Raw genomic sequence first — 144,179 nt, 5'->3', positions numbered from 1 at the left:
TACTAGCCGGACTACTTTTAAAGACGTCACTTTGAACGCAGAAAATCATAACAGCTTTCTAGGTTAATTGTCATTCTTTTAACTTAAATGATTCAAAGTTGTATATAATAAAAGGAATATTACGCGAGTTAATTGTTACAAGTGTTTGTATCAGTCTCGTGGCTTGCGCTATTTCGTATCACACTTGAGGCTCCGCCTCTCGTGAGATACGTCATCACACAAGCCACTCGACTGATACAAACACATGGAACAATTGACAAGCGTAATATTCCGACACATTTCAGTGAATGTGTGAACACGTACTTTACTTTCATAGTTAAAGTCTCTATAACGCTCAAAATAAACGAAAATTTCGTTAAGTATTTCGTAAAATAAAGTTAACACCTTAACAATCAGTGTTCCTGATAGCAATAGCCAAAATTTCAACGCTAGATGTGGTTTGATTACATAGATTTTTGTAGACACAAAATGCTCGTTTTTATTTATTTGTGGCCACAATTAATTCCCGCGAATATATCTATTCATACGACACACGAATACCATTTTAGTGTTCATGTGTCGTATGAATAGATGTGCAAAACAATAATAAAAACGAGCATTTTGTATCTACAAACATCTATTGTACCAGACCACATCTGGCGTTGAAATTTCGGCAATTGCCATATGGAACACTGATTTTTAATTGGTTAAGGTTATTTTACGAACAATTGTACGGAATTTTCGTTGATTTAAGTATTAATGTTACCATAAATTGTATATATCTGTGCGTTGTAAACTTTGATAGCCATCTTCATGCATTTTCAACTATCATCGGTATAATAAATTCAGTTTGAATGTACTGGAGTGGTTACATGGCTTGTTTGGTTGTCTTATCGTTTTGTTTTGGTGACATATAAACACGTGTGTTCTAAGATTGTACTGCTGGAATGGCTACATCTACATGAAGAAGTATATGACGTCGGTATGCTGAAACCAGTTCTTTGCCAAGCTGTAACTAGTTCTTTGCCATGCTTTATAGATCACAACCAACCATGAAGGTAGATATTTAACATTTAAATTATCGATTAGAAAGGGCTACATATTTCTTAAGTTAAAGTTTCCACGGAATGAAATGGTTGTTGTCAACATGCCAAAGAAACAAAATATAACATTTGTATTTCTGGCAGTGCGGTGGGCTATGACAGCTGTGTTATAAATATTCATTCAGAAAGTAATGTTACTAATGGAGCGTGATAAGGCATGTGTGAGCGGCATAACAACTTGTACAGCGCATGAGAAATGAACGGTTGTGTCATTGTTGTTGTTAATGTATTACATTTGCATAACTACTGTCTGTGTTATATATGATGCGTTCATTATATAATATATTGTCTACATGATACTTGTGACGCTAGAATTAAAATTAAATAGGGTGACGTGTACCCCACACACATAAGTTACCTGTATTACATAACACATGTGTACGCTGAGAACTAATTTTAGAATTGTTAACGTTATATCTTTATACGATATATAATGTACAAACCAATGTATCATAACTTAATATACATAAGCTTACACATACCACGCTCAGAACAAAATAGTAACGGAAACTGTGCATTGAGCTTTTAAGGCAAATTGATGTTCCAAGCGACCTTTCGGGGTTGATCACATTTAAACACAGTTTTTATATTTAATGTTGCATGCACGGTATGTTTACATATTGTACAGTCAATTATTTTTGTGTCTTATTAACAATATTTATGGATATTTAAACTATATCGACCTTTAACTGGCGAAGGCCCCAGTTGTTTACTATTGATGATAAAGGAATTGCTCAACTGTCTTTTCAGAAATTTCATTTGTTTTCTATTAATACAACTAATTTAAAGAATGGGCTTTATTTTCTCTACCAATTTATTATTTCATCGTCGACTTCGACTTTATCGCCGTGCGTATGTATAAAACAAAAATGATCCCAAAAACGTTCATACAATATGATAACGAAATTGAGTAGATTGTGACAATATGATTGTTAAAAACATATCTAAGCATATTACCACGTCTGTGTTCGTGAATTCGTGTTTCTTGTCCGTATTATTTTTCTGTTTCTGCCCAGAATTCCCGCAGAATTCAGTTTCAGTTAAAATTCAGTTTCTTCTGTGTTAAGTACTGGTTGGTAATTTAAGACAACTTAAAAATATAGACTGTACAGAAATAGCGTATTAAGAATCAATAATGTGCTGTAAATTGCCACTAAATTTTGTTTTGTCAAGCTCATGTCTGTTTCTGACAAAATAGTACGTATTGCATGTTGTAGTTCTATGTTTGCTTTATATTCGTCGTGCATTTACAATAATATTCTTTACAAAAATGGGAAATATCCATTATTCAATTAAATGGCTAATGCTATTATTTCACTTAATGATAATTTTGATGTAAGTTTATATAAAAATTGAATAAAATAAGCCGCTACACAACCGGGACAAGTTTAAAAGGTATTTTTTTTGGATCGTTGTTGAAAACTTTTTTTTTTGAGTATGAGCGGCCTTGTTATCACAAAGTCATCTGATTATCCATTATACAATTCCTTCTTTAAATAAGTAATGGCCAATAATGAATAACTCTACTATGTAGTATATAAGCTTTGCCTCCGCACAGGGCTGACCTTATCTACATTATTCAATAATCAATAATAATAATTATAATAATAACCATTATAATCCGTCGTTTTACATACGTTGACTAATTGTGATTTGGGAGTGCAGAAAAAAAACTTGTTTAAATATTATTTCGATCTTTTGTTTCTGATATCAGTATTTTTATATTGCCATTCACTCAATGTTTAAAATAAACTGAACAATTCGAAAACTATGCTAAGCCTTTTAAATATTGCTCATATTAATCTAATCTAAGTTATTATGTATTTTATGTTATGTTATGTGGAAGTTTTCTCAGATTCATTACGACGATTTGGAACGTGTACACTGTGATTATTTGTTCTGAACAAAAGGGGGATAATCTGAAACTTATAGTAATTAAATTGAATGCGTTTTAATTCCCTTTTATTATTGTTTGATTTGAGTTACAATGCTATAACGTTAAATTTTATTTACACTTAAATGTATTATGAATATTGCTGGGCCAAGTGTGAGGTTGAGCGCTCTATAACCAGGTTTAAACCCCCAATGCTTTGCATTGACCGTTCCAAGGCGGTGACCCCAGCTTTATTAATATTTTGTGTTTATGTTGGTTTGTATTGTGCTGTATTGTGCTGTTTTGTACTGTTTGGGCAATCGGTCACTTGCCTTAAATAAAGGACCTACTAATTGTTTTTAATGAAAATTCAATACTGCTCCAGCAGCTGGAGTTTCACTTCTTTATATTATATTAAACCTATGCTATCATTCTCCATAATGTCGCAATTACGCCCTTCTGATGAATATTGAGCTAGTGGGTATTGAATTGTAATTAAAGTGATATTATGGGCATTTTTCATTGTTGAATTGAGCTGAAAACAATTAACAGGTCAAAAGAGTTAGTTAAAATGTGGTTACTGACCAATTATCTGCAACTTATCTTGCTACCAGTTGTTCATAAAATATATTTTATATTCGATATATTTCGTGACTCACCCAGTCCTCTAAGCCGAAATGATCCGTAAAACAAAATTGTGTCTTTGTGTCGTATGAGCGAATCTGCACTAAAACTAAATTTCGGTTCACATTGTACATGCATGATCAGTCGTCAAACGAAAGTTCGGTTGATATTCAAATGCATTATTTTTCTCTTTCCGGGATATTGTTTTAGTATGTTGATTTTGCATTAACAAATAGAAGTGTATATGAAGTGAAAACACCAAATATAAACAACGGTTGCGATAGACACCTATAAACTGTTAGATGCCCATAATATCACTTTAAATTGAATTTCTTTGATTTGATATTGATGTTTTCAGTTTAACTGTCATGTTATGCAGTTCATGTTTATTACAAGTGTGTTTTGTTATTTGTTTTGAATGTATAGTTTTGCAAGTGTTATGATGAAGTGTACAGACAATTTGTCGCCGCGTGCCGTATTTAAACAAATACAATAGGAAGGTAACAGTTTTTTTCTTGACGATTTTTCTAAATTTATAATATTGTAATGAATCGTATTTAATTTACCGATTTGGCGTCATTGGCTTTTAGCTTTTATTCATATTCGCACTTGTTATTGTTTTTATTATAGTCGAAATAAAAAGTAGTCTCATTTTTTTCTAAATCTCATCGACATTTTCGGCTAAACTCAATTTAGCAAGTGTGTTCATTCCGAAGAGTATACAGAAGAGTATTTCAATAACATGTTCATATTTTATAACGGGAAATTCACGAGCTACGTAAATTTTAACAAAATATTGAAAGGTGTTAAATAACAAGTTAAAACCTTTATATTTCCTTAGGTTATATTCAGTTATTGTAATATGTTTGGCTTTTGTTGTTAACAATTAAACGCTTGTATTTTGAATTTCTCACCAAAGTGTTTCTGTATAATTATTGTAGGATTCAACGCCTCGGATAACAACAAAAGGTATGCCTGCAATTATTTAATTGCTTTTGTACCAGAAGATACAATAAACCCTTAAAAAATGAGCTCTACTTTCGAAGTATACACAATGATAGAGGACACTGTAAATTGCCTGTGACAGGTAATTTAATAAGTAATGAAACATGAAACATGTTAAATATAAATTTGTTTATAGATAATCATCGACCGAATTCGTACATATTATTAAGCGTTTGTGACGCTTTTCATCAATAATTAAAGAAAGACTTGTATTTCCCACAAAGGTTTAAAACTACGTTCCAAATACAAAAGCTTTCTTGACCTAGTTGGAGCGAGGCAGATTTTGCATAAAGAGATCCCGAGTACGATTCCCAGAGCAATCAGATTTTTTAACATATCGTTTTCCGTGGTATTATATTTATTTAAAATTATTACACACAACACAGATTTTTATTAATTTTATTTATTGATATTTTTCCAAAATCCGAACATTTATTAACATAGAAATATTTTAAGTGTTGGTGGCATCTCAACGTTCAAATCCTCGCGCCTGTCGAGAATTCACGTTATTGACATTCACATTTATTAATAACATGGATAGACTTCGATTTACATTACAAGTACAATAATACATTGTTTATAAAAGCATTAAATGTACGTTAAAATCGGGAGCCGCATTCAGTATCAATTTGTATGCAAACAACGTAGATCATACTATGTAATGGCTACGAACAGTACTGTTGTTTTTTTTTCAAGCAATATCACCAGCTGTCTTTGAAGATTGATTGACCTCCAATCGCACTCATGGGAGCAATCATGTGAGCCTGTTTCAAAAACAGTAGAAACCACCTGCTGATAAATGCTATGCTGCCAGGAGACAAGACTTAAGAAATGTTCAACCAATTACAATTGCTTTGAGATATTTCGATTCCAATCATTAATTGTGTTCTTCAAAAGCGTACAATTGATTAATGTATACATGGAAGTGTTTCTGTGATGCTATTGTAGGACATATTGAATTCATTTCATTCATCGTCTGTATGTTAGTCGAGCTTGACTCTAGTAGTATAGATGCATAAAAACAACTCAAATTGGTGTACTTTACAACATTTAAATTAGATTTATTCATCACGCGTGCTTGTTTGTCTAACAAAACGCTTTATAACTCATGTTTACTCTTGCAATGTGTTAATGGTTTCATCCTCCAAATTTTATGTACATTTAAATAATTAAATGTTTTTCATCCATCATTTATACATGTATATATTTGTCAAGCAAAACTTAAATATTGTAGTTGGATATTTCGTAACTTGTTAAGACATGTACGTCGAAATTATTATTTAAATTCAATTTATTAACCATCTGTTTTTAATAGTTATGGTGAAAAATCACTAAAATATATCAATATATATATATGATCAACTTTACGCGAACAAGATTATGTTTAGCTAAATGCAATTATGTTAACGTTGACATAAGCATTTGTAGATATATGTCTAACTATTTGTGCCTGACACAAAACTTTAAAGTTAACGTCAACAAAACATTCTGTTTGTCTGTCTGTCTGTCTGTCTGTCTGTCTGTCTGTCTGTCTGTCTGTCTGTCTGTCTGTCTGTCTGTCTGTCTGTCTGTCTGTCTGTCAGCTATTGTAGGACAACACAGTGCGAAATTCACTATTTTATTTGGTCATGTTTTTTATCGAACTAAGGGGATTTATTATTTTCCTCATATTATTATATTCAAATTGCATGTCCGTTCTTTCGTATTTGTCTTATACAAATCTTCTTTTTAAATGAAGATTTAATATCGTTACAAGTTGAGATAAGAAACATAAAAACAGAAATCGCATTTCCTCTTAAAAGAACGCATTTTCAACCGCGCTTTTGTGATTATTTGCGTCCGACAATGATCGTTGGATATTTTGGTTTCATTTGTGATTGTGACTCAAACCAGTATTTTACGAGATGAAAAGTTTTTTGTGTGGTTGTATGGCAAAAGTGGTCAACATGTTAACTGACGAATGTTTAATGGTATTTAATAAACTGTTCATATGTTAATTTTTATCAATCAAAACCTTCTTGCTAGAAAAAAAGAAATTAAATACGAATGAAATCATCATCGCAAATGTTTTGCCTGTAAAAAAAAGAAACTCTGCTTACGTCATGTGTTTGTAATTGATATGCACGTATAAATAAGGCCAGCATTTTTACGGGAAATTTTTCAAAAAAATTGAGTCGGGGTGAAAAATAAAAATACAATCATGAAAAGTGAGCAGTCTACCAAAAAAATAAAACTGTCTAAACCGATTATATTTTTTTTTTGAAAATTAAAAATTAAGCCAATTTAACCTTATGTATACTTGCATTAACCTTTAAGTGTTTTATATATCTTATTACACTGTTGTAGAAGCTTTTTTTAATAATAGTAAACATATTTTTATATATATGTATATGTAAAAGCACCTTTCGCATGTATTATACTATATTGCTTCAATAGAGACCATTAACCAGGCCAGGTGTGTAGTGTATTTTAGTGATCGTTAAACTTTTGTTGAGTGTTAATCATATGTATGTTTATAACAAATATAGCATGCATTTGACTTAAATAAACAAGATTTGAAAACTTTTAAATTGTTTAATAGCTTTAAATAACAACCAACTTTGTAACTTTCATCCATGGGGGAATATGCACACTAAAAATACTATTTAATATACAACAGACTTGCTCTATATCATGATAATTTGTATCAATCATGAGAATAAATGAGCCACATAACAGAAAATTAGACCTTAGGGCGATTGTGACCATTTTGGCTCCAAAAGAGCAGTCTGATCAGGATCCAAACTGTTCAACATAATTGTCATTCAGTCAGAACTTCTAAAGATGTTAAGCGAACACTTTGGATCCTGATCAGACTGCGCTTGAATTGATCTTGATCTTTGTGTAGTGAAAGTTCTAGTACATAAAATGTGAATATTTCATTTAAGAAACCGTGAGTTATAGACTTATAAAAACATGTGCTGCATTTCATTTTATATTCAGAGAGAGTTATAGTGTTTATATATGTAAAGTGAACACAAGAGGCATGACTACAATATTTGGTGTGTAACATTGTTATGAGGTTCTCTTTGAAGTTTGTTCAAATCATGCAGAAAATTTGCCCTCCCTAGGGGTTACTGTTTTGCTTATAAATATAAATAATATAATCATTCTCTGAAACCGCAAGGCCCTTTGGTTTGTTGCGTTGCATGCCAACCATATAGTGGTTCTTTGCTAAGTTTCCTCAAAGCATGTCCACGTGGTCAAAACTGTTTGCGTTTCAGGGGTCAACTGATTGATATAGATTAATGTCTTTGATAATCCCTAACAACACAGACACCGCAAGGGTCAGGGGTTCAATATTTGGTGTGTATCATGTTAGTGTTTTCTTCTTCTAGGTGTGATCAAATTATACATTTGGAGTTAAAAATAACCCGCCCTTGTTTCACATGCTTAATATTTACTTATATAATAAAGAGTTAAAGAATATTATTCTCTCAAAACGCATGGGTTAGGTGATAATTATTTTGTATGTGACATTGTATGGCGGTAATCTTCGTAGGTTTTGTATCATGTCCATTGGTTTCACATTAGCCCCAACAAAATATTGAGGTAAAAGACACAATAAACCTAGAAACCTAGATTAATTTCACTGAACATTTTCTTAAGCGGAAGCCGTATAAAGAATTAAATAGCACATGTAGCAAGGATTTAAATTGTTCTAGTAGAATTACTCTGCTGACTGTATATAACTTACTCGCGAGATTAATTATATATAGAACACAACTTTTGAACTATGTAATTGTATATTTTAAAATATTATTTTATTTTAATAATTTCGTAAAAGACTCACGGTATTGTCAAAATAAAAGGGTGTAAACTTTTGCACATATTATTTTGTTCCTCTTTTATTCGCAGTTTAAGTTCAAATGAAAATTTATATGGAATGTGTTGTCTGTATTATTTTAAGGAGAAACAGCAATAACATGCTTTGGATATATAATAAACAGAGAGAGCTATATAAATGTGAAGATAATAATAACCCTTGGAACAAATACATAGAGCCGATTGAGCACATTTATCAACAGTGCCTGAGGTGTGATAAATTTATTTGCATTCCTTGCAGTACAAATCTTGCAGTATGAAAACATTATTTACAGTTGATAGAACATCATGTTTCGGCTAAATAATAACTCATTTTTGAAAATAAATTCAAGAAAAATAAATAAAACTTTCTTGTGACTTTAACGGACATACGAACATCGGGACCCAATGTTATTTTCTTCAGAAGCTGTGTTGCATACTTTTTTTCTAAATAAAGAAAATATTTGGGTGGGTGGGGAATGGGATTATTGATGCAAGTACCTGTGGTTCAGTCCTCGTGTTCATTATAAAGAAACGTAAAGTAGTACTTCTTGGACATTTTCAGGATGTTGATTTTTATCTATAAAAATATTACAGGATATGCATTTTAATAAATACGCATATTTATTAAACCAACCCAAAACTTTTAACACACCGAAAGTTATCGATGGTGACACCTCTGCATCATCTGCAAAAGCTCATTATTATTTTGAATTTCGTATCACATAATACAGGCATGATGTCAACAATGGTGTTCTGAAGATTATCTTTTTTAATTGAAATTGTTTCTGCTCCATTTTTTAATCAATTTGATTTTAAAATATGCTACATTTGTCTCGTTGATGTTAATGTTCGCCATTTCGGAAATGCAATATGAAAATCATTTGTTAAATACCCACCGATTGGCTAATAGCGTGTGGTATTGGCTGCAATAGCCAATGAAAATCGTTGACGCTTTACAAGTCGAATTTGCACAACGAAACAACCCGTATTATAAACAAATTTTAACAACACTTTCGGCAATCTGCGCAATTTTTTTTCTAGTTTTGGATTAAATACTAGGTCGGCGGGTGAAATGTAAATAAAAAAAAACGGAAGTGACATTTATTTTTATTTGTATTTGTCGAAAAATAGGGTCGGTCGCTCCCGTAAAACAGATAATAAAAAAATGCTGGCCTAAAGACTAAATGTGACAGCAAAGCATTTGATTTGAAAGAAACAAAAATGAATTTCTGTTAGGTAGACGTGTCATCACTGTTTATTTATGTCTTTAGAACTGACCACATGATGATCGACCAATATATAACAGTAATTAACTCACTGTTGATATTTAAAAAACGCTATTTTGTAAATTATGCAATTGCATCAGATATATAATAAGGAACACGTCATGGTTGTGAATATGCAACCACTTAAGATGTAGTTTGCTTATTAAATATTACATGTTCTCAACGTATAACTTCGCGGGATAAGCACGTGCATTTAACAAAACAATTTCTTCGCTTTTACTGTTTAAAAACAAGAAGTATATAATTATTTATGCAAAGTTTACAACAATCAGTGTTTTGTGTAAGAAATATTTTTTATAAAAAACATACTTTTTGTTGTAAAGGTTGCATTTCGTGGGACAATAAACGGTGCTCTGGGCTGAATTAGGTGCTACAATAAACACCAACTTAGGTTAAGAAATCAAGCTTTGAATCAGCATAGAACAATAATTTGCAAATAGTGATATTTTCCACCTATTAATATCACATCTTGCATAAACATAAAAGGACATAATCACGTATAAGGTCAATAACAACAACACAATGATTGTGAGCATACGTTACTGCTGTTCTGTGAAAACATTCGTTCTTTTTTTATGCCCCCGGATCGAAAGATCGTGGGTATATTGTTTTTGGCCTGTCTGTCTGTCATTCATTCATTGTATGTGTGTGTCCCAAAACTTTATTCTTGGTTAAAGTTTGATAACTTTTGCATTATTGAAGATAGTAACATCATATTTGGCATGAATGTGTATCTCACGGAGCTGCACATTTTGAGTGGTGAAAAGTCAAGTTCAAGGTCATCCTTCAAGGTCAAATGAGGGAATCGTACGATATTTGTCTAAAAGTGAATCATGCAAGAATCCTTTTTCAACTTGAAACGTTTTCTTAACGTAGTCTGATTTTTCTACGTGGTTTCATGCTATTAAATATGTGTTCCCATATTGTATTTGAATATAATATAGAAAATTATTGGCTGAAAGACTTTTCAATAAAATATCACTGTATAAAAACGTCGATTTCAAAAAATTACTTTATCAGCATTTCAAAACATTTTCAAAATTGTGTTAGTTAGATAAATTAGAGTGACTTGTAAAAAAATGTAATAGGATTTGTCAAAAATGTTACTTCTTGAATAACAACGGATATTGCTTTCACAATTATAGCGTAATTTCGTTTCAAAACTACCTGATTTAATGTTACATTTTGCGTCTTGAATAGCATCGGATATTGCTTTCATAATTATAATGGGATCACTGGTCATTACTACTCTATTTTCATCAATCGTGTAATTTGCAACATTCATGGCGAAAATCGCTACCAATTGCTGTCGCATAAAACATCCAATTATGGATGTTATTACGAATCGAATAAAAGTTGTATGTAGGTGCAATATGAGTAAGAATAATAAAATATTGTTGTAGTGTTTGTTTGTTTTTCAAACAAATCCAACTTAGTCGTTGCCATGTCAACTTATTGTTACTAATCAAGCACATTTTCTATTTATGTTTATAAAAAGCCGTTATGTGAAAACCTTCAAATAAAACAATGTGGAATATACAGACAGACGTACGGATAAACGGGAGAAGTGACTGACAGACATTAGCATGCTTAACGTATTGCTGAATGTGGGTATTAAATCGCAATGTTTTTTTTTTCAACTTATTTTTTTTTATTAAAATCGACCTGACCTTTGACCTATGGTGAACATAAAAGGCTGGTGCATAATCCCCACATTTCATTTTAAACGTATACACGTTTCAACCCAATATCGTCAGTTTAAAAAAAAATCGCGGAATCCATATGAATCAGTTAAACTTTCGTTTTTTTTTATATACACGTTCATCCATTGAACATACACTCACAAATCTTTCTCTTGAAGGTGCTATGTGTTCTGTGTATATTTGAATGCATTTGAGGATTGTCACAAGAAATATAAACTAAGGCATAATTTATCGAGTGGAATAGTTGCGCATAGCTGAAATATTGTTATACAAAATAATACAATTTTTTATTGCAATTCAATACGACTTTAAACCCTCGAGTATGTTATCAATTAATGAGAATCTTCATTAATATTTCATAAGTGGTATTCAGTTCGTCTCGTTTATACATTTGCGGGTCTTTGAAAGCATGCAGACGGGTCCAATAACGAAGCAAACCATGTTATGTAAATCAATGATAGTGTTGAAATCTTGTAAATGCCGATGTTAATTGATTTGGTGCTTATTTAAATGACGCACATAGCCAATGCATTTTGTTTTGAATGGGATAGTTACACAGTCGTTTAAGACTATTGTACACAGAACAAAACCAAAAACTCCTAGTGGTTGCCTTATGTCATGAAAATCTTTGCAATCGTTAACAAAAACAAATCCAGTGTGTTTATGTAAATATCATCAATATGTCTCAAAAAAGAAAATGAACCGTTATAATCATGTATATTAAATCATTAGTTTAATTGACAATCATCACGTGGTGTATAATGGCGGCCTGAATCTTCAAGGTAATGCTTGTTTTACCTCGTCATACTTTGCTGTAGGCCTACTCAGTTATCGGTTACGTTAATTTTTCAAGTTAAGTCAATTTTATTGGAAAGTACATAGCCAAACAACAAACACAAGACATTTAATAGCGGTGTTAATAAATGCGTATAAATCATGATGATGAAAAATATGGTTTATATAAAATGGGCATGGAATAATAATTAATTAATGGTTATAGGCATATTTACCATAGTAACATATAAAAAGTAAAATCATCTCGTAGACAACATAAACTAGATCAATTGTGGTGAAATTGGTTGCCGTAATACTACACACACACAAACAACAACAACAAAAAAAGAACACTTAATTAATACTAATTGTGACTAGATCTAAGACAGAATGCCATTCGAGTAAATTTAGCAAGGTTAATTGATATATTCATATTCGAAGTAGTCATAAGTTGCCTAAATTTTATAATAGAAGGCCAGTGTAGATATTTTTTAGGTAACAACAGTTTTCTTAAATCTCTATAAAATGGGCAAATTAACAGAAAATGGTATTCATTCTCAATTACACCCAAATTGCACCGTGTGCATACTCGTTCGCTTCTTAGAATATTTCTATATCTACCTTCTTCAATGAATAGTGAGTGTGCAGAACAGCGAAGTCTAGTCAAACACATTCTATCCCTAATATTTAAAACAATATCAAAATCAAAATTGATTTTAACAAACGATAAGTTTTAAGTTTTGGCAAGTTATCAATATCACTGGCCCATGTTTGTAAGCTGATATCCTTTATGCGTTGAAAGATACAATTTACATCACTAGTGGTTATCTAAGGTTTATAATACAAAAAGACAATCCTAATTACTGAAGCAATATCTTTAGTTTATTACCCCAGTTAGAAATATGCGAATTAACGTCTTCTAATTCTATCAACAATTCATTAAGTAATGAATCTGGATTATTCTTTATTCTGAACCAAAATTTAATGATGCGCACCTGTATTACACACTCTAAATGAAAACGACCCAGCTCACCATTCACTGCCGCGGACGTAGTTTGTGGCCGTATGGAAATTGTCTGTTTTAGAAATTTTAAATGTACTTTCTCTATGTCGGGGCTTAGATGGAATCCCCAAATCGCGGTACCGTAGGTCAATATTGGAAAAATCATAGCATCAAAAAGACGTATTTTATCGGCAATACTAAGTGAAATTTTAGAAAAGAGTTTATTTTATTTTTTTAAACTTTCCCTAGACGCCTGTTTAGATTAGGCTTCCTGTGCTTAAAAAAATGCCGTTCGAGGACAATGTCACACCGAGATAAGTAAACTTATTACCCACCTCGAGCTTAATATCATTACATTTAACATCAATATGTTTAATTATATTCCATTTATTATAATTCATAACTACAGTCTTGCTGGTGTTCACAGATATGCCCCATTTGCTACAATATTCTGGCAACCTATCCAAAAGTTAATTCTGATGAATTCTTAGGGCTGTGTTATCCATAATTGACAGAGAACCACAACAGAATAATTGATATTTTTGACGTAACATACTTAACTAAGATTAAGTGTTGGGCCAATAACTCCAGTGAAATATATTCGCGTACTCATTCAAACGTTCTGTTGGTGGTTCTGATTTGAAATTCTCGTGTCCATTTATTGACGCATTCGAAATACATTGCACCATATATAATGCGAGGTAAAAAAAACTCGGTAGATTTTTGTTTTGTTTTTACCGAACATTATATTGTAGTTGCGCGTATTATCACCACCGTATATAATATTGTCCTATTGCACATTGTTTAAATGTTTGGAATGTGCATTAAATGGGTCACATTATAAATGAGCAATTTATATAAATTTCATAGTACAATTCCAAAACACAAGTTACTATTTCGTGTTCATGCGTCATACGTCATTTACAGAAGACCAGGTTATGATTTTCCAAATGCTAAAGATGGTGTTAACGCGCGACACAAATTATGTTTTACGCAATGTGATAGATCGCGGGTTTAAATAAGTACATTTAAGGAAAATGTCTTCAATTTTAGTGTATTACGTGATAAGGTTCCATCAAGTATATTTGCACACATTAATAACTACTAGGTCTATAGAACATAAGTCTTGTTTTGTTCAAGTTGTGGATTTTTCGTTTGCCATTATTGTTTGGGATCAAACTTTACCCCTTTGCAAGTTTGCTTCAGTAGTTTCTTGTTTGGTTAGCACGCGTAACATTACGATTTCCAACAGGCACTTAACCCATTTATGCCTAGCGTCTAGAAAAAAGGCCTTGGCAAACAGCGTAGACCCTGATGAGACGCCGCATGATGCGGCGTCTCATCTGGGTCTGCGCTGTTTGCTTTAAAGAATTTCTGTAAGAAATATTCTAAATATAGAAATAAGTATACTAGACATCCCTAATTTTGAAAATAAATTGATCAAATTTAAAAGGATGGGAGAGTCCACTAGGTATAAACGGGTTAAATACATGCTGCAAGACATCGTTCCTCGGAGGCTGTCCAAACTGCTCGGTTATACAAGACACACAATACTGCAAGTGAAGATAGTTAGTGTATCCGTTATAGGAACGTGTGAAAGTTATTTGGAAAAAAAAAACGCATTGGCTTAGCAAATTTAACGAAACGATATTTTGAACATAATTAAACACATATTTTCGGGATAAATATGCGATTATTTTGTTTAAACATTTCAAAGAAAAGAATATACATAAAATTACCTAATGAAGTATGAAATATTGAGGAGTATTGTAAATTTAAACGATTTGGATTCTATTAACCCTGGTTAATTGATATTTATCGTTGTAAAGTGTTGTGGTTTGAACATGCACTTAAACTGATCCTGCTCGTGTTACCAAATACTTCGTGGGTTGTTGAAAGTAGAATGGCTTTGGGGTCGAATTTGTTTACAGAAAATAACTGATTAAGCTTCATGTATTTTTTTTCGAGCTGTGTTGAACACTTTGAACACAATTTAACTGTATATGAAGGACAATCTACCAGGTTGTACTTCTATTTGGACGGTGCACATATTTCTCGTCAATTCGAAATGAGGGGCGCCTTAGAGAATCAGACAAATTCGCAGAAACCCGCATTATACAGAGACCACTGACCTATAATTGTAGAATAAGATGCTATTTACATAAAATAATAATAGTGTTTATTGCGCCTTCAAAATGAGTTTACGAGTATTTAAACCACGAGCGCTTGAAACAGTAGCATGAGCTTTATCACTGTTATTGGCTTAGGTCTTTTTTATAGTATATTAGTTGGAAGGCATCAATGATGGAAGCTCTTTAACACAATGTCATTAAAATTTCACAGCTCATGCTATTAATGTGAACTTCTGCCACGCTGAGTACATTTAACTCGCCAACTATGTTTTTTCATATGTGGATATATTACCATTTGTATATCATATACATTACATTTGTTTTTATTGAGTAAGGTTTAAACTATTGCATGATTCTTGACATGGGTTGTTGGTGGTTAGCATGTCAAAGAATAAATCGCAGACCTAACATAATTTATTAATATGGTATAGACTTTGTGACTGGCGAATCTCGAATTCGATCCTTTCTCTTTCGACAAAATAATTGTTAGCTGCACTCAAGGGATCAGAATCGTTTTTTACGAACCTCTGACAACAAACATTGTTTAAAACTTGGGACAAGCAGCTGTCATTTAAGAGTTTTATACTTGACAATTAACCACGCAGACAGATATACGAACGAACACAGACACATACGGACGGACAAACATACAAACGGTAGGACACACTGTCAGACAGAAAGACAGACAGACAGAAAGACAGACAGACGGAAAGACAGACAGACAGACTGACAGACTGACAGACAGACAGACATACATTCTATTCAGACTTAGACAGCAGGATATTGACTTCATACTTATAAATATACGTTATTTGTGTTTAGTACATAGGTATAACCACATTCAATTCTATAACATAATAAGTTATTTGAGAATAAAAATGCTTATAAACACATTCGTTTGCAGGAACATGTAAATTTTATCGATGGTGTGAGGAAATATAGTTTGTATAGTTTCTTGTTTTATTTTATTAATTTTTTTTATTGATTTCTCTGTAGGTCGTTATAAGTAGATACGAACAGTGCCCGATGTGCGCACATCGCGTAACATGATTAATTCATGTCAATGGCAATAACCAACCGTCTCAACTGAACGTCAAAAAGAGGCTCAAATTCACTATTCACTTGAAAACATCAAGCAGGGTGCACCTGGGTGTTTAAACAGGAATCTAGATTTTATCGATATTGACATTCAAATCGCCTTCGAGAATTTATTTTATCGTTGAGGTCCCACGAAAGTGAAAGCATGTTCATCAGAATTAACGCTGCAATTTCTAAGAATGCCAATTTAAGTTATTTTAGTAATCATTTATTTGGTTCCACACAGAAAATTAAACATAAATGGAAAAATAAAAAATTGGGGGCGGAATATTTTTTCCTAAGGGTAGCTTACTTGGTAAAAGTGATAAGGAACAAAGATATACACTAAGTATGAATATATCAATTTCACAAAATAAGTAAGATTCCTTTGACAGTGAGTGGGAACACTTTAATGCTATGTTCTCACTACTTAGAATTTAAATTTGATGAAAGTTGTAGTTAAAAGACTTTCTAACAAATACTATTTAAAGCGTACCGTTATTCAAATACAACATATGACCTATGTGTAACATACTATAACTATATGCACCTATTATTGCTTCACTGAGCCTTTCTCATATGTTATTACAACATACACACTCTTTTTTGTCTTTTCACACTTAAAGATGTGTTTTGTCTTCCTTTTTATGTACTTTGTGTTGTATAATATAACTATACGTAAATATTTTTGCTTCTCTATGTCTTTTAAGCTGTAATGAAAATGTACACATTCTTTGTTGTTCGTTCAAGTTGAAAGATGTTTTTTCTCTCTTTATGTACTATGTGTATGATTTTCTTTCTTTCCAACACACAACTTCATTAACTGTATTTTCACTTCACTATCTTATGTTTTGTCTGTTGTTGACTACTACTATACATAACTTGAGATATGAGTTGGTTGCATTATATGCTTGTTTTTTTTGTGTCGTATTGCAAATCATTATTTTTACAATTTATATTGTATATATACTTGTTTGCAATTTCCAAACAAAATGTGTTTGGGAAAAAAAGATATGACAAGTTATTTGATTATAAGTACAATGTCACTTCTAATCGATTACATTTTTAAAAACCTAAATTATAGAAGTTTAAAAAGAAAATAGACAAACGGACGAGTGTGGTATGATATAACTTACATTGCGGTCGATAATTGCAACTATAAGGCCAGTTTTTGTATCAAAAATTATTACAATCTAACATGATGCCTTGCTCAGTGATCTCTTTTTCAATCAAGTATTATGCTAGTTTTTCTATTATTATTATAATAAAATATATCAGCGATTATATAAAAGAAACTGACCACTAACAAGATCAATCATGAACAGTTCAACAGATGATCACATTGCTTACTATGCAGTAAATATTGCCCGCGTGCGCTGCTTATTTTGCATAATGAATTATCTCCTGTACAAAACGACCCGTAACGTAACATACAAGTGTTTGAGCTGATGTATGCATACTTGAATCTAACAAAATTTGCGAATCTTGACGTCTTTCACCAACGCAAACCGAAGTCAAGTTGTAAGTTCAAAGTGTAAACATAAATTGCATAAAACGATTATGTACAAAGGTTGCAACGTTATGATCCTTAGCCTTATGTCATTGTTCACCAAGTTTCTAATAACATACCGTTTTATGAACATCTTATGGAGTTTCTCTCCGTTTGCTTTGACGTCAGAGAGGAAATTCAATAACGCCGCCTTAAAGGAAAACGCTATTCAACAGTCACTGATGGCTTTAAAAGTAACATATCAATCGTTCTGTTCTGCGTTATATATGGATCGAACTTTATAATAGCAGTTAAATATCAATACTTTTTAGTTTGTTCACAATAATGTTAAAAAATATGTTAAACTTATGTGAATATAACACACAATGCCGTAGGTAATTTTGTGTAAAACGGTTCGTCACAGTAAGAATATGGACTACACTTAAAAGAGGTGGGAAAATATTGGGTATCATCAGCATCTTTATTATGTACATCTGTTTAAAACAATATTACCAACGCTAATGTATTTGAAGTGTGTTCTTTGAAAAATAATACCGGTGCATTTTATATGCATTTTGATTTGTCACAACAAGACAATTTGAACTTAATAATATAGCAAATATCTAGGCGTAAAATTCATTTTGAACAATAATTTTACCTTTACAAAATTGTGATTATCGAGAGCGGACTGCGTTTATTCGGGAATCAGAAAAAAAAGTTGCAGTGAAACAGTGAAGAGGAGCTCTCTTAATTTGCACCGTTATTGTCCACTGGTATAAACAGTGAGTTGCAATTTGTTAATACTGATTTGCCCCAAATACACACTAATGCATAAAATAAACTGGGAAAGTTATCACTGTGATATATTTCGAAATATTCACTATTCCGTAACTGAATATAACCTTTGATGCCTCAGACACGTTCTAATAACATAGTCAGTGATTATCGTATACTGAAAAGCAGCGTCTTTCAATGATCATACTACATCAATGTCACAGTTGTGCTGTAATTGGTATGTACGAATACGAATATTACAAACTACGATAGTTGTGACGTCATATTTATTTCTTGCGCTTGATCCGCAAGTTATAAATTATTTATGACAGTTGTGTTAGAAGAAATATTATTTTGCCTTTAATAATACATATCGTATTTGTTAAAACGTTGTATGCAAATACAAATAAAATTATGTATTATGGCATTCAAGAAACGTTATAATCCTGAAATTCCATGGTGACGATTGGAATGTCAAACTATGTGATGCTAAAAATATTTTAATGAAAGACGAATTTTAGTTCATTTAATCGTTTCTTTTGAAAGTTCATATTATGTTATTTTTTTCAAACAAAAGTTAATAAGCATTTTGATAGGAATGAAACACACATTTATTCTCATTATTGCTATCGGATTTGACTTGTTATTTAATTTCTATTTACATAATACCACTGTGAGGAAAACGTATAATACTCGCAAGTTCACTTTATACAATAAGCAATTTCACTGTACGCAGCTGTCTGGGCATTCGTTTCAGAGGTAGTATTGTATCTAAATTATAATATTGCCTTCCTTAATCTGCTCGTTTTAATACGATACCTTGAGGATTTCATGTAGTTCATATGTTATGTCATCGATTCATAATTTATCTAGGAAAAGAATTTTGTAAAACACATGTGTTTCTGTTTGCATGCGTTTTTTACTTCAGTAAATATGTTAATGCTACGATGAGACACATTGTTTGGTAGTTATGCATACAAAATACGGGTATCTTCTGTTATGTACAAATCATTGCACTTAATTTCTTATCCAATACCAGCCGGTAGATTGGGCCTTTTCACGTTTGGGTAAATAAACAAAATTAAAAAAAAGAAGTTTTAGATTCGCAAATTTTCGTTTTAGTTATGATATTTGTGAAGAAACAGAAATAATGAACATTTGCCAAGCTCTAAAATGGCCATTATATGCATCTTTTGACGATTTAAAAACCTGAAAATTATAAAGCGTTGCAACGCGAAGCGATTGAATAATTTGGAGAGTTCTGTTGTCGTCGTTTTATTTTGTGAATCTACAAGGATTGCTTATATAAAGTAAAAAATACATCAGTAATTGTACGGATGGCCTCTGTATACAGTGAAAATGCTTTACTATACAGAAAATTAGCGCAATTGCTGCAGTACTTTTCTCGATAGTTATAAATGCCACGTATTAGTCATAACTTTCAAACGTATTTAAGTCTGATAAAATATTTGTGTATTGGTTAAAGTTGCTATGATCAATTTCTACAAAACTTGAAAAAAATGAACAAAAGAATTTGTCTAAAGCTAAAACTGATGACCTTTTTGTGATTTTAAAATGCAACCTTATCTACCAAATATAAAAATAAACAAGTTTAGAAGTGCCTTAAGTAGACTTCGTTTATCTTCACATAGACTGAAAGTTGAGACCGAGACATGGTAATAACCTACTCCACTTTCGTATGAGAGACACTGTAATAGTTGCCATATGCTCGAAGATGTGTGCCACTTTGTAATTGAATGTACACAATATACAGATATAGGAAAGATGAACATTGATAACTACTATTTGAAAAATCCAAATATGGCTTAATTTGTTAAATGAATGAAATCCGAAAATTTTCGAACCAATTACAATCTTTCATCATATATGAACAAAGTCTTTAAACTAAGAAACTTGTTTAATCTCTATTATGATTATCCTTAGACAATTAGAAAACATTCTTACATAACATTTATTTATGTAGATTCATCATGATAACAAGGATAGACCTCTCGCTAATGTTTTGTTTGTATATGAAAATGTGCTCATTTTTTATAAAATTTACTAGTCACTCGACCACTGGTTTGTTATCTTCATAACATGTATGTGCTGTATACTCATGGACAATTGTCTATTGTATAATCAATAAACTGTTATTAAGTACAAAATCTGCGACGAAGTAAAACATATTTCCAATTGTTTTAAACGTTTATCCATTTCAGGTACAGATTGCCTGTTTTAAATATACAAATATTTCGAAGGAAGTTGACTTTCCACAGATATTTTTTGTAAATCCGCATATTAATTCGTTTATAATTTTGCGGAAAAAGTATTATATACGCAGAACTTTCCAAAAATAAAAAAGATGTACACAAAAACATATGTAAAAATACGATGTAAGAACGTATGAAAGAAATATATCGGAACAACAATTACACATCCAGGACGACATTCTGAAAAGTACAAGGATACATTTGTTCAGTAAACAGTAAGATACAACTAGAAAATTATTAATAAAACTATGCACATTTGCTTTGCATATATTTGTCTCTAATTTCGTGTTGAGCGTGATAAGGTCATTGCTATTATTTAAATTATACAAATAATTCCCTGTCACGTGCAGTTGTTATAGACACACACACTTTTCCAGAAATAAGATTTTCGGTCGAGTCATGCATGAGGTCGTCTGATATCGAATCATGTTGCGGTCCGTTTTTCGGTGAGAATTTCCATCGACCAAACGATCTTCTTCGACATTGAGCGAAAATATATAATAGGCACATAATAATAATTGTACACCCAAACACCGAAATTATTCCAATTTTTATTTCAAATATTAGCTTTTTGTTGTCGTGCATAAGGTGGTAGTACTTTTCCACCTGTGATAACGATCCTGACGCTATCTCGTCGTGAAATCTTAGATCCGAACCAGTTTGTATACCACTTTCTTGCGAATCTTCCATGGTGAGTAAATATTTCAGCAAACCCTTGCTCTATAGCATAGTAAATGAAAAACCTCTGGGATGGCTTAATTATTTCTTATAAAATGTGCCAGAATTAAATAACAAAAAACACATCGACGACTTCGAATATGATTCTCCTTAAAACGAAAAGTCGTTCTGTTCGTTTTCCGTTTTAAATGCTTCGGTAAAAGTGTTTCCAGTAACAATTGTAGCTTAACTGACGTATATGTACTATCTCATGACACTCAGAACATTCCTGCGTTGATAACATTCATTCAGGCTAATCCGATTTGCTGGAAATTTTCACAGAGTGATCGGGATTAAGCATACTATCACACGTTGATTTCTCTGCCACCAAACTCCAGTAAATATTGACTTTAAGTCGTTTGACTCCGTAAACCATGTATTCCTGTAAAATATATATTAATTATTCATGCGTGACTCATAAGTAATAAGTCGCACACACATGATCATGTAGGATAACAATTTTACACATACTATTGACGTATACGAAAATGTATAACTCAACGAGTAAACACTGGATATGAGATTAATATCTCAATGGTAATACATGTAAATATTTATGTAACTGGTGGTATAATATTCTAAATATTAAAAATATTTATTTCAATTGAAGTATTTCTTTTAAAGGTAAAAATAAAGCAGTATACGCACATATGCTAAAAGAAGACAAAATTGATTTAAGTTAATCATACATTTTCAAATGTAATACTCTCTTGGAAATACCGTAGAATACATGTGTATACCGTATGAAAACAGATCGCTTATTCCTCAAATGCATATCCGTATACGCGATCACGGAAATCCTGGAGAGTTTTTGGTTATTTCCATACTACTTTAACGTATATTAAACAATAATAAAATGAACAAAGGATGACGCCTACAAATCCTAATCCATGCTTAAATAAAATAATGATATTTTACATGTAAGCATATGCCGTAAGAAAAAATCCATCTTTGTAAAAGAAACAATTATTGAAATACATTTGCAAATCCCAACAACACTTTCTTACCTTAAAGCACATACTCTTTACGTTTCGTCATACTATATAATAGTATACCAGAAAAGGGAATGGTTTTGCGCGACTTTTATGCCATAACTGATCAGAACGCCAACAAGCACATACGTCTGGGTATCCTAAATCAATAATTGGCACCAACTATTATTGATACAATAACTGCCTTCACGCCAAGGCGTCGCTAAGGTGTCCCGACATACTCTGAAATATTAATGATATGCTGATTCCCAATTGCTGAATATTGACTGCCTGGAACAGTTCGTTTCTCATAAATACTGTTAAATATATATAACAATGCCATAAATGGTGTGCAGACAATACATGTATTAATTGTAAAATTCATCATATCAATGTAAAATTCCTCATGATGTCCACGCTTGTACATCTATGGCATAATAACACCACTATCATTATTTTGAATAGTGTGATAAATGTGTATAAAATCTGTCTGACCAACAAACAGTTTTGAGACTTTAATTGTAGTGCCATCCAATAATATTGGAAACAAATAAGACCCAATTGTGAATGCATTTTATTGCTGTTGAACTTTACGTGTTTTTCCAACTATTCATTTTTACTTAAGAAGTAATACACTCATCGTTTACGACATGCTGCATCGGTGTAGAAAAAGCCTATAAATTGATTTCAATACATTTAAGAATGATTGTAGTTATAATTACAGCTGATCGATGATACTGCAACTCCTCTAAATGCACTGGTTGCAAACAATACTGTGTGTTATTACCTTTGTCTTTAAGTATTGGTCTTATAATACTTACGTAACTCCATATGCAATAAACGATACTTAACTTGTATCGTGATCCTTTGTTCTAAATGACGACTTATTTCTTCAAGTAGGTGATTCATCTCATAGGTTAGTTGTTAACAACATAATACAATGAGCACACTGAATGTGAATGCTTTATGTACACATAATGTCACTTCTTCATATATTTAATAGTGTACGTGTATATAATCATATCATTCCTTTGATTCTAACAGATGGTATAATGTATGTGAGTATATGAAACGTTGTATGCATTCTTGTTTAAACGAATGTATCACGTCAACCAATTATCTGGTATGTATCAGATAAAATTGATGGTTACAGCTGCCATTAGGGGAATAAAGCGAATACAATCGCCATATTCAAATATGGGAAGCGCATTCTGATATTATTCCTCGAATGTTTAGATTTTATGATCCGAATAATGAATAATGCATTCAACGAATAGGGCTTTCAGGGAGATGTTGTAAATGTAATGGTATACAAATAACAAACACTTAGATAATCGCAAAAGATATCTTAAAGACAGGCTGAATCAATAATGACAGCGATGAAGAAAAAAAATTACTTTTGATATTGACAATCATCTGAACAAATCGGACCTATATCCATACACATCACACCTTGTAGAAATTATTTTCCAAATTAATTGAAAATAAAAAATCATACCTAAATCAATGAATTTGTTGCAATCTATACGACTACCAAATGGCGTTAAACGACGATAAGTAAAAACGCTATTTTTTCCATTTATTAATTAAGACAAACAAAGGTTTCTTTGTATAATGTATATGAATATTATATTTTAATTAACCTACTTAAGTGAAGCTATTTATAAAACAAATCTTTGTAAATGTCAGTAAGCATTTTTGTTCCTAAATTGGAATGTAACTCGTAGTTCAGAAGGGTAACATGTGGGTGATTGAGTCTTTATTATACACGGTAAAACATTCATTTGGTTTCAGCACTACAACGGTTGCTATAACACTGGTTCGAATAATGTAAAGAAAAAGATTGACATGTAGTTGCCTTCCAATACGAATGGTTGGATAGCACGGTGTCTTTACTTTAGTTTTGCTACCGAAGAATCAGCAAATAAATTGTTGATTGACGAATGATCGACATTGTCCCACAGTGCTAAATGAATTTGAATCTCAACGACAATGCAATATTTCATATGGCGATGTGATTTCCAGTTCTCGAAATTTAGAAAAAACTATACTTGTTCTACGATTCGACGTGTTTGCTGATTTATGTTTTCGTAGTCCCAGTTAGGATTGAGAGGAGCGAGTGCTTGAACAACGCGGTTGTGCTCGAAGAGCAGGTTGGTGGGACTCAAGCGCAGACTTGGCACCACGTTCACTAAGATATCACCTGTGTATGCACGACCAAAATAGAACGCCGCGATTGCAAAGACTCTTTTTTTCAAACAAATAAAACGTCTATGCGTAAAAATCTAAAATAAAGGCTCAGAAGAATTGGTACCAAAACATTTACAAGTAATTACTTTTATGTTATTCAACAATATGTTCGTTTTAGTTTGCATAAATGTGCAGAGATATATCCACTGTTGGGATGCCATTAGAATACTGTGCAGAGTTGTTCATTCGAGAAATATCCACTGTTGGGAAGTCATAACAATACTGTGCAGAGTTGTTCATTTGAGAAAATGCGTCGGTATCAGCTGAGTGTTTTTTTAAGTACACAACATTTTATTTGTGGTATAAGATTAGTAGGGGTCAATGCTGCTAAACTGTACACTAGTATTGTATTAAAATTATATTAAATGTTGTGTTTAGACATAATATCTATAAACTAAACGACTGTGTTATTTTAAACTTTATTTTGATCTTCGCTGTTATCATTCAATTTGGATGAACGATTTGTGCTCCCGTTACGCAATACCAAACAATTCCAGCTTCGTAAGCATTTTGGTAATTGTTATTTTGCTTACAGGCCAGAGGCTCTGTTTAAATAAATGTTCGATTAGTCTGCGTTTTTGTAACATGGTCCAATGCAGAAAAATATACCTTTATCTTGTATAAAATACCATCTGGGGTTAAGATAAATACATACCATCACTCATAACGATCTCGTAAATAAACCAATAAGTAATTAAGTCTTTTAAATGGCGACAAATGCGATTTCATTATCAACGAAAAATAACTTTCACTTCTCAGAATTATAGTTTATTTAGAATCATGATGCACGTAATAAAAAATAATAATTGATTTGTCTATAGGTCGTTATAAGTAAATAAAAATAGTGCCGGATATGCGCACATCGCGTTACATGATTAATGCATGTCAATGGCAATACCCGTCTCAACCGGACGTCAAATACAGGTTTAATTCACTATTCACTTTAAGACGTTGTGAAGGGTGCATCTGAGAGTTTAAACAGTAATCTAGATTGTATTGAAATTGACATTCATATAGCCTTCAAAAATTTATTTTCTCGTTGAGGCCACAACAAGTTGAAAGCATGTTCATCGGAATTACCGCTGCAATTTCTAAGAATGCCAATCTAAGTTATTTCAGTATTCATTTATTGGGCTCCGAACAGAAAATTAAGAATATATGGAAATATAAAAAATTGGGAGCTGAACAATTTTTTCTTAGGTTTAGCTTACTTAGTAAGATATGACAAGTTGTGTGATTATAAGTCCTATATATCTTCTAATCGGTAACATGTTTAAATACCTAAATCATTCAAGTTTACAGTTAAAATTGACAAACGGACGAGGGTGATATGCAATAACTTACAATGCGGTCAATGATTGCAAATATTGGGTTTTTGTACATAAGATTATTACAATCTAACATGATGCCTTGCTCAGTAACCTCTTGTTCAACCAAGCATTATGTTAGTTGTTGCTATTATTATTTCCATCAAATATATCGGCAATTATATTAAAGAAACTGACCACCAACAATCATGCCCACGAATATTCTTTACTGAAAATCACAGAATTACTTTTTCAATAATACGAAAAATTATCCAACAATTATCTAACTTATGGAGTTCTTGTTAATATTATCAAAACTTAATTAATCGTGTAGTAAAGTAAATTGGGTAAATTGTAGAGTTTTTTATCCAGAATGCTGTGCTATGAAGGCTGATCATTGATGAAGTTGAAGTGTTTGGTTTCATAGTTCAAAGACCAATCATTAACGGTTCAATAGTTGAAGAAATCGCTAACAATGCAGTAAATAATGACCCAGTGCGCTGCTTCTTTTGCATAATTAATTATCTACTGGAATAAACGAACCGTAACGTGAATATAAAGCATACAACTGTTTGAGCTGATGTATGAATATTTTAATGTATCAAAACTTGTGAGTCTTAAAGGGACCGTCAACCACGAATGACGAAAAAAGAAAAGTTCCGTATTTTTTACAATTATTAGTTTATATTGATTAAAATATGGATGGAACTTTTTTTTGGCAAATAAATATAAATATTTTTAATTTTCATCACAATTATGTTATCAAAATATATTAAACTTTTCTAAATATGACATATTTATAACACACAATACCGTGGGTAATTCTGTGTAAAACGGGAACTACGTTCGTCCCAGTAAGAATATGGAGTGCACTTAATAGAGGTGGGAAAATATTAGGTATCTATAGAACCTTTATCATATACATCTGTTCATAACAATATTTTCGTATGTAAAGTGTGTTCATTTGTAAAATAATAAGGTGCATTTTAAATGCATTTCAATGAGAAATAAAAAGACAATTTGAACCTGATAATATAGCAAATAAATATTTGCCCATATTTCATTTTTGTAAAAAAAAATGACCTTTACCAAATTTCGATAGTTTATCGAGAGCGGTCTGATCCATTAGCTGTATCAATTTGGGAATCAGAACAATCAGTTACAGTGAAACAGTGAAAAGGAGCTTTCTCAATTTGCACTGTTATTGTTCACTGGTATAAACAGTGAGTTACAATGTTTTAATACTGACGAAAGCATAAAATAAAAACTGGGGAAATTATCACTGTGATATATTTTCGACAAATTCACTGTTTTAACCTAATATAACTGTTGATGCCTTCAGGCACGTTCTAATAACATTGTAAGTGATTATCGTACACTGGAAAGCAGCATCTTTCAATGATCATACTCCATCAATGCCACAGTGTATGTGCTGTAATTGGCGTGTACGAATACGAATATTACAAACTACAATAGTCTTGACGTCATATTTATTTCTTGCACTGAAGCGTTTGTCTTAAATTATTTATGAAAGTTGTGTTAGAAAAAAAAAAGATTATTTTGCCTTTTATAATACATATGGTATTTGTTTAAAGCGTTACATGCATATACAAACAAAATTATTATCATCATGAAATTCCATGGTGACGATTGGAATGTCAAACTACGTGATGCTAAAAGTATGTTTAACTTAATGAAAAATGAATTGTAGCTCATTTAATCGTTTCTTTTTAAAGTTCAGATTATGCGATTTTTTATATCAAATTATAGTTAATAAGTATTTTGATAGGAATGAAACACACATTTATTCTCTTAATTGCTATTGGATTTGACTTGTAATTTTATGTGGGGAAAACGTATAATACTCCTGGCATAGCGGAAGTTCATTTTATGAAATTAGCATTTTCACTGCACGCAACTGTCATTCGTTTCAGTGGAAGTATTGTATCTAAATTATAATATGTACTTCCTTAATCTGCTGCCTTTAATACGATACCTTGAGGATTTTATGTATTTCGATTATGTAATTTCATCTATTCATAATTCATTGAGGAAAACAAATTTGTAAAACACGTGTGTTTCTGTTTGCATGCGTTTTTACTTTAGAACATATGTTAATGCTACGATGAGACACATCGTTTGGTAGTTATGCATACAAAATACGGGTATCTTCGGTTATTTTCTAATCATTGCACTTACTTTTTTAACGAATACCAGCCGGTAGAAAAACTCTTAAAAAATACAGTTTGACACATGCTTTATTTTTCGTGGAGGAACAAGAAAATTGTATAGCTTTGTTTCTTTTTGCAGATGCTTAAGCATTGAGACTCATGTATGAACAAAAGTGTAAAATAGCTCTTATTTAAACTAAAGAAACGAATCGTTTCATACTAAGAATAAAGTGCATACATTAATGTCAAATAGTTATACAGTGTGTACCTCTTTATCACCTCTACATTTGAAAAACATACAAATTTAATTATTATCAATCTATAGAAAAAAGTAACATATGGTCACAAAGTAATGGGGTTTGAGTTTACAATTAAGAAGATCGGCGATTATATAGACTGATTTGTAATGTTATGCCAGAACAATCAGCTGCAATGCACAAAACACCAAACTATTAGACACATAAATATTCATTTCACCTATATATTAATATTAATGAGGTCCATAGCTTCTTCGTTGCTTCATGAAAACAATGAATTTTTCTAACAGTTTCATTCTAAAGAAATGAAACGACATTGGCTTCTTCAGACTGTTAATATATGCCTCTTAGAAGATGATTCCTAACGAGCTTTGTCGACTAATGACAGTTTCGACCCGGTAATTAAGTATTTAAGCATTTGAAACAGTTGAGACACAGCTTTTAGAAATCCTGATATCATACAAACGTAAGAACAAAAGTAATTGGGAAACATAAATAATTCATATTAACAGATCGAAATTCTATATTATGAGACTCTATGTACAGTGAAAATGCTTTACTGTACAGTAAATAAGCGCAATTGCTGGAGTACGTTTCTCAATAGTTATAATTGCCTTGAGAATAACTTCAGGCCAAGTGAGTTCCATGTACCACAAAATGCATCGCATAAACCGTGCGATCGAGAAAATGACAATGTACTATAGTCAGATTTCTCTTCTCCTTGTGGAGCTTGAGTTTCACTTCGTTAATATTTTATGCTTTTAACAAAATACTTATGACTACATATTACTAGATTTATTTTAGAGTCTTATTAAACATGTCGTTAAGGTTGTATGTGTTTTCCATCAACGCGTTTGTTATCTAATACAACTTAAGAAGGTCGATAATGATTATGTTAATGAACAATAAATAGTTTAAAGAAATTGTAAATTTGTAATTGCGTTCATGGTTCAATCATCTTCAACGCAATTGCTAAATTGCAGCTCTTAAACTTAATCGGATATTGATTTTAATGTAAGAGATATTTGTATAAATTGCCAAACTTCTCCTGTAAATGATAGCACGCCGCTTTCGAATTAGTCATAACTTTTAAACGCTTATTATGATAACTCTTGACAAAAGCGTGTCTATAAGTCTAATTAAATATTTGTGTATAGGTTAAAGTTGCGATTACATTACACATTTCTACAAAACTGTAAAAAAAAAATTAACAAAATAATTCGTCTAAAGCTAACACTTATGTAACTTTTTGTTATTTTAAAATGCAACCAAGTATAAAATGAAACAAGTTTAGAAGTGTCATAAGTAGACCTCTTGTATCCTCACATAGACTGAAAGTTGAGACCGGGAGATGGAGAAAACCTACTCCAATTCCGTATGAGGAGAGATAATGTAATAGTTGTTATATGCTGGAATATGAGTATCACTTTGTAATTGAATGTGCCGTATATACAGAAATAAGAAAGGTGTTCATTGATATTTACTATTGGAAAAAGCCAAATATGTTTAAATTTCTTAAATTGATGAAATCCGAAAATGTTCGAAATAATAACAATATTGCATCATATGTGAACATAGCCTTTAAACTAAGAAACTTGTTTAATCTTCATTATGATTATTCTTAGACAATTAGAATACATGCGTACATAATCATTTGATGTAGATTTATCATGGTCACAACATGTGCCCTATTTTTATACAATTTACTAGTCACTTGACCACTCGTTTGTTATGCACATAACATTTATGTGCTGTATACTCATGGACAATTGTCTATTGTATAAGCAATAAATTGTTATATAATATACAAAATCTGCAGCGACGTAAAACATGTTTACAATTGTTTTAAGAATTCATCCATTTCAGGTACATATTGTCCGTCTTCAGTATACAAATATTTCGAAGGAAGTTGTCTTTTAACAGAATTTTTGTTGTAAATGCGCATATTAAAGCGTTCATAATTTCGCAGACAAAATATTATTTACTCAAAACTTTCCAAAAGTAGAAAAATGCACACAAAAAGATATGTACAGATACAATATATGAACATATAAAAGAAATATATCTGGACCAAACTTAACCTCAGGACGACATTCTTAACAATACAATGATACATTTGTTTAATAAAGAATAAGACAAAATATAAAATTGTTAAAACAATTATGCACATGTGCTTTGGCACATGCTTGTTAACATTGCATATATTTTGCTCGAATTTCGTTATGAGCGTGGTTAAGTCATTGTTATTATTTAAATTATACAAATAATTCCCTGTCATGTGCAGTTGTTATAGACAAACACACTTTTCCAGAAATAAGATGTTCGGTCGAGTCGTGTATGAGGCCGTCTGATATTGAATCATGTCGCCGTCTATTTTTTGGAAAGAATGTCCATCGACCAAACGATCCTCTTCGACATTGAGCGATAATATATAGTAGGCACATGATAATAATTATAAACCCAAACACCGAAATTATTCCAATTTTTATTTCAAATATTAGCTTTTTGTTGTTGTGCATAAGGTGGTAGTACTTTTCCACCTGTGATAACGATCCTGACGCTATCTCGTCGTGAAATCTTAGATCCGAACCAGTTTCTATACCGCTTCCTTGCGAATCTTCCATGGTGGATAAATACTTCAACAAAGCCTAGCTTAATAGCATAGTAAATGAGAAACTTCTGGGGTGGCTCAATTGTCTCTTACTAACTGTGTGAGAATTAAATAACAAAACAACACATCGACGACTTCGAATATGATACTCCTAAAAATGAAAAGTCGTTTTGCTTGTCTTCCGTTTTACATGCCTCAGTTTTAGTTTTTTCAGTAGCATTGTAGTTTAACTGACGTACTTTGTACTAGCTCATTACATTCCAGTGTTGATAGCATTCGCCCAGCCTAATCCGATTTGCTAGCAATTTTCACACAGCGATCGGTGATTAAACATACTATAACAAGTTGATTTATCTGCCATCAAACTCCAGTAAATATTGACTTTTAGTCGTTTGTCTCCATTGGCTCGTAAACCATGTCGCTGAAACATATATTTTGATTATTCATGCCTGACTAATGAGTAATAAGTCGTACACAAATGATCATGTAGGATAACCATTTTAAACATACTACGGACAAATACGAAAAATATATCTCAGCTAGTAAACAGTAGATATGAGATCAATATCTCAATGGTAATACATATAAATATTGCTGTAACTGTTGGTATAAAATTCAAAATACTTATTAGATTTATTTCAATTGAATAATTTGGTTTTATGCGTAAAAATAAAGCAGTGTACGCACATATGATAAAAGAAGTCAAAACCGATTTTAGTTAATCATAAATTTTTAAGTGTAGTACTCTCTTATTAATTCCATAGAAAACATGTGTATACCATATGAATACGGATCGCTTAATCATCAAATGCATGTCCGTATGTGCGATCACGGAAGTCAAGGGAAAGTTATGTGGACATCTGGTTATGTTCATACTACTTTCAACTGCACTGGGCTTTTGAATAAGCTTGAAATAAGTAATGTTTATTATACAATGAAAAAATGAGCATTCGATGACGCCTACAAAATCATGCTTAAATAAATTAATTACATTTTACATGTTAGCATAGGCCGTAAGATAAAAATCCATCTTTAAAAAAAACACAATAATTTAAAAACATTTGTAAATCCCAACACCACTTTCTTACCTTAAAGCACATATTCGTTAAGTTCCGTCATACTATATAATGGTATACCAGAAAAGGGAATCGTTTTTCGCGACTTTTATGCCATAACTGATCAGAATGCCAACAAGCACATACGTCTGGGTATCCTAAATCAATAATTGGCACCAGCTATTATTGATACAATAACTGCCTTCACGCCAAGGCGTCGCTACGGTGTCCCGACATACTCTGAAATATTAATGATATGCTGATTCCCAATTGCTGAATATTGACTGCCTGGAACAGTTCATTTCTCATAAATGCTGTTGATTTTATATACCAAATATTATAAACGGTGAAGATACATGTACCTTATGTTAAATTCATCATAACAGCAATGTAAAATTCATCATAATGTCCACGCTTGTACATCTGAGTATGTTCTGACGGAATAAAAACACCACTAACATTATTTCGAATCAGGTGTGATAAGTGTTTATAAAACCTGTCTGACCATCAAACTGTTTAAGACATTTATTCTAATGTCATCCAACAAATTTGGAAACAACAAAGACCTTATTGTGAAGGCATTTTTAATGCTGTTGATGCACGTATATTTTTCCAACTATGCATTTTTCCCGCGCCATTAATAAACTGATTATTAATGTCATGCTTCATTGGTGTAGTAAAAGCCTATAAATTGATTTCAAGACATTTAGGAATGGTTGTTGGTATAATTATAGCTGATCTATGATACTGCATTTCCGCTTCTAAATGGGAATGCTTGATATAAAAAGAGTGACACTTATTGATATATTTAATTATGTTCATGTATAGAATCATATCATTCCTTTGGAATATCAATGTGATATAAATTCTAACAGATGGGTATATTTTTAAATGAGTATATGAAACGTTGTGTGAATTCTTGTTTGAACGAACGCATTACGTCAACCAATGATCTGATATATATCCGATACAATTGATAGTTACAGCCGTCATCAGGGAAATTATGTGAAATAGCATTACCGCATTCAAATATGAGAAATGTATCATGATACTTTATCCCGAAATTTAATACTCTACAGTCCGAAAGTGGCAAATGCTTTCATCGAAGCAGTATTACAGGGAGATGATGTAAATGCAATTGTGTAGCCATTACAAACAATTAGATTATCACACCAGATATGTTGTATACAGGCTGAATCAATAATGACGGCGATGAAGATCAGTTTCGCGGTCAAAGTTTGACTTTTGATATTGACCATGGTCTGAACAAATCGGGCCTATTATCTTGAAAATCAAACCTTTGTGGGGGAAAAATTCCAAATAATTTCAAAATAATATTATCATATCCTAAAGGTAAGACCAACTCGCGTTCAACGACAATAATGAAAAAACAAGATCTTTTCCATTCATACAGTCCTGCAACGGCTTCTTTGTAAAGTTTTAATGAATGTTTTGTTCTTATTTAAGTGAAGCTTTTTATTACAAATGTTTCCTTTTTGATGTCGATAAACATGTTTTCTTAAACTGGAATGCTTTTCGTAGTTCAGAAAGGTAACACGTCGATAATTTAATCGTTAGTATACCTTGTAAAAGTTTCATTTGTTTTCAACCCTGCAAGGGTTACTTTCAAATTGGTACGAATCATGTAAACAGATAGATCGACATTAATGTATATCGATTACAAACGTGCCTCCCCATGCGCATCCTTTGATGGCACGTTGTCTTTACTTAAGATTTGCCTCCTGGTGTCTTGTGCTACCGAACAATCAGCGAATAATTTGTTGATTGACGAATGATCGACATTTTCTCAATGTGCTTAATGAATTTGCAGCTCACTGACACTGAAATATTCATATGGCGATGTTATTTCCAGTCCTCGAAATTTAGAAATTACTATACTTGTTATATGGGGATAATGCGACGTGTTTGCTGATATATGGCTTCGTCGCCCCAATGAGGGTTGATAGAGTGCATTACCAACGCGGTTGTGCACGACCAAAAGAGCACATATCTTCCCGCGAGTTCAATGACTATCCGTCGCGGCACTATTTAAACGAGCTTATTTTTTGCATCAAATAAAACGTCAATGTGAAACAATCTTTAATAAAGGCTCAGAAGAACTGGTACCAAAACAGCAATCAACAAACAATTAGTTTCATGCAATTAAACAGTATTTACGTTTCGGTTTGTATAAATGTGCAAAGAAATATTCAATGATGCAGAGTTGTTCATTCGAGAAATTCGAAGTATTGCAACAGATAGGCGTGAGTATAAGCTTAGTGTTTTTAAGTACACAACATTTGATAAATGGTCCTATTTTAAGTTTATCAGTATACATAAATTAACTTCCCTCTTTCATATTTGTGTGTTGGTTTAAAATTAAGAAAGTAAAATGTTAACGTTAAAATCGCAAAGATCCAATTTAAGATAGTATTGGAACAATAACCTTTCCACCATATTGTTAAAATTAAATCCATTTAAAAAACAGACAGCTACATATATAGAATGACACCAAAACAATTACGTGAAAAATATAGAGCGCAGCTTTATCATATTATTGCATTGTGGTGTAAATTAAGAAGTGAATCCGTTTTTGACGACATTCCCGGTATTCGTGTCAGGTGACACTATTTATTTTATTACTGCTTCTTATATACAATTATCAACTCACTGTCTACTTGGTGAACTTATTACATTACTAGGAGTCAATGCTGCTCACCTGTACACTAAAATTATATTAAATGTTGTGTTTAAACAAGATATCTATAAGCTTAACGACTGTGTTATCTTATACTTTATTTTGATCTTTGCTGTTAAAATTCAATGTGGATAAACGATTTGTGCTCCCGTTACCTAATACCGAACAATTCCAGCTCCGTCAGCATTGTGACAATTGTTATATTGCTTACACACCAGTAGCTCTGTTTCAATAAATATTCGAAAAGTCTTCACACGCGTTAAGTCTTGATATAACCTAAATTATATATTGGTAACGGGATATACTGTCACGGTATACAGCAATCCCCACGTTTGTATTTGAGCCTGTTGTCACAATATTGTTCTTATTGTTCTTGTAAAACGGCATTATTTTAGGTACGCTTTGTTTGATCACAAAATGCGGAATCAATGTTTTATAAGTGCATCAACTTTTAATACAACATGAACAATAAGCTTGAATACAACTATGTCACAAATTCCAAGCACGAATAATTACTGTTATGTAAACTGTCAACACAAGGTTCAAACCAACGATATCATCAAGAAGTGATTTTCTTGGTTCCTGACAAACATGCGTTGTAAAATAATCAATTAAATGCTGCTCCTAACACCCGAGCGCAACAGACCATCCCGGATTTCGCACGATTTAAAAACAAAACCCACTTATCCCTCGGTACACGCTACGCCTGTCTATAATATCAACCAATCATTGGCGTCGCACTGAAGTGCGGCGACTAGTATGTAATACGTTTTTTTTCGCTTATGGGAGGAGAAGTTATTTAACGGATCAATGCATATATTTTTGTTTTAAGAATATCTTGCATAGTGGTGATTTTTTGTGTAAATTAGTGTAAATAAGTACTGCATTTGTGCCTATTACATTTACTACAACATTTATTGCCAATAATGCAAAGCTAATTCTTTCAATAAATAACTGATCACAGGGACTGGGCAATAATAAAAAATCATAGGTACTGGGCAAATACGCGAACCGGTGAAACTTTCTGGTTTTGTTTAAAAACAAAACATAATCAAAGTATATTTATTTTGTGTTTTTTCTAACAATAGCGCAGACTTTTGCTGTTCGAGTTTTGGTTAACGCGTATTTTCTTCAATTTTACAAGACGACAGCGATTACACGGTTTATTGCTTTATTGAGAACCGTTACACTACAGTCACTCATTAATATCTTAGTTAGAAGGTGATTTTTCAAGCGGTTCCGTTGTGTAGTGGTTACACGCTCGCTTCACGTGAGAGGTCCAAGGTTCGAGCCCCAGTAGAATCAAATTATTTTATTTGTGTTCTATGTTAACTTTTTGTTTTGATGAGGGTGTGGGTGGGGGGGGGGGGGGTTCGTAAACACACGAACATTAAAACCTTCTTTGTTCCACTATCCTAGCAACCACCTAGTTACTAATAAAGGCGCTATAGAGCGCGAAGCGCGACACGTATTATTAATTGTAATAATGAGTTTTGATAAAGGAAGCAGCCGCTTATCAATGAGGAGCACCCCAGTCTCATTACTATCAAGTCCTCCTACAGGTTTTTTTAAGAACCACATATAGAAGACCGCATGCCTGACCCGTATATTGCCAGTGGTATGGACCCTTTGGTATGGACCTTTAAAACCGCTCACTATCCAGCGTTTTAACTTCCGGGTTTACATTTAAACCGACTATTAATAGCTTATTAATATCTTAGTTAGAAGGTGATTTTTCAAGCGGTTCCGTAGTGTAGTGTTTACACGCTCGCTTTACATGTGAGAGACCCAAGGTTCGAGCCCCATTAGAATCCAATTATTTTATTTGTGTTCTATGTTAACTTTTTGTTTTGATGTAGACATTTTTGTTTAAATAAATATGATGTTTTATTATAACAATTTTTTGTTTTTATTTTGCCCATGAAATATATGTGTGAGAGGGTGGGGGGGGGTCGTTAACACATTAAAACTTTTACAATGTTTTCATATCAATGAGTACTCAACCCCTATCGTAAATAAATGAGCAACGTAAGAATAAGTGCAGAATCATCTCCCCTTGAAGTTGAGAAAAATATTAAATTAAGCTTACAAGATGAAGCAGATTTTTTTAAAACCTACACAGTTCTGTTCCATTAATGAAAACTGCTCACGGATGACAGTAAAAAAAAAGGAAACCAATGTTAATAAAATGAACTATGAAATATTTGGGGGTTACAACACAAAATCATAGATAATGGTTATTTGGGGGTTATAACACAACATCATAGATAATGGTTATTTGGGGGTTATAACTAACACAAAACCATAGATAATGGTTATACCAGTATTTTTTTCTATTTTGTTTAAAATAATCGGCCAATATATTAATATTTACAGTAGAAAAAAAATCGTTCCATGTAACTTCATTGAGTGCCTTTTACACTGAAATTCCCGACGCCCTTTGATGCTTTGCATCAATACTTATCTTGTAGCTTAATTAAAATAACAACGGTTGATACTTTGTGTGATTTATAAAGGATTATAAATGGGTCAGCTTTATTTGTACCAGCAGATAGTTGTTTTTTCCAATAGGTAACTTTTTCGGGATACACTTATTTTTGTTTTAAATTTTATTACATTTTTTGACAAACATATATTATTTATCATCAAACCATTTAAAATAAAAACACACACATTTGTTTAGGTGCTATGACAAGCAGGGTATTTTATCTGACCGGGCTTTCTACACATAGATGAAAATAGCAATGCTACTGACGAACTGTATGTCTGCATTTTGCAACCGAGATCAACCTCAATGGCACCATTTAATATGAAGCGTCGAGCCGTCAGTAAACGTTGCGACATCCTTCCAATATATCTATGAACTGAAACTACACTTAATGTTGTAGGACAAGTCGTTACACGTATAATTAAACCGGCACACATTTGTGGCATGCGAATATTGCAATATTATTAATACACATCAGACGGAGAGCATAAACTAACAATCAAACAAATGCGCAATTTAATTACACCATTCAAAAGGACAAGCGTTAGCCCATGGGCACCATGGCCCGAACAACCCGCCCGCCCCCGCAGATGCCCAAATCGCACATAGGACGCCCCGAATGCACATCCACCACGCCAATCACAAAAAGTGCGAAACGTGAAATATTAGATTGTATAAAAAGAGCTGCGATATTTGCAAGATTTATCGACCATCACCAATCAAGAGAAGTGCACATGACTTCATGACAACCCCAAACAAAAATCGGTGGTAGGCTTAACCGCGAGCGGGATACGCAACCCTACTGCGATTCTTTCTTGTGCTTTCTTTTTTCTTTTAATGGCAGTGTCACGTATGATGACCCATGGCTCTAAACCGTTGTCTATTTATGTGCTTTAATCAACTCCTGGAACCTCTAATGTTAGAGAAATCTGCTAATAATCGGCTATTTCTATATCGAAACATTTTAGTATTATTCCAGAAAACCATGTACACAGAAATGAAAAACAAGAGCACCGCCTTGCGGGTGCAGACCGCTCATCTATTTTTCTTTTTAAATGTGTAGGGACCTATCTCAATTTCAATCACAAAGGAGGGAGGGGTGGAGTGGAGAGGGGTGTATAGTGTGGGGGTGTGGTCATTTATTACATTATCTTCCAAAAATGCAAAAAAAATGCAAAAAAAAAAAATTGGGTGGGGGGATTCTTGGGTGAGATGGTTGGAGGGTATTTCAAAAATAAAATAATAAAAATAAATATTTGTGTTTTTTAACCATGTTTGAAAAAAACAAGAGATGTATTTGTCAGAAACACAATGCCCCCTATTGCGTCGCTTTGAAAATGTTTATTGTTGTTTTTTTTACCTTTGACCGTGAAGGATGACCTTGACCTTGAACTTCCACCACTCAAAATTTGCAGCTTTATGAGCAGGCCGCTTTGATATATTATTTGTTTGACCTTTGACCTTGAAGGATGACCTTGACCTTAAAGGATGACCTTGACCTTGAACTTCCACCACTCAAAATGAGCAGCTGCATGATAACGCCGCTTTGAAATTATTATTGTTTGACCTTTGAACTTGAAGGATGACCTTGACCTTGAAGAATGACCTTGACCTTGAACTCCCACCACTCAAAATGTGCAGCTTCATGAGAACGCTGCTTTGAATTTTTATATATCTTTTTTACCTTTGACCTTGAAGGATGACATTGACCTTGAAGGATGACCTTGACCTTGAACTTCCACCATTCAAAATGTGCAGTTGCATGAGAACGCCGCTTTGAATTTTTAAAAAAAAAAAATTTTACCTTGAAGGATGACCTTGACCTTGAACTTCCACCACTCAAAATGTGCAGCTTCATGACAACGCCGCTTTGAACTATTTTTTTAACCTTTGACCTTGAAGGATGACCTTGACATTGAAGGATGACCTTGACCTTGAACCTACAACACTCAAAATGTGCAGCTTCATGATAACGCCTCTTTAAAAAAAATTTATGACCTTTGACCTTGAAGGATGACCTTGACCTTGAAGAATGACCTTGACCTTGAACTTCCACCACTCAAAATGTGCAGCTTCATGATAATGCCGCTTAAAAAAAAAATATTTGTTTTTTTACCTTTGACCTTGAAGGATGACCTTGGCCTTGAAGGATGACCTTGAACTTCCACCACTCAAAATGTGCAGCTTCATGAAAACGCCGCTTTAAATTATTTTTTTACCTTGAAGGATGACCTTGAAGGATGACCTTGACCTTGAACTTCCACCACTGAAAATGTGCAGCTTCATGAGATACACATGCATGCCAAATATCAAGTTGCTATCTTCAATATTAAAACAGTTATAGCCAATGTTATTTTTCGGACGGACAGACGCCATATATTTGACCATTGACCTTAAAGGATGACCTTCACCTTTCACCACTCAAAATGTTCAGCTCCATGAGATACACATGCATGCCAAATATCAAGTTGCTATCTTCAATATTGAAAAAGTTATGGCCAATGTTAAAGTTTTCGAACGGACAGACACCATTAATTTGACATTTGACCTTGAAGGATGACCTTGACATTTCACCACTCAAAATGTGCAGCTCCATGAGATACACATGCATGCCAAATATCAAGTTGCTATCTTAAAAAGTGAAAAAGTTATGGCCAATGTTTAAGTTTTTTTCGGACGGACAGACAGACTGACTGACACTGACGGACAGTTCAACTGCTATATACCACCCTACCGGGGGGAATAAAAATTATTTTTGGGGGGGGTGGGGGTGGGGGTTATAGTGTGAGGGTGTGGTGGTCATTTATTAGATGATCTTTAATTTAAAAAAAAAATAATGGGGGGGATTGAGGGGGAATCGGGGGGGGGGGGGAGAGACGGGATTCGGGGGGGCGTGGGGGATGGTTTGGACTGAGTCAATTGTGGTATGTCAGGTCAGAGTTGTTTTGTCAAAGTATCAATCGAATCTAAACATAAATAAAGAAGTTATGGCAATTTTAGCAAAATTTAATAATTTGACCTTGAGAGTCAAGGTCATTCAAGGGTCAAGGTAAAATTTAACTTGCCAGGTACAGTACCCTCATGATAGCATGAAAGTATTTAAAGTTTTAAAGCAATAGCCTTGATACTTTAGAAGTAAAGTTGATCTTAACACAAAATGTAACCATATATTCAAAGTTTCTAAGTCAAAAAGGGCCATAATTCCGTAATAATGACAACCAGAGTTATGCAACTTGTCCTTTATTGTCCCCTTATGATAGTTTGCGAGTGTTCCATGTATGAAAGCAATATCTATGATACTTTAGGGGTAAAGTGGACCAAAACACAAAACTTAACCAAATTTTAAGTATAAAGGGCCCATAATTCCGTCAAAATGCCAGTCAAGAGTTACATAACTTTGCCTGCACAGTCCCCCTACGATAGCTAGTAAGTGTTGCAAGTATGAAAGCAATGGCTTTGATACTTTAGGAAAAAAGTGGACCTAAACACAAAACTTAACCAAATTTTCAATTTTCTAAGTATAAAAAGGGCACATAATTCTGTCAAAATGCCAGTCAGAGTTACATAACTTTGCCTGCACAGTCCCCTTACGATAGTTAGTAAGTGTTGCAAGTATGAAAGCAATGGCTTAGATACTTTAGGAAAAAAGTGGACCTAAACACAAAACTTAACCAAATTTTCTATTTTCTAAGTTAAAAAAGGGCACATAATTCTGTCAAAATGCCAGTCAGAGTTACATAACTTTGCCTGCACAGTCCCCTTATGATAATTAGTAAGTGATGCAAGTATGAAAGCAATAGCTTTGATACTTAAGGAATAAAATGGACCTAAACACAAAACTTAACCAAAATTTTCAATTTTCTAAGTTTAAAAAGGGCACATAATTCTGTCAAAATGCAAGCCAGAATGATCTAACTTTGCCTGCCCAGTCCCCTCATGATAGTAAGAAGGTGTACCAAGTTTGAATGCAACAGCATTGATACTTTATGAGAAAAGTGTACCTAAACGCAAAACTTAACCGGACGCCGACACCGACGCCAAGGTGATGACAATAGCTCTTTTTTTTCAAAAAATAGATGAGCTAAAAATAGTGCATAACTCGTATAGTCGTTAATGTCTGGAACCAATACCCTTTCTATCTCAAGTCATCCGTCTACTCTCCTAAAACTCGCTGAAACACATAAAACAATATTTACATTTAAACAAACAGAGCATAAATTAAAATTTAAAATGCTTTCAATAACGTCTACTCTCTACCCTGCTTGCCTGTCGAATGACAAAACCTACAAATCTGTGCACGAGGAAATCTTGATTTCCGCACCATTGAACATGCACCACCTTCAAAACCTGTATGACCAGTTTATTCAAACACACAAAGATAATAAATACACATATACCCATACCCAGTCATTAGGTAAACACTGCATTTGGAAAAAAACGTGAGCGTCGCAGCTCGAGTAGTCACGATCTGCATTCATCCTTTTCAATGTACATGTATGCAGCCTTTTGTTCGACTGTTTGAGATCTATCTAGGCCAACCTAACATAGATCGTGCATACATTTTAAGGCATATGTGACAGCATCGCGATTTTTGTAAATGGCGCTTCAAGTCCTGCGCTAATCTTTTTGTTTGTCAAATACGATGTTATACACGCATATCGGAATTGTTAATATGAAGTAATATATTTCAAGGTGACAATGCGATCGCGTGTTCGCATTGAATTACGCACAAATCGTGACTGTAAAGTTGTTGGGTTTATAAGTCATGGAATTATGTGTTTGGTTTCATTATATATTTTGTCATGTAAAATGAAATCAACCTTTTGTAATCATATTAACGAAGCACAAGCAAAAGAGGAAACTGCAGTTTATCAAACGAAATGTTCAGAGCGAGGTTTATGCGGATTGGACCCAACATGTGACTGCTGAAGTGTCAACATGGTTTCAGTATGGTATTATAGTCATATAAGAAGAACTGCGCCCCCCCCCCCCCCCCCCGCACCCACCCACTATCGGTGTTTATTTTCAACGTACCATTTTCGAAGACGGTCGATACATCATTTGAACAAAATTATTATTGCCATCAAGTTTTATGAAGCCTCAACTTAAATGTAGCCTCTAGAGTGTTAACAAGGTATCTAAATGGCTGTATATGGAAAACTGTCACTTTTTTGGCGGAAACGCCGGAGCCATTTTTGAACGAGGCCTTGATATCATTAGAATAACTGTTCTGCACATGTTTCATCACGACTGAACCCACACATTAGACTTCTAATTGTTAACAAGGTTTTAATGAAGGTACAAAGGTCAAACTTTTCCACCCCCTGGAGACCATGTTTTTTTAAAGAACCGGAACCATTGCCGAACTCAGCCGAGATATCATCAAAGCAAATGTTCTATAAAAACGTTAAAGAAGATTGGACAAAAATGTGACCACTAGAACGTTAACTGGCTTTTATACTAGTGACCTAGTTTGTGACCTCACGTAACCCAGTTTTCAATGCTGCTGAGATATTATTGGGAGAAATAATATTACCAAGTTTCATGAAGATATGACAATAAATGTGGCCTCTGAAGAACTATGTTGACGACGCACAAAATACAAGGAACAACTGGCGACCACAAAAGCTCATATCAAGCACCATGTTTTGAGCTAAAAACATACCTCAAATGCTTACCATGGCTGAATGGGTCAAGTTCCACACAGTTACTACTACCCCGTACCCCGGGTACTTTGTAGTTCACTTCACCGTACACCGATTTTCAAATGATACTTTTGGGTACTCTGGTATACTTACAGGTATCCCATCTTTCCTAATAAAAACAATCGTACCCAAAAGTTTTCGTACCCAATTAATGTTTTTGTACCCAAATATTGTTCGTACCCTAGGGGACCTCAGACTGGACATGAATTCAAAAAGCTTTGAAGGCCCGTGCGCAGGCCCGGGGCCCTGGGGCCCGCCCCCCCCCCCCGAGCAGGCTGTCAAGTTATGATTTTTTAATAATGGGCGTTCTGCAATTTTTCTCTCATGAAAGAGCCCACAGTACACTTTCCCTCAATACAAAAGAGATGTGTTGTATTGTACCTGATAAACAAGGGGATTCGTGCTATTTTACTCGCCAGTGGAGATAAGCCCCCAGGCAATTTTTTCTTATCGTCTTGTACACACATCCCCGACCCCTTGTAATCATGAATACTTCATCTATCGATGCTTGATGAAGCAAGTCTTTTGATTGGACAAGGATAGCGGCCAATGGAAGCAAATGATATAGAAGGTCGTAGATCTGAAAATTGTTGACGTTAATAATTTGTGAAAAACAAATAATTTTGGAAGCAATTAGAGAGGCGACATGGATAATTGTAATTAATTTGAACCTGTAAATTTCTTTGTAAAAGTCCAAGGCCCATAACTTAGCCAAAAATCAATGGACCTGAACGAAAGTAAAACTTCAGCCGTAAGTCACGTTGGTAGACTCACGCACCAAATATCAGGTCAATGTCTTCAAGGGGCCTTTTCACGTTTTGGTAAATTGACAAAATTAAAAAAAGTAGTTGCAGATTCGCACATTTTAGTTTTAGTTGTGATATTTGTGAGGAAATAGTACTGAACATTTACCATGCTCGTAAGTATCCATTATATGCATCTTTTGACGATTTGAAAACTTGAAAATTATAAAGCGTTGCAACGCGGAGCGATTTAATAATTAGAAAAGTTCTGTTGTTGTCGTTATATTTTGTGAAACTACGAGGAATGCCTATATAAGTAAAAAATACATTCCTGAATAGCATGAGCACGGATGGTCGAGTGGTCTAAACGGGAGACTTTTTACTCCAGGACTACAGTGGTCAGTGGTTCGAGCCCAGTTTAGGGTTAGTTTTTTTCTTTTTTTTATTGTATTCTTGTTTTTCTACTGGAGATTTTTAGGTCCAATGTTTAAATTTATCAATATAAAGCATTTAATGACAAGCTTCAATACATGCCAAAATATGTGAAAAGGCCCCTTTACAGAGTTTTGATAAAAGGCCGACAAATGAAATGCCGGACGGACGGACCGACGGACAGTCCGTCTGCTATATATGCCATCCTACCTTGGGCAAAATAATCAGCTCTTTATCGGAAAGAGTTGCAAAAATACCCTCCGGAAAACGGTCATTATAGAGAAAATTAAGTCCAAGGCCAATAACTTCGCAAAATATCAATGGACCGGAACAAATTTCACATTTTATTTGTTGGTCATGTAGGTAGACTCACATACCAAAAAATCAGTTCAATATCTGAAATAATTCTTTAAAAACACTTCGGAAAACGTTTATAATAGAGAAAAAATTCAAGGTCCAATCTTATGTCCCAGTTGTAGACGATTTTGATGATGTTGAAAGTAAAACTGCGTAGTAGAAAATAAACATTTGATTAGGAATTTACTTTGAAACGTAAGGTTTGAATTCAAAGAGAAAATAGTACTATGGTTATATGTCAGTCATACTTTATGATACATTTCTTAATAAAGGTGTTTGATTTTCAAAGTGTGCTTTCCTTCTTCATCAAACATCATACATTTCAAAAATCTAATACTTTAAACATTGATGTGAATTTCACACCAATGTTAAAAGCATAAGATTTCAGAAAGGTGATGATATACTTGTTATATTCCATAAATGTATATTACATGATAAATTTTTTAAGCATTAAAAATTCACTTGAAAGTGCCAAATTAAAAAAAAATAGGCGGGGGAACCTCCCTCGCCCTCCGCGGTTGGGCCCCACCCCGACCCACCCCCCGTCAAAAATTCCTGCGTACGGCCCTGCAATGTGCTTTTTGAATATACAGACTACAGTGATCGTGTTCTTAAGCCTAATAATTAATATGTCGTCTTGGCAACACGGTATTATAAAGACATTTTATACCTATAAAAGGACTAAAAAGGTCATATTTATGTCTTGCCAGAATTGGCACTGGTAGGCTAATATTAACGAATGCAATCGACTGGGCACTGGCGTTCGTGTAGGCACTAGGCCGACTAGTGACCTAGGGCTTGGGCCCTAAAAGCTTCACTGCCTATGAGCCTCCATTGTGCTTTATTTGGCACTGGATTGTGATGATAAGCTTAAACATATCAAAACACTTTCACCGGAATGTGTGTAATCATGGAATAAATATTTATTATATTTCTAAAACTGCGTTGAAATTCACGTCAATGTTAAAAGTATTAGATTTTGAAATGTATGTTGTTTGATGAAGAAGGAAAGCACACTTTGAAAATCAAACACCTTTATTAAGAAATGTATCATAAAGCATGACTGACAAATAACCATAATACTATTTTCTCTTTGAATTCAAACCTTACGTTTCAAAGTAAATTCCTAATCAAATGTTTATTTTCTACTACGCAGTTTTAGAAAAAGTTGCCTCTGTCCGATATTTCACTGCATCATTCTTCTTAAGTCATTCGACCTGATTTTATAATGATAAAATGTGTCAAAGTTATCTATCAAGAGCAAGACGTTACACGAAAATGGCAGTGATATGTGTTGGTATCAACCTATTAACAAATTTGCTGTAATGTAACCTTTGCCGTGCGGTCGACTTCTATCACGTGATTACTCACATGATTGTTCGTTGTTGACAAACTTCTCAACCACTCAAGTGAAAGTTAGTTAGGAAATAAATATCCAAGCGGCACTGACAGTCATGAAGAGTTTGATATTGCTTTGTGTTATTGGATATGGTAAGGCATAAACACATTTTGTTTGTTTTAAGTAATAATTTTAATTACTCATGCGTTAAATATGCACAAGATTGACGATTGAATAAATAAGATTTTCAGTCCTGATTCTTTTTAGGTCTTCTTACTATATTTTAAAATGTCGTCTTTTATATTATCTGACATTGCGGAAAAAGTTATGGGAGAACTCAAAAAGCTAAGTCTTTCAGCATTCGACAGTTGATCGATAGTCGCCATAAAACTTCAAACAGTGCATTTTATTCACAGGCAGCAATATCATAAATTTGCCCCCCCCCCCCCCCCCCCGAGTTAATCCCAGGCGTTCCAGATTGTTATATGTACACCTATTGTGTATGATTTGACTTTTCAACAACGAATATTGACAAAAATACATAGTTTGAAAAAATATCCCTCGTATAGGTATTATATATACACAAGGTATGAAACGCACTATATGCCTATTGTGGAACACTGGATGTGACCTTTTTCATCGAAAACACACATGTTTCCATGCAGTTGCCCACAAAATGCAACTGGAATCGTTAAACAACAGTAAAAGCAACGAGATTACACTACTAACCGATCTCCTGCTCGGCTAATAACTTTCATATTCAATTTAATTCGACTTTCTCGCTACATGTCTGTGTTTTGCTGTCATATTTTGTCCATCGAATGCTCGATTCTAAAACGCCATATCATTGGCCAACACAATGAGAACATTCAACCAGATGACGCGTTATAAAATTAAAATGGTGTACATGATGATGGTTACTGTCATCTCGGGTACTACTTACATGTACCCCAGGTACTCTTAAGTATACTTACATGTACCCCATGTACGGTAAACATACTAAAACGTACCCTGAAATTTTAAGGCTAAATCGGTCGTTGTCGGCTATTTTTTAAAATTAATTATGTTCACATTTATGTCAATTTTCTGTTAAATGGCCTCTTTATAATCAAACTCATACTCAAAAAGCAAGTTGATGCTTTTTTTAAAGTTTGTTTAAGATAAACAATACCGTTTTTCTGTAATCAGTTGCACGTTTTACCACATCGGATTTGGGGCGGTAAAACAACTCTGGTACAGTCAAATATCGACTGGGTATGTTAAAGTATATTTACCATACCCGGGCAAAGAGTTCCCAGGGTACATGTAAGTTGTAAGAGATGACAATTACCCATCTAGCTCTAGTATCCCTTACTCTCATAGTATCCTTACTCTCATAGTAACGGTCCTCCTCATAGTTATTAGTATCGGGCCATTAAAGGGGCCGTCCAACAGATAAAGCGTTGTATCAACGCGATTCGATATTTTGGGAAACTACGAGGATTGCTAATATAGCTTAACAATACATTCGCTTTAAATATGAGCGTGGATGGTCGAGTGGTCTAGGTGGGAGGCTTTTTACTCCAGGAATTCAGGGGTCAGTGGTTCGAGCCCTGTTAAGGGTTACTTTTTTTTCCTTTTTTAAAATTGTATTCTTGTTTATTACCGGAGATTTTTAGTTCAAATGTTAAAATTTATCAATATAAAGCATTTAAAGCATTTAATGACAAGCTTCAATACATGCCAAAATCTGCTGGACGGCCCCTTTAAGGAAAACCTCCAAGAAGGGCTGGAAAGTTTGTTTTTTTTCAATTTTTAGAAGTTGTAATTTATTTGATGGTTGTCCATTACTATTACCACGATCATTCTCATGATTTCGGATGATTGTTGGAAAGTAGGTCATGTTTATTCCAGGGTGATTCTATGATTTTTAACTACGCTACACACAATTGTATTAGTTTGTTTATGGATTAATAGTAGCTTTAATCAAATGTTTTATATGCCGCTAATTTTTTAATAATATGTAAAAATATTTAAAGAACAACATGAGCAAGAGTTTTGTTTTTCCAGTTACTTTTTTTAGTACAAGCACATGCGCATAGTAACAAATCTTAGCAACCAATCAGAAGGGCTGATACTATGAGACAATTGTACATAAAACAGATTACCACAGGGAGCTAAGTCTAGCCACTATTTTGTCAAAACATTTCAGAGAATACACATTTAACTATAGATTGACATACAACACATGCCTGTTTTTGTATTTGTTGTCTTCCAAAATTCATATGTATTCATTTAGAGGGCCGATACTACGAATAGACATACAAGTGACTTATGTTGCACACTTTGTTACAAATATCAAAGTTCTCTGAATGTACAGACTGCAAATTTATGTCATGTTATGAGCTTGGTAACAGAAGTTTTTTGTCTGCCCAGTAAGAGCACTTGCCATGAAAGCTTGATGTTGCTGGTTTCGATTCCCCAACTTGTCACACATTTTTCTGGCCCTGTGACCTTTTGCATCCAACATGGAACCGTGACATAACCTGTGCATACTCTTAGTCTAAAGAGGCCCATGTTATATTGTATAACACACGGAATTCCTGTTTTCGAGGAAAAATACATATTCAAGTGGGGTTGTATGTCACGGTCTAATTATGGTTACATTAGGGTAGAAGTTGTGAAGCGGCCTGGTGTTCTCAGTCGGGAGAGCAATTACCCTGACAGCAATGAGTCCCGAGTTTGAGTCCTGGACTGGTCGCACAACTTTTTGCCTAGTGACATATGGCCCCCAACATATGGCCGTGGCTTAACCTGGGTTTGCTCTCAGAGGCCCATTGATTTTATATGAAACTCCTTATTTATGTGATCAAACAACAATGTCAGTATAAATGTATGTCTTATGCAGGTTTAGAGATTTTCAGGCATTGTTTGATGCATTTGTAAATTGTGATTTTGTTAACATGCTGCATGCCGAGAATTGTTATGCACATACTTGTATATGCATTGATTTCCTTAAACAGAAATATAACTTGATATTTACATCAATTTGTTTTTAGTTCACCTGAGCAAAACATGCTCATTGTGAGCTTTTGTGATCGCTTTTGTGTCCTTTCCTTGTGAATTATATTGCGTTCTTTGTCAACATTTACTTAGTTCACACATTTATCCTCCAATCTTCATGAAACTTGCTTAGAAAATTCCTTACAAGAATATCTTTGCCAAGTTTAAAACTGGGTCAAGTAAAGTAAAAACTAGGTCACATAAAAAAACTTTATTTTGCGGGAGCTATGAATTTAAGGAATTTGCTTGTTTTTTCTAGCATTTGTTATCAAAAACAAAAATTCGCAATCTCGGAAAAAACAACTGGATTTTTCCCATTCCAAAGGGTCCCTACCCCATTCCTAAACAGGGGGGAAAAAAACTATGCATTAAATATTTTCTATTAAAATTTTGATTCTATGATTGATAAAAATAGTTCATTATAATTTAGTAAATTTATTGGTATGTCAGTTACATTTTGCTTTACAATTATATGATTAGTTAATAAAAGGGCATATAAGGAGTTCTAGCGGGCAATGTATATGATAATACCGGTACTTGCTACCAATCACACTTAATTAATACCCTCAGATAAATAGTTTAAATCTCCACTTCTTTGGAAAAAAATGCTTCTGTACAAAAAACACTGACCCATATTATCCAACAATGAAGGTTTCATTTAAATAGTAACAGTTGATATCATATGTGATTTTGAAGGAATTTTTAAATGATGTGTCAGCTTTGTGTGGATCCACAGATTAGGTGTTTTTTCCAAAATTTAGCATATCAAGGAGGAAGTTTATTGAAGGAACACAATGAACTAAAATACTTAAGTAGAGGTCTCTCCTCTTGTTTCATGGAGCATAGTTACATTCCCTTAAAATAACACTTTATGGAAACATAAGCACTAACCCTCTGTTCAGTGCAGGTAATATGAAATGCATAATAAACTGCATGGAAGCATAGATTCTTTATCATCTCAAGGGTTAAGATATGAAGGTTTAATGAAATTTAATTACTCAAAGGCTTAATAAACAGACAACTGCATCCTTTGGAATTCTGGCTATAATTACATATTTAAGACTTAATGGCATTGAAGGACATATTTTAAAGTCATAGTAGCAAATGTGCACTTGTAATGAAATGTTTTTAAAGCACTTATACTCACCGTGTGAGGCAACAATGCTAGCAATATATCACTTAACATTAAAAAGCTCAGTTATATATTTTTATTTTATTTAACTCATTTTGAAGTCTGTTAAAACTTGTAAACGTATTACTAAATTTAGCTTATATAAACTTAACTCAGATATTTCCATAAATTAAATGTTCTGTTTTGATTGGTTCTTTGCTTGGTTTAAAGTCATTTAAGGTTTCAATCAAAGCCATAGCCTGGGCACAGGATCATGTGACTTTGTGGGGTTCGCTCTTTTAATTTTAATGGATGTGCAAACAACGGTAAGTGGTGCTTTATTTCAAATAACTTATGAAGCACGCAACGGGAAATTTTGCCACCGGTTTAAGAAGTATTTTAGGATTTATTCTTAAATCTTAAGATATCGGCACAAACTGCAAGAAAAACTTAAAGAAAGTTCTAACAGTGTGTGTACATTGTTTCCAGCCCATGTGTAAACCCCTGAAAACCCTGTCAGTGTGTGTACATTGTTTCCAGCCCATGTGTAAACCCCTGTAAACCCTGTTGATCCCGCACCCTGATAGCATCATTAATTAAGCAAGCTTATCAATATTTTTGATATCCCTGAAATGTTCATTGACTAAGTTTATATTAGGGAAAGATCTAGGACCACAAATGGTACAGGGTGCTGCTTAACCCTTTGCATGCTGGGAAATTTGTTGTCTGCTAAAATGTTGTCTGCTGAATTTCTAAAGCTAGCATTTTCTTCGATTTTTTTCAAAGAATACTATCAGAATAGCGAACAGTTTGGATCCTGATGAGACGCTACGTTCTGTGGCGTCTCATCTGGATCCAAACTGTTTGCAAAGACCTTCAAAACTCGGTTCCAGCGCAGAAAGAGTTAAATTGACATGGTGGATTCCATGCCAGGCTGGTTAAATTTTTTTACAAATTATGTTCATATAAACTTGAAAGAAGTGTAGTATTGCAAGGTTGTAAACCTCCAATGAGAAGCAGAGCTTGACTTGAATGCATGACATTGTTGCATTCGCTTTCATTTGTTAGTAAACCATGTATTTCATTTACTTTCACTTGTTGGTTAACCATGTATTGCATTAACTTTTAGTTGTTGGTTAATCATGTCTTGCATTAACTTTCACTTGTTGGTTAATCATGAATTTGATTTACTTTAAGTTGTTGGTGAACCATGTATTTCATTAACTTTTAGTTGTTGGTGAACCATGTATTGCATTAACTTTCAGTTGTTGGTAAACCATGTATTGCATTAACTTTCAGTTGTTGGTTAACCATGTATTGCATTAACTTTAAGTTGTTGGTTAACTATGTATTGCATTAACTTTTAGTTGTTGGTGAACCATGTATTGCATTAACTTTCAGTTGTTGGTGAACCATGTATTGCATTAACTTTAAGTTGTTGGTGACCATGTATTGCATTAACTTTCAGTTGTTGGCTAACCGTGTATTGCATTAACTTTCAGTTGTTGGTTAACCATGTTTTGCATTAACTTTAAGTTGTTGGTTAACCATGTATTGCATTAACTTTCAGTTGTTGGTGACCATGTATTTAATTAACTTTCAGTTGTTGGTTAACCATGTATTGCATTTACTTTTAGTTGTTGGTTAACCATGTATTGCATTAACTTTCAGTTGTTGGTTAACCATGTATTGCATTAACTTTCAGTTGTTGGTTAACCATGTATTGCATTAACTTTTAGTTGTTGGTAAACTATGTATTTCATAACTTTCTCTTGTTGGTGAACCATGTTCATTAACTTTCAGTTGTTGGTGAACCATGTGCATATGGACCGCCATATTGGTGCAGCCACGTGAGTCGAGCGCGCACCTGTGGGGCTGTGAAACACTGTATTGACACAGAATGGAAGTATACCATCCTCCCGAAAATCTCAGCCATTGACAAAGATCTGGTACAAATATTTTCTGCAAGGGATATTCATAGCATTGTTTGGCTTGTGTTTTTTTGGGTTTCTAGTGTGGTCTTTCCTCCAGTTCTTTGTGAATGGCCATATAAGCATAATGAAGATTTTAGTCTACAGTGCATGTCATTAACTTTATAAAAGGTAAATTAAGATGCACAATTTTTATTAAATATGAACTACTAATAGGTCATTTAAACTTAATATTGTATCAGTCTAGAAGAAATCTTGAACGAAATACAAATATAGCAGACAAGAATTTAAATATAAGCTTTCGAGATTGAATTTGTGAAAAAGAATTATCTTTTAACTTTGCAAATTGTGCTTGCGACCACTTGAATTAAGCGACTTTTGTCTTATGCCACCACTTTAAATCCCGCCGGAGCGTTTTAACTATATTTTCATATTGTATTAAGCGACTTTTGTCTTGCGCGACCAGCGACTGCTGATTTTAGTGTATTTTGATGCCCAAGTCTTGAATTAAGTGACCGCTTTAAGGTAAAAGTGGTAAATCTGTTGACCATTCAGGAACAAGTCGGTGTTGATTGTTTATCTAAGCCGATAACATGAACTATTAAACCTTTGTTATGTTTTCACACCAGCCATTTTCCTTTGTCTCGATGACCGGTTCTGGCCTGTGTTAATGCTGACTGCGTATCAATTTTTGGTGTCGAATAATACAGCGAGGTATTGCCAACAGTCTACAGGTTAAAGAGATTACTATCTGGGACATTAAGTGACAAATTTGATCGCCGATTTTATTGCAGAAACAATGCACCGACGCGACAAACATTTTCGCAGTGTTCTCGAGAGGTGTAAAAAATAAACTATTAATCGGTAACATGTAGCGAAATCTGTTCATTAAAAAATATAATTGTTATTATGCTAATTAGTTTGTTTAAGCAAATTTTCCGATCAGGCATGTTTATTTAGTTTTCAATCAAGGTGTTTTATTTATTTCCCTATGTACCATAATCGAGTCAGATATATATAAGCTTAGATGCAGAAATTAAAATGTCAAAACGGAAAGTATTAACGTTAAATGAGAAAATTTGGGTATTGGAAGTGTCGAAGAATAAAAGTGCAAGTAAATTTAATCGTGAATGATTTTGGAGTCGCAAAAACCCATTCTCCGTGCAAACCATTTACATTGTATGTAGAATTAGAGAGAACAAATACAACTTATTTTAAGTAAAAAATTGTTTTATTCATTTTTTTTATATTTAGATCCATTTAATTACAAAAGCTGTAATCGCTGTGTCAAAAGGAGATAATCCTATATCTGGATTGAAAATCAAAGGTCCGCATTCATCCCAAATGGCCTTTTTTTTTTTTAAAGACCATTTTATTAAGAGACCACTTCTGGTTACTCCCTTTAGTGGTCTCTAAATACAAGATTGACTGTATATTTAACTCCAATGTTGGATTAAAAAAACCTGCACCAATAAAAAAACAAAATCAAACACATTTGTCAACTATATATTACATGTTTGTTTTATATTTCTCAATACATTTCTCAACGATATAAATCATTTGAAAAGTTTTTTTGCAAATTGGCAATTTAACAATTAAACAGTAAACTGTGTAAAGTATCTACTCGTCCATTCATTTTCTTGACACAATATGGCTGTTTGATTTTTCTTCCCCTTCTTCCCTTCTAATTTAGCTACAGTTGAAGTTAAAAAACAGTTTTTAAAACAGCTCATACATTTTATGAAGGTCTCCTTCATGGCAGTTTTAGTATATACCGATGAAAGCATGTATTGACTGATTTACCTTACCTTGCAGCGGTCAACAAGCACCTGCACGTACTGCGAGCTGCTGGTCAGTGGAGTGAAGGATGCTGCACACAGTAAATCTTCACAGGTGTGGGATACATTAGAGTCGTGCGCTGGGAAAATGGGGCTAAATGCATATGCATTAAGTGTCATCCTAGATTAGCCTGTGCAGTCAGGGACAACACTTTCTGCTTGTAAAGAATTTTTCTTTTAAAGTAAGTCTTTTACCAAAAATCCAGTTATGGCAGAAAGTGTCCTACCATGATTAACCTGTGCTGATTGCACATGCTTACCGGTATCTGGGATGACACTTTACACATATGCATTAAGACCAGTTTACCAAGAAAGCAGCTCAAATATTATGGTTTATATAGTGATTAGTTTTTATGATAATACAGTCATAAATGGTTGATAATAAGTAGTCACATAGTCACACAAACATATTGTATGCAAAGTCCCTGTTTTTGCAAACTATTACAGACCCTATATATTGAGTTGTTTAATTTACCAGTCTAGTGCAAGTCTACATTATTCTTAAATAATAATTAATAGAAAGTCCTTTTTACTTCATGTACCTATTTTCAGTATGTCTACAATTACATGTACTATTTCTGTTTTTCAGGTTGAAATAGCATCCTTATTGTCCAATGTGTGCACGTATCTCCCTAATGCAGAGCTTATCAAACAGGTAGGAAGATAGATCAGCTTTCAAACTCCTGGTCTCTTATTCATTACCATTTAATGGATGTTAAAACATTCTGCATAATATAGGCTGTCCAGTACCATTTGAAAACCCCCTCATTTCATGGAGTAAATTCATTTCTAAGTGGGAAATATGAAGCTGAAACAGAAGTTCAAATTTGTTGACAGCAGAAAATCATATTACTTGGTACTTTGATAATTAATTTTTTGCTTTTTAAAGTGAGGCCCAGCTCTTCAATATCCATCCCTTCCACTATTTTGCCATGTTGTTACATTGTGTGGTTTCTGTCATTGCAGTGTCAGGATATTGTAACTGAGTTCACCCCAGAAGTCATTGAAATGCTGGATAATAAACTTGTAAGTATAATTTTGACATGATATACAATCACTCATTTAATGGTTGCACTGAAAAATGTTTACAACATAAGAAGCTTGACTATGAGCAAAACATTAAGTTAAAACAAAATATCACTAACCTGAAGACAACATTAAAGATTGTATTGTATTTTGAACATAGTGGAGTCAGTTCATCCACATCTTGAAATCTCTTGAAAACTCTCAGCTCCTGTTACTCGAATATTTGTGTTTCAAAGGATTAAGAACTTTGGGAATAAAACATTAATTTAAAAGACTTTGTATGGTTGCCCATAGCTTTCAAATTTGGCAATATATCATATTAATATTACAAGTTCTAGGCACTGACACACATAGAGACCAATATAGTAGCATAGCTGAAATTTTCATTTATATACCTTGACTGAAATGTATACAATTACTGTATCATATTTTCATCGTAGGCAAACTGAAGCACAGTAAGTAAACCTGACCATTTCACCACACAAACTCTCATGTGCAATGACAGCAAATATATCCTCAGAGTAGGTTAACTCTTCCATAGATACCATAAGTCTCGCTTTGATAAAACTGGGCGTAATGCATGTGCGTTCAGTGTCATCACAGATATGCCTGTGCAGTCTGCTTAGGCTTATTAAAGACAACACTTTTTGCTCTTATTGTATTTTTGTTCAAAGGAAGTCTCTTTTATTGAAATTCCACTTGAGGCAGATAGTGTCGTCCCTGATTAGACTAAGCGGACTACACAAGCTAATTTGGGATGACACTTTAGGCACATGCATTAAGCCCTGTTTTCCCAGAGCGAGGCTCCCATGGTTTCCCTTTCAGAGCACTGACATGATCTGCACAGCCCTTGGGTTCTGCGCAGGCTTGGAGGACACTGGTCACCCTGAGCAGGGAACCACCAAACTGTACAGCGAGGCAGGGGTACAGCTGCTTTACAAGAGTGTGGGCAATGTGCGCAATGACACTCAGTGCGCAGACTGCACCAAGTTCTTCAAGGACGTTCAGGATAGCATCACCTCCCAGGAGACTTTGGTAGGGAAGCTTGTTAACATTAAAAATTACCTCCCAGATACGCATCTTCATGCGTTTGTAGTTCATTACAAAAATAAATTAGATTAAAAACTTTTCTTTCTAGATTAGATTTTGAAAGGCTTATTTTTTTCATGGCCATCCCTCAGAAAATGATGAGCAGCAAACAGCATAAAACCGAAATAGACTGCAAGTTACTTTCAGGCTGTTCTAATTTTATGCTGGTTGCATAAAACCATTTTTAGCTCCACTGGCCAGAAGCGGGGCTTATGTCATGGTCCTGTGTTTTCCTTTAAACATATTCTTCTCCTACTACTGGTCCAATTCTGATGAAATTTATCAGGAATGTTCCTGGGGTGAACCTCTTTCAAATTTGTTCAAATTATGCCCCTGGTGTCAAATTTGACCCGGCCCCGGGGGTCACAAAATTGAAAATTTGCTTATATAAGGCCTATTTTGTGCAAACTTTCAAAATCTTTGTCCATAACCATTGGGCCTAGGGCAATGAAATTTGGTATGTAGAGACATCTAATAGTCCTGTACCAAATTTGTTCAAATTATGCCCCTGGGGTCAAATTTGACCCTGCCCCGGGGTCACAAAATTGAACATATGCTTATATAGGGTCTATTTTGTGAAAAAATTACAAATCCTATCGTCCATAACCATTGGGCCTAGGGCTACCAAATTTGGTATGTAGTGACATCTTATAGTCCTCTACCAAGTTTGTTCAAATTATGCCCCTGGGGTCAAGTTTGACACTGCCCCGAGGGTCACAAAATTGAACATATGCTTATATAAGGCCTATTGTGGGAAAACTTTAAAAATCTTTTTGTCCATAACGGTATGGCATAGGGCTACCATATTTGGTATGAAGTGACACGTAATAGTTCTCTTCTTAGTTTGTTCAAATTATGCCCCTGGGGTCAAAATTGACCCTGCCTCGGGGGTCACAAAATTGAACATATGCTTATTTAAGGCCTATTGTGGGAAAACTTTAAAAATCTTTTTGTCCATAACCGTATGGCATAGGGCTACCATATTTGGTATGAAGTGACATGTAATAGTTCTCTTCTTAGTTTGTTCAAATTATGCCCCTGGGGTCAAATTTGACCCTGTCCCGGGGGTCACAAAATTGAACATATGCTTATATAAGGCCGATTTTGTGAAAACTTTAAAAATCTTTCTGTCCATAACCATCGGGCCTAGGGCTATCAAATTTGGTATGTAGTGACATCTAATAGTCCTCTACCAAATTTGTTCAAATTTTATCCCTGGGGTCAAATTTGACCCTGCCCCAGGAGGTCACAAAATTGAACATATGCTTATATAATGCCTATTTTGTGAAAACTTCAAAAATCTCCTTGTCCATAACCATCCGGCCTTGGGCTTTCAAATTTGGTATGAAGTGACATCTAATAGTCCTCTACCAAATTTATTCAAATTTTATCCCTGGGGTCAAATTTGACCCTGCCCCGGGGGTCACAAAATTAAACATATGCTTATATAATGCCTATTTTGTGAAAACTTTATAAAAAATTCTTGTCCATAACCATTAGGCCCAGGGCTACACAATTTGTTATGTAGTGACATTGTATAGTCCTCTACTTAGTTTGTTCAAATTATGCCCCAGGGGTCAAATTTGACCCTGCCCTGGGGGCCACAAAATTGATCATATGCTTATATAGTGCCTATTTTGTGAAAACTTTAAAAATCTACTTGTCCTTAACCATAAGGAATAGGGCTACCAAATTTGGTATGTAGTGACATCTAATAGTTCTCTACCAAGTTTGTTTAAATTATGCCCCTTGGGTCAAATTTGACCCTGCCCGGGGGTCACAAAACTGAACATACGCTTATATGGGGCCTATTTTGTGAAAACTTTAAAAATCTTCCTGTCCATAACCAATGAGCATAGGGCTACCAAATTTGGTATGTAGTGACATCTGATAAACCTCTACCAAATTTGTTTAAATAATGCCTCTGGGGTCAACTTTGACCCTGCCCGGGGGGGGGGGGGGTCACAAAATTGAATAAACGCTTAAATAGCGCTTATTTTGTGAAATCTTTAAAAAAAAAATCTTCTTGTCGAAAACCATTCGTACTATGGCTACCAAATTTGGTATGCAGTAACATCTTATAGTCCTCGACCAAGTTTGTTCAAATTATGCCCTTTGGGTCAAATTTGACCCTGACCCCTGGGTCACAAATTGAACATTATATACGCATATATCTTGCTTATTTTGTGAAAACTTTTAAAATATTCTTGTCCTTAACTCTAGGACCTAGGGCTACCACATTTTGTATGTAGTGATATATAGTAGTCCTCTACAAAGTTTGCTCAAATTATGCCCCTGGGGTTAAATTTGACCCAGCCCAGGGGGTCACAAAAGTGTACATGTGCTTAAATAGGGCCTATATTTAAGTATTTGCGCATGCCGAGAACATTTGTTTCAGCCTTTTTTTCAGAAGTGGAGCGATACAGGGCCATCATGGCTCTCTTGTCACTTTTCTTTTGAGCGGGAAGGGGTTAATTACTCAGTTCTCATCTACCACATTTTCTTGTTGTTTTTAAACATGGTTTGCCGTGGCACTATGAAACACTTTACTTGTTTCAATTATTTATTTGTCGTTTTTCCTCTTTGCAGCAGTTTGATGGAGAAAAAAAAATGGAATTTTTGGGAAAAAGGAAGTGAGCAGAAGTATTGAAATTCCAATAATAAGATCTGCTGTGTTAAACATTTAGTGGCAAGTCCCCATGATAACATTTGAAATGTTTTCTGAAATTTGTATTGCAATTAACATAATTCATCTGACTGCATGCACCATTTACTCAGAAATATATTGTTAAAAGATATAGTTTGGAAATTTCTGTTACTATTAGATGTTAATGCATGTAGTTAATTATCAAACATACTACATATGTATGCATATTAAGCTCATAATTGTTACTAAGGAAGTCATAAGAAAGTCTCTAGCAGAGCTATATTAGTCTTAACACTCTAACCTTTAAGTAAATCGACTGGGAAAATGTGTCATGGGCAATCTGCACAAAAAGTCATTTTCTATACAAATATGCAATGCATGTATAGAAGTAAAGTTCCCTCCAAAAAGTTTTTTGTTTCAACCTTCTTACAAATAAATATATTGCCTTCTTTGTTTTTCCCATTTTAATTCCATTGTTTATGTTATTTCTTCTCATTAGGCACAATGTTCGTTTGTTTTTTAAAGATTTTTTTAAAATAAAGACTGTTTTGCTTTGTCAGATTTAATTATATTTAGTATAATTATCCATTACTTTGTTATTGAGCAAACACATGTGTATGAATTGAGTGGTTTAAAATAAAAAATATCAAAATGTTGACCATTGTTTTTATTATACTTAAAACTTACATATGTTTATGTTTTAGGACCAATTAGAACAGCTTCTCAATCAAACAATCTGCAGTCGACTGGGATCATTAAGTCAATTGGTATGTAGTGTCCTATAGTACTCGGTTATCATGTTATAAGTGTTATCATTACAATATGTTTGAAGTACAAGCTACATGTGCATGGGCTTGTTATCAGAATGGTCAAGCTTTCATCTCTGCCTTGTTTAACAAAACCCTATTCCTTTTGGTTTAAACCTATTTATTTTAGCTTTATTGCATTGAAAGCCAAAAGATTATTGAAACACTCTTTAGTCTGTTTCGTGGGTAGAACCAGTACTTGATGTCTTTAGGGGAAATAAAAAGAATGCTGAAAGACCCCCACATTTTGTAGTTCATGATATTTCTCTAACAATGTATCAAATTTAAATCCTACAAAATTCATTATTAATGCATTCAATAGAACTCTAACAAATCAAGACTAGCAAGATAATTATTTTATCATAATATTAAGATTATGTTATTAAGAAATGCTTGTTTATGAATTACAGTTAAAAAACAAAAATCCTATGTTCGTGATTGTAGATAATACTAGTTAGTGTTTGTATTGGATTATATAAGCTACATGTTTTATGCAGCTCAACTCATGTGCGTTACCCTCATGGCTTTACTGGACTACTTGTACCTTACATTGTGTTGTTGATGTTTTCAGTGCGATGAAACCTTGGAGGAAATCCTTCCAATAATTCTTAAAGCTGTAGCCGATAATTTTGTAAGTGCCTAATGCGCAATACAGTTGTACGTTGATATACTTGCCAGGGTGCAAAGTCTATGTCAACAGGAAACAATTTTATTACATATATGATATGTGTCACATGCTATTGTTATTGTACGTTTAACTTACACTCAGGATGTTTTTTTAACACCAGATAAGTTCTTATACCACTTGTATATGATTTTATCAAGTGAAAGGTAACCTCTGTTCATGGATTGATAATAAAGGCGAGCCTTATAAGACCTTTATTGATTTAATGAGCTTGAAATAATATCCAAAGTCATGCATTTTCGATCCTCATTGATTTAATCAGTATTTAGTTTAAACAAAACTAAATATCACAAGTTGTATCGATAAATGTTGAAATACCATTACATCTTTATTAAATTAGCATTAAAAGAAGTTACTTCATTGATTACTGAAATTTACCCTATCTGCAATCCAGAAAATGGACACATAAGATAAGATTAATTTTATAAGAAAAATAAATTCTTTCATTGATTTTTTCTTTTGTTATTTGTGTTAAATTTTCTAAAATAGAGCATTACTTTCTTCACTTCCTCTTCAATTTGTTGTACACCTTCATTACATGTTAGCTTTAATTGTACTTAACATTTCTCTGGGTAAACAGGGGTTGAATGCATGTGCCAGAAATGTTGTCCCAGATTATGTGAACTCTACACAGGCTAATCAGAGATACACTTTCCGATTTAACTTGATTTTTACATAGGAAAGAAATTTCCTTTAAATTAAAAATACTGTAAAAGCGAAAAGTGACATCTCTAATTAGCCTGTACAAACAGGTTTAACTGGGACGACACTTTATACACATGCATCAAGCCTCGTTTTCTAAGAGCAAGTCATATTTATGTCTCTCTGCTGCTTTATGCTTTACAGGACCCTGACATTCTGTGTCGAATCTTTGGTTTCTGCCTCACCAAGGGGAAGGCGCCAGTCGTGTTTCCAATCAAAAATGTGTTTATAGGAAAGGTAGTTAACCCTTTACCACTTACTTACGCACCTTGAAACAAATGTAGTCCCTTAGAAAATCAAATACAATTTAAGGCATTTTTTTGTAGATTTAAGCTTTAAAGCCTTCATTTCCAAGCCAAATTTACTGATGAGCAGCAAACAGAATAAAACCTGAACAGACTGAGAGCTAGTGTGAGGCTGTTCTGGTATTATGTTGGTTGCATATAGCCATTTTCACTTTGCTTTAGATCTTAAAACGGTTAACCAGAACTGAAATAAGTATGAGGCTATGATTTGGGGGTTTAAGAGGGAAACAAATGAGTGTTTATAAATCCTTGAGCTGATCATTCAATGATAACAGTTGTTTATGATAAGCTAAGAGTAAGATTATCTTCCTTAACTGAAGTTTTTTCCATATTTTGCTTGTGTTAGCATACATGTAAATGGTTAGTCGTGAACACATAGCAATATACCGGTAGTTAAATCTTATCAGAAATCTGAATTCAAAGCTACAAACAGCTTTTGTATGTCATCATACTTTGTTATCCCCGGCCATAGGCAGAGGGATATTGTTTTGGCGTTGTCCGTCCGTCCATCCGGAGCCATATCTTGAAAGTGCTTTGGCGGATTTCATTAAAACTTGTTTTTACTGATATTTTAAAGCAATTGCTTTACCATTACTGATCACTTTTGCCAAGACCTACATGTGAATCTGTACATGTTGAAAATATTACATTAATGAGCAGTTGTAATATTATTTTAAGTTGCATTTTCATTTAACAAGAAATAATTGTATGTCTGACCATTGTATTACATCTAGCTTTGTTGGTTAAATTGTATAAAAACAAAAGACATGGTTGTTGAACTCCAATAGCACATTGTACTGAAAATTGTAAACAATAATATCTCAGTTTTCTTAAAATACATAAAACTTCCTCTTTATCAGCAGCTGATAGGATTAAAAGTCAATATGCAGTCTGTTAAAGTGGTGTCAGCCAAGTAAACAGCCTAACACAGATTATCTCCTGTCAATGCAGATTTCTTTTTCTATCTTAAGGTGTTCTTTGCGATTTGTTTCTGTCACTTGCTTTTTAATCTTCCTTAAGGCTTCTTATGTTATTGTAAGATGTTAAAACAGGATATTTTGATTGATAAATTCCTCCATATATACACCATGGTTTGTCATGCATGACTTGATGTTACTGTTGCCCCAAGTGGAAATAGCAAGATGACTCAGTGACTTCACAATATACACACCATTTGATAGCACCATATTACACCTTTTTAGCTCGACTATTATATATGAAATATATATAGTGGAGCTATCCTACTCACCCCGGCGTCGGCGTCTGCGTGCAAATGTTAAAGTTTTCGTACTACCCCAATTATTTTCATTGACCCTTGACATATTGCTTTCATATTTTGCATACTTGTTTACCAACATGACCCCAACCTATAAACAAGAGCAGACAACTCTATCAAGCATTTTTTCATAATTATGGCCCCTTTTCCACTTAGAATATGCAGCAAATGTTAAAGTTTGCATACTACCCCAAATATTTTCAATGTCCCTTTACGTATTGCTTTCATATTTTGCATACATGTTTACCATCATGACCCCAATTTATAAACAAGAGCAGACAACTGTATCAAGTATTTTGACAGAATAATTGCCCCTTTTATACTTAGAATATGCATATTATTGATATATCTATGTTATAGTTTGCGTACTACCCCAAATATTTTGCTTTCATATTTTGCAGACTTGTTTACCAACATGACCCCAACCTATAAACAAGAGCAGACAACTCTATCAAGCATTTTTAGCTCGACTATTATATATGAAATATATATAGTGGAGCTATCCTACTCACCCCGGCGTCTGCGTTAGCGTGCAAAAGTTAAATTTTCGTACTACCCTAATTATTTTCATTGTCCCTTGACATATTGCTTTCATATTTTGCATACTTGTTAACCAACATGACCCCAACCTATTAACAAGAGCAGACAACTCTATCAAGCATTTTTTCATAATTATGGCCCCTTTTCCACTTAGAATATGCAGCAAATGTTGAAGTTTGCGTACTACCCCAAATATTTTCAATGTCCCTTTACGTATTGCTTTCATATTTTGCATACTTGTTTACCAGCATGACCCCAACCTATAAACAAGAGCAGACAACTGTATCAAGTATTTTGACAGAATTATTGCCCCTTTTATAATTAGAATATGCATATTATTGATATATCTATGTTATAGTTTGCGTACTACCCCAAATATTTCCTATATCCTTTGACATATTGCTTTTATATTTTGCATACTTGTTTACCAACATGACCCCAACCTATAAACAAGAGCAGACCACTGTATCAAGCATTTTGACATAATTATGGCCCCTTTTACACTTAGATAATTGGACATGTTGCTTAAATTGCCATAACTTCTGTATTTATGATCACATTTTATTATTACTTTGACAAAACAACACTTACCTGAATACCACAATGGATTCCACCCAAACAATACCCCATGCCCCTACCAAGAATCCCTTCTCCCCCCCAAAACCTCCCCCCCATTTTTTTTTTTAACATCATCTAAAAAATTACCACACCCACATTATACCCCCTCTCATCCCCACCCCCCTACCCCCCACCCCCACCCCAATTTTATTTTTAAACATCATTAATAAATTACCACACCCCACATTATACTCCCCTCTTACCCCTACCCCCCCCCCCCCCCCAAAAAAATTTTTTTTTTTTTAAAGATTGTCTATTAAATGACCACACCCCACATTATACCCCCTCTCAACCCCTCCCCTCCCCCCCCCCCCCCCCCCCAAAACAAAAAAAAAATTCCTTTTTTTATTTTTGAAAGATCGTCTAATAAATTATTGAATATGGACAATTTCCCCATGATGGGTTACGTTATACTGTCAAGCACTCGAATAGTCGAGCGCGCTGTCCTCTGACAGCTCTTGTTTTGCAATGCTCTTGAAAAGAAACCTAAAAATGGGCATGTGATTGAAAATGCCCTCATACCTCCATACACATACACAAGGACTCCATTAATTGAAATGTTATTAATATGACCCTATGAGACATATTGTTGACAATACCCTGTAGACACACCAAAGCACTCCAGTAATTGTGATGTTCTTGTACAGGGCCCACTACAGTACAGTACAATGTCCCCCATACACACCATAGCACTCCATTTATTGTGATGTTCTTGTACAGGGCCCCCTACAGTACAGTACAATGCCCCCATACACACCATTGCACTCCAGTAATTGTGATGTTCTTGTATAGGGCCCCTACAGTACAGTACAATACCCCCATACACACCAAAGCACTCCATTTATTGTTATTTTTTTGTATAGGGCCCCCTACAGTACAGTACAATGCCCCCATACACACCATAGCACTCCAGTTATTGTGATGTTCTTGTATAGGGCCCCCTACAGTACAGTACAATACCTCCATACACACCAATGCACTCCAGTAATTATGGTGTTCTTGTATAGGGCCCCTACCGTACAGTACAATACCCCCATACACACCATAGCACTCCATTTATTGTTATGTTTTTGTATAGGGCCCCCTACAGTACAGTACAATGCCCCCCATACACACCATAGCACTCCAGTAATTGTGATGTTCTTGTATAGGGCCCCCTACAGTACAGTACAATTCATCCCTCATACACACCAAAGCACTCTAGTAATTGTGATGCTCTTGTAAAGGGCCCCCTACATTACAGTACAATGCCCCCATACACACCATAGCACTCCAGTTATGGTGATGTTCTTGTATAGGGCCCCCTACAGTACAGTACAATGCCCTCCATACACACCATAGCACTCCAGTAATTGTGATATTCTTGTATAGGGCCCCCTACAGTACAGTACAATGCCCTCCATACACACCAAAGCACTCCAGTAATTGTGATGTTCTTGTATAGGGCCCCCTACAGTACAGGACAATGCCCCCACACACACCATAGCACTCCAGTAATTGTAATGTTCTTGTATAGGGCCCCCTACAGTACAGTACAATGCCCTCCATACACACCAAAGCACTCCAGTAAATGTGATGTTCTTGTATAGGGCCCCTTACAGTACAGTACAATGCCCCCATACACACCATAGCACTCCAGTAATTGTAATGTTCTTGTATAGGGCCCCCTACATTACAGTACAGTACAATGCCCCCATACAAACCATAGCACTCCAGTAATTGTGATGTTCTTGTATAGGGCCCCCTACAGTACAGTACAATGCCCCCATACATCCCATAGCACTCCAGCAATTGTGATGTTCTTGTATAGGGCCCCCTACAGTACAGTACAATGTCCCCCATACACACCAAAGTACTCCAGTAATTGTAATGTTCTTGTATAGGGCCCCCTACAGTACAGTACAATACCTCCATACACATCAAAGCTCTTCAGTAATTGTGATGTTCTTGTATAAGGCCACCTACAATACAGTACAATACCTCCATACACATCAAAGCTCTCCAGTAATTGTGATGTTCTTGTATAGGGCCCCCTACAGTACAGTACAATGCCCCCATACACACCATAGCACTCCAGTAATTGTGATGTTCTTGTATAGGGCCCCCTACAGTACAGTACAATGTCCCCCATATACACCAAAGTACTCCAGTAATTGTGATGTTCTTGTATAGGGCCCCCTACAGTACAGTACAATGCCCTCCATATACACCAAAGTACTCCAGTAATTGTGATATTCTTGTATAGGGCCACCTACAGTACAGTACAATGCCCTCCATACACACCATAGCACTCCAGTAATTGTGATGGTCTTGTAAAGGGCCCCCTACAGTACAGTACAATGCCCTCCATACACACCAAAGCACTCCAGTAATTGTGATGTTCTTGTATAGGGCCCCCTACAGTACAGTACAATGCCCCCCGTACACACCATAGCACTCCAGTAATTGTAATGTTCTTGTATAGGGCCCCCTACAGTACAGTACAGTACAATGCCCCCATACACACCATAGCACTCCAGTAATTGTGATGTTCTTGTATAGGGCCCCCTACAGTACAGTACAATGCCCCCATACACCCCATAGCACTCCAGTAATTGTGATGTTCTTGTATTGGGCCCCCTACAGTACAGTACAATGTCCCCCATACAAACCAAAGTACTCCAGTAATTGTAATGTTCTTGTATAGGGCCCCCTACAGTACAGTACAATACCTCCATACACATCAAAGCTCTCCAGTAATTGTGATGTTCTTGTATAGGGCCCCCTACAGTACAGTACAATACCTCCATACACATCAAAGCTCTCCAGTAATTGTGATGTTCTTGTATAGGGCCCCCTACAGTACAGTACAATGCCCCCATACACACCATAGCACTCCAGTAATTGTGATGTTCTTGTATAGGGCCCCCTACAGTACAGTACAATGTCCCCCATATACACCATAGCACTCCATTTATTGTGATGTTCTTGTATAGGGCCCCCCCCTACAGTACAGTACAATGCCCCCATACAAACCATAGCACTCCAGTAATTGTGATGTTCTCGTATAGGGCCCCCTACAGTACAGTACAATGCCCTCCATACACACCAAAGTACTCCAGTAATTGTGATATTCTTGTATAGGGCCCCCTACAGTACAGTACAATACCTCCATACACACCAATGCACTCCAGTAATTGTGATATTCTTGTATAAGGCCACCTACAATACAGTACAATGCCCTCCATACACACCATAGCACTCCAGTAATTGTGATGTTCTTGTATAGGGCCCCCTACAGTACAGTACAATGCCCTCCATACACACCAAAGTACTCCAGTAATTGTGATGTTCTTGTATAGGGCCCCCTACAGTACAGTACAATGCCCTCCATACACACCAAAGTACTCCAGTAATTGTGATATTCTTGTATAGGGCATCCTACAGTACAGTACAATGCCCTCCATACACACCATAGCACTCCAGTAATTGTGATGTTCTTGTATAGGGCCCCCTACAGTACAGTACAATGCCCTCCAAACACACCAAAGTACTCCAGTAATTGTGATATTCTTGTATAGGGCCCACTACAGTACAGTACAATGCCCTCCATACACACCAAAGTACTCCAGTAATTGTGATATTCTTGTATAGGGCCCCCTACAGTACAGTACAATACCTCCATACACACCAATGCACTCCAGTAATTGTGATATTCTTGTATAAGGCCACCTACAATACAGTACAATGCCCTCCATACACACCATAGCACTCCAGTAATTGTGATGTTCTTGTATAGGGCCCCCTACAGTACAGTACAATACCTCCATACACATCAAAGCTCTTCAGTAATTGTGATGTTCTTGTATAAGGCCACCTACAATACAGTACAATACCTCCATACACATCAAAGCTCTCCAGTAATTGTGATGTTCTTGTATAGGGCCCCCTACAGTACAGTACAATGCCCCCATACACACCATAGCACTCCAGTAATTGTGATGTTCTTGTATAGGGCCCCCTACAGTACAGTACAATGTCCCCCATATACACCAAAGTACTCCAGTAATTGTGATGTTCTTGTATAGGGCCCCCTACAGTACAGTACAATGCCCTCCATATACACCAAAGTACTCCAGTAATTGTGATATTCTTGTATAGGGCCACCTACAGTACAGTACAATGCCCTCCATACACACCATAGCACTCCAGTAATTGTGATGGTCTTGTAAAGGGCCCCCTACAGTACAGTACAATGCCCTCCATACACACCAAAGCACTCCAGTAATTGTGATGTTCTTGTATAGGGCCCCCTACAGTACAGTACAATGCCCCCCGTACACACCATAGCACTCCAGTAATTGTAATGTTCTTGTATAGGGCCCCCTACAGTACAGTACAGTACAATGCCCCCATACACACCATAGCACTCCAGTAATTGTGATGTTCTTGTATAGGGCCCCCTACAGTACAGTACAATGCCCCCATACACCCCATAGCACTCCAGTAATTGTGATGTTCTTGTATAGGGCCCCCTACAGTACAGTACAATGTCCCCCATACAAACCAAAGTACTCCAGTAATTGTAATGTTCTTGTATAGGGCCCCCTACAGTACAGTACAATACCTCCATACACATCAAAGCTCTCCAGTAATTGTGATGTTCTTGTATAGGGCCCCCTACAGTACAGTACAATACCTCCATACACATCAAAGCTCTCCAGTAATTGTGATGTTCTTGTATAGGGCCCCCTACAGTACAGTACAATGCCCCCATACACACCATAGCACTCCAGTAATTGTGATGTTCTTGTATAGGGCCCCCTACAGTACAGTACAATGTCCCCCATATACACCATAGCACTCCATTTATTGTGATGTTCTTGTATAGGGCCCCCCCCTACAGTACAGTACAATGCCCCCATACAAACCATAGCACTCCAGTAATTGTGATGTTCTCGTATAGGGCCCCCTACAGTACAGTACAATGCCCTCCATACACACCAAAGTACTCCAGTAATTGTGATATTCTTGTATAGGGCCCCCTACAGTACAGTACAATACCTCCATACACACCAATGCACTCCAGTAATTGTGATATTCTTGTATAAGGCCACCTACAATACAGTACAATGCCCTCCATACACACCATAGCACTCCAGTAATTGTGATGTTCTTGTATAGGGCCCCCTACAGTACAGTACAATGCCCTCCATACACACCAAAGTACTCCAGTAATTGTGATGTTCTTGTATAGGGCCCCCTACAGTACAGTACAATGCCCTCCATACACACCAAAGTACTCCAGTAATTGTGATATTCTTGTATAGGGCCCCCTACAGTACAGTACAATGCCCTCCATACACACCATAGCACTCCAGTAATTGTGATGTTCTTGTATAGGGCCCCCTACAGTACAGTACAATGCCCTCCAAACACACCAAAGTACTCCAGTAATTGTGATATTCTTGTATAGGGCCCACTACAGTACAGTACAATGCCCTCCATACACACCAAAGTACTCCAGTAATTGTGATATTCTTGTATAGGGCCCCCTACAGTACAGTACAATACCTCCATACACACCAATGCACTCCAGTAATTGTGATATTCTTGTATAAGGCCACCTACAATACAGTACAATGCCCTCCATACACACCATAGCACTCCAGTAATTGTGATGTTCTTGTATAGGGCCCCCTACAGTACAGTACAATGCCCTCCATACACACCAAAGTACTCCAGTAATTGTGATGTTCTTGTATAGGGCCCCCTACAGTACAGTACAATGCCCCAATACACACCAAAGTACTCCAGTAATTGTGATTATTCTTGTATAGGGCCCCCTACAGTACAGTGCAATGTGCTCCAAACACACCAAAGCACTCCAGTAATTGTGATATTCTTGTATAGGGCCCTCTACAGTACAGGTCCAGTGAGGAGTGTGACATCTGTAAGCAACTCCTGGGCCAGGTGGTCAGCTTTCTTAGAGATTCTACCACTCAGGTACTACAGATTCCAGTATTGAATACATATTGAGCTTTTATGTGGGAAAATGGGGCTTAATGCATGTTAGTAAAGTGTTGTCCAACATTCCACTGTGCAGTCTGTGCGAGCTGATCAGGGATGACACTTTCTTCCTTAACTGTTTTTTTGCTAAAATGTGACTTCCTTAAGAAAATACAGTTTAACAGAAAGTGTTGTCCTTGATTAGCCTGTGCCAACTGCAAAGGCTTATCTGGGATGACAATTTACAAGCATTAGCCCCATTTTTCACATAGCAAGGCGCTTATTGAATAACAAAAGTAGAATCTGGTAGAATGAAAATCACATGATCTTTTTTATTATACCATAATCATCAGTGTCAGACATTATCTCTGTCATCATCATTAAGAACCCACCACTTGGTAGTCACCCTAAGTTTCATCTTTTTCACATTCTATTTCTGAAAGTCACCTCTACCAAGACAGGATTTTTCTCCAAATTAAATGTGAATATCAAGCTCTACTATGATATTTTGAGGGGGGAACGCTGTTGATGTTAATAGCACCGAAAAAACATATTAGATGGTAACTGTAAGATTAACACATTATATTACACAGTATCAAGCATAAACAAAGTTTAATATTGTTCCTACCTTACAAGCACCTGATGAAAACTTCAGTTGCTTGCTTAACAAAAAATTGAATTGCTTGGTCGAGCTGGTATGCATGATATCATATTTGCTGGAAGCCAAATTTTAGTTGCCAATTTGAGGAAGCGTGTGGAATTTTACACCTCTTTAACAACAACATGATATCATGTTGTTTGTCAATTAAAATTTTCATAAAATGGCATCTAGTTGTGTTGTCCTTAAAATACATTAATGATTTACCAAACCTCTTGTAAAAATTCATGCATTTTTTATGTGACAGGCGAAGGTGAAGGAGATACTGGAAAATGAAGTCTGCACTTTGTTTGGAGGATTAAAAGATAGGGTATGCTACTAGTATTAATCTGTTCTTAATGTATAATGTACTACTAAACTTGTTTACTTGTGTGATAGGCCAATTAATTTATATCTGATCCTTGTAAGAAAATAAAGACTTGTGCTATTTAAACATCTCATAGTACTGTCCATTGCGATCTTATCTGTTATCCTACAGATATATTCCAAGGAATGTGCAAATGAAAAGCAGTCTCTTTCAAAAATACTTAATGTAATCATTGTTTTTGAAATAGGATGTCTGTGGTTGTTTTGTCATGCTATTTTATATGCGGAAAATATGGAAATGACATACATGTATTAGATAGATTTGATAGTGAATGTAGCGAATTAGATTATCAGAACTTCATTGTTTGAAAATCTTGTCACAAAGTAAACAGAAATTTACAATGAGTTTAAACCAACTAGCAGCTTTTCAATTTTTTGACAAAGTGAACATTTTAATGACATAAACGTTCAAAAAGTTCTATTCTTCATTGTTATTGATACTATTGTATGGTTGTTTGTTTATTAACATCAATATAACAAATACTGGTGAATTCATATTTAATTGACTTGCATACACACTATTGCTTGATTGGTTAACTCTATGGTTGTTAAGTTTTGTGTTGGTATCATTGCCATATTTTCAGTGCAAGCAGTTGGTGGAGGAGTACACACCAATGATCTTTGAGCTGCTTGTTAATGAACTGGTATGTATAGTCGGTGGAGGAGTACACACCAATGATCTTTGAGCTGCTTGTTAATGAACTGGTATGTATAGTTGGTGGAAGAGTACACACCAAAGATCTTTGAGCTGCTTGTTAATGAACTGGTATGTATAGTTGGTGGAGGAGTACACACCAATGATCTTTGAGCTGCTTGTTAATGAACTGGTATGTATAGTTGGTGGAGGAGTACACACCAATTATCTTTGAGCTGCTTGTTAATGAACTGGTATGTATAGTCGGTGGAGGAGTACACACCAATGATCTTTGACCTGCTTGTTAATGAACTGGTATGTATAGTTGGTGGAGGAGTACACACCAATGATCTTTGAGCTGCTTGTTAATGAACTGGTATGTATAGTTGGTGGAGGAGTACACACCAATGATCTTTGAGCTGCTTGTTAATGAACTGGTATGTATAGTTGGTGGAGGAGTACACACCAATGATCTTTGAGCTGTTTGTTAATGAACTGATACGTATAGTTGGTGGAGGAGTACACACCAATGATCTTTGAGCTGCTTGTTAATGAACTGGTATGTATAGTTGGTGGAGGAGTACACACCAATGATCTTTGAGCTGCTTGTTAATGAACTGGTATGTATAGTCGGTGGAGGAGTACACACCAATGATCTTTGAACTGCTTGTTAATGAACTGGTATGTATAGTTGGTGGAGGACTACACACCCATGATCTTTGAACTGCTTGTTAATGAACTGGTATGTATAGTTGGTGGAGGAGTACACACCAATGATCTTTGAGCTGCTTGTTAATAAACTGGTATGTATAGTTGGTGGAGGAGTACACACCAATGATCTTTGAACTGCTTGTTAATGAACTGGTATGTATAGTTGATGGAGGAGTACACACCCATGATCTTTGAGCTACTTGTTAATGAACTGGTATGTATAGTTGGTGGAGGAGTACACACCAATGATCTTTGAGCTGCTTGTTAATGAACTGGTATGTATAGTTGGTGGAGGAGTACACACCAATGATCTTTGAGCTGCTTGTTAATGAACTGGTATGTATAGTCGGTGGAGGAGTACACACCAATGATCTTTGAACTGCTTGTTAATGAACTGGTATGTATAGTTGGTGGAGGAGTACACACCAATGATCTTTGAACTGCTTGTTAATGAACTGGTATGTATAGTTGGTGGAGGAGTACACACCAATGATCTTTGAGCTGCTTGTTAATGAACTGATATGTATTGTTGGTGGAGGAGTACACACCAATGATCTTTGAGCTGCTTGTTAATGAACTGGTATGTATAGTTGGTGGAGGAGTACACACCAATGATCTTTGAGCTGCTTGTTAATGAACTGGTATGTATTCGAGCTGTGCTCTTGGAAGAAGAGGCTTATGGGGTGTTGCGGCAGTTTTGCTGATTTTTTTCCATCTAATAGATTTTGTCCAAAATTTATATTTAAGATATATATACAAATACTATATGAAAAATGAAATGAAAACAAAGGGTCACCGGCCTTATTTTTATTTTATTCACCATTATATACCATGCACTTTTTCAATAAAACTGAAAAATCTCTGATTGCGTAAAAATAATTAATAACCTATGAAATTTGCAACATGTAGATATTATCTAAGCTAAGATACATCATATACCATTTAATTAAACCACCCACTACCAATAAAATGGAGTACACAAGTTAAATTTTTAGAAATTTATTTTTTATAATTTTTATGTCACCAAAAAAAACGTCATTTTTTTACTATTGTAACCATATAAATGGAATTAATTTTTTTCTGTCTAATAGAATTGACATGACGCCTGGACGATGATCGCTCCGCTCACTTAATTACGTGGCTCAGCGGGTAGCAAACCTAGACAAGCTAATACCAAAATGGCTTCTTTGTTGGGTCTGTCCCATGCTTTTCAGTTAAAGTTCAAGGTCAAAATTCAAGGTCAAAGGTCATAAATTATCGTTTCTGTGTTAACAACCAAATGAATGAGGGGAATATGTCACATCTTTTGAAAAACCTTGTTACTTCATATCTTGACAATCATGTTAACATCTGTCATAACAAACTTATCTTTTGAGATATGGGATTTATTACTAAGGTCGATTTAATACATCTATTAGGATGAAACAAGTTGGATTTACATGATTTTCTATACCAGCTGATGTCGAACTTACTTAAACTATGGCAATTTTTACATACCATGCATTTTAAGATGCCTATCAAGACGTAACTTCTGCTCTGTTCCAATAGGACCCCACGACCCTGTGTGAGGCTGTTGGCCTGTGTGTGGTTTCCAGCAGACTTCCTGTGGTGGCAGCTGCTGTGATGGTACCAGCCCGCATGGTGGAACCGGCCAGTATGGTGGGAGCCGGCTTTGTGAAGGACTCGACTGAGTGCACGGTGTGCAAGTACCTGGTGCAGGAGGTGGACAATGTCCTCAAGCAGAACCAGACTATCGTATGTGAATGATGTTCATTATATAAACCATTTGAGTTTCGCTCTGAGAAAAACGGGCTTAATGCATGTGCAAAAAGTGACGACCCAGATTAGCCTGTGCAGTTTGCACTGGCTTATCTGGGACAACACTTTACGCCTAGACCAAATTTTCAATAAAAAGAGACTTTGTTCAAATTAAAATTCCATTGCTGCACAGGCATGCTAATCTGCGGCAACACTTTATGCACATGCATAAAAGCCATGTTTTCCCAGAGTACAGCTCATCTCTTTAATGCTGTAGCATTTGGGATATACAACAGACTACTGAGGTTCTGCTCGCAATGTTGTGACTGACAAATCAGCTCCAAAACATTGAAACATTGACTTGTGCACCATTTTTATGGTAAACCATTCATTTGAGTATACAAGTTACAAATAAGTGTTAACACAAATGAGCTAAAAATTATACACCCGCCACATCAAAGTTGGAAAAAGGTATTCTGGTTGCAGTTTGTCAGTCCATTTTTATGTCCACCACTATAGTAGTTGGGGACATATTGTTTTTGCCCTGAGTGGTGAAAGGTCAAGGTCATTCTTCAAGGTCAGAGGTCAAATATATGTGGCCAAAATCGCTCATTTTATGAGTTCTTTTGCAATATTGAAGATAGCAACTTAATATTTGGCATGCATGTGTATCTCATGGAGCTGCATATTTTGAGTGGTGAAAGGTCAAGGTCATCCTTCAAGGTCAGAGGTCAAATATATGTGGCCCAAATCACTTATTTTATTAATACTTTTGCAATATTGAAGATAGCAACTTGATATTTGGCATGCATGTGTATCTCATGGAGCTGCACATTTTGAGTGGTGAAAGGTCAAGGTCATCCTTCAAGGTCAAATATATGGGTCAAAATTGCTCATGTAATGTCACTTCTGCAATATTGAAGCTAGCAATTTTATATTTGAAATGCATGTGTATCTCATGGAGCTGCACATTTTGAGTGGTGAAAGGTCAAGGTCATCCTTCAAGGTCAAACGTCATATAGGGGGACATTGTGTTTCACAAACACATCTTGTGTGTAAGTCAGATTGCTTTTCTGGAGCATATTTAGACAATTATCAGAGGTATAGGTAGTCCAAATAGAGTGAGTGTGCAGTGCACAAGAATCGTTGCTGTTGCTCCCCTATAGTAAAATAGTAATTTCCCTTTGGTAAATTTAGTAATAAAATTTTGTATAGAGTATATCTTGAATTCTAATTCTTGCTATCCTAATTTTGGAGTTATTGCCTTTTGGTTATATAAGTCTTAACACTTTTGTCCAGAGGGCATCTCACAATCTAAAAAAAGAAGTATCAAGTTAAAACTTACTATGTAGCTATATCACATTATGGGAATATGCGATTTACAAGAAGTATAATTATTGCTTCTATATTTTAAGTTATTTTCTTGTATTTATTTATTGTTGTTTTTTTTTAATCATTGAAACTTTAAGAAGTATGATCTTGAAAATAAATTGGTAGGTAGATCTTATTGATGGGATGTGCCGTGCTGAAGATCCATAACTCTTTCTTCCATATATTTAGAGTTGTTGTCATTTGTTAATTCATAACATTAAAATTTTTAATTGAGCATACATGTATCTTGCAAACTATACCACATATCAACTTGACAATTCATAGGTTTATAGATCTCAATAGTGGGAAGTACTGTTCATAAAAGCCATAATTGTCCCCTACTGGTTTCACCGGAGGGGACTTACGGTTTTCGCTCTGTGTCCGTCGGTCCGTTAGTCTGTCACACTTTTCTGGATCCTGCGATAACTTTGAAAGTTCTTCATATTTTTTCATGAAACTTGAAACATGGACAGATGGCAATATGGAGATTATGCACGTCATTTTATTTTTTTCCTACGTCAAGAATTCTGGTTTCTATGGCAACAAATAGACTAGAAATACTGCTGAAAATGGTGAATCCTGCACACTTTTCTGGATCCTGCGATAACTTTAAAAGTTCTACATATTTTTTCATGAAACTTGAAACATGAATAGATGGCAATATGGACATTATGCACGTCAATTCATTTTCTTCCTATGTCAAAAATTCTGGTTGCTATGGCAACAAATAATAAAATAAAAAATTCTGACAATGGTGTAGCCGGTATCATTATTTCAAAGGAATTGGCCTTGAAAATGTTCATGCTAAAACAATGTCCAGGGCAAATCTTGACTTCCATATGAGGTATCAAGGCGAAACTGAATGGTATGAAGCTTGAATTGTTGAAAAACCAGTTCGTTAAACGTTAAACTGAACTCCATTTCCCATCCAACAAAGCAACAAGCAGGTGGTATTTCAGGCACAACAGTGATAATTCTATTTTGTCAGTGAAATTCAATAATTTATACTGAAATCACATGCTTTTGACTGTTTTCCTCAATATCTTGTAAGATAATTAAGTTTGATAAAAAAAATTACTCCTATGGCATGTAAGCAAATGACATGAAATTGCATGTTTCCAGCAAACCATTGAAGACTTGTTGGACAAGATTTGCGATCGCCTGCCCACCCCGGACCTGAAAACCCAATGTGAAGCGTTTGTTGAGGAGTACGGTCCCCTGGTGCTCTCCCTACTGGCCCAGGAGTTGGACCCACAGGCTGTCTGCCAGACTATCGGCCTCTGCAAGAAGACAAACGCTCAAGGTATTGTAGATAAAACATCTTTTCTTAACCTTCATTGCCACAGACACCTACAAGGACACTAGGATGTTTATGGGGTAGAAGTAGTACTTGGTGTCTTAGAGATCCTATGAAAGTTATACAATATACAATAACCCATTGCAACCTCAGGTACTAATTGGTATTGATGGGTATGGACAGTTACTGATTGTATTGATTGATATTGATAGTTACTGATTGGTAGGAAATTGTCAATCAAGATTGTAGTTAACAAGGCTTTGTATATATCAGCCCATGTATAGATATAACAACAACAAATAGGCTTCAAGATTCACACGCAAAATTCTCACCTCAAATAATGCTTCAGTAAATCTTATAGAGTTTTGTTTTTGGAGTTACATGCATTCAATTCAATATTCAAGAACTTATAATTTCAACACTTTCTTCTTTATCTGAGAATCAGTTTGGTAATATATGCCAAGTGATGGGTTTATATAGAAGTTGAACATTGAAGCAAATGCTTTCATTAACCAATTGGTTTTCTTTAGGGATGGGAGCTAATATTCAAATATTGCAATATTTAAAAACTGGACTTAATCTGGAATACCTATTCAAATCTTGAATTTTTATAGAAAATAAATATAGTCTGCAAAAACAAAACAACAGAGGATGTTTTGATAATTGCCCTACAGCTGCATATTGGTTTCATTGGATAGATCATTGTCTATCACTTTGCTTTCTGGTAGATGGATTATGGCAAAATGGAGTTACAATGACGCTATAATTAACTAACCAGTGTTTAACCTTTTTATGCCCCCAACGGGAGGCATATAGTTTTTGCACTGTCTGTCGGTCAGTCTGTCTGTCGGTCCGTCACACTTTTTCGTGTCCACTCTCTACTTCAAGTAGTTTTCATCAGAACTTGGTCAGAAGTTGTATCTAGATGATGTCTAGGCCAAGTTCGAACATGGGTCATACCGGGTCAAAAACAAGGTCACGGGGTCACTTAGTGCGTTTTAAACATTCAGCATGGTGTCCGCTCTCTAATTCAAGTAGTTTTCATCCGATCTTCATCAAACTTAGTCAGAAGTTGTATCTAGATGATCTCTAGGCCATGTTCAATTATAGGCCGTATCAGGCCAAAAACTAGGTCACGGGGTCACTTAGTGCGTTTTCAACATTCAGCATGGTGTCCGCTCTCTAATTCAAGTAGTTTTCATCCGATCTTCACCAAACTTGGTCAGAAGTTGTATCTAGATGTTTTCTAGGCCAAGTTCTAACATGGGCCATGCCGGGCCAAAAACTAGGTCACGGGGTCACTTACACAGTTATGCTTTTATGTAGTGACAACGTTGGATTTGGGGGCATCCGTGTCGTGTGGACACATTTCTTGTTGAATCTTAAAACAACACTGGTAAGCAGAGTGTCAGCATTGCAAAGCAAAGATACATGTACAGAACAGTTTAATGTACAAAAGTAAATGTTGTGGTTTATTGATCAGCTAGAATGCCTGTCCCACCCATTGAAAATCTCATTTTGTTTAATGGCTTGCTTTTATCAGTATAGAATTAACATGTGGTTGTTAAAGTAGGGTATAACTAAACAATGACGTTTACATATTTTTGGTGTAAAGGCTCCTTTGTTGAAGAGCAAATTTTAGATACACATTTATTTTGTTGCTTAGCATTAGAGTACTAATGTACAAAAATAAAGTTATCAGTGAACAAGTTTTTTCTCCTCAGGCATTCCATGTTATCTATGCGAATGACTTGATGTTGTACATGTCTGCATGCAAATTGGCGCTATTTTATTGTATAGCAAACGGAAAAAGTAATACACTAAATACTGGTGCTATTTATTACTTGTGTTTTCCTCATGTGAACATTTTTATCTAGATACATGCATGGGTATGACAACATTTTAAGTTAAGTACATGGAACTAATAAATCATTTTAAAGCAATGCAATCGTGTGGAATGGTAAAGTGAAAGTTGAATCTCTGGGTGTATCAATGAATATTTTAAACAATCAAAAATGAATATTCGAATATGATTTCAGGATTCATTTGTGTTCCTTGTTGTTGTTTTTTTAATTCTTGGACCAACAACCTTCTACAAGTTTGTTTATTGGTTAATTCATAAGCACCTTTTGCTATTCTGCTTGTCCAAATAAAATTGTTGTATAATGTTGTTAAAAGTCTAATAAATAACAATTTCAAGTTTGGATGTGGTTGTTCAGTGATTGTTGAATATGGATTTAAAGGAAACTTGTCTTTTATTCAGTTTCAGTGCAGTTGACCAAATGTGATGCATGTGTAGCGGGGGTAACTGTGCTAGAGAACCTTGTCGCAAATATTTCCCAGGTAACAGCCTTTTCTTTATTTCAAGTGAATAATTAATCACCCTAGTATTCTAAATTTTAGCCTCTTTAATGCATTTAAGAATGGCATGAATTACTAAGGAATTGATGGGTAGTGGTTATAAATATTATTCAAACTAAATTTTGAAAATGACAGCAACTGCTTATTTGGCAAAGAAACAGTAACATAATGTCAACAACATATTTTATTTTTAATAACAAGAGCAAACATATGGTGACAATACATGTGCACATATTTTACATACTATAATAAAAATACATACAACAGCAATGAACAAATCTCTATTTCATGTTTCTTCGCTGATGAAAAAAAAGATTGATTGGAGAAATCTATGGGCCCCCAATCAATTATAATTTTCTAAAATAATGGAGCGATTTGGAGCAAACCATCACCAAAGTGCGACTCCTGCTGTACCCTGTTGTCCAGCATTCACACAGCACCTTAGTGAAAACTCAAATAAATCTTTTAAATTAGGAGAATTCCTTTAATTGAAGGTTATTTATAAACCAGTACACGTCATTTATCATTTAAAAAAATCATTAAAGCAAATATTTCTTCATTGTTTCATGTTTTTCCCCTTTTATATAAAAAGATATTTTGATTGTTCCAAGAAAATGTGATCTTAAATGTTATCCTTTCAAATTAAGATTTATGTTAGGACTTTGTGACTACAAGCATAAATCATGAAAGTCTACTGACTGTCAGCATCACTGGCATTGTTGTTTGGCTTCCTGGCAGTTTCCATGTCCTCCATGGAAGACCCAGCAGACATGCTTCTTTTCCTTCCATTTCTCTCATTCCCATCTGTGCGGTATGAGTCAGTCTGGTCATTGCTGCTGCTCAGGTAGAGGTCCTGGGCATCTGGGACCGGGATCAGGGCCTTGATGGGCACCACTTTGTACAGGGTCAGGCGCAGCTCCTTGCGGAATCTCTCCCCAGTGATGCAGTACAGGGCAAAGTTGATGGCGGCATTCGTGACCAGGCCAAACTTAGCAACAGAGTAGGCCTCGTTGACCATTTTCATGTCTGCCTGTAAATATGAGGAAATGGAGATTTAAGTGTGGCTATTACTCACCTTAACAGTAAAAATCAACAGGATATCAACACGTAGTGCCAGAAATTTAAACCCTTCGATATACCTGGGAATAAATAGTTATACACTTCCCCACTTAGTTAAAAAAACAACTCATAATGACTTAATTTAAAATGTAGGATGTTGAAATGACGGAAATCTTCCTTGCGCTTCTTTGAAAAGTATTAACATAATACACTATCCCACAAAAACAACCGCAATATGACTTCAGTTTATATTTCAAGAAATCAGAATCACAGAAACCCTCCATGTGCTGATTAAGGAAGTATTACATTAGATAATCCTCCACATCATACTGACCATTCCTGGCTCCAGCATGAAGAAGCACTGAGTGATGCACTGCAGGATGACCAGGCCCAGGTAGGTGAAGGTCACGGTGAGGAGGGTACGCGTGATCTGCATCTCCTTGCGCTTGGCAGACTTCTGTGCATGCTGGCTCTTGGACTGCTGCGTCAGCCTGCGTGAAGAGGTGCATGGAATACATGAGCCTTGTTCCAGGAAAACTGGGCTTAATGCATGTGCGTTAAGTGTTAATCACAGAATCAGAGACAACCCTTTCAGCCTTTTATAAAATTTTCCATTTAAAGGAAGCATGTTCTTAATGTGAATTCAGTTATGGCAGAAAGTGTCTGGACTGATTGGGAATCATAGCATTTTTTCTTTGCATTACAAACCATGAAAGGCAATCAATTTACTTAAGCTTATTTAAGCTCTGCATTGAAATCACAAGGCGACTTTTGGCATATATGTTATTAAAAAAAAGGAAAACAGACTAGGTTACAATTTATTATGTCCTCTGTAGCATGTTTGTTACATAAGATGGACTAGAAAGCCTATGAGCAACCAATCATTTTCAAACACTGTACAAATACTGAAGATTCTTACTTGTTGTGCCCGTTAAGGCGGCAGATGATGGACAGGTTCATGAAGAGAATTGTGATCCATGGTATGAGTACCAGGAACATGCAATGCACCCAGAACTCATACAGCATCCCGCCATTGCCCCCGCCAAAGTCTGTAGCAACAAATGAGCTCTCATTGTCTGCGTATGCGTCGCCAGGGACGACGTAGTAGAACATGAAGTGTGGGATGTTGATGGTGAAGGTCAACACAGTGATCAGGGCTATCCCTGTTTTGGCTCTATTTTCGTTGCACATTTTCTGTTATAACATAAGGAGAAGTATTGTTTTAAAATAATCTAAATGGATGATTTGGGTACTAAGATAGCATTTTATACTCATTTTTACAACAATGTTTAAATCAAATTTTATAACACATTCTGAATATTCTTGTTTAAAGGAAATCTCACCAATAAATAGGATGACACCTTATTTATAGCAGTTTATACTCTTTTTGTTGGAAAGAGTTCATATTTAAAAGAAAATTTCACAACACAGTCTGAATAAATAAATAAAAATTAAGAAAAACATAACAAAAGAAAAAACATTGAGTGGCTCTGTTCTTTACCTTTGAGTGGTTTATCCAGCACACCTGGATGTACCTGTCCAGGGTGACTGCAACCAGCGTCCAGATGCCATTCACTATGAAGAAGGCAAATAGAGGGAACCCCACATACGAATAGAACACCCCAAACGCATAGGACTTCTTCACTACTGGAACAAGGGCTACAAGACACTCTGTGAGAAAGAAGAAGAGTACCGCCCCAATGTCGTTGACAGCCTGCGCAACCAGATACGTCCCCGTGGATGACCTCATGGACTTCTTGCGCCATATGATGAAGGAGAGGATGTTGCCAGTGAGCCCAAACAGGGCAATGAAGGGGCCCACGTAGGTGTTGGTGAACTGATGCATCTTCTTGGCTGTCGCCATCATCTCTTCACTGAAGATGTGGTCTGTGGCTGCCCTGGAAACATCTGGGTGGCCGTGGTGGCTGTGGTTACTCATCGTGCTACTGTTCATTTTGTCTACAGTTCTGGAATGAATAAGACTCAGCTATAGATTTAGAGCACTGTAATTTAAAATATCCATTTTAAAGTTTGTGTTGAATATTTAACTGATTCTTTATAAAATAAAGTTATTTCCATATACTTCATAAAACCGTATTTCAAATAAATTCATTTCAACATCATAAAGCCATTTTTTAACTAAATTAACTTTCAATTTACATGATTTAATCATTTTCGAATAAATTCATTTCCATGTTCATTAGCCATTTTCAAAATTTACTCAATATGGCACATGATTGAAATAAAATATATCAAACCAACCTGAAAACTTCAAAAATAAAAAAGATGAACAACTTGTTAAAAAAAATTGTTCTGCCTTATTTTGTAAATATGCCAATAATCCGTTGCCCAGTAATGCCACAGATCTGTCCACCCAACCAAGCCTTGTGCTGCTTATATAGGGCCAGCTTATGTAATGGCCAAACCATTAACAAGTGTACTTTGAAATTATCTCCTTATTTAGAGAACATGATGCATGGCCATACAAACACGTGCTGAAAAACAAAGTGGATAACCATGGTGATAATGACTCCCTGACTATGGCATTAATGCTCTCCACAGCATGTTAGGATATCTTGGTACAATACATGTATATTCTACTAATCTCGAATTATTTTTGGAAAGAGAATTCACAGTGTTAAATGCAGGTATTATTATTGATGAAGGTGATATTTAAAATGTTGTTTTTATTATATTTCTTCATGTTTGTATCACTAAGTGTTCACATAATTGTCTCATAAAATCTCTATATATGTTGCATTATTGTCAGGCTTATGGTTGAAAGCTTTTAGTAAAATGCCAGTTTTATTAGAAAGTCTTGGTTGTTTTTGCTAATTGTAAAAGCTCTCATTATGTTCCCCTACTTCAGCTGGATAGAAACATATTGGTAACCAGAGTTAAATAGAAAAGAGATATACAATTTAATAGATGCAATAAAGATAAGTTTCGTGTTTTATTTTATATATGTCTGTTGTACAGACATGAAAAGTCTGTAACATTATTTTAAAAACACGCTGTTGTTCAGTTAGGCAGTGTTCATTATGAAAAATTGATGGACTCTTTAATATTACAGAACTAATTTTCTCAGAATGTATAAATAAAATATCCAATTCAAAGGGTCCTTTTGTTTCATGATAAAATCCTACAATTCCCAGAATATATCATTTAACTTGCCAATACAAAAGGTCCTTTTGTTTCAGGAACAAATCCTATCATTTCTGAACATGGTCTGCGACTATGTGCCCGAAAATTACACAGCAACTTGCAAGAAGTACCTGCAGGAGTACGGGCCCCTGATTGTGAGCGCCCTCAAGTCCAGACAAGACCCCAAGACCCTGTGTGCCCTGGCCCAGTTCTGCACAGCCAAGCTGCCCAACAAGCAGTATATGACTGTCCCCATACCACAGGAGCCAGGTATGCTTGTTCATTGTAGACTCTTTCTGGGAAAACGGGTCTTCATGCATATGAGTAAAGTGTCTTCCCAGATAAAACTGTGCAGATAAGCCTGTTGGCAAGATACAGGGTAGTTTCTGCTGAAGTAAATGTTATAGGAACAGTTGACTGAATGAAAATGTAAATGTGTATCAACAAACTTTTTTTTTAAGAATAGTTTCAAATAAATGAAACAAGAAGAAATGAAATATTCAAAAACCTCCAAATCAATTGGAAAATCAGAGAAATGAATCAAGGGAGCTTGGTATTTTGCAAGCAATTTTAAATTCCTAAATGTAAATGTTATTTGTGATTGACTGGACGTTTATATAAGCGACTGTTTTAATTTGGAGAAACACAGTTCCGTATAGATTTGTCCATCTTTTGCTTATTGAAAAGATTCTCATAAGTATTTCAGGCTCCTTCAAGATATTTGTACTTGGTGGTAATAAACGTTATCATTACATCATTATTATTTACGAGGCCAAACAACTTTTTCTTACAGAAGCTAAGGTCAAAGTTATATATTTGTTTTGCTTGTTTTGTTTGTTTCTTCTAATTATAAAGTTAAGATCACTTCATTTTTATTTGAACAGAAAGGAACAATTCGTTGTTGTTGTGATGTTGTTGTTATATTTACCGACCATAATACTGATGCAAAGTAATACATGCCCTGCTTTTGGAGACCATGTCTGAAGGTTTTCATCCTTATTCAAATTGATCAAATAATTTCGAATAATATGCAACATAATTTGAAGAGTAATGTCAAACTACTTTAATTTGACCCTCTCTCTTGCCGCCCCAAATTGCAAGGTATATGTTTGCTGTCATGAAGTTAAGTGATGTTACAGCCCTTTCAAAAACTTGCCAGTCTTCTGCAAGAAACAAGACACTTATTTATCTGTTAAAACTATTTAAAGTAACATACCCCATTAATAAATACATAAAAAATGAAAGCACAGGTATTAATCATTCACGACTGCAGCAATTTCATGGTCCAATAATGTATCAATTATTCCTGCAGATGATTGCTAATCAATTTATATCCACATAAAACAGTTATGGAAAAACAGTGTTTAAAAAGGAGTACAGCTGAAATTGTTACATTAGTGTCACCTATTTTCCAATATAGTGAAATAGCAACATGGGAACAGTTTTGGCTGATTTGTAAAGAGGTTGGTTTAATTTGGTTATTATTAATGTCTATGTAACATTTAGACACTGTCAATCGATGACTTGGTACAAAATCAAACTTATAATAATGGGATACAACAACAACCACTATATGTAAAGCCATGATGTTGCTTTTGGAATAAAATAATAAATGTATGGCTTTTGTAAAATATCAATTTGAGGTATAGGTCAATACAGGCTTCTTCAATAGGCCAGTGAGACAATATTAAATACATACATTATGTGGTACTGATACAAAATAATAAAATAAAAGCTTTGACATGATGAACATAAAAATATCAGTATATATATAAAACAATACTGTTTTTCTTATAACATGCTTAATTTATTATGTTCCCCCCCCCCCAAAAAAAAAATTGGGGGGAGCATATAGTCGCCGCTTTGTCTGTCCGTCCGTGTGTCCGTCCGTCCGTCTATGCACAATTCTTGTCCGGGCTATTTCTCAGCAACCAATGATCAGAATTAAATGAAACTTTATGGGAAGCTTCAGTACCAACAGGAGATGTGCATATTATCAGCCGGTTATGGTTGGATGATTTTTCACAGAGTTACGGCCCTTTGAAATTTTCTATAAACTGTACATATAGTGCAATTTTTGTCCGGGCTATTTCTCTCCAACTACTAACTGGAATTCAATGAAGCTTTAAGGGAAGCTTAACTACCTTGAGGAGATAGGCATGTTATTTGTTGATTCTGGTTAGATGATTTGTTGTCCCGTACCAGTTTCACCGGAGGGGACTTATGGTTTTCGCTCTGTGAGTCTGTCTGTCACACTTTTCTGGATCCTGCGATAACTTAAAAAGTTCTTCATATTTTTTTCATGATCCTTGAAACATGGATAGATGGCAATATGGACATTATGCACGTCATTTCATGTTGTTCCTACGTCAAAAATTATGGTTGCTGTGGCAACAATAGACTAGAAATACTGCTGAAAATGGTAGTTTTCTGGATCCTGCAATAATTTTAAAAGTTCTTCATATTTTTTCATGAAACTTCAAACATGGATAGATGGCAATATGGACATTATGCACGTCATTTCATTTTGTTCCTACGTCAAAAATTCTGGTTGCTATGGAAACATATATAAAAAAATAAAAATAAAAATCTGACGATGGTGTAATTTCTGACAATGGTTGAGCCGATAGGGGACATATATTGCTTGGCAATAGTCTTGTTTAGAGAGTTATGGCCCTTTGAAATTTTTAAGTTGCTAAACCATCCATCGTTTTATTTTGTCCAAAGTTATGACCCTCAAGACGTTTCCTTTTATCTGAATATATAGTGCAATATTGTGGCAAAAAAAAACTTTGGGGAGCATCACCCGTCTGTGACGGTTTCTTGTTGTATTTGTTGCTTGTACTTGGCAAGTAGCAGGAGTGGTTGTTTTGTTGTTTTTATGCTGATCTTTTACCCCAGTCAGTAAGCACAAATTGATTATTGATGTTACTAAATGGTAAAGGTGTGACACGTTCCAGATTCTTTCAGTACATTGCCTGATTCACTTGGTAATTGAGAGGAAATCTAGTGCTAAAGAGAAAATCTAGTGTAAATTCCCACTGTTAAAGACTTGCTAATAGTCGAGGATTGAGAGCTAACTACCATTTAGTGGTGCACCATGGTCATGTGTATGAACCACTTTGCATTGTTTTCTACAATGTGACAATGCCTTTTTTCTTTATTCAGTTATTCTTGTAAGCAAACAATTAATATTATCATATAACTATATATCATACTGTCAAACCTATATTATTTGTCGGCCACTTATTATCATGGATCTCCCCTCGCGATTAGAAAATAAATGACTAGCCAGTATTTGACAATAAACAACGCTGTTAAGTAACCAAAATTATTATACCCCAACTTTTTTCACAGAAATACTATTACACATAATGTGCATCAGGAGTTAAACAAAACAACAGTGCCAATTATCAAAATGTACCCCCTTTTTGTTACCACAAAGGTTCTGATTTATTGCTTTATTGCCTTGTTTGTTGACACTTTATTTACTACCGTCGATGGTGCGTGTGTTGTTTTACAAGTCGCCAGCGCAAATTGGCAATCTGCCTTGCGCAAAATCGTACGAATTGTATTATGAAATAGAGAAAACATTATTCCAAGAAAAAACATACTTAAATTATTTTTTGCAGGTTAACCTTTTCCCGAAAATGTAACCGGTTAACTGGTCATTTCGGTGGGTAAACCGGTTAAGCTCTTGCATCACTACAAAAAAGACATTAATTTACAGCTGAATAGCATGTTTCATGGACATTAAATGTGCATTAAGTGCTTGATAATAGACAGCGGTTTAGACTTTCATCTATGGGATTATCATTTACATCAAACTGTGTCCACAAGCAAACACAACAGTTGGGGCCTAAGTGAATTTAAGGCACTTTTCTAGTGTACCTGAGATTCATAGGCGGCATGGATTCTTACAGCAAACTCATATTGTACTTATTCTTATTATTCAAACATTCTAAAATTGGAATAGTGCTTTCCATCACTAGTTATATATCAGAAGTCTATCAAAATTAGCAAGTTTATTTTTATTTGGAAATAATTACATCATGACATAAAAAAAAAGTGGAAATTTTGTAAAATTTTCTCTATTATTTTGCACTGTTTGAAACAGTACATTACCAGTTTTAAATCTATTCTATTTCCCTATAAACCATTGGAAAGTAAAAAATAGAGAATCCTAACTATCTTACACCAGAAACGCTAAATATAGCATTCATTTATTTGTACATTGGCAAAAAAGCAAATTATATAAATATTATGTCCATTAACGAAAAGACAACACTGGTTTATAATTATATACAGGGATATGTAATACAGTACTGATTGTATATCCCGGCATATTGTTGCTCAGTTCCAGCAGTTGCCAGGGGGACCAGTGGCTCTGTGGAGTGTGATGTTTGTGGAACCGTCCTGTACTTCCTGGAGTTCATGATGAAGGCCAAGGCCACTCAGGTAATGGCATTAGCCATTTTAAGCTCACCTTATCATAACACTCACATTATGAAAGCCCTCAGTAACTTAAATATATTTGTCTAAGCTAAATTGTAAATATGGGTTAAGAAAATTAATCTGCATTAAAATTGTATATAAGATTTGCAAGTTGCAGCATAACAAATAGGTTTTAAAAAGTGTGTAAAACGAGGTACAATAAAGTCTCAAACAATCCTCACTTTACCTCATAACAACTGCAAAGGGATGTTTGTAAAATGTGTCCCACAATGTCCCATAATGTGTTTATAGGAAGAAATCAAGCATTCCCTGGACAAGCTGTGTACGCACCTCCACGGGAGCATGCCTGGGTACTGTAAGACATTTGTGGACACCTACCTGCCAAAGGCCATAGACCTGCTTATTCAGGCCATGGATGTGGAGCTCATCTGTGCTGAGCTGGGGCTATGTAGGGAAGAAACTAGGAATCAAAAAACTGCATCCAAGCTCAGTGCTGTGTTGTCTCCCTTGAATACTCTTCCTGTCTCTCTGAATGAGGAACATACAGTTCAGCTTGCAAAAGGTTAGCTTTCAAATTTACAATACAACAATCTCTGGGAGATATGTTAGGTTTGAGTCGGTTAAACACCATAGTCTACATATGCTTGTTTTCATCTCTCTTTATTCATCCAATAGTTCAAGCTATTCTACTGACCTATTTATTAGCGTCTGCTTAATTCTCTGGTTAAGATCAATGTGCAAAATCTCCATAACGCTCTTTGTACTGCAGGTATCAGTATTCACTTGAAACTTCACACTTGAAACTCGCAGAAGAAAGTTTTAGTCTCGTATTACTGAATTGTTTTGAGTATCCTTGGTAATTGAGCCGGGGTCTGGTAAAACTGGGCTTTGATGCATGTGTGTTTTGTGTTGTCCAAGATAAGCCTGTGCAGCCCCCATAGGTTAATTAGGGACATTTTCCACTTACACTGGACTTTCGTTGAGAAGAAAAAAAACAATAAAATTGGAAAGTGTTGTCCCTGATTACCCTGTGCGGACTTTGCACATGTATTAAGCTCAGTTTTCCCAGAGCGCAGCTTAATTGTAGATATCTTATTTCCCAGGTTCAGCATCTCCATCCATTGAGTGTGAGGTGTGTGGAACCGTTCTCTACTATGTCAAGATTCTTCTACAGAACAATGCTACAGTGGTAGGCACATTTTCTTTTATATTTGGTTAAAAATACAACAACAATGGTCAAACAAAATGACTGGAACCTGCATGTGTATCAAAAGTTTTTCTTTTAATAATCTTCTTTTGGTGTTTTACTGAAGGGAACTGAAGGTTTCTAACTGTCCATGGTTCTGTCTGTGGGTCAGTGTAATTGAAGAAAAACTGGATCCTGCACTTTCTTAATTAAGAAACTTGGATGAAACTTGAGGATTTTAGGATTGTGCATAGCCTTTTGGTTTTTCACCAGATGTCAAAAGTCAGGATTAAAACTACAACAATTTTTATGCCCCCCTTCGCAGAAGAGGGGGTATATTGTTTTGCTCATGTCGGTCCGTCGGTCGGTCTGTCCGTCCCTCTGTCCGTCCACCAAATGGTTTCCAGATGATAACTCAAGAGCGCTTAGGCCTAGGATCATGAAACTTCATAGGTACATTAATCATGACTGGCAGATGACCCCTATTGATTTTCAGGTCACTAGGTCAAAGGTCAAGGTCACAGTGACTCGAAATAGTAAAATGGTTTCCGGATGATAACTCAAGAACGCTTAGGACTAGGATCATGAAACTTCATAGGTAGATTGAACATGACTGGCAGATGACCCCTATTGATTTTCAGGTCACTAGGTCAAAGATCAAGGTCAAGGTGACTCGAAATAGTAAAATGGTTTCCGAATGATTACTCAAGAATGCTTATGCCTAGGATCATGAAACTTAATGGGTACATTGATAATGACTGACAGATGACCCCTATTGATTTTCAGGTTACTAGGTCAAAGGTCAAGGTCACCGTGACTCGAAATAGTAAAATGGTTTCAGGATGATAACTCAAGAATGCTTATGCCTAGGATCATGAAACTTAATGGGTACATTTATCATGACCGACAGATGACCCCTATTGATTTTCAGGTTACTAGGTCAAAGGTCAAGGTCACCGTGACTCGAAATAGTAAAATGGTTTCAGGATGATAACTCAAGAATGCTTATGCCTAGGATCATGAAACTTCATAGGTACATTGATCATGACAGGCAGATGACCCCTATTAATTTTCAGGTCACTAGGTCAAATGTCAAGGTCACAGTGACTCAAAACAGTAAAATGGTTTTAGGATGATAACTCAAGAATAATTAGGCCTAGGATTATGAAACTTCATAGGTACATCGATCATCACTGGCAGATGACCCCTATTTATTTTCAGGTCACTAGGTCAAAGGTCAAGGTCACAGTGACAAAAACCGTATTCACACAATGGCTGCCACTACAACTGACAGCCCATATTGGGGGCATGCATGTTTTACAAACAGCCCTTGTTAATATTGTTATTGATAAACAAATTCTTAGCAAATGATAATGAGACTTTGTATTATTAAGGTTTGTCATTTAGTATGCCTGTCATCCAGTTTGTCTGTTAATCCAGCGTTCTGTTAGTCTGTCTATAAACACTGAGAAACTCAAAGAAAATACATAGAATAAAACAAAAACTGGGTAAACATGTTACAAGTGATGACAACAATTTTGGGTCTTGAATGGAATGTTGTAATCAGGTCTTGATTGCCTTGCTCACAGGATGAAATCAAGCAGGCCCTGGATAAACTGTGTACAGACCTCCCCAGCAGTATGTCTGGTATCTGCCAAACATTTGTGGACACCTACCTACAGCAAGCCATAGACCTTCTTGTGAAGGAAATTGACATCAATACCATCTGTGCTGAGCTAGGGCTGTGTAACGGAGTATCCAGTGCTGTGAAGCCTGCTTCCCTGCTCAGTGTGGTGTTGTCTCCCTTGAATACTCTTCCAATCTCACTAAAGAAGGAAAATACAGTTCAGCTTTCAAAAGGTTTTATTTGAAGTTATTTAGCCCCAATTCATATATTGTAAATCTTCGAATTAGTGTTTTAGCTGCACTTGTAAACAAAACATTCAGCTTTTGCTGTGGCTAATCCATTGTATGTGAATCCTTGGATTGTCAATGGTTCTCTGTTAAATTCTTATATTTGAATGATAAATCTGGGCCTCGTTCTGTGAAAACAGGTTTAATGCATGTGTGTGTTAAGCGTGGTCCCAGATTAGCCTGTGCAGGGACAAAACTTTCAGCCTTTATAATACTTTTTGTTTATAGGAAGTCCCTTTTTTAGCAAAAATCCAGTGAAGGCAGAACAGTCCCTTATTAGTGTGCACAGGCTTATCTGAGACGACACTTTACGCACATGACTTCAAACCCCCTTTTTACAGAGCGAGGCTGATGTTATCTGAGACTGCTTGCTGGACATTAATGGACAAAAATGTGACTTCTCTTGTTCTCCGCCAAATTTGTGATCATATTGTTATGGTCAGTCCATATGTGCCAGAGCTATAAATAGAAACATAACCGGGTAATTTGAACAACATCTGCTTAACACCTGTTTACACATTTTTATACACCCGTTTTTAAAAACGGGACGTATTATAGTTTCACCCTTGGCGGGCGGCAGGCGGGCAACGTCCACAGCAGTGTCCGCTCCATAATCCAAATAGTTTTCATCCGATCTTCACCAAACTTGGTCAGAAGTTGTGTCTAGACAATATTTAGGTCAAGTTCGAATATTGGTTACCGGTATGCTGGGTCAAAAACTAGGTCACCGGGTCACTTAGTGCATTTCAAGGATTAAGCATGGTGTCCGCTCATTAATTGAAGTAGTTTTCATCCGATCTTCACATGTGAAAAACATGGCCGCCAGTGGGCGGGGCAGTTTTCCTTATTTGGCTATAGAGAAACCTTGGCCAAATTTTTTGCCCAATTTTCATGAAATTTGGTCAGAACATTTGTTTCCTTGATATGAGAGTTGAGTTCGAAAATGGTTCTGGTCAGTTGAATAACATGGCTGCCGGGGGGGGGGGCAGTTTTCCTTATTTGGCTATTATAGAGAAACCTTGTAAAACACTCTAGAAGTCACAATTTTTTGCCCAATCATCATTAAAGTTGGTCAAAACATTGGTTTTATTGATATCTTGGAAGAGTTCGAAAATGGTCCAGATCGGTGAAAAAACATGGCCGCCAGTGGGTGGGGCATTTTTCTCTATATGTATATCGTGAAAACATGTGAACACTCTAGAAATCATATTTTTGGCCCAATTTTCATGAAATTTGGTCAGAACATTTGTTTCCTTGATATGAGAGGTGAGATTGAAAATGGTTCCGGTCAGTTGAATAACATGGCTGCCAGGGGGGGGGAGCAGTTTTCTTATATTTCTATAGTAAAAAAAGCTTGTGAACACTCTAGAAGTCACAATGTTTGCCCAATCATCATGAAACTTGGTGAAAAGATTGGTTTTATATATATCACATAATTAATGCCATAATTATTGCCCTTAGATTGTCCAAATTTTCATCATATTATACAAAATCCTTGTAAACACTCTAGAGGTCACAATTTTGTTTCATATTTTATGAATCTTGGTCATAATATTTATTTTGTAAGCAAAGTTTGATGTTTGGTAAGGGGGGGTCTACTCAAAATATAGGTCACCAGGTCAAATTTTACAAAAACAAAATCACTCCATATGCCAGAGTTTTGGTTCAATAATGATGAAACTTGTCCAGGATGTTTGTCTGGACAATATCTAGGTCAAGTTTGACGTTTGGTAAAGATTGAATGAACCGACTCCTCTCAGGTGAGCAAACTAGGGCCATCTTGGCCCTCTTGTTGTAATAATTGCTGAAATGGTTTGGTTCTATAAAAAAAAGTGACCATGGATTCCTTAAATGGGTATATATCAAATCAAAATTAAAGAAAATGCTGTTTGGATTTCAAATAAAAATTTAAATAACATAATTTTCCTCAAAATACAGGTACTGAAATTATTGTATTTGTTACAAAAACATGTCTGTCAAAATACTCAAAAGGGTTTTTAATTCTTACAGGCCTGTCATAAACAGCAAGTGGAGTGAAAAAAACCAGTTGTAAAATATTTTGTTTTTTAGTTTCTTTTATTCAATGTAATGTGTTCAAAGTACATGAACTGTACATTTTATTTATTATAGACAGAACAGGTCCATCCATTGAGTGTGAGGTGTGTGGAACCGTTCTCTACTATGTCAAGATTCTGCTGCAGAACAATGCTACAGTGGTAGGGGCTACTTCCTTGAAACTACAAAGCTTCAGTCAGAAATGTCAATCAAAATGGCATATGAGCCATGTTTTGCAAATATCAGGCTTAATTTATGTGCATTAAGTGTCATCCCAAAATTGCTTGTGCAGTCTGTTAATCAGGGATGATACTTCCCACTTGTATGGTATTTTGCGTTTAAGGGATAAGCAAAAATCCTGTGCAGACTGTACATGCTAATGTGGGATGACACTTTACACACATGCAATAATCATGGTTTTCCCGAACAAAGCTCAAAAAAACATTTACCTCCTGAGAAGTGATTTTAAGACAATCCCTTATTCACTCTTTATAATCCATCCTCATCTTGTATGACATCAGCAGTATTTAGATGGGTAGTTCAGTTTCTACATGGGTCATACATGTAAGTGTTTATCTATCACAGTATCGTGTTATTTACTTTGTATGTTAGCCATCAATACAAGTTATAAGCAGTCCTGAGTCGATGTTCTACAATACATTTCTGGCCGTGATTGCCCTGTATTGCTTGATCACTTCACTCGTTACTATTATTAAGCACAGTCAAAGTCTTTCTTTTCCATTTCCCAGGATGAAATCAAGCAGGCCATGGATAAATTGTGTACAGACCTCCCCAGCAGTCTGTCTGGTTTCTGCCAAACATTTGTGGACACCTACCTACAGCAAGCCATAGACCTTCTCGTGAAGGAAATTGACATCAATACCATCTGTGCTGAGCTAGGGCTGTGTAACGGAGTATCCAGTGCTGTGAAGCCTGCTTCCCTGCTCAGTGCGGTGTTGTCTCCCTTGAATACTCTCCCAATCCAACTGAAAAAGGAGAATACTGTTCATCTCTTGAAAGGTTTTTGATTTATATTTTTTGTTGCTCTTGTTATAAAGTAAAAGGGAGTTTACTTGTACAGCTATGGTGGTTTGTCTTTATGTAGACACAAACTTGTTCTCAAGCATTCTCCATGCTTGTCAATGTACAACATTCAACATGGCAGGCATTGTTTATTTTTATATGAAGTTGTGCATGTGCAATTTTAAGCGTCCATTTTAAAAATGACAAAAGTTGCGCCCCTTCTTTTACTTGGAGAACACATCTCTGAAACTACAAGGCCCAGATGTGTTGTATTTGGAATGTTAATTGGAAATTTGCCCTGTTCTAAGTTTTTATTAAACCATGCCCCCTATGGTCATAACTAGCCACATATCGGTGTCACATTTTTTATATATATTTATACAGCAACATAAGTTGAAAATCTTTCTTCTGAAACTTCAATTCCCAAAGCTTTAAAATGTGTTATTGTTGACTTACTACAACTTAGATCTACTACATTCGTCATCGGTGGGTAATTGTTGCAACTGTGACCAGTTCTGAATATTTTTATGTTGATAACAACTGTCCAATTAATGGCTGAGTAAAAGTAATATCAATAATGCTGTTTTTTAGCTCCGCTAAGTGCAACATGGTCCTTGTTAACTTCTTTTGTCCGTCGTTTTTCGTCTGTGGTAAAATTTGCCTTGTAAACACTCTAGTTGCCGCATTTATTGCCCAGTCCCAAATTGTCCCAATGAGTTTGTAGCTAAGTTAGCATCTAGGGAATTAGATAAAGGTAAATAAAAAGCTTGTCAAACCTTGAATGGCCACATTTATTTCTAAATATTTATGAAATTTGTTGAAAAAAATTGTCAAAATGACATCTCAGTTGACATCCAACTTGGTCATGTGTGGTTAAAAACTAGGTTTCCTAGTCAAATAAAAGAAAAAGCTATTGAACACTCTAGAGGCATAATTTATTGGCACAATCTTCGAAAATTTGAAAATTTGTCAGAAATGTGCCAGCACAACTCAAAACTAGGTATCTATATCTAATTAGATAAAAAGCTTGTGAACAATCTAGTCTACATTCATTTCCCAATTCATGAAGTTTTGGTCAAATAGAGATTTTTCCTTTTGCTTCTGTCCATCCATTCCTCTGCTTATAAGATTTAAATGTCAAAAATTATTTCTGTTGGAGTGATGAAACTTAACAACAATATATGAACCAGCATGTGAACTTACCCAGTTTTATTGATTTCGTCTCCCCTTCCCTTAAACAAAAAAAAAATGTTTTTATATTGTGCAACTCATAAACTATTGAAGCTAGAAGAATTAATCTTTAAACAAATATTAACTCGCATGCAAACTTGTGCAACTTTAGTTTTTCTTTTTTTTTTCACATATCTTGTATGGCTCCACCCATGTTGTTTTTTCTGATTAACCCTAACTTAATTTTCTTCTAAAGGGAACAAAATGTGTGCTGTGTTATCATATGAGAGGGTTCATGTGTAAGTTGCAAAATATCATTGTCGTACTATGCATTATAGTCAGTCAATACAGTCTGATTAAATTCCCCTTAAACGGTCACAATCAGTCTTAATGTAAAAACTCATTTTGAGATTTTATTCTACTGTATCATTCAAACATTCCTTCATTGCATACAATAGGTTCAAACCCAACCTTCTATTTAGACATTTACTTATGTAGTAATTTGGATTTCCATGCATATTGATACAATTTGTCTGCAGATGCTAATCAGGGACAACCCTTTCCGCTTAGACTGTTTTTCCCTTTAAGAGGGACTTGAAGTTTCTATAAACAAAAAAATCCATAAAAGTGGACGATGGCGTCCCTGATGAGTCTCTGCTGACTCCACAGGCTAATCTGGGACGATACGTTACGCACATGCATTAAGTTCAGTTTCCCCAAACAAGGCCCTTTCAATTGGGTCTATTATTATTTCAGCTGCACCCTTGGTTGGTGATGATAAATGTACGCTCTGTGTAGAGTTTGCCAAACTTGTGGATCAAGAACTTCAAAACAATCAAACTCAGGTAAATAATTCTCATAAAGTGCATTATTCATAAAGTATCAAGTGTGCATTATAATTTAATTTCAATTTGTATTAGCATAGACTTATTGATAATTATCCATGTGAAGGGTCTCATAATTATAATTAAATAAATAATATATGTAAATTTTGATTAAAATGTTAAAAATTAACTCAAAATAATCATAATAAAAAAATAACTTTAGCAATCTTTTGGATATGAGTGCTTCACTCAACAAACAAGACAACATATTGATACAATTGAAAATAGTGTTTGGTGTTTTTAATAAAAGGCATTCATCAAAAAAGTCCTGAAAGATGTGTGTGCCAGTTTGCCTGATTCTTTGAGAGATGAATGCTCAAGACTGGTGGAAGAGAACTACCAACTGGTCATTGACTTCATTCTCTTGAACTACGATCCAAACATCATTTGTAAAATGATAGGCATCTGTCCTGCACATAAAGGTAATACTGCTTTTTAGTGTTAACTCAAAAGTGAGTGTTTGTGTTGAATCCTGACATATTACCTGTTTTATGCATTGGCCATAGATAATGGTTGAAAGTCATATCTATTATTTTCCCTGTCATTGTGTGTATGTGTGTTTTTTTATTTGTTTGTGTGGGACATTTCCTGTCCGTCTCATAGGTTTGATATACATAAAGACATTTCTATATAAATTACCACAAATGCTGATCTAATCAAGATGAGATGTTGCATTTTTGCTTATTTCCGATGATTATATATTAAAAGTACATTTTCATGTATTGCTAATAAATTTATCATGCATTATTTTATTTTGAAATTAAAAGTTGCAAATAGTGATCATTACCAGACAATGTGTTATGTGCAAAAACCATGTCGCTTGCTTCAAGGTAAGGTCAAGGTCACAGTGGATACTTGGGCTTTTTGTACATTTATTTATGTAGTTTAAGAACTGCTTGTGTGTGTGGCTGCTTGTGGAAGTGTGTGCATCATATAGTTTGTCTCACATAAAATATGTTATGAAAAGCAAACAATAGTGGAATGAATCACACATTAATTACAAATACATGGTGTTGCCATGCTTCTTGCTATTTTCAATTAGTTTATTAACCAGGTTTTCCGAAAGAAAAAACTGGTTATTAGATTTGCTAATGTCGGCGGGCGGGCGGAACGAGCTTGTCAGGGCCATTACTATGTCGTTCATTGTGAGATTATAAAATCATTTGGCACATTTGTTCACCATCATTGGAAGGTGTGTCACGTGAAAGAATTACATCGATATCTCCAAGGTCAAGTTCATACTTTGAGTTCAAAGGTAAAAAATGGCCATAAATGATCTTGTCCGGGTCATAACTCTGTCATCATTGTGAGATTTTTAGCTCACCTGATTGCTCAGGTGAGTTTTTGTGACCGGTCTTTGTCCGTCGTATGTCCGTCCGTCCGTCCGTTAACATTTGCTTGTAAACACTCTAGAGGCCACATTTCTTGTCCCATCTTCATGAAACTTGGTCAGAAGCTTTGTCCCAATAAAATCTCGGCCGAGTTCGAAACTGGGTTATGCCGGGTCAAAAACTAGGTCACTAGGTTAAAAAAAAAGAAAAACCTTGTAAACACTGTAGAAGTCACATTTCATGCCCAATCTTCATGTCACTTTGTCAAAATGTTTGTCTTAATGATATCTTGGTTGAGTTCAAAAGTGGTTCCGATCCGTTGAAAAACATGGTCGCCAGTGGGCGGGGCAGTTTTCCTTATTTGGCTAAAGAGAAACCTTGTTAACACTCTAGAAGTCACAATTTTTGCCCAATCATCATGAAAGTTGGTCAAAACATTGGTTCAATTGATGTCTCGGACGAGTACGAAAATGATCGAGATCGGTTAAAAACATGGCCGCCAGTGGGCGGGGCATTTTCTCTATATGTATATAGTGGCAGTTTTTCCTATTTGGCTATAGAGAATCCTTGTAAACACTCTAGAAGTCACAATTTTTTCCCAATATTCATGAAAGTTGGTCAAAACATTGGTTTTATTGATATCTCGGACGAGTTTGAAAATGGTTGGGATCCGTGAAAAAACATGGCCGCCAGTGGGCGGGGCATTTTTCTCTATATGTATATCGTGAAAACATGTGAACACAGTTTAAGTCACATTTTTGGCCCAATTTTAATGAAATTTGCTCAGAACATTTGTTTCCTTGATACGAGAGTTGAGTTAAAAAATGGTTCTGGTCAGTTGAATAACATGGCTGCTGGGAGTGGGGCAGTTTTCTCATTATGCCTCCCCCCCCCCTTTCAAAGAAGATGGGGTATATTGTTTTGCTCATGTCGATCCGTCCATCCACCAGATGGTTTCCGGATGCCAAGGATCATGAAACTTCATAGGTACATTGATCATGACTCGCAGATGACCTCTATTGATTTTCAGATCACTAGGTCAAGGTCACGATGACCCGAAATAGTAAAATGGTTTCCGGATGATAACTCAAGAACGCTTATGCCTAGGATCATGAAACTTCATAGATGTATTGATCATGACTCGCAAATGACCCCTATTGATTTTCAGGTCACTAGGTCATAGGTCAAGGTCACGGTGACCCAAAGCAGTTAAATGGTTTCCGGATGATAACTCAAGAACGCTTATGCCTAGGATCATGAAACTTCATAGATACATAATTGATCATGACTCGCAGATAACCCCTATTGATTTTCAGGTCACTACGTCAAAGGTCAGGTCATGATGACCCGAAATAGTAAAATGGTTTTCGGATGATTACTCAAGAACGCTTAGGCCTAGGATCATGAAACTTCATAGGTATATTGATCATGACTCGTATATGACCCCTATTGATTTTCAGGTCACTAGGTCAAAGGTCAAGGTCACAGTGACCCGAAATAGTAAAATGGTTTCCAGATGATAACACAAGAACGCTTATGCCTAGGATCATGAAACTTCATAGGTACAATGATCATGACTTGCAGATGACCCCTATTGATTTTCAGGTCACTAGGTCAAAGGTCAAGGTCATGATGACCTGAAATAGTAAAATGGTTTCTGGATGATTACTCAAGAATGCTTATGCCTAGGTTCATGAAACTTCATAGGTATATTGATCATGACTCGCAGATGACCCCTGTTGATTATCGGGTCACTAGGTCAAAGGTCAAGGTCACAGTGCCAAAGAACGTATTCACACAATGGCTGTCAAGGTCACGGTGACTCAACTTAAAAAAATGGTTTCCAGATGATAACTCAAAAATGCTTACGCCTAGGATCATGAAACTTCATAGGTACATTGATCATGACTCGCAGATGAAATAATGATGAAACTTGACCAGGATGTTTGTCTGGACAATATCTAGGTCAAGTTTGACATTTGGTGAAGATTAAATGAACCGACTCCTCTCAGGTGAGCGAACTAGGGCCATCTTGGCCCTCTTGTTAAATTACTTGGTACATTTGTTCACAATCATTGCACGGTGTGTCATGCGAAAGAATCGCATCGATATGTCCAAGGTAAAGGTCGCCATGACTAAAAATAGATTGAATTTGACACAAGGGGGATAACTAGGAACAATCAGTAACAATGCACATTTTGAATTGTTTCTCTTAATGAGACTTTTTTTTGCAAATTCAAATCAAGGTCGCCACGACTAAATGCACATTTTGAATTTTCTCCCTTTATCAGACTTTTTTTTCAAATTGAATACCTGGTTTTGTGAAATTGTGTCCCTTGTTTTGTTTTTGTGTTGATTACAGATTTAGTGAGTCAAGCCATTATTAATGTTCCATTTTTGTTTCATGTGTATTTGCCCTTGCACATATAACCCCACTACATTAATTTATTTCATAATCTATTATTATATCCCTTTGTAAAGATTTCATTTGATGATTATGTCCTTTCCTTCAATTTTTTATGCCCCTGGATTAAATGATCGGGGGTATATTGTTTTTGGCCTGTTTGTCTGTCTGTCATTGTATGTGTCACAAACTTTAACCTTGGTTATAACTTTTGCAATGTTGAAGATAGCAACTTGATATTGGGCATGCATGTGTATCTCATGGAGCTGCACATTTTGAGTTGTGAAAGGTCAAGGTCATGCTTCAAGGTCAAAGGTCAAATATATGGCTTCAAAGCGGCGCAGTAGGGGACATTGTGTTTCGCAAACACAGCTCTAGTTTATTATTAACCTTTTAGCTCACCTGAACACAACGTGCTCATGGTGAGCTTTTGTGATCGCCTTTTGTCAGTCGTGTGTCGTGCGTTGTCCGTTGTGGGACGTCAACATTTGCCTTGTTCACTCTTTAAAGGCCACATTTATTGACCAATCTTCATGAAATTTGGTCAGAAGATTGGTTTCAATGATATCTTGGATGAGTTCAAAATGGTTAACTTTGCTTGAAAAACATGGCTGCCAAGGGGCGGGGCATTTTTCCTTATATGGCTATATATGGCTATAGTAAAATCTTGTTAACACTCTAGAGGCCACATTTATTGTCTGATCTTAATGAAACTTGGTTAGAAGATTCATCCTTATAATATCTTGGACGAGTTCGAAAATGATGCCGGTTGGTTGAAAAACATGGCCGCCAGGGGGCGGGGCATTTTTCCTTATATGGCTATAGTAAAACCTTGTTAACACTCTAGAGACCACATTTATTGTCCAATCTTGATGAAATATGGTCAGAAGATTTTTCTTAATGATATCTTGGATGAGTTCGAAAATGGTTACGTTTGCTTGAATAACATGGCTGCCAAGGGGCGGGTATTTTTCCTTATATGGCTATATAAGGCTATAGTAAAATCTTGTTAACACTCTAGAGGCCACATTTATAGTCCGATCTTCATGAAAATTGGTCAGAAGATTCATCCCAATAATATCTTGGACGAGTTCAAAAATGATGCCGGTTGGTTGAAAAACATGGCCACTACAGGGGTGGGGCTATTTTCCTTATATGGCTATAGTAAAACCTTGTTAACACTCTAGAGATCACATTTATTTTCCGATCTTCGTGAAACTTGGTCAGAAGATTTGTCCCAATAATATCTTGTTATCTCAGGTGAGCTACTTTGGTCCTTTCAGGCCCTCTTGTTAATTATTTGATCATGATATTGATTCCCATGTTTATTGCAGTGACTCCAGTGCAGTCTACAGTAACGGAAGTTAAGTCGGGTCCTATATGTGGATTGTGTGAGCTCATTATCCAGGAATTGGACAGTATTCTCAAAGGAAACAAATCTGAGGTAAAGATTGTTCATATATTTTTCTCTGTAAACATGTTTCTATTGAGTGGTATTAATATTATTAAGGTCATTTAAGAAAGAAGGAAATAATGTATAAAAATTTTTCTTTATTTGATCTCTGGGAGAGAATAACAAAAAATGTCTGAATTAGAAAATGGTTGGTCAGACCAAAAAATGTAAGGAAAGCATTTTGGTAAATGTTTAGAGTATCATTAATATATTCAATTAAAAGATATCCATAACAACCAAATTGTTTAGTCTGGCTAGCACAGTTGGTAAAGTGCTGGACTACAAATCAGAGGATTTCGGGTTTTCCGGTCTAGCCTCATAATTTGTGTGGTGATTGGTCATGAAATTATTTCAAGGGCCATTCTACCTTTTTACATCTGATCAAGTAGTGAAGGGGAAACAAAAACATGAGCTCTTGGAACTGATTAACTGGCTACCCAAGAAGAGTGTGAGTAGGTTAACTGACCTTCATAATGATTGAAAAACTGAAAATGCTGAACAAATTTCAACTAAGCCAGATCATGTTGCAATATAGTTGTTTTGACAGTATGTGTTGGTTTAGTTAAAATCTTTTCTTTTTAGCTCAATTCCATCAAAAGCCCAAGGCTTATTAAAATGATCTTGAGTCCGTTTTCTGGGTAGAGCCAGTACTTGGTGAGCTTTTTAGAATGCAAAGCGGACACTGTATCCGATATTCCATGGCAACATTAGTAGATGTTTGCTTAGTTAATTGATGGTACTCACTTCCATCCATATGTTTCAGGCTTCCATCAAGGCTGCACTAGAGCAGGTGTGTTCCCTACTGCCTGACACCCTGAGTACGGAGTGCAAGCAGTTTGTGGACCAGTACGCCCAACAGATCATTGACCTCCTTCTTCAAGAGATCGATCCTGATCAGATCTGCAAATTGATCGGGCTCTGTACTACCAGTGGACATCGGGCTGAGAAAAGTGGGTGTGATTGTGTTTAGTCATATATCAGGGGTTTTGTTGTGAAGTTTTTAGACATACTCAGGGTTTTGTTTTGATGTTTACGGAATATCCTAGGGTTTTGTTTTGATGTTTACGGAATATCCTAGGGTTTTGTTTTGATTTATGAGTCTGTTCATTCATGCTCGTGCTGGTTACATTAAAAGAATATCTGTATGATATGATGTAATTCATAATGCTGACTAGCATTTAATATGGGTCCATAGTGCAATCTTAACGCTAACCACTTGCCCTACAGCTCAGGCCTGTTGAAGAGTAATTTGGGCTGGGAGAAATTCATTTTTTTTATATAGAAGGGCTGGAGAAAATTTCAACAATTACTGTTATTGCATAATGTGGATTATAACAATTATTGTTAAAGACTTCAAACCACATGTTTGTGCTACTCTCCAAATAATGAATGACACAAATAAAGTTACTCCTTAAAATAATGCAGATTTTTCTTTCATTTGGAAATTTGCTAAGAAAACAAAAAATTGATTACAAGTCTGAAGTGCACCGTCTGTTGCTTTACAGTCCTAGTGAAGGCAGGGCCAGTGTGTGTGATCTGTGAGTTTGTACTCAAGTTGGTTGACAAAGAACTCCAGGGCAACAAATCCGAAGTAAGTCCAGAAATTCTTATTATTATTACGATATATGCCCTCAATGAATTATATTTGTTTGGTTGGTGGACCACTTGTTTCCAATATTCAGTCAAAATAGTATCATCCATTTGTTTTATAATTTGCCAATATTAAGCCACATTTACTGGAGACATTATCTAAAATGGGCATTTGTTACATTTAGCCATTTCAATGTCTGACCCCTGTATGTTCCCCTTCAGGCCGCTATAACGGCAGCCCTGGACAAAGTGTGTAGCCTCATGCCAGACACAATCAGTGTGGAGTGTAACCAGTTTGTGAGTGAGTACGCCAAACTGATCATCAATCTGCTGGTACAGGAGCTAGCTGACCCAGACACCGTCTGTAAGGCACTTAAAGTCTGCACTACCAGTAAACAAAGCGTGCCCATTGTGCATGACAAAGGTATGTCTTGTTATTTATACCAACTACATGTTTCATTTCAGTGGATAAATAAGGTAACAAAATTATCTTTGGTGTATCACATATGGATTTATTTTTATTTGTTTGCAATGATTTCCATGTTTTAAAGTCTTTTCATGTTATCATTTTTCTCATCATTTCAGTTCCCTTGAAAGCAGGACCAGTGTGTGTGATCTGTGAGTTTGTACTTAAGTTGGTTGACAAGGAACTCCAGGGGAACAAATCTGAAGTAAGTACAGAAATTCTGCTGATTAGTAATCCTAATATCCTCATTAAAACTGGCCAGTGCATGTTCGCCTGTTGGAAGGCAACTTTTGTAACCTATTTTCTAGTTCTCTAGTTTTCTTCTAGTTATTACTATACCTCATAGAAATGTTAGTTGGTATAATTGGCAAGGGGTTTTATCCAAATAATCCAATGATTTCTGGAGTTGTCTCTTGATTTACTAGTATTTTAAACAGGCAATTTGAGGCATTTCTACTCCTTTATGACCCCTGTTTGTTGCCCTTCAGGCTGCTATAACGGCTGCCCTGGACAAAGTGTGTAGCCTCATGCCAGACACAATCAGTGTTGAGTGTAACCAGTTTGTGAGTGAGTACGCCAAACTGATCATCAATCTGCTGGTACAGGAGCTAGCTGACCCAGACACTGTCTGTAAGGCACTTAAAGTCTGCACTACCAGTAAACAAAGCGTGCCCATTGTGCATGACAAAGGTATGTCTTGTTATTTATACCAACTACATGTTTCATTTCAGTGGATAAATATGTCAACAAAATGATCTTTGGTGTATCACATATGGATTATTAACCGTATTGTTATTGGTTTGCAATGATTTCCATCATTTAAAGTATTTTCATGTTACCATGTTACATGTATCATTTTTCTCACCATTTCAGCTCCCTTGAAAGCAGGACCAGTGTGTGTGATCTGTGAGTTTGTACTCAAGTTGGTTGACAAGGAACTCCAGGGGAACAAATCTGAAGTAAGTACAGAAATTCTGCTGATTAGTAATCCTAATATTCTCATTAAAACTGACCAGTGCATGTTGGCCTGTTGGAAGGCAACTTTTGTAACCTATTTTCTAGTTCTCTCGTTTTCTTCTAGTTATTACTATACCTCATAGAAATGTTAGTTGGTATAATTGGCAAGGGGTTTAATCCAAATAATCCAATGATTTCTGGAGTTGTCTCTTGATTTACTAGTATTTTAAACAGGCCCTTTGAGGCATTTTTCCTCTTTTATGACCCCTGTGTGTTGCCCTTCAGGCCGCTATAACGGCTGCCCTGGACAAAGTGTGTAGCCTCATGCCAGACACAATCAGTGTGGAGTGTAACCAGTTTGTGAGTGAGTACGCCAAACTGATCATCAATCTGCTGGTACAGGAGCTAGCTAACCCAGACACTGTCTGTAAGGCACTTAAAGTCTGCACTGCAGATCTGCTCAAGGGACTCGAGGCAACCGTGCACATTCTGAAAGAGAAACCAAAAGGTGACCCTAACTGTTTGCATTCTTAAAGTGTTTTTTTGTTGTTTGTATGATGCTGTTTATTTAGACCTTTATTGGATTATAGATCTGGGTTTTTTGCAATCTAGTTTTTTCTCTAAAACCCTAAGGACCAAGACCAAAGGCTTGGTATATTTACTTATACCCTGCACCAAAAATGGGCCTCTACCAAGTTCATTGATGACATGCCCCTGGGGTCAAATTACATTTAGCCTTACACATATACCTAGCCTTACACAATGTGCAGCCTTGTTGCCTACTTATCTCAGTAAGCTGACCTACATAATGTACACCCTTGTAACAGATACTTACATAATGTACACCCTTGTAACAGATACTTACATAATGTACACCCTTGTAACAGATACTTACATAATGTACACCTTTGTAACAGATACTTACATAATGTACACCTTTGTAACAGATACTTACATAATGTACACCCTTGTAACAGATACTTACATAATGTACACCCTTGTAACAGATACTTACATAATGTACACCCTTGTAACAGATACTTACATAATGTACACCTTTGTAACAGATACTTACATAATGTACACCTTTGTAACAGATACTTACATAATGTACACCCTTGTAACAGATACTTACATAATGTACACCCTTGTAACAGATACTTACATAATGTACACCCTTGTAACAGATACTTACATAATGTACACCCTTGTAACAGATACTTACATAATGTACACCCTTGTAACAGATACTTACATAATGTACACCCTTGTAACAGATACTTACATAATGTACACCTTTGTAACAGATACTTACATAATGTACACCTTTGTAACAGATACTTACATAATGTACACCTTTGTAACAGATACTAGTACTTGCATGTATTCCACAGTGGGTGCAGACTTCTGTGTGCCATGTGAGTTCATCGTGAAACAGGTGCAGGAATTCATCAAGGAGAACCGCACCACCCAGGAGGTGGAAGACTTTGTCAAGTCACTCTGTGACATTCTGCCAGACACCGTCACCGCTCAGGTAACGGGCATGTTGAGATGTGAAGTGTATTATTTTGGTGGAAAGTGTTTTTTTTATAAGCCTTGGGGAAAGGAGAAGAAAAGCACTTGAAAACCAAATTTGGAGATAACTGCAGTGATCTTACTGAAAGGGAATTTATAGGCGAATGATTTGTATAGGGTATGTTTCATTTTTTGGGAAAACCTAATTAATTTAAGGAAATTTGTGAATGATTATTCTATAGTCGTGTTATCCTATATTTAGCTACAGCGTAAGAATAAAAAAAAGCTAAGATAGACCTGTCTGGTCCACATCATCAATACTTTTAATGAAGGACTTTTATGGAATATGGTTGCAATGTTCAGGTTATTGAGACAATCTGTAGAATGCCAGCACAAGGTCAAGGTCACAATAGAAAGTAAAATATGTGAGCCTCCATACTCGTGACTGCCCCATATATCCTTCCCTGTTTGATGGATTTTCATTCAGCTAGACTATAATTTCATAAAGACAATAAGCAGAAGCCATGACTCTGTCATGATTTTTCAAGTTCAAGGTCATAATTTAATGTCTAATGTTTGATCCTCCATGTCTGCTCTACGTCCCTTATACCTATTGAAGGGTTTTCGTGAAACTTGGCTTCCACGTTTATGTCATGGAGACAAATAATAAGGTCAATATGCCGAAGGCATGTGTCCGTTACATGGGCTCAAGGTGAAGGTTACACTTAAAGGTGAATTCTTTAGCTTTTTTTATGCTTCCATGATTTTTTTTCACCATTTTGGGAATGGGGCCGGGTCCCTTTGGAATGGGAAAATTCGCGTTGTTTTGACTAAAATTGGGTAATTAGTGTTGTTGTTGTTTTGCTAACAAATGCTTCAAAATCGAAGATACAAGTGTGTCCAGTATTATATTTACTAAGGTTGATCTTATATGGATGGGAGAAGACAAAATACTGTGATCTAAAAAAAAAAAAAATTTTTTTTTTTGGGAACCTTCCATTGGGAATGTTTAGCTCCCATTTGGGAAAAATATATTCTTTTTTCCATTGGGAATGGATTCGGTTACCGGACCCGATTTTGAATGAAAAAAACACTGGCTTCATATCTTTCCTATAACCATTTAAGGATTTCCATGAATAGTTAATGATGTTCAGATGCCCAGAAGTCATGAGTCAATCAGCAGGCTCAAAATCAACATCACAACTTCAAGGTCAATTAAATCTTGGCAGGGAAGCTGTCTGGTGGACTGCCCTGTGCAATTTTTAATCCAGGGAGAAACCTATTGATTGCATAGCATTCGTTTTCCATACACTGTCTCCTTCTTTCAGTGTCATGACGTGGTGGACCAGTATGTACCTGCTATCCTGGATTTGTTGAGCGAAAACCTTGATCCTAAACAAGTCTGTGAGGTGAGAGGGATGCAATTGATTATTAATTTGATATCAGCTAAGCCTGATAATTCATATGGGCTGTGCTCTGTGAGGAGCTCATATGTGTCTTGTTCTGAGAAAACTGGGCAAAATGCATGTGCGTAAAGTGTCGTCCCAGATTAGCCTGTGCAGTCTGCATGCATTATGCCCAGTTTTCTCAGAACAAGACACATATAGATTTCAATTGAAGTTATCCCAACTTCCATCCCAATCCAAGAATTGTCTTTGTGTCATGATATATCCTGTAAATTATATTAATACAAATCTTGAAATCAAACTGATTTTGCAAAAAATGTTCTCTATTGAAACAAAGAGATGTGTTCAAAGAAAAACTTATTTTTTTGCCTTTTAGTGATATAAGACTACAAAACCTTTTATTTTTGGTATTTTCCCAGATTGTGTTGTATCACAGTGTTATAAAGGAATGATTTAATGTGTACAACTTACATTTCGAAGGGACTTTATAACTTACACTTCAAAGAACATTTGCATACCTGGATTTGTGTAGGGAATGTGTAATTTCATTTTAAGTCATTAAGTTAAAAGAAAGATGTAGTAAATATGTGAAGACTTAACACAATTTGAAATTACTCATTTTCACCTTGTGATCAAGGGTAATCATTGACTTACAAGCACTTTCAAGTATTTGTGGATTTTCATAAAATTTATTAGTTTACAAAAAGTAACCTTTTTTTTACCTAACTTATACTTGAAAAACAAACTACCGTAATTACTCTATGTTTTCTGACACTAAGTTTTCGCACACCCCCTTTTATGCACAAATAATTATTTTGCGTGACTTAATTTTCGGACACGAGTTTTCGTACATAATTAATGTCTTTAAATTTTCGGACAGTATATTTTACAGCGCTATTATACCAAAGTTCGGTCCTGTTTTTGATATCAATATTTTTGACATTTCAATCATGGGGATTTACAACTAGATTAACATCATAAAACATGGCAGGTGCATGCTTGAGGGCAACGGACCATTACATTTGCGTTATTGGGTAAATAACCTTGTAAACCGGTATTAAACAATGGTTTAGACCGATAGCATAAGCGTTATGACAATTACCAGGGGTAGTGCCGATTAACAGTTCAATTATCTACCGCAATGGTTCTACCCCTTCTCAGTAAAATAACTGTGACGAATACTTAACGCCTCAAAGTGTGATGCACCCTATTGCAAGTTTTACGAACAATGGAAGTTTTTTTTTATTGCATTAATTACAGATTCATAATAGCGAGTAACGGTACATCACATGCTCATCTTTGAAATTGTTGGTCAAAGTACAACCTTGTAGTAACTTTTTGTCAAATAAATTAAGCATTTAAAATTAATTTAAATGCAGGGCAAACATATATACCTGTAATTTATACTAAACGGCATGGTATTTTACAAGCGCGTGCTATTACCGGTAGTCGTTGATACAATTGACGCTATTTTAGGACACTTCAATTTTCAACTCTTAAGTTTTCTGACACCTGTATTTTGTGAATATTTTTCGTATCTAAGTTTTCGGACAAGCAAAAAAACAATTTAAGTGTCTGAAAACATAAAGTAACAAGCAAAAAAAAAATTTAAGTGTCCGAAAACATAAAGTAATTATGGTAATAAGTGTAAAGTATAAACATTTAGCCACTGCCTCATTTCAGAAACTTGGGTTCTGTAAGACAGTTGCCAAAATAATCAACCCAAAGCAGAAGGAGGCAAACACCCTGTATTTCCACCCCAGGGGGGAGAAGAAGGGGGCACTGCTGGGATCAAACAAGTGCTCTTGGGGACCGTCACATTGGTGTAAATCACAAACAAATGCTGCAGAGTGCAATGTAAGTTGGACCCTTTATGTACTCTGTAATGCTCAAGCTGTTAATTTTGTGTAGACATGCAACTGTATGCTGCTTTGCTGAGTTTAATTATGCTGGGAACCATTTTGAGATTGTTGAAAAAAGAAGTATTTTTTTAAACATTTCATATGTTCTATCCTTGATTGATTGGACGCATACTTGCTTAAATATTGTTTCATCCCATTTAATGATACCATAATTATGAGTTGTTTAAATGTTTGACTTCACAATTACTAAACACTTATGACTTTATATATTATTCGTATGGATATATTTATGTCCCCTACTATTGTGGGGGACATATTGTTTTTGCCCTGTCTGTTGGTTTGTTTGTGTGTTTGTTTGCTCCAACTTTAACATTTTCTATAACTTTTGCAATATTGAAGATAGCAACTTGATATTTGGCATGCATGTGTATCTCATGGAGCTGCACATTTTGAGTGGTGAAAGGTCAAGGTTATCCTTCAAGGTCAAAGACCAAATATATAGCTTCAAAGCGGCGCAAAAGGGGTCATACTGTTTCTGACAAACACATATCTTGTTTGATATATGGAATGAGTGAAATATTGACAGAATGACAGTTTAATAGGCATTTAAGAATTACTAGAATTGCGACACCTAAAGGGTTTTGCAGGATGTAATGAGTGGGGAGATCAAATTTGAAAACTGATTCTCTCTGTTCATTCGATGATGGTAATCATAGTTCTCACATTAAATTAATATGTCACTATTTCAAAGTGTGCTTTCTTTTACATGTTTTTAACGATGAAAATGTTGTATAAAATAACATTACATTAACATTTATAATTGTTGTATTACATGAAAGTGTTTACATATTTATGTTCGCTTGTTGATATCTAAAATATTGATCTTATTGAAACCTCAAGTCAAAGCCAGGCTCTTGACTTTTTTTATCCTCTATAGTACATAGTGTTCACAAGAATCACATTAATATTTACATTTTATTTATAGAATTAATGGATGTGAATACCAGAATGCCTCAGAGTTAAATGAGCATTTTGTAGGTCACGTATTCACACTTATTTGTATCTATAAGATGAAAGTTTCTTTCCACAGGCGATTGAATACTGCAAGCAGAAAGGTTTGAATTGAGACGGCCCACACTATACACAAAAGGACATGCACACAGACAAAGGTCCTGCCAAGTAAACAAGTTGTAGCTGGAATTCCAGTTCCTGAATATTCCAAAAAAACTGTTTCAAAGTTTCTTTATTAATATTTGATTCCATGTAAAAATGAATTAAAAATGTTATCAAGGGTTAAAATTTTTCAAATATTTTGTTGGGGGGGGTAAATATATGTATAAAAAATAATAAAAGCCTTTGTGTTTCTGTTTAATGTTCAGATTGATTCATTTTACTTTATCATGTTGTTGTAATGTGTTCCATACCGGTATGTAACTAAACCTCATATAATAGTAGATCTAAGATATACATTGGTGTTGATGTTTGATACTTACATTCCTTTTAAAGTTATCACCATGGCTTTTGAGATCAATAGTAAGATTTGTATGTAATATTTAGATATAATTTGTAAAGTCTGGTTAATAATGGAAGTTTGCATTCAGTTTATGTTTTAATAATTATAATCTTGCACCACTTTATACTCAATGAGATTATACTGTCAATTTTCTTTCTTTTTTATCACACTGCTGTTGTTTGCTGATATTTTACTATGTTCAAATGAAGTTGTAACTTTCTTTTGAAGCCACAATGCTCTGTACAAATTTAAATGGTTTTTAAATTAACCATAACTTTTTCTGTCCTGGGCCTGTATTCACAAAGGTTTTAAGTCAAAATTATAGACTCAGACGTATATGTCCCAAATGTATACATTAATTTTCTAGAGATATCAAATCATGGTAAATCAATGAAAAGAGATAACTGTGTAGTTTTCTTTATATTGAATGTGATGGTTTATTGATACAAATTATGGATAAAACAATATTTTGATTATTTTCTTAAGTCTGAGTCAAGAATTTTGACTTAAAATGTTGGTGGACTTGAGCCCTGGTTAGAAAAAATCACTTTTAGCTGGTTAGATAAGTTCACTTTGTAAACATGCATTGTTGATTTCTGTTAATAGTTGCATTATGTTCAATTGCAACTGGTGATGTCAAGGTGGGAAACTCAGGTTGGATTAATCTAGTACCATTACAGAGTTGTCCCCCGTCTTGTAATAGCCATAATCTTTCATTTGCTGTGATTACTATGATTGACTGTGTGAGTAATTTGTTTTGCTGCTTGCTTGCTTAATTGTGTTGTGTTATTAATCTTTTTTAGTATGTATCGTTTCAAACTGTCTGTGTACAATTTTCATTTTACGTATTGTTATATTTAACTGATGAGAGTTACTCTTTGATAGGAATCTTATTACCGGTTACTTAGAATTAAATCTGCCAATCTGAAATCAATTTATATGTGTTAAATGAATGGAAATAGCTAATCTATTTATTATGGTTTAGGGCCCATCCCTTACATGTTTTATTATTAAGTTAAGAATGCTCTTGCATGTATGGTAGTTTAATTATGATCATATACTCTATAAGGCTTAAAGGGATCTCTTCACGGTTTGGTAAATTGACAAAATTGAAAAAAGTTGTTTCAGATTCGCAAATTTTCGGTTTAGTTATGATATTTGTGAGGAAACAGTATTACTGAACATTTGCCATGGTCTAATATAGCCATAATATGCATCTTTTGATGATTAAAAAACCTAAAAATTATAAAGCGTTGCAACGCGAAACAATTGAATAATTTGGAGAGTTCTGTTGTCGTCGATTAAATTTGTGAAACTACGAAGATTGCTTATATAACGTATAAAATACGCATTTATGTATGCTTGTCAGGATAGCTCAGTTGGCTAATGCGTTTTTACTTCAGGATTCCGGGGGTCACTGGTTCGAGCCCTGCTGCGGGTTACTTTTTTTTTCCTTTTTAACCAGGTTTTCCGAAGGAAAAAACTGGTTATTAGATTGGCGAATGCGGGCGGGCTGGCGGGCGGGCGGAACAAGCTTGTCCAGGCCATAACTATGTCGTTCATTGTCAGATTTTAAAATCATTTGGCACATTTGTTCACCACCATTGGACGGTGTGTCGCGCGAAATAATTACGTCGATATCTCCAAGGTCAAGGTCACACTTTGAGTTCAAAGGTCAAAAATGGCCATAAATGAGCTTGTCCGGGCCATAACTATGTCATTCATTGTGAGATTTTAAAATCATTTGGCACATTTGTTCACCATCATGGGACGGTGTGTCTCACGAAAGAACCACATCAATATCTCCAATGTCAAGGTCGCCACGACTAAAAATAGATTTATTTTGAAACAAACTTACAAAGGGGGTTAATTTTGTTTGTTCATTTCAAAAGTTCAGTTTGAGTTGTCTCCCTTTATCAATTTTTTTTCACAATGAAAACCTGGTTTTGTGACAATTTTGTCCCTTGTTTAAATTTTATTTTTTATTTTTTACTGGAGCTTCTAAAATTTAATGTTAACATTTATCAATATAAAACATTTAATGACAAACTTCAAAACATGCCAAAATCTGTGAAAAGGCCCCTTTAATAAGTACACTATATTACCACGAATCATGTTATCCAGAGGACTTATTATTGGCAATCATATACGATCAAGTATGAATGTGTAACTGAAAGTACTCTTGGGTTTTGGTTTATACATGTGCATGTGACTGTATAAAAAATATCATGAAGGATATCTCGTGCTAATTACTGATATACCATTTGGGCGTATTGGTCTATTTAATATATGCTTATTGTAAGCGGAACTCCACATGTTGTGAACATTTAATGTTGCATAATTATATATCGTTGAATTAACTTTTTTGAAGAACTGTAGTGAAATTATGAATGTCAATGCCAGGTTGTACATGTATACGAGCCATAGCAAGGCTGGTTTTGGGATTAGGTTGGCTCTTTTATATTTTATGGTAAAGTTCGTATTTGACTTTTATTACGCTTTTTTCATCCGGATGTATACCATGTTAAATTGACATGTTTGCAATAAAAGCAGGTATATTCTTCATTACATATGTTGTCATGTTGTTTATTAGACCAATTGTCAGTATCTTCTGAAGTTGCCCCTGGTTAGTGTGAGACACTGGTGTGGTCATAGCAACGTTCAATTCATGACGTGAACATCGAATGTTATTGACTCGACGAAGTCTAACAAGTTTACTGGTGCACGCATCCAACAATAACGATACGAACAATGAATTTATACTTGTTTTTATGCCCCCGGTAGGGTGGCATATCGCCCCATTGGTGCATAAAGGTACCATGTGCCTTCTTATTTCAATGTCACATGGTACCTTTTCAGGGCTTATTCTGCCATTCGCCAAATTAGCCAATGGCTATAAATTGACCTATTTGGCTAAAGAAAATTCTATTTGGCTAAAACTTTTTCTTCATCAAAACATAAAAATAGCCAAAAATAGAAGAATTTTTCCAAAGCAAGGCAACTTTGGCTAAAGACATTTTTGATCCAGGGGAAGCCCTGCCTTTTTGCACCAAGGGGGCGATATAGCAGTTGAACTGTCCGTCAGCCCGTCTGTCCGTCAGTCAGTGCGTCCGTCCGAAAACTTTAACATTGCCCATAACTTTTGCAATATTGAAGATAGCAACTTGATATTTGGCATGCATGTGTATCTCGTGGAGCTGCACATTTTGAGTGGTCAAAGGTCAAGGTCATTCTTCAAGGTCAAATACATGGCTTCAAAGCGGCGCAGTAGGGGGCATTGTTTTTCTGACAAACACATCTCCTGTTTATGTAATATATTTACATCAAAAATATTAAACCCTGACAATTTAGTATAAATAACGGGCGTGTTTCGGGTGATATAAAAATGTATAAAGCGGAATGCAGGGTGGACAAAGGCGTAACAATCTATTGTAAAGAATTGCTATACAGACAGGACAGTGTCTGCCATGGATTGTTGTCTGTTATTGACGATTTACAACTGACATTCAAGAAGCTTAGTAAACATTCGCGTATAAATTAACTTAGTAACAAAGACTTCTAATTGAATTGGTCGTATTTTTTTAACTTTTGTTCCCTTCATACATCTGCTGTCAAAGACAGGTTTTCAGCATTGTTATCACACTTACGATGGTTCTCATCAGTGACATGATAACACACATTGTGATTTTAAACAAAACACGTTTTATCAGATTATACAAAACACGCTTCCCCAATTCTATACAGGCGCTGTTTCAAATGCTAAATTACCACTATATTACTATTCATTACATTGATGCGGCCTCATACGAGCCCCAAGGGTCAGTTCTGACCGGGAAAGGCCAAACCGTTAGCACGTGCACAACACGTGACTACGAGATAGACCCACGTTGTACAATTTCATATTACGGCAAATTATGGACCATTTCATCATTAACATGCTCTACGTCACTGAAAACAATATTTGCTCGGAAATGCTCGATTGCTGTAACAGAGGAGTGACCACAGTCGCTGACAGCCACGTGCTTGGTCCATACGATCTGCTGCCCGAGGCAAGTGTATTAGCCGGTCCTATAGCGCCCATGTCCACCGGGCTTCATTGCGGGCTGGTGTCCGCATAATAAACCAGTAACAATAATGCGTTTTGATGACCATGGCTGTTTTATTATAATAAGTTCGGTCCAGTCTTTGATACTTTTGTTTCGTCGTGTGTTGAAAAAAGGTTATGATATTCAGTTTGAAAATCACGCGCATCTGTGAATTCAGTTCGGTCTAATGACAATTCCCAGGTCTTTGTGTCAATGTTTTCATTTCTGTCAGAAAGGATAGGGGATTTAAGGGGTATGACACCCATGTTTACAAAGTAAATAGTGAACCCGTGAAATGAGTATCATCTGCCACTATCGGAGAATACGCGTCGATCAGAATTCAATTTGAAAATTATTTTAGCATTGTTTATGGTATCAGTCCCTATTGAAATGGCAAATTGCATTCGCGTGGATGTTATTTTACGCCAGTGAAAATATTGAACAGATTAAGCATGCTATATAGTTACAGCGCGTTCATAAAGTCTTTCCCACCGAGCCGTTAATTTATTAATGTGTCTATTAAATCATAAAATAATATAAGGTTAATAACATGTATACCTTTACAATTATGATTTGTTTTCACAAAAATATGTATATATGGTATATTTACCATAGCTTTAAATGGGAAACTCAAATCAAACCAATCTGTAAAGATGGATTTAGCCAAAAGGTGAAATTTAATTTATAAAACGAATGTATGTCTAGTATCCTAGTATGATGAAGTCTTGTCCATTCGCGAAGCGGTCTTGACGCATACTTAACTAATGCATGCGTTTTATGGTGTACGAACTGGTCCAAAACTATTCTAAACTGTCCGGGACGGTTTATAAACCGTCCGGGACGGTTTGTAAACTGTCCCGGACAATTTACTAAACTGTCCCGGACAGTTTCTTACTTTTGAACCGCTCGTGCGTCTGTAAACTGTACCGGGCGATTTATTTTGTGGATTACAAACCGTCTGGGACAGTTTAGGAAACTGTCCGGGACGGTTTCCTGGAAACTGTCCCGGACGGTTTTCTAAACTGTCCCGGACGGTTTGCAGGCATAAATTTTAGTACGGCATAGGTTCTTAAGACCATAGTCGGACAGTTTAAACCGTCCCGGACAGTTTACTAAACTGTCCCGGACAGTTTAAACCGTCCCGGACGGTTTTCTAAACTGTCCCGGACGGTTTGCAGGCATAAATTTTAGTACGGCATAGGTTCTTAAGACCATAGTCGGACAGTTTAAACCGTCCCGGACAGTTTACTAAACTGTCCCGGACAGTTTAAACCGTCCCGGACGGTTTATGCGCACGAACGGTCCAAAACTTTCTTAAACCGTCCCGGACAGTTTGTAAACTGTCCGGGACAGTTTAGTAAACTGTCCGGTACAGTATAGTAAACTGTCCGGGACAGTTTAGAAACCGTCCGGGACGGTTTGTAAACTGTCCCGGACAGTTTAGAATAGTTTTGGACCAGTTCGTACACCATAGATGCCAGGCGTTAGCCTAGCACATTCCCGGAGCGGTTCGGGCGCATACTCACCCTATTCCAGTGGTGAGTCATGCCAATTCGCGGAACAGTTTCGGCGCGGACTCACCCCATGCCAGCGGTTGGTCACTTGTGCCGGCCGTCTGTATAATTTTCGCAGAGGAAAGTAAAATGTCTTCAAAGTCACCTGTCACTATAAATTGTTCGAGGGTGTTAATTTTCGAAAAAATAATAATGCGCACTTTCGATTGCTTTCTCCACTTGTTCTCACTTAAACGACACGGTGTTTGTTCGCTCAATTTGATTTAGTTTTTTATCCACCCTTTTTACGGTCTTTCATTAATCATATTTGAAATAAGTAGCTTAAATACGTTTACTTGAGCTTGAATGGGTCAGTCAGGGTCAAGTGGTTTAAGGGCTGTGTCCACCTAGCGTGTCCAGTTGACCTGCTGTCCGGGCTTGGTCAACTCCGGACAAAATGACCACCTTTTGTTCAGGGTGACCTTAAGGTCATCAGAAAAATATCATTATGATATGGCACGCGCACAGGCGTAAAATATTCAGCATTAGAAATACGCGACCACTTTGGGACATATTTTGGAGGATTTTTGAAACTCTAGAAGCTTGATATTAGTCCGACTTGAGTGCCTACACAAATGTTGACTCCGTTAAGAAAATATTGGACCCGTTAGATCTGATAGCTATCGTTATAAAAACACAAGACCAATGTTGAAATGAATTTCCTGTAATTATAAATGTTGGTGTGACACATATGTATTAACCGGTAAATCGGGTAAAATAATATTAAAATAAAAGTACAAAACAATACCGATTGACAAGACAGGTTTGCAAATTCAATCGTATGTGGGGACATACTAAACCAAATCAGTCTCGGCCTGTACTATTCGATGTACCGATTGAACCATCCGACGAAAATGTCGAATCTTATGCAGGTCAAAACAATTAAGTATTGGGATATTATTTGTCAACTTCTGCACTTTGGTTCCATCTAAAGAAATTACAATACTGACGTTAAGAGTCTGCCAATTTTCATTTGATTCCAATGCAATTGCTTTAAAGAACAACCGAGGAATACGTGTACAATGCACGTGCTAATCATTTCTATCGTTTTTTGAAATATGCTTACTCAAAAACATGACGTTACCAATTTTTTTTAAAGATATCGCGCAAAAAACGGTTAATATAGCATTACTTATTATGGTCTTAGTGAACGGCACGAGCTGTCTGATATGGTTATTTCCATTAAGCAGGAAAACTGTTAACGGACGCACTTTATATGCCTTTTTTTAAAATTATAATGACTAGTATATGCATTTGCTTCGTCTTCGACAAATACCGCTCTAGGCGGACAGTGATGGTCAACTAAACACGCAGCCGCTACCGAGCCATTTTACAGCGTTCTGTAGCCATATACCTTAATTGTATTCAATTAAGAATGCTTTAAAAATAATTATTGCAATGAAGCAGTGGGCGCTGCGTGTTTAGCGTTGAAAACCGCGACACTTGAAGTGTGCTCACGACACTGTGCACGAAACGCACGCATATAGTACTGTCTTCAGGCATTGTGATCTTTCAGTGGCAGGTTGAGGTATATGGGCATATGTTGTATTGTCACATCCTCGGAACGTGAAACTGGACTTTAAACATTTTAGAACAATAGTAGAAGGACGACGGGACGGTCAGTCATTGATAGCGAAGTTGTTACGGCCTCCTCCCATAAAAACATTACGTACAAGTTATGTAGCATTTATGTAAACATAAAGATATGTGTCCAGGGATATGTGCTGTGATTAGTTCGTGTGATTTATGTTGCGCATTATAATCGTTAAGATTCAGGGGAAAATAACAGAAGAAATATATTTGAATCTTTAATCGGTAACTGTAACGGGTGTGTAGTATAAACAGCTTATTACTAGAAAATAAGCATATTCAATTACATATTATTAATTGCTTTGGATAAAATATGTTATACGTTCATAAATTGTATACAAGAATATTTAAAATAAAGTCGAGAATACAATCTAAAACACCAACAAAACCTAAACACACATAAGACACCTAAATTCTATTAGACACACGTACATAACTGCTTAAAATCTAGAAATAATACAGAAGGGCACTTTTCCAGCATAATCTTTTCTGGTTGGCAAAATCTTGTAAATTATGATTTAAAGAGTTTTTTTGCCAGGGAAGTTAGAGCTATATTATTTATGTTTGCTGAATGTTTTATTTGTTTGTGGTATGTTTTTACATTTTAAATTATTTCATTTTTGTATTTTTTTATGAGTATCACCGAATATTATTTTAGATTTTCAATATTAGCATGTCACGCACAGTATGCAAAGAAAAAATCCGTTGTTGCCAATAAACAATTAGAAAAACTTGCCCCGTAACTACAAAAAAGATTTCCGATTCCCGATTCTCGTTCGTGTGATGTATTATCATGATAGAAACGAAATTAAAGCGCTTTTTATTTATTAACCGAAATTAAAATTTGTTGTAATTCGTGTATATTAATCATCAATCAAAATAGTTTTTTACCTTAAGATTAACAGCTCAAAAAAAAATAAAAAGAAAGGTCTTAAAATAAGGTTATATTACTTTTTTGACTTCTCCGACCTGTAGATGTAGCGGTGTGGTCATTCAGTTTCCTCTGTCAAAGAGCACATGCGTTCGATGCATTTGGCGCGTGCACCAGCCCGGCAGCAGACGACAACAGTTTTGCTCAAAGGTCAAGTTTTGATTAGCCTCTCTACATTTCAGCATGCGTGCCAATTACTGGAAAAGAAAACACCTTCAGCCATGTGTAAACACTGCAGTGAAAGAAACTTTAGAATTTAGTTGCCAAATTTAAATAATTTGATTGAAATTCATATCCCCATTCTTTTATGCCAGTGATATTGACTTCGCATCTTCTGGCTATTCCCTCGCAAGGGCCAAATGTCCATCTTGAGAGTCATATTGAAACAAAATGTCGCCTGACAGCATGTTTCGCGGCACCTTGTCACTTGCACAATACTTAACAAATAGAATTTCCAGTGCATGCAATAAATTAGTTGATTTTTCCATCAGTCGTTTTGTTCGTGTCCGAATCTAACTCATAACCGAATGCCATGACACTTGAATATAGTTAACTCTCGCGAGAGGTGAGATGTTAATTGGCCGGGTGTCATGCGCAGTTGTGCAACCTAATTGTGCATGCGTCTTTTGTTAAAATAAAATGACCCTCTTGACTTCGAAAAAAGTTTTAATTATTTCTGACTGGATTTTAACCGTTTTGCATAGAGACGAAGCGGTACATAACGTCCTATTAGCTTCATTTTTGAAAGAACTTGTCATTTTACTTGCAAGTGTTTTTTTGACGAATCGCTCTTAAGGTAATACAATTAAACAAAACATGCCAATTTCGACCAGCAGGCATTTCTGCATCGAATCGTAGTGACCAAGACTAGCACTCACCACAACATTATTTTATTGTTATGGCTTCATGTTTGCAAGTCCTTGCACAAACTTTTGAAAGGTTTGGCTAAATACATTTATATTCTCATCTTTTTTAATCCGTTTTCATTCAATTTCATACAGATGTGTCAAACCCATCACGTAAAAAATCAAAGAATAGCATAAAGATAATTGTATTCAAGGTTTTAAAACAAAAATCAAATTAAAATCACTTCTGACAAAAAAAACACACTATGCTTGTTATACAGTCAGTCAACCAGTTTACAATAACCCGGCAAAAAACGTTAATTCTTTTTACCACAATAATTTCTTTCGGGATTTAGTGTCAATGTGAGAAGATGTAAACATAAAGGGTAAACATTATTTTGTATGATAACAGGTTAGGCCAGACGGCATATGCAGTTTTTTGTCAAAAATAGATCATTAAAGTTCACCCTTCGGATAATTATTTAAAATCATTCAAGTTACATAATAAGTATTTCAAAACAGTGTCATGGCATTTGTTTTCAATCAGCAAAAAGTTTATTTGAAAATAATAAAGCCATCTATACCCATATGCACATTTAAAAAATAACTCATTCAATCAGTTCCGGTTAACTTTTTGCCGCATTTATCCCCCCTGTAAGCATATTACTTAAGCTTTCTTGCTTATACTTTGTTAATTTATTCCTGTACCTAATTTATACCTTAGACAGTTATCATTTTGTTTTTATTGGGGCATTGTGGAAAATTAAATACAAATTAATCGGAATTGGTTGACAAACTGTACATGCCATGTTTAGGACACGTGCCGCTTGATCTTGTGCCACAAAATGTCGATGAAGAGGTGTTGCACCATTTTTCTTGAACATCATGCGACTTTTTGTATGAAATATTTATTGTATTGCGAAGGATTTTATTGCTGAATTGACCTTTCCTTACGAAATTTGATCGCAAACACATGCGTACAGTGGTTTGCAACCCATCAAAGAGTGGTTTGCAACCCATCAAAGAGGACATACGCTGCTTCCACTGACAATAAGACTGCTTTGACTTCCTTCGATTATCAGCTGAGTTAATTTAAAAATTAAAGTGAAATGTGCTATTTATAAAGTCGTCGAACGCAATTAATATTAAAAACTGCTATAACGAATGCTGAATCATAAATAATCGTTGCTCTATTATTGTGTTAATTTTTAAACCGATTTTATAACCCATGCAGACCGGCCTTCAATACAAAAAAGTCGTCATCTTTTTAAGGAAAAATAAGTTTAATGTTATTTTAATGTATACAACATAGAAGAAAAACATTAATGATTGTGTACCCTTCCTAATCGGCTGTAACGTACAATACAAGGTGACGGAAAGCTGTTTTTAAAGTACTTTCTACTCGGGGACGAGCTGCTACTCAAGCTTGTCACATTGCTGAGTCTTTGTTACAATTTTCGGTGTTTTAAGTATATTTAATAGAACTGTTTTATACTGTTCTATTAAATATACTTAAAACACCGAGAACGATTTGGTTTTGTATAGTATCCATACATGCAGTAAAATTCGTTTTTACTATCGTTTCATATTCTAGAAATTGTATACTTACATAGAATTCGTTACCATACCACGCATACATAATTTAGACATTCTACTTTAATATAACCACATGTAGTAGTTTACGGCGTTTAAATAAAGTACAGATTTGAATGTATGTGTTTCTTTACACATTTTTATGGTGTGCCCTAAAACATGATGGGCGGTTCGAGCCCGTGTATGCATGTTGACATGGACCTGACTGAAGCCCATCACAGGGAACATGATTTGTTATGGTCGTTTTTAATAACATCACGGTGATTAAACGCGTTTCAGCATTTACCAAAATTATCCCATAAAGCATTATATAAACGGATTTACTGGTGCTAAACCGGATTGTAAATTAAAACAATAAAACTAAACGATAATGTATCATTAATATTCGACACATTCAACATGCATGTACTTTAACATATCATTATATTTAAGATTTAATAAAAATACAGGTTAATGGATACCATACGATGATAAAACCCGTTGTTTTAATCTCATAATTCGATTGACACAATCAATGGAACTATTTGTGCCTTAAATTAACTGTATGTTTTCGCAAAAAAGTGTTTACATTGATAACTTATGCAGCTATGAAACATCAAAAAAGTAACATGCATGTAGATTTAAGTGTTATATAATGTTTAAGAATGCCAATCCCGGATGGGAGGAGATAAGCGAAAAAAGTACGCACAAACCCAAATTGTGAACTCCGTTGATAAAGGCATCTGCAGCATTTTGGGCGATACATCAATAAATTTAATTTATATTTACACTGTACAAGCATTTAACTTCACTGTCAGGCCAAACTAGGCCTATGAACACCTAATTTACATTTTCAACATTCGAAACACCTACACTATGCAAAACAGATAGCGTTTTAATGCCATTTAATTATTATTCATATTCATTTTGACATTTAACAAAACATACCCACAGATTGCCTCTTTGAGTTTAATATTTCAATTCAATGAACGAATCAAACGTTTTCAAACAGATTTTGGTGTTAATTCATTGTTAAACATTGTGTTCATTTTATGAAAAGAGCTATGTTTATCGTTTTAACGCGAGTTGAAAACACAAACCAGTTGCAGCGAAATTTGTTCTGTACGGTGCAATATTCTGCAAGCAAAATCGATTGATATGCGCATGCGCTTCTGGCAATAATGGCGCGAAATTTGAATGCTCCAAGAACGCAAAGTTTTCCGTGTTTCTCGCGCACGGCATTAAATACACGCTATAAATTCATTTAATTATAAATGAGCTAATTAAAACAATTTTTCAAAGGCAACAGTGCCTCGTCTCCTTTATTGTATTATAAAACTGACATATTTCCTCGTGTTTATCGCTCAAAGTGCAGCGGGTGCAACACTATCCCGGTTTCATGAACAATTAGTTATGTTGTTTTCAACAGACCGGCATCTGGTTGTATTTTTCTTCATCGCTTCTCTGTGCTCAATATGCCAATCCATTAAATTCTATACCTAATCGAGATGAAATCCATGAATTAATCACGTTAAGGACCAGTTATAAATGTCTCCCATCGACCCCACCTGCAAATAAAAAATAGAAAACATCGTGGAACTCGAGCGAATAGTTGAATCAAATTTATTAACCTGTGATTGTTTCTGTCGCCTCAAAAAGCTCCATGGAGCGTTGCAGTTGAGACAAGCGACAGAAGTGAAGATAAGAATCGCACACTTCATACCGTGTGCACAATCGCACGTGCAGGTTTCGCAATCAGCGTCTGCCTCGTTTGTGGGACCACATATCACCAGCGTTACTCGTGCACCACTGATAAGTAACATTGAACGAACATTTCCCTAATAGGCTCCCTGTCGCTGACAGCGATAAATGCCGCCCATCTGTCTCTTGACGAGAACTCTGGGGCCATGTCCGGACGGCCGTCGATGCAGTTGTGCCACCATCCAGTGTGTTAAGTGCGCAGCTCCATGTAAATCCGTCAAATGATAAGATGGTTTTAGTAATCGTGTAACAGTGCCGTTAACAAACGACGGTGTACCAACTGTTAAATGTGTGTTTTGTGCACTGTTTCTAGACAAAACCTGATAGGCAATGAGCCAACAAAGCAAATGCGATTTGAAATTGATTAGCAGTTTATTGTTAATAAATGTGCTCTCAGTAATTTGGTTAAGGACATTGCGCATTTATGGAACTGCTGCAAATGTGGACTCATGACTCCTGCACAGACGGTAAGCGACCAAAGCTGTGTTGTTTTGGTGCCACATTAAAACGTTCCATCAACTGGCGACAAACAAAGATGGCAACCCTTTTTGCAAGTGAAGCCACTTTTGCACAACTCCAAGCCATATGTTTATTTTCTTCGTTCATCAATTTTAACGACAGAAATAATCAAATATTGTTAGAACTCGTGCTTGTCAATTGGAACTCATACCATCAAATGGTACATTAATGGCTAATAAATGTTCGTTGCACATTTTGACGAAGGGTCGCATTAAATAATTTGTTCGTCACATTGTTGTGATATACCATAAAGATGCACATGCTGTTTTATGAAATTGGGTTACACAACACGTTCGCGTTCAAGCGTCATAAAACACACCCACAATGAAAACACTAGCTGTTTTTTATTGCGTGCCATAAGGATGTCAAAGTATAGAACCATTACCTTTATTTTGCATTCTTAAAAGATGTGTTAATACTGAGAGCCAGATTCGGTGGCAATGTCGTTCACACCATGTCAGTTGATGTATGTTTTTCACATTTCCCGTGAAACATTCAACATAAAAATGTCTGCAAGACTTAACACGTTTTCTCTCAAACATTAAAGACCAATTCGCCATGCCAGTTGCTCATTTCCAATTGCTAGTTGCTTAATGCCTGTTTGCTATTTGCCAGTTACTATGTCAGTTGCTTATTGTTACATAATGGAAGGTATGCTTTCCATGCCAGTTTTTCGTTTTCAAGTGCTAGTTTCTTAACGCCAATAGCTAATTACAAATTGCTAATTGCCAATTGCTAGTCACTACAAGCCATATGCTAATTGCCAATGGCCATCGCTGAGTGCCTATCACTTTTTGCTAATTTATGGAAGTCACGTACGTCATTCCTGTTGCCAATTGATAAATAACCTTTGCTGATTGCTAAAATAAAAAAGGATGCGTAAATACATCACATTGTCAGCATTTCTGAGCTAGTTTACCGATTTTTTACGAAATAAAATGTGTTATCATTATGATTTATTTGTCCTGTGACGATCATCACCAAGAAATAGTGAGAACCGCCGGTTTTATTGAGCTCGACCATCACTCATCTTACGTTCGAAATGCCGTTTTATTTTATTTGTTCAGCAATTAACAAAAATAAATAAATATGCAATTGACAATGATAAACTGGTTTGGAACACATGACTTGCATAAAAAAGCGAAACTGAAAAACAGCAACTGGCAATTATGAACTTGCAGTTAGAAAATAGCTATTGGCAATTAGCAACTGGCATATTGTAAATGGCATTGAGCAACTGGCATTAATGAAATTGCAACTTGCAATAAGCAACTGGCATGACACACTGGCCTTTCATACTGAAAACTATAGGTCACGGATGCAAAGGTATCCGAACTCTGAGTGTTTAAAGACGATGAAAAGCCCCACTAACTTGAAGCAATTTCCATAGTTTACATGGCAAGTTTGTGCATTCCACTCTCCAGCTCTAAATAATCAAAGCGCTGAAGGCACTGAAGTTGTTCGCTATTGCATAATTTAAGACGCAACTCATTTTTCAAAATTAATCGCAAGTTTGAAATAAACACACGCCATTCAAATTTATAAAACGTGTGTCATAACGTGTCCGGTTTAGAGAGGATTCCGATAAAGAGAGGATCCGGTTTAGAGGGTTTCCACTGTACATGTTTTAAATCTCTTTTTTGATTGAGGACAAAATAAATAAATATATCAAAATGAAAAAAACAAAACAAAAAAAAAACAAAGAAGTTTCAAGTACTTAATCCATTGAAATAGAATATATACCAATTTGAAGAAGATTCAAGGTAACCTTTTTTTATTAAAATTATCAAGCATATTGTGAGTACATTTGTATTTATTGACCATGCGGGGCGGAGTATCATGGTCCAGCGCATTACTGTGTAGGAAATTCCCAACGGTAACCAGCCAGTTACCAAACGATTACGGGAATAAAAATGAATAATAACGTCCCTGGTTTGGTCGTATTTTGTGATAACCATTATTTTCATAAGTCAGAGGTTAATTCCGCCACGCCAGGTCAATAAATACGCACAATATCTATGAGTGAGAGGTCGATAGACGCATAATTTGGTATAAATAATAATAATGTTCAATAAATACGCACAATATCTATGAGTTAACGGTCGATAGTCGCGTGATTTGGAATAAATAATAATGATAATAATGTTCAATGTCAAATCTCTCTTAAAGCAACAGATTTAAGGCGTCTTCTTATTGGCCAACACTTGGAAGCGTCGGTAAAAACTGTACGTCGAAGTACAATTTTGTAAGTCTAAGTACAAAAAATTGTACTTCGACGTACATATTTTACGTCGAAGTACATTTATCTTTTTACCTAGTAGGTCTTGTTGACTTTCGACGTAAATGGTACGCCATACTGATCGAGGTTACAAAACATCCCACTATACTTGTTTATCATCTTTTAATAGCCTCAGATGCGGCAGATGCGGTGGTTATCGTTGTTAGCGTATTTATGAGCAGACCGACTTGCAACGTGTAGTTCTAGCCCTAGAACGGTTGGCAAATAACCATGAAAACGCAACCTTGACCTTTCATAAATGGAACAAACGACAATTACTATATACCCCGTCAGTTACGTAGGATACGTAAACAAGCCTTATTGATGTTATAAAAGCAAATGGTAAGTTGAACTATTATAACTGGTTTACGTGTCATAACTAACAGACGAGAGCTTGAAAGATCCTCTGTTAGTTCCTAATCTTTACAAGTCAGTTCACAATGCTTGGATCGTCTGCCAAATAACCTTCCACGCGAATTATATGTGGAGAAAAACACTCAGTGCTACTTACTATTTCCCCCAAGACGAGCATAACTATGGCCGCAACCAGGTGGTCAACACTTCTTGTGTTGGGGGTATAACTCTTTCCCACATAGATACGTTTTTGACGCATTTGTATTCCCTTAGAAAGTTAAATTTATTAAAGACCTTTCTAACTTAATTCAAGTTTTAAAGGCTTCATTTTCAACCCTTAGTTACTGATGAGCAGCAAACTGCATAAAACTTGAACAGACTGCGAGTTACTTGCAGGCTGTTCTAGTTTTATGGTGGCTGCAAAAGCCATTTTCGCTTTGCTTCTCGGCTAGCAATGACATTTCCCAGGTAATGCAAACAACGTGATCATAAATCAGAACATGTCTGAAATCGGAAAGGTTTCTAATTGCATGACGCTTTCTTCGCTAAGTTACCAAAATGGACGTGTCTGATTCAGTAGCAACATCATTTAAACAAAAATGATGCTACATAAATCCCGAAGTAAGTTTGATTATCTGATGTATACAATAACTCTAACTCAACAATGCAAACCGTGAGAAAATTCGTTTTCCTAGATGGCATCGTTATATTATATTACAAAAACCAATAACTTAACATATACAGTCATGTTGTAATTAAAAAAATGTATTGCATTAAACTATAATTATGTTCTTTGTTAAGTTTATGGTCATATCAAAGTATTGATAACGTATTACTTTCTAAAAGTTAGTATATTGAAGCAATCATAATAGTGAAATAATATTGCTTTATTTAGCATGATTATGTTGACCCCCGCCAATATTGTTTTGAACGCTTTTCTAAATGTGTTTCCCCAAAGGGGGCATTGAATAATCGCAACGTCCGTCCAATCGACCTTCCGTCTACTCCACTTTCTTGTGCTGAGCATGATTCAAGAAGTATTTAAGGAATTCAGATGATACTTCATATACGTATAGAGGGCGTTAAGGGGGAATGGGCAGTCTAAGGGTGTCACGTTTACAGATTTTTCTAAACGTTTAAACGAAATGAAATAAACGAAACGTTACCGTTTAAACGGTATCCCTATGTCCGTTTTAAAAGCATCAGTACCATCGCATTTCCAAACTGAAAATAGTTATTTCCGGAAGTAATATTCAGTGCATATCCCATTCGCGCAAGGACGTCAAATCAAAACCATAAAATATTATAAAACAGACCACCCGTATCACCACATGTGTAATCGTCATTTTTTTTAAATAATTTAAAGAACGTCGAAAATAATGTAAAATCGATGAAAAATACTGTTTCCGAAAACGAAACGTATTTTGCACATGAAATACAATGTGCATATCGTTTGACCGCAGAAAATGAAAAACCAGTTAACTAGCAAAAACGAAATCAATATATAATTTGGTTAACATATTGCTTTTCAACATGCTACCGCAGTGTTTTACTTTGCTAACCAATCAATTAAAATATTTCAAGATGGCGGCATATGCACTGTTTCGTTGACAAGAAGTAAGATTTTCGGAAAGTAGCGAAGATTTTCCGTTAATTTCCGTTCATGTCTGTGCCATCCGCTAACCAAACAGAAATAAATTACTGCCGAATTCGGTAGCCCGGATTTTCCGCAAGTACCCGGATTTCGCAGTTCTTCGTCGATATACTTCATACGGCTAGTCGGTTACGTTATTTGCACCCCAATATTTATTATATTGATATGGATTGTCGTTAAAACGTTTACTGTTTTGGTAAACGTTTTTCAGCAAAACACAAAACGCGAGCGCTTAACGTTTAAACGTGACACCCTTAATGGGCACTTCCTTAGTATTGAAGGTATATAAATAACACTTTGATCTGTTATAGGCATTTAGAGGATGTTAACCCATTTATGCCTAGTGGACTCTATCATCCTTCTAAATTGGATCAATATATTTCCAAAATTAGGAATGTCTAGTATATTTATTTCTATATTAAGAATATTTCTTACAGATATTCCTTTAAGCAAACAGCGCAGACCATGATGAGACGCTGCATGATGCGGCGTCTCATCTTGGTCTACGCTGTTTGCCAAGGCCTTTTTACTAGACGCTAGGCATTAATGGGTTAAGAGTACAGAAATGACACCTATAAATGTAATATTTGATGATATGTTTGTATAGTCAGTAATGAATGGATTCAAGTAAAATTTCATATAAAAATATATAAAATTCTGAGAAAATGCAAAGTACATGAGTATAACACTTTGGTTTGATTTATACAGTTAGTGCCTTTCTTGAATATGTTTGTGTTGAACATAACCCCAATAGATTGAACGGTATTTCAATAAAACTCTGTACGTTGATATAAAATACTGCTTAGTACAAGTACCACAACTCTCTCGTCAGTATTGTTGGAGTAATTGTCCTTTGATTTGTTTTTTTAAATATGCAATAAAGTGGTTCACCTGAAAGTTCAAATATAGATGGAAGGCATAAAGCAAAAGTGCAGAGTACAAGATATATAGATATCTCGTTAGGAGTTCCAGAGTTATTGCCCTTTTGTAAATTGTCTTGGGTGAATAATAACTCCATTAGTATTGAATGAACTTTAAAAAACAATATTCATTAATATAAGACATAGAGAGAACTTCAAGTGTAACGTCCGTTGTTTACTTTTTATATAGTCTAATTTTTATGTGGAGCATACCTGCTAGTATTACGAATATTAAATTAGCCTTTATATATGACTGATTGCTTTAAAAGAAAACTGAAAATGCCGTTGCGTAGACCGGAAATCTATGTTCAGTATGAGCACGGTTATTGCCCTTTATTATGTTGTCGTTCAAATATGCAAAAGTATTAACAGGAATAAAATAAAACTTAATGTATTGAAAAGGGTCATTGAATGGAAGTTCCGAGTATACAGATCATAATGCTTTTGATTGTTCTTTCGGAGTTGTTGCATTCTGTTAATTTGTATGTGCATTCCACTGTGCTTAGTTTGAAAGCCCATAAACACTAAAAATCAACTAATATTTCGTACAATATTTCACAAATAAAGTTAACACATAAAAAATCAATGTTCCTTATAGCAATAGCCGAAATTTCAATGCTAGATATATTCTGGTAACATAGATTTAACAGGATACAAATGCTCGTTTATATTTTTGTGTCACAATATATTCAAGTGAATATCCGGCTATGATATTCGAAAATTTACGAGAGAACGTGTGATTGGCTTCAGGCAGCTTCGGAAACACGACGTAGTTTTCATGAAAACGTCGTTCGTCTGTTCTTCTTATATGGGTTAACTTTATTTTACGCAATATTTTGCAAAACATTCGTTAATTGTGAGTAATTGTTACTTTAAGCTCAATACATTGAAAGGCTAAGGCTTCTTGAAACAATCTCGAATAAGTTTCCAGGAAAGAACAAGTCATTGGTATCTGTGGGTGAGATCGAAAGAAAGCTCCGACAGTGGGGATCGAACCCGTAACTACACTGTTGATCCACCACAAATGGACAAATTTACAATTTAATTAACGCATACTTGTTGCGATATAGTGCGATAAACGCTTACTTGTTCCAATCCCTTCCTGTAAACGTTTACTTGTTCATATTGTAATTAACTGGTTGGTTCCTCTATTGGAATTTACGTTCACGAAATATTTTAATATATGTTATTAAACATCCATCGTATTGCAATATATTCAATAAAATTTTATACTACCTGTTCCGATACTAATTTAACTAGGTAGTAAAAAATGTGTATTACGAGTTCAAATAACAGTTACAATAGCTCAATATACTGTAATATAAATCTACTTGTTTGCCCTTATATATATATTCTCACTACATGTATAACAAAAATGTTGATCCTCATGTCAACCAATATTACAGTTGAACTGAAAAAAAAGCAAAATATATATACGCAAACAATTTAAGGGAATAACTTGTAAGTGGTTAATTGGACAAAGTTTTTACTCATCAAAACCTTACGAAGCTCTTTTTATCAATTTACTAGCATGTCCATTTTGTGTATTATTTATCTTTAATCTTACTATATAATAAAATACATATATGTGCTTTTGTCTGTCTTAAATATACATGTGTTTTATGTGTACGAGTTTTTTTATCGAAGAACCTGATACTTTAAAGAAAACGTATATAATTTGTTAAGCACATGGGTTGCACAGTAATATGTGAACTTTATCACACTATATTTACTTTGTGTAAATCCTTTTTTTAAATATATAAGCATTTTTACTTTATGGCAAAACATCCATAGTAAAATAAATTAAATAAAATAAAATTTATATCAGATTCACAGACCACAACACTTTTTAAACGTATCGTTCTGCAAAGATTCAACGTTGCTGTTGAGTACATTGGTTACATTATCCTAAACGGAAGTGGAATTTGGGGGGTTACATGCAGTCGGTTTGCTACTAAGTACATATGATGCAGGTCCTGGTGCATAAGATTTTAAAAATGTATCTGAAATGAAGAGTTTAGGTGTCAGTTTAAAGGTACATGTGTAAGTCACAGGGCAAAAGGCCTGATTTGTGCATTTCTTTGTATGTTAGTGGTTGCCAGCCTCAATAGTAGGGCATGGTTTTTGCCTTCAAATGGCAGTGCCGGTAGCTGTCAAAACCGGGTCATATGTTCTAAGGTAATTATTTTGAGTTACACCGTATAGAATTTTTTCAAATGCAGTTTTTTTGTAAGCTTATGAAACCACCTTTCCAGTCATGTATAGTTATATATTGGCTTATCGCTCGGTCATGGTGAAATTTGAGATCAAAGATTGCGAATTCTATATATAACAAAGAAGGAAATTAATTGGGCATGTGTAACCTATTCCTCATTCTTTCAATGCGGCTTTTACAGACGTGCGAATTGTTCTTGTTGGGTTACTTCCCCTGCGTTTGCAATGCTTCCAAAAACAAGAACATGGATGCAAGTCACTCCATAGCTCGCACAAAAATAAGCTCGAAACACCTGTTATACTTTTCTGTTTGATGTATTTGATGTATTTAAGTTTTGTAACAGTATAAAATGTATGTCTTGGGATGAATGAAAAGGATTTTTAAGGACAATCTGCATATCGTATGTGCTATACCCAGAAATACATCTCCAGTGAACCTTCTTAAAAACATGTACTTCGAAGAACCGACAACAGTATGTTTCGCGATTATCAGTAAAATGAACAGAATAAAACGCAATTTCACTCGAAATTACACTTGAACGTTCTAAAAAGTATAAGAATTTCGAAGAAATAATCTTTAGTTAGTGGCCTACTTTACAATAACGGGGCATATAAGGCTATACATCATGCGAACGCTGGAAGAAATTTTGAAGAAAAAAAATAGCACCAATTATCAACTTATGAATAGGTATATGGACATGTTTTATATTTTAGGCGTTTATTGTTATGTTTGAATTTTAAATCAAGGTATACATTATATAAAACAATACATCAAAAGAGCGGCATTTCTTAAAGGTCCAGTTTTTTAAACAAACTGTGTATTATTAATATAAATGTGCAACTTTAAATAGCAGCAACCTGTTAGCGCCATAAATTACTGAAGATCAAAGCGATTTCGCCCAGAATCACCTCGAAGACAAATTAAATATTCAACACTTTTAGCACATCACTATTAAACTTTATGTGCAAACTGCAGAACAATTAAACTAACATAAACAAGCTAATCTCAATTAGTGCTTTACCAGTCAATTAAACTACAATAAACAAATTAACTAGACAGCCAGTTATGAATGCGATAATTAAGGAACCTTAATTAACTGCATAAGATAAAAGTGGCTTGCCGACAAACCAAATGTTTAAAAATAAATAAACAAAAGTTTGTTGTTGTTGGACAATATGGTACAAAAATATCCGTTGGCGAATTTTAGAGAAAAAAGTTATCAAAAAATATTCATTATACCAATTATTTCTTGTGGTCACTATCGCAACTCAGCATTATGATCTTCTAAAGGATTAACGTCCGCCGTTTGATCTGCGGGTTTTATTCTTCGCTTTAGGGCGTACTTTTTCTTTTTCAAGATCACTTCAAGTACTATGAAGCTCTATTTTACAAACAGAACTGGGCCTTCTTTATTACCATGAACCAAGTTAAAAAGTAAAAGATGAACTAAACGTCCCCTTACCACGCTAGCCGGCAGTCTTTTTCATTATTTTATCAAATTTAAAATCAAGGGGGTTTGATAAAAAAGTGCTACCCGACGTAAACTTAAATTAAAACAACGTACCAATACGTTCGGTGTATATCTTACATGACTAGATTCTTAAAAAAATCATGCATTTTAAACAATATCAAGACTTACTACGAAATTAAAGAAAAAAATCAATTTGAATGAGAGCAATAAATGAGCAGAAAATAGATGGTGTTGATGGTGTTAAAATGACAAGTTAACGATGCTGTTTGGGACATTGATCGATAAATCGATCTGGTGAAGTCACCTGCCCTTTTTATCTTGTCCCGAAACCTATCACCCGGCATTCATAGCTGGCAAATACTTGATGAAGTTGTTCAAATGCCATAACGACCAGACCGTTCAAAAAATATTATCTGGTTTATATTATACGTTTGTTACATGTCTTTGTTTCAACCCCATACGTAAACCAAATAGACAGCCTATATTATAAAAATGATTTAATTAAAAATTAGTATATATCACTTGAAATAGAAATTGAAGTAAAAAGTCAGTAAAAATATGCGACAGTAACTTAAAATGACAATTTGTGTTTGTTCGTCTGTGCTTGTTATTGTGTGAGTTTGTTCCGTCTCATTGCTTCATCATTATTATTGATGTTCAACCTCTAAAGAACTCTATCACTTTCGTTGCATAATATTTACCTTAGAAATGGTGTTTAAATTTCTATAACAAGAGGGCATGAGATTGCCTAAATGTTCTGCCTTCGCACCAGATTGTCTGGGGGTTCGTCTTTATTCACCAATTAGTATAGGCTCGCGACAAGAGGTTGAATTACGAATATAGATAAAATCACCAAATATTTTGAAGTAATCGATGGAGTTTTTTTTTCACACATTTTCAACCTTACGCTACCAAAGAGAACCCAGATCCGTGAAATGGGCGGTCCTAGGTGTACACAGTCACGCGCCGGCTACCAATCAAACGCGAGTATTGGTTTTAGTCGCGTGCTCGACACGACCCGTTGCGCAAGCGCGCAGCCCATTGGCTATCGGGAAACAATTATTCCCACCTTATTGGCCCCTCTATTGTTAGTTCTCGACTCATTGTGACATTTTATCCTTAAAGGACTCCAATTTAGCTGTGAAGCTGTATAAAAACCCCAACATCACCATTTAGGGGTACATTCAGCTTTAAGCAACGAAAACGCTCACTTGTGCCTTATTATTGCAGTTGTTTTATTATTACATCAACTTGGATTTTCATGATGCCAGTTGAATCAGAGAGTACCGTTGGATCCCCGATGGGCAGTCTACTGAGCATGAGCAGTGCCGGTACTCCCGGTACGCCGTCATCGGGACATTACCCGAATAGATGTACTTCCACCGGCGGCGAATTCTCGTCGGACTCTTTCGATTCCGATCTCGAGAACAACAGTGTGTTTGGACACGCGTTATCTTGTGTGTCGGACCTCGTTAATCCTCTTGGCGTGTCAGTGAAGCGGGAACGAAGCGACGACACGGAGGAGACGCCAAAGAAAAAGCGGTACACCAAGTCCCGAGTTCGAAACCGCGATCCCGCGTTGGTCCAGAAGTTAAAGAAAACGAGACGATCAAAGGCAAACGATAGGGAGCGAACTCGGATGCATAATCTCAACGATGCTCTTGACAGCCTGAGAAAGATCTTACCAAACTGTGGCGACGAAAACAAACTTACTAAGATCGAGACGCTGCGTTTTGCCTATAACTACATCTTCGCGCTGAAAGAGACTCTGAACATGCTGGACCGCGGCGAGTCCATTGACATCGACACTACGCTGTACTCCGCTCAGATGTCTGCCGCGCTTAAGATGCCGTCCGCTAGCCACACTCTGTCACAGCTCCAGCTGCAGCACCAGCGATACCAGCAACAACAACAACAGCATCGTCTGACGCCCAGACCCGAATCGCAGTCCCCTGTTCAGCTCTCGCCAGTAGCTTCGGAACACGCCAATCAGCATTTACATCCGCAAGCCACACCACAGACTGTCAGCGCCGTGAAATTCGAAAGTGTTACACCAACGGAGTCGTGTTCTGGCAACCAGCGAGTATACCAAGAACTGTCGCAGTGTTTCTCGACCGGAACCACCACCGTCAGCCAGATGCCCCTGTTCTCCACCATGTCTATCTCGCAGCACCGCCGGGATCTCGTGCCGTCGCCGACCAGTTCCGATTACGCGCCATACAGTCCCGCCGTTTGGAGTGGCGCAGCAACCGGATGCTCCCCGGCGTTCTCGTTTACCTATGCAATGAGCGGTGACTTTGTATCCCCGTCGGTCTCACATGGATATTTATACGCTGTGAACAGTGTGTGAGGTAGGGGAGCAGACTTCGTGATTGTGATACAAATACCTATAATATAGAGTATGCAAAATGTGCTTCAGTCATTCCAAGGACTTTTGTGTGATGTATTTTTACCATTGCTTTATTAATATTTTCACTATTTGAAGATTTTTTAATCAATAACATTTTTTTGTATCTGAACATTTCTTACTTGTAACTATTGTCTTAATTGCATTTTGACGTGCTTTCGCTCGAACAGAAAGACAATCACGCAAATAATTACACATTATGCATTAATTGGATTGATAGAAAAATCATTGCCATGCTTAAAACCAATGTGTGATTGAAAACGAAAATATACATCTAATATTCCAATAATCTTACAGATATAACTGCTAATGATTCTACAGTTCATCTTTTATTCATAACTTTGGGTACTTAATTAACTAACAAGTGACTCTAAGTTACCATTGATTGATTTTCTTTAATCACTGCCCAATGATAGAAAACTTGGGGCAGTGGGTTGCTAATTACGAGAACAATTCCAAAGAAACTTGGATACTTTTTATATTTTGCTTGTCGAATAAAGAATTTTGAAAAAAAAAATATTTTGTCCGATAGCCAAATATTCCCAATGATAATCAATTGTTTACCCTATTTTGCCGTAAAGTAAATGCTACATTTACTCCTAGCTGTTTCGAATGAAGTATTTTTATTACTACTTTAGATAATTGAAAACTACATGTCTTTAATTACTTAATGATGGATGTTTTCGACCATGATAGGACAGCAGGTGGGTTTGATGTTAGGTCTACTTGCTTCTCGCTTGGTTTTCCAAAGATGTTCGATTGATCGTAAAGTAATGTTTCTCTTGATAAGCGTTTATATTTCATCTAGATACCGCAATATTATTTCGAAAATGGGCTATAATTTCAATTACTGATAAAAGAAATAAGAAAAACTGGATTGTCACTAGTCGTTTTCGACTTTCTTTGTATTCATGTTTGTCGTTTTAATGCATTTACATATACACTGATGCAGCTACCGACGTTATGCTCATATTTATTTGTGTGCCTTTTGGATTGTATGTACATTTTGTAAAATATTTTGTAATATATTTGTTTATAAGAAGTGTACTATATTTGTCATTAAAGCTATTAAGTTTTTATACCTGAATATTAAAACATAGCCAAACTTTGTATTGTGTCGTTATACCGTATTGTTAACCGCAAAGCAAGGTGTGCAACGGATACAGAATGAGAAACAATAACATTTCGTCAACAATAATAAGAACTGCAAAATTCGACAACAATTAATAAAATCATCAATCATCAACAATCACATTTCCGTAATAAAAAGCCATGCGAGTAGTAATAATCCAATGAGCAATAGACGAGCATAAATGCAAGACTAATTTTAAAAACTTTAGAAACATAGATATGCCCCTCGCCATGCGAAAATGGGTCTTATGCTACATGCGGTAAGGAATTCTGACCAGACAGCGCATCTGTGTGTGACTTTATTACGGACGGTGTAGCTCCTGACCATACTGCGCAGGCTGGCCTGCAGTTACATTTGCTTTACATGACCTCAATACCCATTTTTGCATGACGCAGTATATATTAAAGACCCTGAACCATCACCACTATAGTATATATCGGGTTTAAGTATCATATATGTGTAGAATTATAGAAAATATAAACAACCACGAAGATCTCGACTTGGACAGACCATAACATTTGCGCCAAATTAAGCTTGTATGCCAACAATTAAGAATCTTATTTGAAATCTTTTATGGAAAAAATATACGACCGAGGAACAAATCGATGAATTTATGTATTGGTCGGTATCCATTATCAACAGAAAATTGCCCCATTCAAATCCGTCTTTTTTTATTTCAAGTAAAAGAAAAATCGCAGTCGGTGTGACGAAGAACGATAAAATTAATCATAATGATGCAGATTTAAATGGTGATGAATTGTACGTTCAGATTGACTCTCCTTTTTTGAGCTCAGTATTAGACTTACCAACCTTTATATTGACTATCACTATTTAAGCTTAGCATTAAATTAACGTCATCAGTGTGACACTGACAGCACGCGACATCACGCGCGATCGCTGTTTATATTAACTCTTCATAAGAGGTATTTTTAAAACCACAATTTAAAAACCGCCACGAGCGTAGCCAATTTGGAGTTGAAATGTTCAACAAGACTTCTAGCATGCTTAATGAAAATTACTAAAACGATAGCTGTCGCATGTACGTTTTACTTTTGCATGAATGATAAGACAATAAATACAATACAATATAATATAATAAATCTTTCATCATAACAGGAAAAATTATGCCGAATATACAGATGCAATATGAATTTTTAACATGTGTATCTAATAAGGGAGAAATACCATCGATGTAATGCCCATGTAAACCGGCTGATACTTTCCGGTCGTCATTTCGCTACGCCCTGCCTCTCGTTCAGTCATACGCGTCGAGTTGAAACTTCACTATTTTACAAGTGATCTGAGATTTACGATTAAAGACTAACATTTACCCCAATCGTAAATATATTACTTGACGTAATTGGGATACAAACCCTCACTAAATTTTTAGATCCGTGTCTTGCCGGAGAAATTTATTATCCTTTGACCCATTTTACATTACGGCCCATTGACTCCATTGAAGACTACTCACCCATCGCCGTTTAATACAGTTGACGCACAGTGAATGCGGCGATTATATAATTTCGCTATGTTTTGTATATTTTTGTATTGCTTATACATATAAGAAAGTTTGCTGCAATACATATATAAAGTACGTTATGTTGGATTTCAAACTGTGCAACAAATACCAATAGATATATAACATAAGCATTAATATTACATGCATGAAAATAATAGCACGTATCGGACAGGGTAGGTGCACAGATCTTAACATTTTGAAAATAAAATGTTTTTTATTTTAATGGCAATATGCAAAAATAAATAAGATTTGATTAGTAGGTGTCTTTTGAAAGGTTATTCCAACAAGGGACTTAATAACGTGCATAGGTTGCTGATTCAAATAAAATTGCGGTAATGTAATGTCATCCGTGAATAATTGACAGAAAGATTAATCAATAAACTGCAACATAAATAATCAAATTACTCAACTTCATCAGCACGTGAGATAACATTCTTCGAATGACAAATTTACCGTAAATTCTTTGCATTTTAAACAAAAGAAAACAAATAATCAATTTGTACACTTGTCAGCGAATGCGCGCAGTAGTTCATACGTAAATAATTTTCACGCATATGTCAGCTGCATTACGCTATCGGCCGCAAATCAAAGACGCTGTCACTTTCTGGAGGTAAGTGATACGATGTTTATGTTGTATCTAAATATTGGCGCGAAAAAGTATTTCTTAGTTATACAAATAAAAGAGTAAAATTGCAATGTATGCATAACTTTTAAAAGAATATTGACATGTTATAGATCCAAAGTTTAAATTAAAATTGATTTATGATATCGGACTCAGTATCACGAACATACATAAGTTAATAGTATGACTCAACCTTCAGAATTTTCTCATAAAGAGTTTTAATATGAATCTCAACGTGTATGCCTTTTTTGATTTGTGATAGATACACAACGAAACATTTTTATATGGCCTTTTACAGCCGTTTCGAAATTAGTTACTAGCATACCATGCTAAACTTGTCTATCTTATTGAGTTTTGATAGACATACACAACAACGTTTTGTTATTTGGTTGTTTACAACCTTACAGTATTTTCTAACCGAGTTGCATGACGGTGATCTGAATGTTTAACTATATGATAAGATGTCTCTTAAGCTTTATACTAAAGGCGAGCTGTAGATAATACTCATTTTTATTTCATGTCATCTTGCATCAAACAGTTTGGGTTTGACTCAACACTGAATTTGAGCAACATTATTTGAGTCTGCCAATAACTTAAATTCAGTATTCTTCAAAATACGGACATAATTAATACTTTAAGTAAAGTTAATGTGTTGATTATTTACGGGAGTGTGGTGGGGGCCCTTTTATAGATAAGGTTAAAGGTGTTCACCCATACGGTGCAGTGTTATCATGCCCTTTCGCACGCGGCGTCGACCTTACGTGCAACCATCAAGCGTTAACGCACGCGCGTTGGTCACGCGGTGACACGTTGTTGCGAAACACTCCATCACTATTAATCATGCCCGTAAACAAATAAAAATGATATAAAAATGCAACCGTTAATCAATTAAGTTAGTTTATCCTCGTCCGGATCTGTTTTCACGCATCCGATATTGACCACGTGGCTGTCTGTGCAAATGGGGCGAGGTTAATAACGCAGTCGGCGCGTGCCGTGTATTGGTTATTAACTCCAATTAAAACACAATTGTTTAGATTTTGGTGATAAGTATCAGACTGACAGATTGCTGTCTGTGGGCAAAGTTTCATTGAGATTCTCCGATGTTATCCCGCGAGATGTTTATTCAACTTGAAAGGATTTTAATGTTGTGCAAGGCGCCCTTATTCGTTCGGCTTGCTGTTAGGCAACTACAGCCCATGCTCAGAGGGCACGACCGCCTTAATTTAAATTTATTTGTATTAATGTATTTCCAATTTTATAGAAAATAACGTCGTTTATTTTGCTTGCTATTGTCTATGAACACATTAAACGATACAAACCGTACACACTAATATTTATTTAACGACTTAACCTAGTAATACACCCGGGGCCCGTATAAATCAACCGATTCTTATAAGTCTGAAAATAAAGAATATTCTTAAAATAAAATGTACTAAAATTACTTGAAAGTCATGTTAAGCATTGCAGTTCACACATTTAATCAATTTTACATTGTTTCGAATAATATGTTTATGATAAAAGCCCCATGTTAAGCCTGTATACATGTAAACTCTGACGTATTTCTATTGCATACAGTAATCTTTATTTTTAAGTCTAAAAATGGATTGATGAAAACGAGCACAGTATTTAATGCAATTTGGTTTAGTGGCTTTCATATAGCATACTCAAATTGATAACCATAATTTATACACCTGTTTATTTTCACCACAGCGCCGGACTTCCGCGATTAAATTGCGCTGATCGCTACGTATTAAGGCGCAAAACGGTATAATACCCGTTCACAATGCAGCTGTAAGATACCCAGGCAAACATTGACCTTAGCCCTCCCTGTGCTCACTTCTGTGGCGCATGCCAGAGAACGGTAGGGAAGTGATGGGCTCCCGTCAATATTCGAAGAAAACATTAGCAACAAAGCCATAAGTCTCTCGGCATGTTTCATTATTAATGTTATCCTCCTCGCACTCTTGGCAAGAATGGGTATATTGGTCGCATCTAAACCCAAATGGACAAATACTAGAATTTATGTTTTAAGACTACAGTACATTTGTTTATTTATTATAAGGGATCAGCCAAATTTGCAATATAAACTTTTTATTTTTAAATAAGTCCCAGTGTCTAAGTTAATCGATGACAACTGTTGTAGTTAAGATAATCTTAGTTGAATAAGATGATAATGTCGTTTGTTTGACTGACGCAATTTTCACTAGCAACAGTCCGCTTTATGGGAGCATGGTTGTCGAACGCGACGATAGGGACAAGAAAAGTAATACTTATAAAATGGTACATGTTTCAACCAACGAATATCATAACAGGGCTGTTTGTAAAACATGCATGCCCCCCATATGGGCTGTCAGTTGTAGTGGCAGCTATTCAGTGAATACGTTTTGTGTCACTGTGACCTTGACCTTTGACCTAGTGACTTGAAAATCGATAGGAGTCATCTGCCAGTCATGATCAATGTACCTATGAAGTTTCAATGAATCCTAGGCCTTATTATTCTTGAGTTATCATCAGGTAACCATTTTACTGTTCGAGTCACTGTGACCTTGACCTTGACATAGTGAACCTGAAAATCAATAGGGGTCATCTGCCAGTCATGATCAATGTACCTATGAAAGTTTCATGATCCTAGGCGTAAGCATTCTTGAGTTATCATCCGGAAACCATTTTAGATTTGCAAAAACTTAACCAAGGTGACAGTTTTGGACAAACACAATTAATGAATTACTGTGACCTTGACCTTTGACCTAATGACCTGAAAATCAATAGGGGAGTCATCTGCCCAGTCATGATCAATGTACCTATTAAGTTTCATGATCATAGGCCTAATCGTTTTTGAGTTATCATCCGGAAACCATCTGGTGGACAGACGGACGGACCGACCTACCGACGGACCGACATGAGCAAAACAATATACCCCATCTTCTTCGAAGGGGGGCATGAATATTATGCATTTGTTTGGAAATACATTATGTTTATAATACCGGTAATGCGACTTTCCAGTGTGGAACGGTTGAATCAAGTCATACTCTGAAACAGTTTAATTGAATAATTATTTCATGGTTTTCATCAATTTTTACACAATTTTTGCTTGTTACAGATGTTTCTTTTTGTGTCAGATATCAGATAAATGAATGTTCAGAATTAAGGTCACGAATGGAAAAATGAACAAACGACGCCATTTTAGCGATGCTCTGTACCACCTTCTGAATGTGTTGCAAGTGTATAATCTCTTAGATATAACCCATTGCCAAATTATATAATTATAATGTGCCGTGCTCTGTGAAGGATTTTAATGCATGTGCGTCAATATCGTCACAGATTAGACTGTGCATTCTGCAGAGGCTAATCAGGGACGACGCTTTCCGCTTTTATGATATTTTTCGTTTCAAGAAAGTCTCTTCTTAGCAAAAATCTAGTTCAGGTGGAAAATGTCGTCCCTGATAAGCCTGTGCGGACGGCATAGGCTAATCTTGGAAGACAATTTACGCATTTGCATTAAACCCCTTTTTCACAGAGCGAGGCTCTATTGTATTACTCAATACAAGTGGAAATGACATGCATGCCTTATTGGCGAAGATCCGTGTTTTCTCTTTACTAAACCATTTATGCCTAGTGGACTCTCCCATCCTTCTAAATTGGACCAATTGATTTCCAAAATTAGGGATGCCTAGTATATTTAATTCTATATTTAGAATATTTCTTACAGAAATTCCTGTTAGCATACAGCGCAGACCCTGATGAGACGCCGCATTACGCTGTTTGCCAAGGCTTTTTTTCTAGACGCAAGGCATAAATGGGTTAACAATTGCCTCTTATAAAAAACAGCCTAATAGCAGTGCTCACCCTGAACGAACATACATTGATTGTACGATTCCGATTAATTTAAATGACAACTGAGCCATAAATTTCAAAACTGGCACTTGTTTTTCAATAATTTTGAATTAATCATTTTAATAAATTGAATTGTGAAAAGATATCTAATTGAATGTTTTAGATCTGTTCGCGATAAATTTGCACCAATGTGCATTTTCACATAAATCCATCAGCACTGCACATTTACCCATTGAATTTGGTCCGTATTTATGATGATTCGAATGTTTGTATTTTATTAACTGGGCCGCGCGTGCCTCCGAGAAATTAATTAAATAGGTTGGTCCGACTAAATGAAATGTCTGTATACATCTCGGTTCTTTAATGCGCATAAACTAATATAGGAAAATGCATTTAGGCACCGGAAAAAATCTTGATTTCGCATATACATTCGTTCACAGATTCTTAATTAGGGGACTTGAAAGGGCCACTTGGGGCTATTAAGGCCGTCATATTTTGCTGGGTCACGCGACCGATGTTTATTCTTCGCGAGCTTGAGCGTTCGCGTGCGGAGAAGTAAGAAATCGTAACCTCTGAAGCAGACGAGAAACAACACTAACAAGCAGACGAGGTTCAAAACATCAAAGGACACTCTTAGAACGATATTGATCAAACCTGTGAGAAGAATTGTTTATTAATAAACAGATAATTTGACTTCTTCTGAAATTAAACATTAAGAAAATCTGTCACTTTGGCGACGAGTTTTAGAATTTACTGGTTTTCAGCGCTGTTGCCCGCCGGCGAGGTGGCGCTGTCTATTGTGCGTTTTGCCGTCCCTCGCCGAGAAAATAACTCAACGCTCTTAATGGCCTCTGACTTAACCAGTGCATAATTAGCCGACGAAAATGTGTAATGTTTACTACCTCTTCAATACACCAGTTTTTCTTTGTCAGCGGTCAAGTTCAACTAGAAAGTGTTAATTAAATTAAAATCAAAGACCTTTTGCTGGGTTCATTTAATCGACATGGATTGGATTACAGCGTTTCTGGTGTTTTATTGTACAGTACGCGTGGGCTTGTGGACATTAGGGGGACATTACTTTAGGCTAGTAATTCACTATAGGGCAATGGAGAATTTAATTTTTAAATTCCACCCAAAACGGAAATTTCAATTCGAATGTCATTTGAAATACTCTCACGCACACAAATAATTGTCGACTTTCAGTATTACACTAGAAGTAAAACATTTCGTCACTACCATACATTATTGCAAATTCATGTACACTAAAACGACTTCTTCTTTATTTTGGTTTGAGTTATTTTGTACTATCTACCATAACTGCAATGTTAAAGAACTCGTTTGAATTTAGTATGCAAAGCATCATGTGTTTTCACTAAACTTGTTTGGTCGTCTTGAATTGTTTTTCATGACTGCGAGTATCGAGTATGCTTTTCTGGTTTTCAGCTTGACGAAATGCCACACAATTACGCTGAAATCCAGGAGAGATCGACCTATAAAAGGGGCCTTTTTACAGATTTATGCCAATGTTTTCAAGTTTTTCATTAGATGCTTTATATTGATAAATGTAAACATTGGATCTAAAATGCTCCAGTAAAACAAAAATAAGAATAAAATTAAAGAAAGAAAAAAGTAACCCTCATCTGGGCTCGAACCACTGACCCCTTCAGTAAAAGTCTATCGCTTAGACCACACAGCCATCCGTGCTCACACAATGAGTCATGTGAGTGATGTATTTTATACTTTATATAAGCAATCCTCGTAGTATCACAAAATATAACGACATCACTACAACGAAAATTTGCGAATCTGAAACATTTATTTTTATTTTGTCAATTTACCAAAACGTGAAAAGGTCCCGTTAACGGACATGTTTATTGATAGATCTTTTAATTGAGTTATGTTTTGCCTTTATATGGACTATATGAAGCAATCAATTTTATTTCGACATGTACCCGGCTAAGTTTCGAAACTATCCGCTAAATGAGCGTTTAAATATATTAATAATGACTCGGACTACCCAGTCATCAGCAAGAAAAAATGAAGTCGTCTTTTGTGGTGACACAACGTTGTGGACATTTGAGCAGAAGAATATAATAATTATTTTGTCGAATCTATCAGCACCTACAGATTTTAACAGATTTTGGCATGTATTAAAGTTTGTCAATAAATGCTTTATATTGATAAATGTAAACATTGGATGTAAAAAGCCCCAGTAAAAAACAAGAATAGAATTAAAGAAAAAAAAGTAACCATCAAATGGGCTCGAACCACTGACCCCTGTAGTAAAACTCTAACGCTTAGACCACTCGGCAATCCGTGTTCATTCAATGAATTATGTATTTTTTTTACTTTATATAAGCAAAATTCGTAGTCGCCCAAAATATAACGACAAAAACAGAACTTACCAAATTATTAAATCGTTTCTCGTTGCAGCGCTTTATAATTTTCAGGTATTTAAATCGTCAAAAGATGCATATAATGGATATTTTATAGCATGGTAAATGTTCAGCATGACTGTGTCCTCACAAATATCATAACTACAACGAAATGTTTTGAATCTGAAACATTTTTTTTTATTTGGTCAATTTACCAAACGTGTAAAGGTCCCTTTAAAGTCTCATCGAATCATACGAATAATCTTCTCGTATGTATTGCGTTTTTATGTTGTAAGCACCTATTGGATCAACGATCGATCGCCGTCGGAATAAAAGCAATACATTTTTCCACT

The 144,179-nt window shown here is 35.4% G+C and overlaps 2 protein-coding genes and 1 long non-coding RNA gene across 7 annotated transcripts; 2 read left to right on the top strand and 1 right to left on the bottom strand.

Moving 5' to 3' along the window:
- Positions 1–30,081: 30,081 nt before the first annotated feature.
- Positions 30,082–43,256, bottom strand: LOC127866453 (uncharacterized). The gene is made up of 2 exons (XR_008043009.1): positions 43,145–43,256; positions 30,082–31,646 (listed from the first exon to the last, which is right to left on the bottom strand). It is a non-coding gene; the product is annotated as an uncharacterized LOC127866453 (long non-coding RNA).
- A 2,792-nt stretch (positions 43,257–46,048) lies between these two features.
- LOC127866386 (uncharacterized) lies at positions 46,049–110,974 on the top strand. 5 transcript variants are annotated; one of them, XM_052406871.1, is made up of 36 exons: positions 46,049–46,194; positions 51,999–52,144; positions 53,942–54,019; positions 54,554–54,619; positions 54,931–54,990; positions 55,816–56,025; positions 59,431–59,493; positions 60,104–60,163; positions 61,064–61,156; positions 69,551–69,643; positions 70,552–70,614; positions 71,255–71,314; positions 73,564–73,770; positions 76,267–76,447; positions 78,705–78,784; positions 83,062–83,275; positions 87,363–87,463; positions 87,752–88,022; positions 88,564–88,649; positions 90,236–90,506; positions 92,691–92,776; positions 93,365–93,635; positions 95,565–95,653; positions 95,943–96,114; positions 100,762–100,871; positions 101,644–101,830; positions 102,386–102,471; positions 102,693–102,894; positions 103,056–103,141; positions 103,425–103,626; positions 103,810–103,895; positions 104,179–104,401; positions 105,288–105,427; positions 106,737–106,817; positions 108,498–108,671; positions 109,767–110,974. In XM_052406871.1, exons 1-36 carry the CDS (start codon positions 46,158–46,160, stop codon positions 109,800–109,802), a joined length of 4,671 nt encoding a protein of 1,556 aa, XP_052262831.1. In that variant the 5' UTR covers positions 46,049–46,157; the 3' UTR covers positions 109,803–110,974. The 5 variants fall into 5 exon arrangements, with proteins under 5 accessions (XP_052262831.1, XP_052262832.1, XP_052262835.1 ...); XM_052406872.1 differs by lacking the exon at positions 61,064–61,156; XM_052406875.1 differs by lacking the exons at positions 90,236–90,506; positions 92,691–92,776.
- A 22,227-nt stretch (positions 110,975–133,201) lies between these two features.
- On the top strand, positions 133,202–134,287 carry LOC127869636 (neurogenic differentiation factor 4-like). The gene has a single exon (XM_052412292.1). It carries the CDS (start codon positions 133,202–133,204, stop codon positions 134,285–134,287), a length of 1,086 nt encoding a protein of 361 aa, XP_052268252.1.
- The last annotated feature ends 9,892 nt before the right edge of the window (positions 134,288–144,179 follow it).

Source organism: Dreissena polymorpha, chromosome 2 (assembly GCF_020536995.1).
Source record: "Dreissena polymorpha isolate Duluth1 chromosome 2, UMN_Dpol_1.0, whole genome shotgun sequence".
Taxonomy (NCBI): domain Eukaryota; kingdom Metazoa; phylum Mollusca; class Bivalvia; order Myida; family Dreissenidae; genus Dreissena; species Dreissena polymorpha.
This window is presented reverse-complemented; position numbering and strand designations above follow the sequence as displayed.

Excerpts from the sequence above, each read along its gene's own strand:
- LOC127866386 (XM_052406871.1), top strand. The coding sequence starts at position 46,158 with ATGAAGAGTTTGATATTGCTTTGTGTTATTGGATATG. Across the intron at positions 76,448-78,704 it reads CAAGAAGACAAACGCTCAAG|TTTCAGTGCAGTTGACCAAA; the intron begins GTATTGTAGATA and ends TCTTTTATTCAG. Across the intron at positions 102,472-102,692 it reads TCCAGGGCAACAAATCCGAA|GCCGCTATAACGGCAGCCCT; the intron begins GTAAGTCCAGAA and ends GTTCCCCTTCAG.
- LOC127869636 (XM_052412292.1), top strand. The coding sequence starts at position 133,202 with ATGCCAGTTGAATCAGAGAGTACCGTTGGATCCCCGATGGGCAGTCTA.